The sequence below is a fragment of the Heterodontus francisci genome, chromosome 9 (genome assembly GCF_036365525.1).
Source record: "Heterodontus francisci isolate sHetFra1 chromosome 9, sHetFra1.hap1, whole genome shotgun sequence".
In the NCBI taxonomy this organism is placed as follows: domain Eukaryota; kingdom Metazoa; phylum Chordata; class Chondrichthyes; order Heterodontiformes; family Heterodontidae; genus Heterodontus; species Heterodontus francisci.
Genome location: NC_090379.1, coordinates 23,521,203 through 23,648,573, shown reverse-complemented (window position 1 = coordinate 23,648,573; position 127,371 = coordinate 23,521,203). Strand labels below are relative to the sequence as shown.

General features: G+C 44.4%; 1 protein-coding gene across 2 annotated transcripts; it reads left to right on the top strand.

Moving 5' to 3' along the window:
• Window positions 1-22,148: 22,148 nt before the first annotated feature.
• On the top strand, window positions 22,149-122,916 carry fbln5 (fibulin 5). 2 transcript variants are annotated; one of them, XM_068038683.1, is made up of 11 exons: window positions 22,149-22,468; window positions 44,081-44,162; window positions 46,501-46,546; window positions 47,636-47,902; window positions 79,854-79,976; window positions 81,828-81,944; window positions 89,751-89,870; window positions 114,092-114,214; window positions 116,633-116,759; window positions 116,919-117,114; window positions 120,806-122,916. In XM_068038683.1, the coding sequence occupies exons 2-11, from the start codon at window positions 44,082-44,084 to the stop codon at window positions 120,965-120,967; spliced, it is 1,362 nt and encodes a 453-aa protein (XP_067894784.1). In that variant the 5' UTR covers window positions 22,149-22,468; window position 44,081; the 3' UTR covers window positions 120,968-122,916. The 2 variants fall into 2 exon arrangements, with proteins under 2 accessions (XP_067894784.1, XP_067894783.1); XM_068038682.1 differs by having other exon boundaries at window positions 46,498-46,546.
• The last annotated feature ends 4,455 nt before the right edge of the window (window positions 122,917-127,371 follow it).

Sequence of the window (127,371 nt, the reverse complement as noted above, 5' to 3'; positions counted from 1 at the left end):
ACGTTTCGGGTCAGTAACCCTTCTTCAGAACTAGCAAATATTAGAAATGTCAAAGGTTATAAGCAAGTAAAGCGGGGGTGGGGCAAGCGATAACAAAGGAGAAGGTGTAAATAGGACAAAGTCACAGAATAGCTGACCAGAAGGTCGTGGAGCAAAGGCAAACAATATGTTAATGGTGTGTTGAAAGACAAAGTATTAGTACAGATAGGGTGTTAACGGACTGAAAATTGAACAGCCGCAAATACAAACATGAAAAAAAACAGTGGGTAAGCAAACTGAACACACTTAGATGAAATAAAATAAACACAGAAAAAAAAATTTAAAAAAGAAAAAAATAACTAAAAATAAAAGTGAAATGGTGGGCCCGTCATGCTCTGAAATGATTGAACTCAATGTTCAGTCCCGCAGGCTGTAGTGTGCCTAATCAGGAAATGAGATACTGTTCCTCGAGCTTGTGTTGATGTTCACTGGAACACTGCAGCAATCCCAGGACAGCGATGTGAGCATGAGAGCAGGGGGGAGTGTTGAAATGGCAAGCAACCGGAAGCTCGGGGTCCTGCTTGTAGACTGAGCAGAGGTGTTCCGCAAAGTGGTCACCCAGTCTGCGTTTGGACTTATCAATGTAGAGGAGACCACATTGTGAGCAGCGAATACAGTATACTACATTGAAATAAGTACAAGTAAATCGCTGCTTCACCTGAAAGGGGTGTTTGGGGCCTGGGATGGTGAGGAGAGAGGAGGTCAATGGGCAGGTATTACACCTCCTGCGATTGTAGGGGAAGGTGCCATGGGAAGGGGGCGAGGTGATGGAGGAGTGGACGAGGGTGTCACGGAGGGAACGATCCTTTCGGAATGTTGACGGGAAGGGAGGGGAAGATGCGTTTGGTAGTGGCATCACGCTGGAGGTGGCGGAAATGGCGGAGGATGATCCTTTGGATATGGAGGCTGCTGGGGTGGAAAGTGAGGACAAGGGGAACCCTGTCACGGTTCTGGGAGGGAGGAGAAGGGGTGAGGGTAGAGGTGCGGGAAATGGGTCGGACACGGTTGAGGGCCCTGTCAACCACAGTGGGGAGGAATCCTCGGTTGAGGATAAATATCAGAAGCACTGTCATGGAAGGTAGCATCATCAGAACAGGTGCGTCGGAGACGGAGAAACTGGGAGAATGGAATGGAGTCCTTACAGGAGGCAGGGTGTGAAGAAGTGTAGTCGAGGTAGCTGTGGGAGTCAGTGGGCTTATAATGGATAAGTAGACAGCCTATCACCAGAGATGGAGACAGAGAAGTCGAGGAAGGGAGGGAAGTGTCAGAGATGGACCATGTAAAGGTGAGAGAAGGGTGGAAATTAGAAGCAAAGTTGATAAAGCTTTCCCGTTAGGGGCAGGAAACGGCACCGATACAGTCATCAATGTACCAGAAAGTAGTTGGGGGAGGGGGCCTGAGTAGGACTGGAACAAGGAATGTTCGACATATCCCACAAAAAGACAGGCATAACTAGGACCCATGCGGGTATCCATTGCAACACCTTTTACTTGAAGGAAGTGAGTGGAGTTGAAGGAGAAGTTGTTCAATGCGAGAACAAGTTCAGCCAGGTGGAGGAGGGTGGTGGTGGATGGGGACTGGTTGCGCCTCTGTTCAAGGAAGAAGCAGAGAGTCCTCAAACTGTCCAGGTGGGGGATGGAGGTGTAGAGAGATTGGATGTCCATAGTGAAGAGGAGGCGGTTGGGGCTAGGAAACTGGAAATTGTCAAAATGATGTAGGGCGTCAGAAGAGTCACGGATGTCGGTGGGAAGAAACCGGACCAGTGGAGAAAAGATAGAGTCAAGATAGGAAGAAATAAGTTAATTGGGGCAGGAGCAGGCTGACACAATGGATCTGCTGGGACAGTCCTGTTTGTCGATTTTGGGAAGGAGGTAGAAGAGGGCTGTCCGGGGTTGCGGGACTATGAGATTGGAAGCCATAGAGAGAAGATCTCCAGAGGAGATGAGGTCAGTGACACTCCTGTGGACAGTAGCTTGATGTTTGGTGGTGGGGTGATGGTCCAGAGGGAGGTAGGAAGAAGTGTCTGAGAATTGGCGCTGAGCCTCTGCAAGGTAGAGGTCGGTATGCCATACAACAACAGCAGCAGGTTTGATGACCATGTCGGGGTTAGACCTGAGAGAACGGAGTGCCTCAAGTTCAGAGGGGGACAAGTTAGAGTTAGTGAGGGGGGCAGAGAAATTGAGATGACCAATGTCGCGCCAACAGTTTTCAATGAAAAGATCAAGAGCGGGTAAGAGGCCAGGGGGAGGGGTCCAGGTAGAGGGAGAATGCTGGAGGTGGATGAATGGGTCTGCTGGTCGGGGGGAGGACTCCTGGTCAAAGCAGTGAGCCCGGAGGCGGAGGCGATGGAAGAAGAGCTCAACATCATGCCGAGCACGAAATTCGTTGAGGTGGGGGCGTAAGGGGATAAAACTGAGACCTTTGCTGAGTATAGAACATTCAGCATCAGAGAGGGGGAGGTCAGAGGGAATACACTGCAAGGGGTCAGATCAGAAGGGGTGGGGTCAGAGGGAAGTGAAGGGGAAGAAGGATCTGGAGGGGCATTAGTCCCCATCCGCTGCTGGAGCTTGCGTTCCTTGGCACCTGAAAGGAAGAGAAAAAGTTTTTGTTAATGCGTTGGATGAGACGAAGGATGAAATGAAACTGTGGAGTAGAACAGCTCTGAGATAAGGTGAGGTGGTGCTGCTGGAGAGAGAGGTTCAGTGTGTACATGTGGCGGCGCATAGCACTGAGTGCCTTTGTAAGATGGCTGGGGCATTCTTAATCCAAAGGGCATCACCCAGCCATCTGAGATTCTTTAGCTCGGGTGGTTAAGGGAACCTGGTTAAAGAAATCCTTTTAACAAGTCTATTTTTGTTATATAGGTGGTGTTTCCTACTCTATCGATACAGTCTTACGGGGGGGAATTGGGTAGGAGTCAGCTCTGGTCACTGCACTAACCTTCCTGTAATCAATGCATTGTCTTGCTGAGCCATCAAGTTGGGCACCAGCAAAACTGGGGAACTCCAGCTGCTCTGACTGGGCTCAATCAGCTTGTGCAAAATTTTCTCCTGAACCTGGGTGTGTTTCCCAACCTAGGTAAGAGGGAATTTGCTTTATGGGAGGGGTCTCTCCTAAATCCACATCGTGTAGGGCTAAGGTTGTGCACCCTGGTTTATCCCTGCAGATCTCTTTAAACACTGAGCAGCCTTGTTAGGTATCCTCTCTGTTCTGCATTTGAATAGGAGAGTACGGTGTCTAATCTCCCTGACATTATGGTGTTAGCGAACCGGATGGTCGGGGGTTCAATTTGGTAATCCTCCCTCTAACACATCCTCATTGTCCCTTTCACCCTCCTCTTTCCCGACTGCCTGACAGACCTGTGCTTGTTTGTCCCCTTCCCATCTGTGATACTGCTTTCGCGTGTTGATGTGGCACAGCCTTTGCTTTCTCCTATGGTCTGAGGTGTCAATTAAATAATTCACTTCACTACTCCTCATTGCTACTCTGAATGGGCTACTGAACTGGGCTTTCAATGGTTCTCCCTGTCTCCGGTCTGAAATATTCTAGCCTTGGCACATTTATCTGCCTGCCTTTTCATTGCTGTCTGGGACTTTTTTAGGTGTTCCTGAGGCACTGCACAGGTTCTCTTGAGTCGATCACGGAACATGGAGATGTAGTCTAACATAAAAGTTTTGTCCGTGTCCTAAAAACCTCTCCTTGATTAGTTTTAGAGGACCTCTCACCTCATGTCCATATACTAATTCAAATTCAGGATGAGTCCCTGGTAGCAAACAGAAGAAATTCCAGCCCTTTGTCCCAGCCATGGAGGTACTCGTAGCAGTATGCCATGATCATTGTCTTTAGGGTCTGGTGGTATTGTTCCAAAGCCCCTTGTGACTGTGGTTGGTAGGCTGAGGACTTTAGCTGGGTTATGCCCACATTACACATGACATTTTGAAACATACTGGACATAAAATCTGTGCCCTGATCCGACTGGATCTCGGCAGGCAGCCCATATTGGGTAAAGAATTGAGTTAGCCCTTCCAGATAGTTCTTAGCGGGATGGCCTTTGGAAATCAGGTAGCTACATCCATCATGGTGAGAAGATACTGGTATCCCCCTTTTGTTCTCAGCAGGGGTCCCACACAATCCACCAGCACTCTACTGAATAGTTTCCCAAAAGCCGGTATGGGAATTAGGGGTGCAGGTTTTATCGCAAGATGGGGCTTCCCCACAACCTGGCACATGTGGCAAGATTTACAGAACCCCACCACATCCTTGTGGAGTTGTGGTCAGTGCAAATACTGTCTTATGCGGGCTTGGGTTTTTCGGATACCGACATGTCCAGCCAGTAGAAGTTCGTGGGCTATTCTCAATATTTCCCTATGTTACCTCGGCAGCACACTACCTGGTGAACCACTGTCCGCTCTTCGTCTGCAGGTCTGTGAGGAGGTCTTCACTTCCTCATCAGCACATCATTCTTTAAATAGTAGCACTCTGGAACTCCCTCTGCTTCAGCTTCAGTTTGGGCAGTCTGTGCTAACTTTAACACTTGGTCGGCTTGCTGAGCCTCGACCAGGGAAGACCTGCTTAACACATCCTTTGGTTCCTCTAACTTCTTGAAGAAGGTTTCAGATAACCAGACGGTAGGGTCATCTGTCTGCAGTGCCAGTTCAGCCTCCTCTGATGGAGCTTGTTTGGCCATGGACCGGGTGACCACACTGTCAGTGAAAATGCCAGGGGCCTTCTCCTGTAACTGCCTTGTCTCCGTGACCTTGTTTGGCCTCTCTAAAATCACTGGGGAAGCTACCACCTTCGCCACCGCCCGGTCATTATGAAGGAGCAGGTCAACCCCATCCAGAGGTAAACTCGGGATAATCCCCACGGTTACTGGTCTGAAATAAAGTTGCACTCCAGGTGCACCCGATATACAGGTATGTGCATATAACACTTTGGCATTCAATTCATTCTCTGGGGGAAAGATCATGCCTTTTTCCAGCAGAAGGGATTGGATGGCCCTTGTATCCCTAAGTATAACTATGGGCTTCCATGCTTCACTCGAGGAGTATGGAGTCACCGTTCCTTTGGACACACAATCCTGGTAACTCTCAAAGATTTTGTTAAGTTCTCTTGCACTCATATTGGTACATTTACAGGAGCTTACTGCCACAGTTAGAGCCACAGCCTGGTCTGCTGTGCTGTCCATCAGGGCCCCTTTTCCTGCACAGGTCTAGTGTACTCTGACTAATCCTATTTGTTTTCCCCGTAACTTCCAGCAGTCTGTTGAAGGTGACCTGCCTTGTTGCAATGGAAACATACAGGCTTTCGGGCATCACTCCTGCTCTCAGCACCGTCCTTTTTGGCCTGAGGAGGGCTCCCTGTGCTTCTCGTTCATAGCTGTTCAGGCTCCTATCACCCTCCCACCTTCTATCCTTTTTTTTGGAGGTGACTAGGGAAGGGTTTCCCCTGGGGCAAGGGTTCTGGACAAGACCATAATCATCATCCAGGGTTGCTGCCTGTCTGGCTTTTGTAACCTTTTGTTCCTCCATGAGGGTTTTTATGGAAAGGGGAAGCGAGCTTTTGAACTCCTCGAGGAGGATCACTTTTCTGAGGTTTTCATAGGTGGATTCTCATCCATCGGTCAAAAGCAAGTTTGCTTAACCCTTTCAAACTCGATGTCAGTTCCGAAGAAGGGTCACTGACCCAAAACGTTAACTCTGCTTCTCTTTCCACAGATGCTGCCAGACCTGTTGAGTGGTTCCAGCATTTCTTGTTTTTATTTCAGATTTCCAGCATCTGCAGTATGTTGCTTTTATTATCAATGTAAGTTTGTTCAGGCCATCTTCAGAGAGTTCAGAATTTTTGGTGGTACACCTCCAGTATCAGCTCATATGTGCTCAGGATAGCACTTCATAGTTTAATGAACTCTCGTCGGGCAATAGGGAAAAACCTCATGGGCTGTTCCTGGTAATTTGCTTTGCAGTAGCAAGGTCCAGCTCTGTGCTGGCCACTTCAACTGTTTTGCAAGTTTCCCAAATGAGATGATCCCCCTCATCGAACTTTGGTATCAATTGGGAGAACTTTAAGAGGTCAGCACTCAGTACTGAGCTAGGGGTAGTTTCCTCACTAGTGGTGCCTTCACTGGGTACAGTGGGTCTTCCCCTTTTCAGTTCGAGCTGTCTTAACTCTCTTTCCTGCCTCTCCTTCTGGAAAGCTCTTTCTTTCTCCCTTTCCTGGAATTCTATCTCTCTTTCCTCCTTCCATTCCTGTCTCTCCCTTCCTTTTTCTCTTTTTTCGAATTCTAGTTCCAGTCTCCACTGTTCCAGCTGTATCTTGGCTAATGCTATTCTGTCTGTTTCAGATTCTATGCCTGTCAATTTCACTTTCAAAATGGTTGGCCACAAGTTTTAGGATTTCATGTGTCTTAGCTTTTGGACAGATATTTATCTCAAAATGCCTCGCTATACTCATTAACTCTTCAATGGATCGGGCTTTTAAACTGTTCCAAGTTACTTCACTCTGTTCTTGGAAGGTACTAGCCTAGAATGTTAGTACTATAGCACTGAACCACAAGAAAACCTGAATTGAAAATTTTAAAATTATGGCTCGGGATCAATTTGATCTCTCACTTCCAATTTCCCATTTGCCTTTGGGTTTTATCTCAGATGTAGAGCCCCCAAATTTCTGTTATGATCAGGTGAGGAGAGGTCGAAGGCCTCCCCTCTTTTCCCTCTCCTTGTTTGACCACAACAGGTTTATTGCTGTTTGAAGTGGACATACTCACCAATTCAGTGAGTGTTTAACTGTTTATGTACCCTGATCATAAAAAGAGCCAACTGGACAGATTTTCTTGAGTTTAACAATGAAAGAGGTTAGCTTTATTGTACATAAACTGATCGAAGTAAAATAATAAAATATGCTCCATACACATACACTCACACAAATAGGTTACAGAGTGGGGAAGGATGGATTGGTTGAATTAGAGTCCAGAGAAATTAAAGGCGTATACAGTTTGTGGAGGTTGGTGACTCGGCTGGCTTCAGGCTGAATTCGGTGGTTACGAGATTTTGCTTTGGTGGGCCTGAGGTTTCTGGTTTGAGGATGTGGACGGCTGATTCAGCGGTTCTCCGGGAGGTAGCAATGTGGCTGATTTCCTTCAAGGGGGTGTCTGACTGTTCTTTCCGGAACCTTCTCAAACTCACTAACTCCATCCTCAGGCTTAAGTCTTTAAGCACAGTGGACATCGATTGACAAACAGACTAACATAATCAAACACAGGTCAATTAAACCACAGAACACTCCAGCCTGCAACCGGGATATGCCTCAGTGGTTACTGTCAGCAGACAGAGTTCAAAGCTTGCAAGGGTTGAGTGGTTCATCTCCACCAGTTTAATATTCAGGTTTCCAGCGGGTGGATTAAAAAAAATCATCATTCAACATAGCACGTTTTTGTGACAGTCTATAGTGTGAATTCTGTTTTGCTTCTGTTCACAGATGGTAGTTTGCATAAAAAATAGTAAGTGTAACTTTTGGAGTGTGGTCATTTGTGAAATGTGTTCAAGTAAGGAAATATTCTTGAATTTCATATACAAATAAGTAAATGCACTGAAAATATGAAAAGTTCTTGAGGGGAGTTGTACTGCTTCAGGGAAACAATAGTATTTTATTATATATAGTATTTTATTGATCTATGAGATATTCTGGACTTGTTCAGTATGGATAAATGATTAATTCCTTTAAATAACCCAATCGCTCAACTTCAGTCTTAATATGTCCTGTGTCCTTGGTAGTATACACATAATCTACGCCTTTGAGATACTGAGGCTGAGCTGTTACCTTTTTCCTTCACTTCTTCAGCTATTATGGATCCATCAAGAATGCCATATTCCAGGTCTTGGCCTAGATTTACGCCTTCAGGTTCATTGCCTTGAGGTCTCTTTTTCCCATGATCGATACCTATTCTTGACTAAACAACAAAATGCAGATCTTCATTTTCATTCATTTTGTCATTTTTCCTTTAATTCTGTTACATCATCTTTACAGTCTGATACTCTGTATTGTTTACCCTATATTCCAACAGCTCTCCCAGACACAATCGGTTTCCATTGAGAGACTGTTACTGATTAAAGTTTACAAAACATCAACACATTTTTTCCCATACGTGTTTTGAAGCATCTATGTTAGCACATCCATGTCATCTTCTGAAAACAAAATACTGAGGTTAGAAGTAGGGAAGTGATGCCAAATGGTCGTTGAGCTTAATTTTCCTCTCCTTGAGCAACCTAACTCTCTGACTCTTCTGCATGCATTTGTACTCGATGCTTTTACTCATCCAGAATATCCCTGATTATATTTACTGCACGCATAACTAACCTAGTTCCTGACCCATGCATTACTATTCTTTGAACTTCTATGCCACTCTACCCTTAATTAATTAGAACCATTTCTCACTTACCTACTTGGTTCTGCAAATTCAGATATACTCTGTCTCAGAGCCAAGCTCCTGTTCAAGTCAAACACATTTATTTACCTTCTCAACAAAAAATCACTTTGTCAGTGTTTTATTCACTCAGTCTCTGAAAGATGCATCACTAGAGGTTTGCAGCCCAAGTGCAAATACTTTGGATAAAGGAGGAAGTTAAAAATTGGATAATAACTTGGTTAAATAATAGGAAGCAAAGGTTAATGGTCAGTGATCATCCCAACTGGTTACTTACTAACAGATCACTACCTTTTAGCCCTTAGACCTCTGCCATTTGCAATATTTATTAATGATTTTGATACTATATTAAGATCCTACATTTGCAGGAGAATTTGATGTCTGCGCTTTTGCCTTTTTCCCTTCCTAGGAAAGCAAAATGTAACAGAATTTGATATTAAAATGGATTTTAGTTCTAAAAATAACAAATATAAATAAAAGATGTATTATATTAAATAAGTCAGGAAAAAGATTAATGTATTTCAGTTGACCAAACATTAAGTGTGGGACTGCTGGTAATTTCATATCAATTTTTAAGAAACACCACGATCCAAGAAAGTTTGGTGAAATGACAATATTTTTACAGTTCCCTGGCTACATCGAGGACATCAAGTTGGATAATAGCCATTTTTACTCTGGACGTTGGAAACCTAGGTCCTAGGATTTACATGCCTCCAGGCTCCAAAACAAAGGAATAAATAGTTCCTCTTTATTAATTATAGAAACAAAACTATTTTTATTTTGTGCTTGATTTACACCTTGCAAGCTAATAATTTAGTTGTAAATCTGAATCTCTAATATGTCTTTATTGAACTGGTCACTAATGGCAACCAGTGCTTAAAGGAAAGTGTTTTTTTAAAAAAGCACTGCATGTGGTTTTAAGACTGGGGAATGTATTGGATTGTGTTCTAAACAAGGCAATTGAAACACAACAATAAAAGCCAACATGGCACTTTTAAAAATGTATCTCAGAATTTCTCTTGGATGTGCCCTAGTGAGATAATATAATTGTGGCTGATGGCGTGTATAAAATCTTTCAGAAGCTTTTGATAACATACTTTCAATACTTGCCAACTAAGCCGAAAAGAGCATTGGATTGGGGCGAACTTTGTAAATTGATCAACAAATTACCTCTGTAATAGGCCAGAGGATAGATATTACTGGTGATATTTTAATTGAATGGGGCCCAGGGTTTGGGCCTGGTCTTGATAAAACTGTAAATAGAATTCTTCCATGAATAGTGCCACGTTGTCTGGTAAGGCAAAATGTTCAGAGTGAAGTAGAGAGAATTTGCATTAGGGTAAATTAATGGTGGTTGGTATTTTATGTATAGAAATGAAAAATAGTGTATATTGGTGCAAACATCAAACGTATTATGAAATGGAACATGTATTATTAAATTTACTGAATCAGAAAAAAATCAGTATTTAATAGTTGAGCAAATATTGAAAACGTCATTGTAGTTTATGGAGGAGACTGTTGGGGTAAATAACTATATTGAAGGAAAAGAAAGGCGAAAGAACTTGCATTGATATAGCGCCTTTCATGACCTCAGTAGATTCCACAGCTCTTCAGAACCAACGAATTACTTTTGAAACGTATTCACTGTTGTAATGTAGGAAACACAGCAGCCAATTTGTGCACAGCAAGCTCCCACAGACAGCAATGAGGTAATGATCAGATCATCTGATTTCGTGATGTTGGTTGAGAGATAAATATTGGGCAAGACACTAGGTAAATTCACCGGATCTTTTTCGAATAAGGCCGAGAGATCTTTTACCTCCACTTGAGAGGGCAGATGGGACGACAGTTTAACATCTCGTTTGAAAGATGGCACCTCCTACAGTGCAGCAATCTTTAGTGTTGCACTGGAACGTCAGCCTAGATTTTGTGCTCTCTGGAATGGAACTTGAACCCATATAACCATCTGACTTGGAAGCGAATATGCTACCAACTGACCCATGGTTGACAAATGGCTATGTTTTTTTTCCTCCACTTCAGGTTTTCTTAATCCAAAGTAAGGCTATTCGAATACTGAATGAATCAAAAACAAAGTCTATGGAGAAAGGGAAGGTAAATGCAGTTGAAGTAGATAATTGTAATGTGGAGCTAGTGGTCGCACAAGCTCAATGGGCCAAATGACTGCTCTGTGCTGGAATTTCAACGTTCCTTTAAACTCCATTAAGAGCTTTGGTCAAGAAATTGTAATCAGTTCCTATAAGCAGCAGGCAATTCTCACTCACAGGCAGTCTTGGGGCCATAACCCTGCAACCAGTTGTTTTATTAGAAGCCAGATAATCCACCAGCTGTGTTATCCAGGACAACTTTAGGCATGGTTTCCAAAAATCACGAACCAATCACTTAACACTGTCAAAAGCAGCAACTTCCAGCAGTTCTTGCACCTAATCAGTAGCACTATTTATTTGCCTTGCAGCCAAATCAGGATGGATACACAGCAGGTCCAAGTACAATTTTGACACAAGACCTGAGCTCTTAACGCATGTTTCATTTTCCATTCAGTCTCATGTTACAGATACTCTGATCCAAGCATAGTACTGCTGTGCCTTTAATTCTATTTAAATCCGTTGTATAACTATTGTTAAGACAGGGTTGTGCTAAATTTGCTATTAGAATGTACAGGGAATGAACACACTGTTACCGTCAAGTTAATCATTCAACTAGTGTCTTTGTAGGTAATGCATTCTAAGCCATTTTGTGTATTATTGCAAAGCACGTTAAATACGTAAAATTTACAGAAAAAGTCCTTCTCTGGCCATGACTCTGGCAAGTCAGTTTTAGGATTAACAGGCTCCAACTGGATAAATTGTTGCACTGAGACAATGTCCAAGGAGTTATGCAATTGATCATCATTGCTGAAAATTGGCTGACCATCAGTTCTCACATTGTGTTAAAATCAAATGTTACGGAGTTTTCTTGTTTTGACAAATTTAGCATGAAATTGCTAACACAACTGAGGGATTCTTGGGATCATAAACATCAACACTGACACTCAAGTAGTTTATACAAAAAGGAAAGGACTTGCATTTATTTGGGGCTGAATTTTACGAGCACCTCGGTGTCAGGGATTGTGGTGGGGGGGGCCCGTAAAATTCCGCAGGGACAGGCCGCCTCGACCCCTGATGTCGAGAAAGCCCTGCCAGATACTAGCTGTGGCAGCGAGGCCTCTGTGCGGCCCCCTGCTGCCAAGCGGCGGGACCGTCATCTAAATATTCAAATGAGCATTAATGAAATTACCTGCTGACGGCGGCAGTCGCACGCCAATTTTATGTCCATCCGGCCGCAACTCGAGGAGAGACACTGGTGGGGAGGGGGGAGGAATAAAATTATCAGGGCGGGAAAAACACTTTTTATTGGCTGTGGTGATGGTGGGAAGGGGTTGAAGGGCAAATGTGAGAAGGCGGGGGGGGAAAGATCGGGTCGGGAATAAAATAGGTTTTTTGAATGTAAGGCAGTGAAAAGACCATTGGGGAGGCTGAGAAAGGGCCTCCACCTTCTAAATATTTATTAAAAATGAATTAAATCTAATATATCTTTAAAAATTAATATTTTTGCGAAGATCTTGAAGCCCTATAAAAATGACACCGATGTTTGCGCGGGGCACGGTGGGCACCCCCTCTACATCATCGGGGGCAGCCGCTCCACCCCCTCCACTTAAATCAGCCCCTGTGTGTAACATTGCAGGGGCTGTGCGGCGGCACCTTCGTGTCAGAAGGCCGCTGCTTTCACAGCGCGCCGATAAAATTCAGCCCATAGTGTCTGTCATGACCTGAGGATGTCCCTTTACAGTTAGTAAGTACTTCTGTAATATAGTGACTGTTGTAATGAAAGAAACACAGCAGACAATTTGCACACAGCAGGGTAGGCGGTGGCGTAGTGGTATTATCACTGGACTAGTAACCCAGAGACCCAGGGTATTTCTCTGGGGACATGGGTTCGAATCCCACCACAGCAGAGAGTAGAATTTGAATTAATTAATAAATCTGGAATTAAAAGCTGGTCTAATGATGGCCATGAAACCACTGTCGATTGTTGTAAAAACCCATCTGGTTCACTAATGTCCTTTAGGGAAGGAAATCTGCTGTCCTTACCTAGTCTGGCCTACATGTGACTCCAGACCCACAACAATGTGGTTAACTCTTACATGCCCTCTGAAATGGCCTAGCAAGTCACTCAGTTGTACCTAACCCCTGCGAAGTCAATAAAAAGGAATGAAACCAGATGGACCACCCGGCATCGACCTAGGCACCGGAAACGACATCATCAAACCCAGCCCTGTCAACCCTGCCAAGTCCTCCTTACTAACATCTGGGCGTTTGTGCCAAAGTTGGGAGAGCTGTCCCACAGACTAGTCAAGCAACAGCCTGACATAGTCATACTCACGGAATTATACCTTACAGACAATGTCCCAGACACTGCGATCACCATCCCCGGGTATGTCCTGTCCCACCGGCAGGACAGACCCACCAGAGGTGATGGCACAGTGGTATACAGCAGGGAGGGAGTTGCCCTGGGAGTACTCAACATCGACTCCGGACCCCATGAAGTCTCATGGCATCAGGTCAAACATGGGCAACCTACCGCCCTCCCTCAGCTGATGACTCAGTACTCCTCCATGTTGAACACCACTTGGAGGAAGCACTGAGGGTGGCAAGGGCACAAAACGTACTCTGAGTGGGGGACTTTAATGTCCATCACCAAGAGTGGCTCGGTAGCACCACTACTGACCAAGCTGGCCGAGTCCTAAAGGACATAGCTGCTGGACTGGGTCTGCGGCAGGTGGTGGGGGAACCAACACGAGGGAAAAACATACTTGACCTCGTCCTCACCAATCTGCCTGCTGCAGATGCTTCTGTCTATGACAGTATTGATAGGAGTGACCACCACACACTCCTTGTGGAGACGTAGTGCCGCCTTCACATTGAGGATACCGTCCATCGTGTTGTGTGGCACTATCACTGTGCTAAATGGGATAGACTTCGAACAGATTTGGCAATGCAAAACTGGGCATCCATGAGGTGCTGTGGGCCATCAGCAGCAGCAGAATTGTACTCAACCACAATCTGTAACCTCATGGCCCGGCATATCCCCCACTCTACCATTACCATCAAAATGAGGTGTCAACCTGGTGAAGCTACAACACAGGACTACTTGCATGCCAAACAGCGTAAGCAGCATGAGATAGACAGAGCTAAGCGATCCCATAACCAACGGATCAGATCTAAGCTCTGCAGTCCTGCCACATCCAGCCGTGAATGGTGGTGGACAATTAAACAACTAACTGGAGGAGGTGGCTCCACAAATATCCCCATCCTCAATGATGGGGGAGCCCAGCACATCAGTGCGAAAGATAAGGCTGAAGCATTTGCAACAATCTTCAGCCAGAAGTGCCGAGTTGATGATCCATCTCGGCCTCCTCCTGAAGTCCCCAGCATCACAGATGCCAGACTTCAGCCAATTCGATTCACTCCGCGTGATACCAAGAAACGACTGAAGGCACTGGATACTGCAAAAGCTATGGGCCCTGACAATATTCCGGCAATAGTACTGAAGACCTGTGCTCCAGAACTTGCCACGCCCCGAGCCAAGCTGTTCCAGTACAGCTACAACACTGGCATCTACCCTGCAATGTGGAAAATTGCCCAGGTATGTCCTGTACACAAAAAGCAGGACAAGTCCAACCCGGCCAATTACCGCCCCATCAGCCTAGTCTCAGTCATCAGTAAAGTGATGGAAGGTGTCATCAACAGTGCCATCACACGGCACTTGCTTAGCAATAACCTGCTCAGTGACGCTCAGTTTGGGTTCTGCCAGGGCCACTCAGCTCCTGACCTCATTACAGCCTTGGTTCAAACATGGACAAAAGAGCTGAACTCAAGAGGTGAGGTGAGAGTGACTGCCCTTGACATCAAGGTAGCATTTGACCGAGTATAGCATCAAGGTGCCCCAGCAAAACTGAGGTCAATGGGAATCAGGGGAAAAACCCTCCGCTGGTTGGAGTCATACCCAGCGCAAAGGAAGATGGTTGTGGTTGTTGGAGGTCAATCGTCTGAGCTCCAGGACATCACTGCAGGAGTTCCTCACGGTAGTGTCCTAGGCCCAACCATCTTCAGCTGCTTCATCAATGACCTTCCTTCAATCATAAGGACAGAAGTGGGGATGTTCGCTGATGATTGCACAATGTTCAGCACCATTCGTGTCTCCTCAGATACTGAAGCAGTCGATGTAGAAATGCAGCAAGACCTGGACAATATCCAGGCTTGGGCTGATAAGTGGCAAGTAACATTCGCGCCACACAAGTGCCAGGCAATGACCATCTCCAACAAGCGAGAACCTAACCATCTCCCCTTGACATTCAACGGCATTACCATCGCTGAATCCCCCACTATCAAAATCCTAGAGGCTACCATTGACCAGAATTTGGGGCGGCACAGTGGCGCAGTGGTAGCACCGCAGCCTCACAGCTCCAGGGACCCGGGTTCGATTCTGGGTACTGCCTGTGCGGAGTTTGCAAGTTCTCCCTGTGACCGCGTGGGTTTTCGCCGGGTGCTCCGGTTTCCTCCCACAGCCAAAGACTTGCAGGTTGATAGGTAAATTGGCCATTGTAAATTGCCCCTAATGTAGGTAGGTGGTAGGGAATATGGGATTACTGCAGGGTTAGTATAAATGGGTGGTTGGGTCAGCACAGACTTGGTGGGCCGAAGGGCCTGTTTCAGTGCTGTATCTCTAAATAAAAAAAGTAAATAAAATAAATAGAAACTGAACTGGAGTTGCCATATAAATACCGTGGTTACAAAAGCAGGTCACAGGCTAGGAATCCTGAGGCAAGTAACTCACCTCCTGACTCCCTAAAGCCTGTCCACCATCTACAAGGCACAAGTCAGGAGTGTGATGGAATACACTCCACTCCCCTGGATGGGTGCAGCTCCAACAACACTCATGAAGCTCGACACCATCCAGGACAAAGCAACCCGCTTGATTGGCACCCCATCTACAAACATTCACTCCCTCCACCACCGATGCACAGTGGCAGCAGTGTGTACCATCTACAAGATGCACTGCAGTAATGCACCAAGGCTCCTTAGACAACACCTTTCAAACCCGCGACCTCTACCAACTAGAAGGACAAGGGCAGCAAATACATGGGAATGCCACCACCTGCAAGTTCCTCACCAAGTCACACACCATCCTAACTTGGAACTATATCGCCGTTCCTTCACTTTCGCTCGGTCAAAATCCTGGACCTCCCTTCCTAACAGCACTGTGGGTATACCTACCCCAAATGGACTGCAGCGGTTCAAGAAGGCACCACCACCTTCTCAAGGGCAATTAGGGATGGGCAATAAATGCTGGCCTGGACAGTGACGCCTCCATCCCATGAATGAATTTTAAAAAAAGCGAAGTCCCACAGACAGCAATAAGCAGATAATCAGTACCCCCTTATTTATAACTGGAGTGTCAGCATGGATTATGTGTTTAAGTCTCTCTTTGTGAATCTGTTATGAGTCTTCGAGTCTTTCGAGCAGATCAGCTTGTACTGTGTGTACTGTATAAACAAAGGTTGGATTTTGCAGGTGGATACGGTGGAACACCACAACAAGTGTTGCCACTTTTAAAGAACGGAAGCATTGTCGATATTGGCTGTGGCATCTGTGCCTGAACGCTATCCTGTTGCAAAGTGTACTTGTGTTGACTTTGGGAGAAAACACAAGAACATAGAAACATGCATGTCAGAGGTGATAATGCTTCTTTACATGAAGGCAGTGTGGAGGGTTTTTTTTATTTGTGGGATATGGGCATTGCTGGCTTGGCTAGCATTTACTGCTCATCCTTAATTGCCAATGAACTGAGTGGCTTGCTGGGCCATTTCAGAGGGCTTTTTATTTTAAAGGAGTCAGCCACATTGCTGTGGGTCTGGAGTCACATGTAGGCCAGACCAGGTAAGGACAGCAGATTTTCTTCCCTAAAGGACTTTAGTGAACTATATGGGTTTTTACAACAATTGACAATGGTTTCATGGCCACTATTACACTAGCTTTTAATTCCATATTTATTAACTCAATTCAAATTTTTACCATCTGCTGTGGTGGGATTCAAACCCACGACCCCAGAGCATTAACCTGCCTTAGTAATCCAGTGATATTACCACTATACTACCGCCTCCCCTAATATACCCGACTGTTAGAGCGCTGAGATGCTGTGTCACAGACTGATAGATAGGTGTTGCAGAGGCAATAGTCGGTTCCCCACAGAAACAGTGAAACTGGCATCTAGCACAATTCCAAGCAGCATTGGCAGAGACTAGCAAGCTCCCCTTTCAGATGGAGACTGTGCTGGGGCACTTCAATGCATTTTTAAATTCAATATTTTTTTTAAATCCATGAAAGTAGATACAAATATTATTGTTTCGTTAAAAAAAAATCTTAATTTAATCCAAATGTTGGACCTCAATGGTGAAAGTAGTGGTGTAGAAGTGTCAAAAGTTTATTCACCCCAAACTTCAATTTAAATATATTTTAAACAGTACTGAAGTTATTATCCAAGGAGCAGTGAAAGTATTCCGTAAGGAACACTGAAGTAGTTATTCCAAGGTTTTGTAAATTTGAGAAACATTTTCCATCCCAAGTTTTTTTCCCCAGAGAGTATTTAATCAAAAAAATATAACAAGTATTTCAGAACAAAAGGAGGAAGTTTTAGAAAGATGCTTTGACACAAAAATTTTTTATACAGAAGGAAAGATTCAGCTCAGGCCTCTGAATGAAAAGAGTTTAGACAGATTCAATACATTGTTGCTTGGTTTGAGCTGAAAATATAAAACTTCCCTTAACCCGCACAAGAGTTAGGATTTTTTAAGTGGAATACTGACCTAAACCAATGAATATTAAAGATTTTTTAAACAATAGCAAGCAAGCTACTGGCAATCCAAATACTCCACAAGTACCTTGTTTCTCAGAGATTACTTTTACAGCTAAAGTTAGAAAGCAAGACCTTACATTTATCTGCCTTCCATAACTTCAGGTAGTTTCAAAGAGCTTCCCAGCCACTAGATCATTTTTAAAATATCACCCTCGATAGTAACCTCCCCACTGCTCCGACTCCACAATCAATGGGAGAGGATTGGGGGAGGCATTAAAGACTTAAATACAGGGAATGTGTGCCTGCCTGCTGCTTTCTTATGTTGTTGTATATTGGGGTGTCTGAAAGACCTGCCGTGGTGAGGTGGTAGTCTTAATTAATATTTAAGTTGAGTGCCCACCGAGCAATTCAGAGCCCAATTTAAAATTCACTGCTGCTGCACAGGTTCCCTGGGTTTGGAAAGTCTGGCTATGATAGAGAGGTGGGACCTGCAGGCTCCACAAGGTAAGTGTCTTTCTCTGCACTCCTTGTAGGCCAATTTGCCTACTGGAAGGTCCCACAATCAGTAATGTGATAATGACCAGGTAATCTGGTTTGTGATGTTGATTGCAGGATAAATATTGGCCAGGACACTAGGGGCTAACTCCTCTGTTCTCCTTCAAAACAGTGCCATGGGATCTTTTAAATCCACCTGAGAGGACAGATGGCGCCTTGGTTTAACAACTCGTCCAAAAGACGGCACCTCCAATAATGCAGCAGCCCCTCAGTACTGCACTGGAGTGTCAGCTTTGATTTTTGTGTTTGACTCTCGGAGTGGGACTTGAAGCTAGAACCTTATAATTCAAAGGCAAGAACGCAACCAGTGAGCCACAGCCGACAGGGAGCTATGCCAATCTATAGAATAAGAAATGACCACTTGACCCACGGAGCCTACACCATCCAATGATTGCCCAGTATGAAGGATGTTCTCCAATGTATTTAATGCACAGCCACTGGTGAAATTGCCCAGATGATAAAACTCTGAAATATATCTCTTCAAATCATCAACTGAAACTACAGCATATCAATCTAGTATTAACATCTACTGTTCTCAATCCCTGCCTGGCTATATGCCACAGCTGCCAGATCCATTGTCCCAGCAGGACCAGAACCACAGCGTTTTGGCTCTAAAACAAATTTTTGATATCTGCAGGAGATAAAGAGATACTTTCTTTAAAGCCCTCCATGAGGTCACCATAGGAGAATGTGATACAACAGAGCAGTTCACTCCACGTGATGCAGAAAATCACCCCAATCCATTACGGCAGTAACATTAATAATATAAAAAGTAGAAAATATAGCAGAGTCCAGAAATTGTTTGGTGATATAATGGGCAGGATTATGCAGTTAGTGTCAAATGAACAGAGCTACCACAGAGCACAGACTCTCTGTGGGCTTTTGCACTGTAACTTGTAATCAGAAATATGAACCAGCGCAGTTCCCCACTACAGGGGATTTGGGACCTGTGTGAACAGGGCACATAACTGTGCATCTCCTAACCAATCAGATTGAATAATCCTTTCTGAGGCATGCAGAATCTGAACCAGGAAATATAAATCAGGAAACGTATTTTAGGACAGTTTAGGACAATGCCAAGTCATATACAGAAAGTGAAACAAAGAGAGAGGGAAAGAAAGAAAGAAAAGGTGAAGAAAAAAATTACTCTTTTAATTGTTAAAAATCTCCACCAACAATTCAAATCTGAAGGAATGAGACTTTGCATTTCTAAAAGTTAATTTTCAGTACCAGAGATGTTGTTTGGCAGTAAGCTAGCCTTATTGTGCTATCAAAAATTCACTTCCACTGGAATGGATATGGCCTTGCTTTTACTGGCTTGTTTAATGAGTATCTATCACGTAAGAAAGTAGCTAAAGTAAGTGTGGGATCCTTAGGGGAGGAGACTGGGGAATTAATAACAGGGAACAGGGAAATGGCAGATAATTTAAACCAATATTTTGCATCGGTCTTCACGGTGGAGGACACTCTAAACATCCCGACAATAATAGATGAGCAAGTGTAAATGGGAGGGAGGAACTTGTAACAATCTCTATCATGAGGGAAAATGTGCTGGACAAACTGATGGGACTAAAGGCAGACAAGTCACCAGGACCTGATGGCCTGCATCCAAGGATTTTAAAGGAAGTGGCTGCAGAGATAGTGGAGGCATTGGTCATAATATACCAAAACTCACTGGATTCTGGCGGACTGGAAAACCGCTAATGTGACGCCCCTATTCAAGAAAGGAGGGAGACGGAAAGCAGGAAACTATAGACCAGTTAGCTTAACATCTGTCATTGGGAAAATGCTAGAGTCCATTATTAAGGAAGAAATTTGCAGGACATTTAGAAAAACATAATGCAATCAAACAGAGGCAACATGGTTTCATGAAAGAGAAATCATGTTTGACAAACTTGTTAGAGTTCTTTGAGGATATAACAAGCAGAGTGGATAAAGGGGAACCAGTAGATGTCGTGTATTTGGATTTTCAGAAGGCGTTCGATAAAGTGCCACATAATAGGTTATTGCACAAAATAAGAGCTCAGGGTATTGGGGGTATGTATTGGCATGGATTGAGGATTGGCAAACACACAGAAGGCTGAGAGTCGGGATCAATGGCTCTTTTTCAGGTTGGAAAGCCGTAACTAGTGGGGTCCCACAAGGATCAGTCCCAGGGCCTTAACTATTTACTATCTATATTAATGACTTGGAGGAATGGACAGAGTGTAACGTATCCAAATTTGCTGATGATACAAAAATAGGTGGGAAGGTATGTTGTGATGAGGACACAAAGAATCTGCAAAGGGATATAGATAGGTTAAGTGAGTGGGCAAAAACTTCACAGATGGAGTTCAATGTGGTAAAGTGTGATGTCATCCACTTTGGTAGGAAGAATAAAAAGGCAGATTATTACTTAGATGGAGAAAGACTACAAAATACTGCAGTTCAGAGGGGTCAGGGTGTTCTTATACGTGAAACACAAAAAGTTAGCGTGCAGGTACATCAAGTAATTAGGAAGGCAAATGGAATTTTGGTCTTAATTGCTCAGAGGTTAGAGTTTAAAAATAGGGAAGTCTTGTTACAACTGTACAGGGTGTTGGCGAGGCCACACCTGGAATACTGTGTACAGTTTTTGTCCCCGTATTTAAGGAAGGATATACTAGCATTGGAGGCAGTTCAGAAAAGGTTCACTAGGCTGATTCCTGGGATGAAGGGGTTGTCTTATCAAGAACGGCTGAACAGATTAGGCCTTTATTCATTGGAGTTTAGAAGAATAAGAGGTGATCTTATCGAAACATATAAGATTTTAAGGGGGCCTGACAGGGTAGATGTTGAGAATATGTTTCCACTGGTGAAGGAATCTCGAACTAGGGGACATAGTTACAGAATAAGGGGTCACACATTTAAAACTGAGATGCGAAGAAATTTCTTCTCTGAGGGTGGTGAATCTCTGGAATTCTCTACCTCAGAGAGTTGTGGAGGCTAGATTACTGAAAGTATTTAAAGAGGAGGTAGATAGATTTTTGAAATCTCGGGGAGTTGAGGGGTATGCGGAGCAGGCCTGAAAGAGGATTTGAGGCCTGGGACAGATCAGCCATGATCTTATTGAATGGCGGGGCAGGCTTGAGGGGTTGAATGGCCTACTCCTGCTCCTATTTCTTATGTTCTTGAGCACTCCAGCTTCATGCCTTTGCATGTATTTCCATGGTACATCTTTTGACAAAATACTGTTACAGCGAAGCTTCTGGAGGAGCAGGGCAACTTGAACAGCAAATTCCTGATTTTCGTGTTTTTCTGTGCATGTACGGTTGCTGGAGGTTGCTCTCTGATTTACTCTTTAATAATGGTGAGCGCTGATATCCTCACTGTAATTTCTACCTCAAAATCTGAGCCAATGTGTTTATATGACATTCCCTCTCTGTTATTTTAACATGTGGATGGGTTAATATCACGGTGGAAATAGCAGATAGTTACATGGATAAATTAAGCAAGTGCAGGTTAATGTTGCAAACAGTAATTTCAAGGCTAATATATTTTAGTATTGGAACCATTAACATTATTTATGAATGGCACCTTGTTGCCATTTCTTACTATATTGGAAATGAGTAATACGTGGGAGAAAAATGAAATCAAATTCTCCAGCAGCAAAATTGAGTTTTGACAGTAGTCAGAGCTTCCTAACTATCCAAATTGGGCTCTTCACCAAATACCTCAGGTTTGCAAATCATGAGGCCCAAAGTGGAGACTGTTACAGCTTTATTTCATCATGAAGATGAAAAATTACAATGCAGCTGCCTTAGCCCCACAGCATCCAAGATGCGAGCTGGATCTATCTCTACAACACCATTAACATTCTTCACCACCTTCCCACCCACTACCTATAAAAGGTGCACGGAGTTTCCATGAGACCACCATACACTTAATGGAAAAAAAGTTGCACAAATTCTTCCATATATCCTGTTTAAATTGGTTTTCATAGCAAACATCAGAGTGTGTTGGCACTTTTCCATAAACCATTTTCAGTTAATTTTAATTTAATACAAATTCAATTCCCATGAGCTAATATATAAAAGCAATAACATATCAGACGCTGTAGTTTAAACATGCTGAAGGTCTCAAACTTTCCAAGAAGACTAAGTATGGAGCCCTAAACTGCCAAAATCCACAAGCTGGTTGTGGGAACTCACGCCAGTTGGTGCTCTGTAATCTAAACCAGCTGTTAGCAACACACAGGCTCCCATTTGCATTTTTAAACGTACTTCGAGAGTGAAGTGTTCATTTTTAGCATTCTTTGTCCAATTGGTTTAATGCTGAATTAGAAGAGGGCTTGAACGAAACCAGGTGCTGCTCATTTCGAGACCAGTATCTCCAAGATAAGGGGAAAAACAGTGTGGAAAGGGCCATCGGCTTTTTACAAGTTCAAATCCAACAGCTACATAAAGCTCAAAGGAGCTTAATAGAGAGAAACGGGAAATACAAGCAGTTCTACCAAACGTCAGTCCCCTGGATTTTGATTCTACTTTTCAGGAATACACAACACTTGAAGGAAGCTATCAGGTAAGTTTAATCTGTTAACTTGCAATAAATAGCCAAAAACATCTCATTATCCAGGTGAACATAGGTGGGTCAGCCAGTCACCTTAAACGATTTTAGATGTGATTTTCTCTGTAAAGCAGTATACTATATTGAACATTAAAAGGGAATGCATGCAAAACAGGGATGTGATGAAATGGTAATTTTCTGATCTATGTCAAACTCATATTTTAATCCTGTTGATCAGAAGATTACCAGATAGTGTTTAAACACAAGTGGTGAATCCTTTTCACTTTAAAAAAAAACTTATTTCTAGCAAAAGCTGCAGATTTATTGGTATTTCTGTCACAAAGTCGCTCTCCAAAATAGGCCACAAGTTTCATTGATTGTACTATTTCTGCAGAAATCTTTTAAATTGTTATTCTAAATTTCTAATCAGCTTGATATATTTTGGGCATTGAGTTTGATACTTTTTGAATCATAAAATTCCTTGCTTAGATTGTTTCGAACTTGCTTTTTATGTAAAACAAGCATTAAATGTTGTATTTGGTTACACATTATTAACAAACAAATTGTATGTTAATATTTCCATAGCTCTGACCAATCTCAGTGATTCCTCATTCAACCAAGAGGCTGGGACAAATTAGGTCAAGGGTTTCTCCAGAACCATTTTTGAGTGTTAGCACCCAACAAAATCGAATCATTGAATGCATTGTCGGACATGACTAGTCCTGGAAGTGCTTCATCTTCCCTGAGTGGAGTGACCATAACTGAGACAAGCTCCTTCTACTGACTTGAGAATTTCCCAACTCAGCCGTTGAGGGCGAATGGAGCAGAGGCTGTCATTCTATGACATACTGAAATCACTCCAATGAGTTTGTGTGGTTTGACTTGCCTTTCTTAAACCTGTCTTCGTTTGGAATTGTTGCCCTTATTAATTTTAAATTGTTATAGTAGTTCTATCTTTCCTCCTTAAGCTAGCCCACTTATAATTCCCAGGATCATGCTCCTGGCTGTTTTTAAAAATTGGAACATTAGTTATTTTCAAATTTTCTGGCACTATCTCTGGATTTAATGAGCCATGAAAAAATTCCACTACAAGCCCAGTTATTTGAATATACAACCACGCCAGTTTTTTTATAATCACCATTTTGTCACTAATCTCTGTGATCTCTATGAATTTGGAGCCTGTCAAAGTGGCAGTGGTGCAGAACACAACAAATCCCCTCTCCACTTGCGTGCACACATCTCAGATTGCAAACTGAAATGAGACAGGTCAATAATGCTCTGCTACATCGGGGGATGGGATTGCCAAGCTGTACAATCCATCAGTATTGGCAGTGACATTGTAGGAATTGGGTTTGCTTTGTCAATTCCATGAGAAATGCAACAATCATCAACCCTAATGACCAGAAGATTACCAGATAGTGTTTAAAGACACTTAATGAAGCCTTTTCTCTTAAAAAAAAATTATTTCTAGCAAAAGCCACAGATCTGCGGTACTTCTGTCACAAAATATTTTTCCAAAATAGGCCACAATTTTCAATGCTTATACTACTTCTGAGGAAGACCTTAAATCTTTGAAATTGTTATTTTAAATTTCTTATCAGCTTGATATATTTTGGACATTGAGTTTGACATTTTTTGAATAATAAAATTCCTTGCTTAGCTTGTTTTTAACTTGCTCCAAGTAAAACAAGCATCAAATGTTGTATTTGGTCATCATGAACAAACAAATTTGATTGGGATCATGTTTGAAAGAGCAACAATTTATAGAGTGCCTTTAATATTGAAAAATATCCCAAGGTGCTTCATAGAAGCATAATCAGACCAAAATGGACACATTGAGACATAAAGGAAGACATTAGAATGGGTTATCGAAAGTTTGATCAAAGTGGTGGATTTTATGGAGGTGTTAAAGGAAGAGGGGAGTACTCAGGGAGGGTATTCCAGGGTATGAGGCTTGACATCTGAAAGCACTCTGCCATTGATAGGTAAAATGATCGGCAATGCACGAGGCCAGAGTTGGAGTAACACAGCGTGCTAGAAGGAAATTAGAGAGAGTGGGGCATGGCCATAAAGGAATTTGAACGTGAGAATGAGAATTATAAATTGGAGATATTGAAGACCCAGGAGGCAATGTAAGTCAACATGGAGTGATGGGTGAGAGGGAGGTGTTGCAGGATAGGGGACATTGTGTTGAGAGTGGGAGGCTTGCCAGGAGCGCATTGGAATAGTTGGGTAAGGGGGGGTTTGGTTTATTTTCAATGTTTTAATTTCCCTTACAGTCCTGTGTATCTAATAAATATCTCCATTTTAAGAAAGCAGTGCAATGTAGGGCTGAAATTTTGGAGTGGTTGGGGACAGGAAATGAATTAGGCAGAAGTTCAACTGTTCTCTGGCATCCATTGACTTTTCTGGGATTTTTCACTGCAAGTGATGGTGAAGGTTGAATACATCCAACTATACTTGATAAATCAAATAAGAGGTTTAAAGAAATAAACACTTGAATTTATGCGCTGCCTTTCATGATATCACAAAACACAATTTCAGCTCATGAAGTGCAGCCACTGTTGCAATGTAGGAAATGGGGCAGCCAAGTTGCACATAGCAAATCCCACAAACAGCAATGAGATAATGACCAGATAATTTGTTTTAGTTAAGTTCAATTGAGGGATAAATATTGGCCAAGATACTGGGGAGAATGCCCTGCTCTTCTTTGAAATAATGCCATAGGATCTTTTATGTCCATCTGAGATGGCAGATGGGGCTTCAGTTTAACATCTCATCCAAAAGGTGGCACCCCCGACAGTGCAGCACTCCCTCAGTACTGCATTGAGGTGTTGGCATGGATTTTGGGCTCAAATTGGACCTGTAGCCATAACCTTCTGACAGAGGGGGCGAGAGTGGTACCAACTGAGCCACAGCTGATACCTTCATGACGTGAAAACATAATTTAATAGATTACCTTTTGCTAGAGCCTCAGCAATAGCGGGCAATAGGGAGGCCTAGCTTCCCAGCATCCAATGTTGCCATGGCAGTGAAGGGGTGGAAATTTGAGGAAAGAGGGGACTGGAGGTGTTTGACTTTAAAGGGCAGTTTACCTAGTATTAGTTATCACAGAACAATGGACTGTAATACACAAGGTGGGAAATTGAAAAAAAAGAGTAAAGCTTATTCTTTTTTATTTGGGCTTCACCCAATTTCTCCTCCGCCACGCCTGAAATGAGCTACCTGGGTGTAGTGCAGATAAGATACTGCTGGGAGTCCACCACTAACAGGTAAAAACAAGCCTGATCTGGAATTCCCGCCAGATTGGAGAATCCAGCCTTTATGTTCAAGTGTGTATTTCCATTTTCGTACTCCCCACAAAATGATACAGTGACCTTGTAACCAATGGTTTGAATTTGCATGGTGATAGGGAGAGTGGGGGCTCTGAATTGATCACTGTAATTTTGTCAGCAGACCCCTGCAGAATCGGAGATCTGGAAAGACAATGGGAGGGTGCTGAGAGTTAGGGGAAGGAACAGTTTAGGAGAAATGATGCTCGATGAGTGGTTGGCGTATAGCTCTGGCTGAGTTTGGACGCTCCCACTGCTGCTGCATTCTCTGGTAGTTTAGATTCCTCCTCTTCACCTGTGGACACCAGTAGCTCTCCTTGTTTCTTGGCAAAGTTGTGTAGTAGACTGCCCACCACCACAATCCTTGATGCTCTCTTGGGGCTGTACTGTAGGACCCCTAGTGAATGCTCAATGGCGAATCTAGTTGAACCGTGACTCGTCCCTTCTGGTCTCGATAGGCACTCATGGGAGACAGAGTGGGATCATAAGCCAAGTTTGGAACAGATATCCCTCATCTCCCAGCAGCCAACCTGTGCCATGTTGTATCTCGTCAAAGAGAGGGGAATGCTGGATGACAACAGGGCATAAGCTTTGTGAGAGGTGCCTGGAAATTGAGCACATTCTGACATGAACCACTGCCGGCGGTCACAGACCAGTTGGACTTAAAGAGAGTAAAACCCTTTGCAGTTCATGAAGGTTCCAGGCTAGCTGGCAGGAACCCTGCTGCCTACATGTGTGCACTCAGTGGCATCCTGCACTTATGGGAATGATGCAGTGGCTGTAAATTGTACTGCCCTTTCCTACCAGCTCTTAGGGTCCATTGGGAATGCAATGAAATCATCAGCTTTGGCAAACAGTGCGTCTGTGACCTGCTTTATACAGGAATGCACAGTCTGATTTATACTGCATATGTCTCCAGCTGCAGCATAGAATGACCCTGATGTATTGAAATTCAAGGCTGTGGTGAGCTTAAGTGCACAGGCAATGCAATGGTATAGGGCTCCAGCTCCAGTTGTAGCATTCTGCAGATTTAACTTTCAGCCTCTCTCTCAAGGGGAGGTGGTGGTGGAGTGACATTGTCACTGGACTAGTAACCCACAGACCTATGGTATTTCTCTGGGGACATGGGTTCAAATCCCACCACAGCAGAAGATGGAATTTGAATTCAATTAATAAATCTGGAATTTAAAAAAGCTAGTCTAATGATGGCCGTGAAACCATTATCGATTGTTGTAAAAGCCTATCTGGTTCGCTAATGCCCTTTAGGGGAAGGAAGTCTGCTGTCCTTACCTGGTCTGGCCTGCATGTGACTGCAGACCCACAGTTGACCCTTAAGTGGCCTAGCGAGACACTCAGTTGTATCAAACCACTACGATGTCAATGAAATCAGACGGACCACCTGGCATTGACCTAGGAACTGACAATGGCAAACCCTGCAAAGTCTTCCTTACTAGCATCTGGGGGATTGTGCCAAAATTGGGAGAGCTGTCCCACAGACTAGTCAAGCAGCAGCCTGACATAGTCATACTCATGGAATCAGACCTTACAGACAATGTTCCAGAGACTGCCATCGGCATCCCTGGATATGCCCTGCCCCATCAGCAGAGGTGGTGGCACAGTGGTATACAGTCAGGACGGAGTTGCCCTGGGAGTCCTCAACATTGACTCTGCACCCCATGAAGTTGTATGGCATCAGGTTTGATGGGCAAGGAAACCACCTGCTGCCCTCCCTCAGCTGATGAATCAGTACTCCTCCATGTTGATCACCACTTGGAGGAAGCACTGAGGGTATCAAGGGTGCTGAATGTGCTCTGGGTGGGGGACTTCAATGTCTATCACCAAAAGTGTCTTGGTAGCACCACTACTGGCTGAGTCCTAAAGGACATAGCTGCGAGACTGGATATGCAGCAGGTGGTGAGGGAAAAACATACTTGTCCTTGGGCGGCACAGCGGCGCAGTGGTTAGCACCGCGGCCTCACAGCTCCAGGGACTCGGGTTCGATTCTGGGTACTGCCTGTGCGGAGTTTGCAAGTTCTCTCTGTGTCTGCGTGGGTTTTCGCTGGGTGCTCCGGTTTCCTCCCACATCCAAAGACTTGCAGGTGATAGGTAAATTGGCCGTTGTAAATTGCCCCTAGTGTAGGTAGGTGATAGGGAATATGGGATTACTGTAGGGTTAGTATAAATGTGTGGTTGTTGGTCGGCACAGACTCGGTGGGCCGAAGGGCCTGTTTCAGTGCTGTATCTCTAAATAAAAAAAAATAAAATAAAAAATCTGCCTGCCACAAATGAATCTGTCCATGACACTATCGGTAGGAGTGACCACCGCACAGTCCTCGTGGAGCTGAAGGCCTGCCTTCACATTGAGGATACCCTCCATCGGGTTGTGTGGCACTACCACCGTGCTAAACGTGATAGATTTTGAACAGATCTAGCAATGCAAAACTGGGCATCCATGAGGCGGTCTGGGTCACCAGCGGCAGCAGAATTGTACTCAACCATAATCTGTAACCTCATGGCTCGGCATATTCCCCACTCTAACATTACCATCAAGCCAGGAGACCAACCCTAGTTCAATGAAGAGTGCAGGAGGGCATGCCAGGAACAGCACCAATGAGGTGTCAATGGTGAAGGTACAACACAGGATTACTTGCGTGCCAAACTGCATAAACATTATGCGATAGACAGAGCTAAGCGATCCCATAACCAATGGATCCGATCTCTGCATTCCTGCCACATCCAGCCGTGAATGGTGGTTGACAATTAAACGACTAACTGGAGGAGGTGGCTCCACAATTATCCCCATCCTCAATGATGGGGAAGCCCAGCACATCAGTGTGAAAGATAAGGCTGAAGCATTTGCAACAATCTTCAGCCAGAAGTGCCGAGCTGATGATCCATCTCAGCCTCCTCCTGCAGTCCCCAGCATCACAGATGCCAGACTTCAGCCAATTCAATTCACTCCGTGTGATATCAAGAAACGACTGAAGGCACAGGCTACTGCAAAGGCTATGGGCCCTGACAATATTCCGGCAACAGTACCAAAGACCTGTGCTCCAGAACTTGCCACGCCCCTCGCCAAGCTGTTCCAGTACAGCTACAACACTGGCATCTACCCTGCAATGTGGAAAATTGCCAAGGTATGTCCTGTACACAAAAGCAGGACAAGTTCAACCCGGCCAATTACCACCCCATCAGTCTACTCTCAATCATCAGCAAAGTGATGGAAGGTGTCATCAACAGTGCTATCAAGTGGCACTTGCTTAGCAACAACCTGCTCAGTGATGCTCAGTTTGGGTTCTGCCAGGGACTCTCAGCTCCTGACCTTATTACAGCCTTGGTTCAAACAAGGATAAAAGAGCTGAACTCAAGAGGTGAGTTGAGAGTGACTGCCTTGACATCAAGGCAGCACTTGATCGAGTATGGCATCAAGGAGCCCTAGCTAAACTGAAGTCAATGGGAATCATGGGTAAAACGGTCCACTGGTTGGAGTCATAACGAGTGCAAAGGAAGATGGTTGTGGTTAGAGTCATAGAGTTATACAGCACAGAAAAAGGCCCTTCGGCCCATCGTGTCTGTGCCGGTTGTTGGAGGTCAATCATCTGAGCTTCAGGACATCACTGCAGGAGTTCCTCAGGGTAGTGTCCTGGGCCCAACCATCTTCAGCTGCTTCATCAATGACCTTCCTTCAATCATAAGGTCAGAAGTGGGGATGTTTGCTGATGATTGCACAATGTACAGCACCATTCGCAACTCCTCAGATACTGAAGCAGTCCGTGTAGAAATGCAGAAAGACCTGGACAATAACCAGGCTTGAGATATAAGTGGCAAGTAACATTCGCACCACACAAGTGCCAGGCAATGACCATCTCCAACATGAGACAATCTAACCATCTCCCCTTGACATTCAATGACATTACTATCGATGAATCCCCTATTAACAGCATCCTAGGGGTTACCGTTGACCAGAAACTGAACTGGAGTTGCCATATAAATACCGTGGCTACAAGAGCAGGTCAGAAGCGAGGAATCCTGCGGTGAGTAACTCACCTCCTGACTCCCCAAAGCCTGGCCACCATCTACAAGGCACGAGTCAGGAGTGTGATGTAATACTCTCCACTTGCCTGGATTGGTGCAGCTCCAACAACACCCAAGAAGCTCGACACCATCCAGGACAAAGCAGCCCGCTTGATTGGCACCCCATCCACAAACATTCACTCCCTTCACCACCGATGCACAGTGGCAGTAGTCTGTACCATCTATAAGCAACAACGCACCAAGGCTCTTTTGACAGCACCTTCCAAACCCGCGGCCTCTATCAACTAGAAGGACAAGGACAGCAAATACATGGGAACACCACCACCTGCAAGTTCCCCTCCAAGTCACACACCATCCTGACTTGGAACTATATCGCCGTTCCTTCACTGTCACTGGGTCAAGATTCTGGAACTCCCTTCCTAACAGCACTGTGGGTCTACCTACCCCACATGGACTGCAGTGGTTCATGCTGGCAGCTCACCACCACCTTCTCAAGGGCAAAGGGATGGGCAATAAATGTTGGCCTGATCAGCGACACACACATTTCATGAATGAATATTGAAAAAAAAGAGCAGCACCATCTCCTCCTAAGTTGCTCGTCCCTGATGTTCAGTAACTCACTCTAAGCTTGTAGACCTTATGAGGAGGGCGACGACACCAGTCAGCAGCTCTCCTCCTTCGAGGACTCTTTGACTGGCCAAATGCTGGTTCCTGAAGCTGTTAAAACTCTTGTTCCTCCTAAAGAGTGACCAATATCACTCTCATCCTACAGTAAACCAAGCACCTCCCTGTATCAACAAAAATGTGCCAAAAATGCAAAACATAGCACAATTTCAGAGAACAAAAGTTCTTCAGATAAAGCTCCTCCAACTCTCCATTTTGCTTCCAGCTCTCTTGCCACCCAATGTTTGAAACACGGTTTTCCCCCAATCCACAACACTGAGATGCACAAGCCACACCCTGTATAGCTATGACCATAGGTTCTTGTCTCAATTCTCAACCCTCAAACTCTCTATCTCCTTCATTACCTTTGCCCATTTTATTGCGCTGCAACATTTCTCCTCTGTAGTTCGTCTTCATCTCACTGCTCTCTCCTAGTTCTGTTCATACATTCCTCAACACAGTATATGCTGTGAAACTGTATGCTCCTGATGGTGTCTTCTTTGCTCATATGGTCACTGCCAGTTTACAGAGCTCTACCTTGGATCCCTTCCTCTTCATCAACCCCTTTTCAGTTGCCTCAAAGCATGGTACCAGCTTCAATGTGTACACTGTCCCCTCCACTGATTCAAAGGCTGTTGCTACACTGTCCAACTCCCTCTGACATTAACAACAAAAGCTTGCATTTATATAAGGCCTTTAATATAATAAAATGTTCCAAAGTGCTTCACAGGAGTGTTATGGAACAAAATTTGACACTGAGCCACATAAGGAGATGCTAGGCCAGATAACCTAAAACGTGGTCAAAGATGTAGCTTTTAAGGAGAGTCTTGAAGGAGGAAAGAGAGCAAGAGAGGTGGAGAGGCTTAGGGAGGGTATTCCAGAGCTTAGGGCCTAGGCAGCTGAAAGCACAGCCACCAACAGTGGAGTGATTAAAATCGGGGATGCTCAAGAGGCCAGAATTGGCGGAGCACAGAGATCTAGTGGGATTGTAGAAAGAGATTATAGAGATAGGGAGGGGCAAGGCCATGTAAGAATTTGGAAAAAAGGTTTAAATATTAATATTAATATTAAAATCGAGGTGTTGCTTAACCAGAAGCTAAGGTAGGTAGTGATTATAGGGGAGATGGGTGCCCAGGAGTGAGTTAGGATATGGGCAGCAGAGTTGACCTCAAGTTTATGGAGGATAGAACATGGGAGAGCAGTCAGGATTGTGTTAGAATAATCATGTCTAGAGGTAACAAAAGCATAGATGAAGGTTTCAGGAGCAGGTAAGCTAAGGCAAGGTTGAAGTCTGGTACTGTTACAGAGGCAGAAATAGGTGGTCTTAGTGATGGTGTGGATGTGTGGTCAGAAACTCATCTCAGTGTCAAATATAACACCATGGTTGAGGACAATCTGGTTCAGCCTTAGACAGTTGCCAGAGAGAGGGATTGAGTTGATGGTGAGGGAACGGAGTTTGTGATGGGGAACCCCAATATTTAATTGGAAAAAGATTCTGCTTATCCAATATTGGATGTTGGACAAGAGGCCAGAATTGGCGGAGCACAGAGCATGTAGATGAGAAAAAAGGTCGGGGGGGGGGGTGGTGGCGGGGACCACAGATAGATCCTTGAGGGACAAAGTGGGATTGAGAGAAGCCATAGCAGGTGATTCTCTGGCTATAATAGGATGGACATCAATGAAACCAGGTGAATGCAGGCCTACCCAGATAGAGAGGTGTTGGAGTAGAATTTTGTGATTAACCATGTCAAAGGCTGCAGACAGGTTGAGGAGGACAAGGAGGGATAGCTTACTTTTGTCACAGTCAACTTAGGATGTCATTTGTGACTTTGCTGAGAACTATATCGGCACTATGACGGTGGTAGAAACCTGATTGAGAATTCAGGCAGGGAGTTCCAAGAAAGATGGGTCCAAATTTGGGAGGCGACTACACATTTAAGGACTTTGGAGAGGAAAGGGAGGTTCGAGATGGGACAGTCGTTTGCAAGTGCGGAGGGGTCATGGGTTTTTTAAATGAGAGTGGTGACGTCAGATCTGGAGAGGGGAACAGTACCTGAGGAAAGTGAACTATTGATCATATCAGCCAACATGGGAGCCAGGAAGGGAAGTTGGGTAGTCAGCAGTTTAATGGGAATAGGGTCTAGAGAGCATGAGGTGGGCAAGATGAGCTCAGAGGGAGCATGAGGGGTGATAGGAAAGAAATTAGTGAAAGATACAAGTTCAGCATTAGGGCAAGGGGAATTTTAGAGGAATTTTGGACAGGTGGGCTAGGGAAAGGGAGGGAAGCAGCAGAGGCAAGTGATCAGATGGTCTTGATCTTTGTAATGAAAATGTCCATGAGCTCATTGTACTTATTGTTACAGACGAGGGAAAGGAGGCAGGGGAGAGGGGTTTGAGAAGATGGTTTTAGAGGTGGAGAAGAGAATACAGGTGTTATCTTTGCCTTCCTGGATGGTCTTTGAATAGTGGGCAGTTTTAATGATGGAGTGGTCTAGCCAGATCTGGTGATGAATGATTAAATCAGTTGTTCACCAAATCTGTTCAAGTCTGTGTCCCTTGGACCTAAAGGAATGGAGATAAGGGGCATTCCTGGGCAAGTGATTAGGGTGAGAGAGAGAGTTACAGTTCAAGTGGGGACTAGGCCATCAAAGGTGGAGGAGAGGATGTGATTTAGTGAAAAAATAGCTGATGATATCATGAAGAATTAAAGGCCAAAGGCCAGATGGTTGAGAATTTGAGAGTGCAGAGCTAAAGTGACTTGGGGGAGAGTTTTTTTTCCAGGGATGGCCACAACAAGAAGTGGGCTTGGGAGGGAGGAGGAAACCTAGGTAGAAAGCGACACAAGGAAATAATCAGATTGCCTTCTCAATGATAATTATGATATTGTTAGTGAGGCTGCATGAAATGACAAGATTGAAGGGGTGGCCATGTATTTGGGTAGGAGAGTTTATATGAAGGGAAAGATTTAGAGGGGAAAGGAGGGCAGTAAACTCAGAGGAGAGAGAACAAGTAGATTTGAGATGAAGGTTGAAGTCATCGAGGATGAGAAGTCACTCGGTGCAGAGCCAAAGGGAGGAAAAAAGAGAACATATCTCAAGTGAGAAACGTAATGTGATGCTTGAGCGGGCAGTACAGAACAAGGGTTTTAAAAGAGAGATGTGAGGGTTCTAACAAGGTGGAACAAGGCTCAAAGGAGAAGTTACTCAAGGAGTAGGGAACGTTGTGAATTAAAGACAAGGGTTACATGAACACCATAGCAATTTGAGTGGGACAAATAGTAGAAAGTATAGCCAAGCAGGGAAGCTTCATTAAGGGGAAAGGTGTCATCATCCCTCAATCACATCACCATCAAGGCCATGCTGCCAATGTAATCATCCAGAATAAGCTCATAGATGGCAAGGACCTTATTTACAAGTGAGCTTACATTCTAGAAGGAGATGTGGAGAGGGGCAATGATAGCCAATCCACTGGCAGAATCCAGCAGGTCAGAGCTGGGAGCAATGACAGGGATGGGAAGGAGGTTGGTGAGATTAAGATCTAAATGAGACATAGTTTATTCCTGTTTTATGCTGGTAAACCAAAGTCATCTTCTTGGCCTCCCACTTGCATCCATGTGCCTCTGGCCTTGATTCTCTAGCTGCCACATCAGCCTATATCAGGAGATACACCATGAGCTGACATGCTCCCCCACTTTCTTCCACTTCTGTAACACTGCCTTCGCTTCTATCTCTTCCCTACTGCTACCAAAACCCTACCTCACACTCTTGGGCTCACATTCTGTAAAGTTCTTCTGCACAGCCTCAAGCATCTGCAAATTGCAACTCATTCAAACTTCAACAATCTGTCTGTCACTATTCTAAAACCCGATTGATTCCTCCAGGTCCAAGAAATTGATTCTCATCTTCCATTTCAAATCCCTCTATGACCTTACCTTAATGATCTCCTCAAGCCTTCTTTCCGACATGATTCCTATGTTACTCTGGCACTAGACTGTTTGTTCCCCACTCCCCATCTATGTGTCCAGCTGCGACACTCCTATCATCTGGAGCAATTCTGCCACCCCTCCCTTAACCAGCTCTATTTTCTCTCCTGTTTGTTGTCTGTTGTTTTGCCCTCTTCAATGTAAGATGTTTTAAAGTGTCTTCCTGAAATATAGAAATGTAATTTGTTGTATCAAGCACAGCACCGTTTGGAAGAGAATAATTTCTGGAAAGATAATGTGCTGGAAGGGTGTCAATATACAAAAAAGAGAGAATGTGTGCCTTATCTGTGACTGAATAAATTGGTCGAAAAATGTAACATTGGGGAAAAAAAAGAATCGGAATTGAGCACTTGCAGTTTTTGGATAATTCTACTGGGGATTCAGTCAGAGAATAATAATGGCTTTTTGCCAACACACCATATGCATGTGATACATTTCAAGTCATTTTCCTTATTATAACAGAAACAAACCAAATTAGGTGCATCTATCCTATATAGTATGGTAGCATAGCAGTTATCTTACTGGACTCGTAATCCAGAGGTTTGGACAAATAATCTGACTGGTGTGAGTTTAAATCTCCACCATGGTTATTTGTTAATTTGAAATTAATTCAATCAATCTAGAATACAAGTTAGCATTGGTAATGGTGATCATGAAGCTATCAGATTGTCATTAAAAACCCAACTGGTTGACGAACACTGTCCTTTATCATTCTCGCCTATATGTGACTCCAGACCCACAGCAATGGCCAAGCAAGCCACTCAGTTGTCACCACCATCTTTTCAAGGGCAATTAGGGATGGACAATAAATGTGGAGAGAGAAGCAGAGTTAACATTTCAGGTCCTGACCTTTCCTGAAACGTTGGGCTGGATTTTACGTCGGGCGGACGGGAGCTGGCCACTGACGTAGAAGTCAGTGGCGAAAATGCCTAGGCCCGGGGATCCGTCCCGCATTTTACGGGTCCCCGGGCTTTAATTGTTCCGAGGCGGAACTTCCACCTGCTTGAGGGAGGAAGTGCTGCCTAATTGAGCCGTCGGCCAATCATCGGGAGCGGTGGCCACTGCTGGGACTGCAGACCAGCTGAGGACATGGAGCCAAGAGTCCAGGTAAGTGGGGTTTGCCTCGCCGGGCTAATCGGCAGTGCCTGGCGAGGCAATGATGGTTGTTTGGGGGGTGGGTGGGGGTGGGGGGGAGTCTCGGGTCCTGGGGGTGTGGTTGGAGAAGTGGGGGCGACCCTCAATCGGGCAACCTCTGCCCGTTTGTCCGGCCCCGGCACCCCCCCCCCCCAAATCAGCCCCCCTCCCCTGCCCCCCCCCCACCCTGGTATGCTGAGAGACCTCCAGGTTTCATTGGGTGGCCTTTCATGTCTCCCGGACGCCCACTTGCCACAGGTAAAATCCCTGTGGAGGTGGGCGAAGGCCCTTTAGTGGCCGTTAGCAGTACATTCACCATTGTTGCAAACTGCAACTTTGTGTATTTTTGTTCTATCCTCTCGCAATAAAAAAGACGGAATGGTGGAGACATTTTTAGTCCAACTCCTTGCCTTTGTGCATATATTTCAGGCTGTGTTGGAGCTACGCCTTTTTGAAGTTGATGGTCAGCATCAGTAGTTTCCTGGGTTGTGCATGTATCTGTTTCATCAGTGGAAAGATAGTTGAGAGAACAATTGCTTGCAGTTTAAAAAAAATGTTAATTGAAATGGTACATATAGATTATTTAACTCGACCTGTGAGCTCCAGACTGGAGGACAGGAGTTTAAGATCAACAAACAACACTTAAATTCAAAGGGACAGTAAGTAGTGCAGGTGGCAGCAGGAAATTTTTTTTTATTTGTTCATGGGATGTGAGTGTCATTGGCAAGACCAGCATTTATTGCCCATCCCTAATTGTCCTTGAGAAGGTGGTGGTGAGCTGCCTTCTTGAACTGCTGCAGTCCATGTGGTGTAAGATCATCAGAAGATCACAAGAAATAGGAGCAGGAGTAGGCCATTCGGCCCCTCGAGCCTGCTCTGCCATTCAGTAAGATCATGGCTGATCTGATTGTGAACTTAACTCCACTTTCCTGCTGGCCCCCCATAACCCTTGGCTCACCTGTAAATCAAAAATCTGTCCAAGTTGGCCTTGAATATATTCAATGACCCACCCTCCACTGCTCATCTCTGTCTTAAATGGGAGACCCCTTATTTCTATACTATGCACCCTAGTTCTAGATTCACCCAAAAGGGAAACATCCTCTCAGCATTTACCCCGTCAAGCCCCCTCAGAATCTTATATGCACCCTTTATTTTACATAGCCTTTCCATGTTCTTCCTACCAAAATGTATCACTTCACACTAATGGAATTTCATTAAATTCCATCTGCCCCGTGTCCACCCATTCCACCAGCCTGTCTATCTCCTCTTGAAGTCTATCACTATCCTCCTCACAGTTCTCTTTTGTGTCATCAGCAAATTTGAAATTGAAGATCACCACACACATAAACAGGCAGGAATGGGAGAGCTGAGGAAAGGATATCTTATATAAAAAAAAAAGATATTCTGAAAGGTTCCTTCAGCTCTGGAAGCTTAGTTTCATTTATTTGTTAAGCTGTTCACAGCCTGTGTTGAGTTAATCAGTCTGAATGGTGGCATAGCATTCGTCTGAGCATCTTTGCCTATTAAAGAGATTGGTGGAAGATTAGGAAGAAATAAAATAGGCTTGTCACTGCTGATCACGATCTAACCCTGGCAGACTACAAAACGTGACAGGTAGCACAGCCAACCTACCATTCCTCGAACACACACACACACACAAAAAGGAATCTGGAGCAAGGACCCTAGCTGGTTTCCTCACCTCCCCCAAAAACATAAACCCTTCACTGTTTTTCTAGTCTGGAGTGTTGAGACCAATGAACATACTGTTAGCCCAACTGAGGAATGCTACCTCACCAATGCGGGAATTGGAGCTGGACATTCCTGATCTGTGTGGTACAGTTACCCCTTTGCCAAGTGACTCCTCACAAAAATTTCAAACAACCGAACCAAAATGAGCAAACAGGCACACCCACAATTGCATAGGGACATAGACAGATCGATGGGAATTAGACAGTTATATGAAAAGGAAGAATGTGCAGGGTTACGGGGAGAAGGCAGGGGAATGGAACTAAGGGAATTGCTCTTTCAGAGAGCCAGTGCAGACACGAAGGGCCGAATGGCCTCCTTCTGCACTGCAACGATTCAGTGATTCTGAGTGACTGCACAAAACTATACCAAATAGAGTTCATGGTGGGCAAGTGTGAGGCCATCTGCTTCGGAGCCAAGAAAGATAAATCATAGTACCTTCTAAATAGTGAAATACTAGGCAGTATAGAGGAGAAAAAGGACACAAATCATTAACCACTAGTCGACAGGCACAAAAAATATATCAAAAAGGTTAATGGAAGAATGGTCCTAATCTCAAGTGGGAGTGGAACTGAAAAGGGACAAAGTTATGCTTCAGGTGTGGAAACCCTTGCCTAGATGGCATCTGGAGAACAGTATACAATTTTGTGCATGGACCTCAGGCAGGATACATTGGCCTTGTAGGAAGTGCACTGCAGATTCACCAGACTGATACTGGGGCTTAGAGGGCTAAAGTATAAAGAAAGGTTGCATGAACTTGGCTTTCTCAGTTTTTTCAGTTTCAACACCCTTGTGTAATTTTGATATAATCACGATGTCAGGAATGAGATGAACTGTGCTGATTGTGTTATTCAAGCAACATTACTTCAAATAAAAACACTTAGATCCCATATTTGTGTTTGCAATGGCCCGCCACCATGGTTCACATGTTTATTTACATCTGTGTCAGTCTCCGTGGGAGAGTAGACATTTAAGAATTTTTATTAAATTACCCCTGAAAACATTTAGGGTAAATTACTGTAACCTAAACAATTGCAGCTGCCTCGTTACATGATCTTGCTTCATGCCGATAAATATCTCAACGTTCAAATCCATTCATACAATTACCTTCTATTTCCTTCCCATTCACTAGGCAGTCCTAAATTATCTAAGTGACACATTATCAAATAAGCTAGCTTACTGCAACATAACAACAAACTACCTCTTCTCCTGCAGCTATCTCATTGCATCATGAGTCCCAGGGGGTCTATCTATCTGGCTGAATTTTAATTCATGCTAATACCCTTGACCGGATCATGCTGACTCATGGCCTTAGAAATGATACTTTATCTGGTGGCAATTTACTGTGCCAAATAGCTATGCCAAGTATATGTGTTCCTGTCACAATTCTGGATATGAGTTTTTGAATTTTATCTGGATACTGGGGATGTAAAGATCTCTTGGAGCACAGTTAAAAATGAGTAGGCTGTTTCCATCCATGGGCTAGGACAACATGACATTAAAAATAACTGAAGCTGTTGAACATCTGGGGTGAGGTGGACTGAAGTCATCTTAGTTAGTTAGACTCAGAAGGTTGTGGGTTCAAGTCCTACCCTCGGACTTGAGCACATAATCTAGACACTTCAGTTCAGTAGTGAGGGAACACTCCACTGTCACGGGTCTTTTCCATTGATCAGATCTTAAATTGAGGTCCTAGCTGCCTAGTTGAGTTGTTCAGGTGGGTGTTTGAGATCCAGTGGCACTATTTGAAGAGAAGAGAGTTGCCTCAACCAGCCTTACCAAAAATAGGTTAAATCGTTAACTCAGCTGTTAGTGGAATTTTTCTGTGCACTGAACGACTGTAATTCTACCAGCCTAACTGAAGTTTCATCCTTCGTGTTTTGAATCCACCCAGGATTACAGGTATCTCCGAGAAATACAACGTTCCTTGGACTGCTGTTCTCGCCGCATCCTGAGATCCACACTCAGTGCCTTGTGCCGCCACATGTGCACACTGGACCTCTCTCTCCAGAAGCACCACCTCACCTTATCTCAAAGCTGTTCTACTCCGCAGTTTCATTTCATCCTTCCTCTTATCTGACGCATTAACAAAAACCTTTTTTCTTCCTTTCGGGTGTTAAGGAACGCAAACTCCAGCAGCTGATGGGTACTAATGCCCCTCCAGATCCTTCTTAACATTCACTTCCCTCTGACCCCACCCCTTTGGATCTGACCCTTTCTGTGTATTCACTATATCCTCTGACCTTCCCCTCTCTGACGCTGAACGTTCTGTACTCGGCAAAGGACTTGGCTTTATCCCCTTACACCTCCACCTCAATGGATTTCGTGCTCGGCATGACGTTGAGGTCTTCTTCCGTCGCCTCCGCCTCCGGGCTCACTTCTTTGACCAGGAGTCCTCCCCGCAACCAGCAGACCCATTCAACCACCTCCAGCATTACCCCTCTACCTGGACGCCTCCCTTTCGCCTCTTACCCTCTCTTGATCTTTTCATTGTAAACTGTCGGCGAGACATCGGCTGTCTCAGTTTCTCTGCCCCCCTCACTCACTCTAACCTGCCCACATTGCCACACTCCGTTCTCTCAGGTCTAACCCCGACATTGTCATCAAACCTGCAGATAAGGGTGGTGCTGTTGTTATATCATATCAACCTCTACCTTGCAGAGGCTCAGCGCCAACTCTCAGATATGTCTTCCTACTTCCCCCGGACCATGATCCCACCACCAAACATCAAGCTACTGTCCACAGAACTGTCACTGATCTCATCTCCTCTGGAGATCTTCCCTCTATGGCTTCCAACCTCATAGTCCCACAAACCTGGACAGCCCGCTTCTACCTCCTTCCCAAAACCCACAAACAGGACTGTCCCAGCAGACCCATTATTTCAGCTTGTTCTTGCCCCACTGAACTTATTTCTTATCTTGACTCTATCTTTTCTCCCCTGGTCCAGTCTCTTCGCACCTACATTCGTGACTCTTCTGACGCCCTAAGTCATTTTAACAATTTCCAGTTTCCTGGTCCTAACCGCCTCCTCTTCACTATGGACATCCAATCACTCTACACCTCCATCACCCACCAGGATGGTTTGAGGGCTCTCCGCTTCTTCCTTGAACAGAGGCCCAACCAGTCCCCATCCACCACCACCCTCCTCCGCCTGGCTGAACTTGCTCTCACATTGAACAACTTCTCCTTCAACTCCATTCACTTCCTTCAAGTAAAAGGTGTTGTTATGGGTACCCGTATGTGTCCTAGATATGCCTGTCTTTTTGTGGGATATGTCGAACATTCCTTGTTCCAGTCCTACTCAGGCCCCCTCCCCCAACTCTTTTTCCGGTACATTGATGACTGTATCGGTGCCGTTTCCTGCTCCCGCCCGGAACGGGAAGACTTTATCAACTTTGCTTCTAATTTCCACCCTTCTCTCACCTTTACATGGTCCATCACCGACACTTCCCTTCCCTTCCTCGACTTCTCTGTATCCATCTCTGGAGATAGGCTGTCTACTAATATTCATTATAAGCCCACCGACTCCCACAGCTACCTTGACTACACTTCTTCACACCCTGCCTCCTGTAAGGACTCCATTCCATTCTCCCAGTTTCTCCGTCTCCGACGCATCTTCTCTGATGATGCTTCCTTCTACTACGGTGCTTCTGATATGTCTTCCTTTTAACTCAACCAAAGATTCCCCCCCACTGTGGTTGACAGGGCCCTCAACCGTGTCCGGCCCATTTCCCGCACCTCTACCCTCACCCCTTCCCCTCCCTCCCAGAACCGCGACAGGGTTCCCCTTATCCTCACTTTCCACCCCAACAGCCTCCAGATCCAAAGGATCATCCTCCGCCACTTCCGCCACATCCAGCGTGATGCCACTACCAAACACATCTTCCCCTCCCTTCCCCTGTCAGCATTCCGAAGGGATCGTTCCCTCCGTGACACCCTCGTCCACTCCTCCATTACCCCCACCACCTCGTCCCCTTCCCAAGGCACCTTCCCCTGCAATCACAGGAGGTGTAATACCTTCCCATTTACCTCCTCTCTCCTCACTATCTAAGGCCCCAAACACTCCTTTCAGGTGAAGCAGCGATTTACGTGTATTTCTTTCAATGTAGTATACTGTATTCGCTGCTCACAATGTGGTCTCCTCTACATAGGGGAGACCAAATGCAGATTGGGTGACCGCTTTACGGAACACCTCCGCTCAGTCCGTAAGCAGGACCCTGAGCTTCCGGTTGCTTGCCATTTCAACACCACCCCCCACCAACCCCCGCCCTGCTCTCATGCCCACATATCTGTCCTGGGATTGCTGCAGTGTTCCAGCGAACATCAACGCAAGCTCAAGGAACAGCATCTCATTTCCCGATTAGGCACGCTACAGCCTGCCGGACTGAACATTGAGTTCAATAATTTCAGAGCATGATGGGCCGTCCTTTTATGTTTAGTTATTTTTTTCTTTTTTCTTTGGTTATTTTATTTTAGTTTATTTTAATTTGTTTAGTTTGTTTCTACTGTGCCTACCCACTGTTTGTTTTTTTTTTAATGTTTGTGTTTGGCGTGCTTTGTGCTTTACAGTCTATTCACATCCTCTCTGTACTAATGCTTTGTCTTCCAACACACCAGTAACATACCGTTTGCCTTTGTTCCATGACCTTCTGGTCAGTTATTCTCTGTGACCACCTGTCCTATCAACACCTTCTCTTTTGTTATCTCTTGTACCCCACCACCCCAGCCCCCAACCCCCGCTTTACTTGCTTAACACCTTTTACATTTCTAATATCTGCCAGTTCTGATGCAGGGTCACTGACCTGAAACGTTAACTCTGCTTCTCTCTCCACAGATGCTGCCAGACCTGCTGAGTATTTCCAGCATTTCTTGTTTTTAATGTGATTCATCATTCTCTTGGTGAGAGATGTTATAAATGTAAGTTTTTTTGATTATTTTATTGATTTTTTAAAAAATCCAAATGTTGATGGGCTTCTGGGTAGAATATTGTGCATTGCAAGAGTTGTAAGGGCCGATTTTCTGTCAGTGGAATGAGACCTGAGGGGCACCTGACAAATGCCACACAGCAGAGATGCAGTATGGCTCTTGTATTAATAAATCATTTTCTGACACACTTGCACATGTGGATGTTAGAAATTCAGCAGCATTCCTGATACCCAGTGCTTCTAAAGAGATCAGGACAGGAACTATATATGATGTTTTCTTGTGATTACCCTATCATTTGAATACATTGCCTAAATATAGCCAGGCTTATTGAATATCTGCCATCACTTATGAAAGTTCCAAAGAGCAGTGGGGTGTGTGGGGGTGGGGGGTGGGGGGCGGTGGTGCTGGTGGGCGGGTAGTGGTCAGTGTTCATAATCGTTCTTGGTGAATGAATGAAGATGGGCTGAATGGCTTTCCTCATCCTTAACTATTTTCTAAGCTCTGGAATTCCCTCACCAAGCCTCTCTACCTCGCTTTCCTACTTTAAGGCACTCCTTAAAACCTACAACCTACAACTTGTCCTAATAACTCCTTATTTTTTTAATTCATTCATGAAATGTGAGCATCGCTGGCCAGGCCAGCATTTATCGCCCATCCTTAATTGCCCTTGAGAAGGTGGTGGTGAGCTGACTTTTTGAACCGCTTCAGTTCATATGGTGTAGGTACACCCACAGTGCTGTTAGGGGGAAATTCCAGGATTTTGACCCAGTGGCAGTGAAGGAATGGCAATATAATTCCAAGATAGGATGGTGTGTAACTTGGAGGGGCACTTGCAGGGGGTGGTGTTACCATGCATCTGCTGCTCTTGTCCTTCCAGGTGTTAGAGGTGACAGGATTGGAAGGTGCTATCGAAGGAGCCTTAGTGAGGTGTTGCAGTGCATCTTGTACATGGTACACACCACTGCTACTGTGCATTGGTGGTGGAGGGAGTGAATGTCGGAAGTGGTGGATGGGGTACCAATCAAGCAGGCTGCTTTGTCCTGGTTGGTGTCGAGCTTCTTGAGTGTTGTTGGAACTGCCCCCATCCAGGCAAGTGGAGAGTATTCCATCACACTCCTGACTTGTGCCTTGTAGATGGCTTTAGGGAGTCAGGAGGGGAGTTACTCACTGCAGGATTCCCAGCCTTTGGCCTGCTCTTGTAGCCACAATATGGCTGGTTCAGTTAAGTTTCAGGTCAATGGTAACCCCCAGGATGTTGATGGTGGGGGATTCAGGAATCGTAATGCAGTTGAACATCAAAGGGAGATGGTTAGATTATCTCTTGTTGGAGATGGCCATTACCCATGTGGCTTGGTTTATGTTAATGTTTACAAAGCGCCTTTGGACGTTTAAGTTAAAGGCGCTATATAAATGCAAGTTGTTATGATCTTGTGAACCAGAACACCACACAGGCTGACAGAAAAAGGATACTGGACTTCAGTGCTTATGTAATAAGCAGTTAGGTATACAAATTTATATAATTCTTGTTAAATATTAGGGCCCATGTGGTATCTGTATTTTCGCCTCAATTACACAAAACTATAATGGCCATGGAGTCTATTGGAACCATTTTTTTTGGAGGGTTGTGCATGGAAGTATGTGTGTGGTGGAAATGAATGAATGAATGAATGAATGAATGAATAATTGAATGGTTGATTGATTGAATGAATGGTTGATTGATTGAATGATGAATGGTTGATTGAATGAATGAATGGTTGAATCACTATCGCAGTGCATCATTCATTTTCTCTTTATTGATTATGATTGCAGAATGCTGGCCATGTTGCTCCTCACGGTCCTTCTGATCAGAGCTGGGCAGGCTCAGGAGGCTGATTCAGCTGTGTCATTTACGGTAATTACCATTGAAAAACTTTAGAAAGATGCTCTTACAACAGACCAACTGAGGTATATGTCATAAAAAAGATTGGTAACCAAGGGAAGGAATAAAGAGGTGACCTTGTCCTGTTCACATGCGAATGTTAAGTGCCATGTGTGAATAGTTGATGTAGGTCCAAAACAAAATGATGTCTATTTTTGAAAGTATGCAGAATTGGGAACCAATGATAGCATTCATGATCACTTTAAGTATTGGGATTATAGGCATAACATTCGAACAGTACTTTTTAAAATTAGTTCATGGGATATGGGCATCGCTGGCTAAGCCAGCATTTATTGCCCATCTCTAATTGCCCTTGAGAAGGTAAGCTGCCTTCTTGAACCTTTGCAGTGCTGTTAGGAAGGGGGTTCCAGGATTTTGACCCAGCGACAGTGCAGGAATGGCAATATAGTTCCAAGCCAGGCTTGGTGGTGTTCCCATGCATCTGCTGCCCTTGTCCTTCTAGGTGGTAGAGGTCGTAGGTTTGGAAGGTTCTGTCAAAGGAGTCTTGGTGAGTTGCTGCAGTGCTTCTTGTGGATGGTACACACTGCTGCCACTGTGCGTTGGTGGTGAAGGGAGTGAATGTTGAAGGTGGTGGATGGGGTCCCATTCAAGCAGGCTGCTTTGTCCTGGATGGTGTTGAGCTTCTTGAGTGTTGCTGGAGCTGTATCCATCCAGGAATGTGGAGAGTATTCCATCACACTCCTGACTTGTGCCTTGTTGGTGGTGGACAGGCATTGGGGAGACGGGAGGTGAGTTACTTGCTGCAGAATTCCCAGCCTCTGACGTGCTCTTGTGGATACAGTATTTATGTGGCTGGTCCAGTTCAGTTTCTGATAAATGGTAAGCCCCAGAATGTTGACAGTGGGGGATTCAGCGATGGTAATGCCATTGAACATCAGTGGGATATGGTTAGATTCTCTCTTGTTTGAGATGGTCATTGCCTGGCACTTGTGTGGCGTGAATGTGACTTGCCACTTATCAGTCCTAGCATGAATGTTGTCCAGATCTTGCTGCATCTGGACATGAGTTGCTTCAGCATCTGAGGAGTTGCGAATGGTACTGAAGATTGTGCAATCATTAGGGAACATTCCCACTTCAGATCTTGTGATGGAGGGAAGGTCATTGATAAAGCAGCTGAAGATGGTTGGGTCTAGGACACTACCCTGAGGAACTGGAGTCAGAGGTGGGTGGAATGTTTGGGTCAGAGACCGAATCATTACTGGGGTGGGGAGGGGGGTGTCGGAGATGGGAGCAGTGTTTGGGGTCAGAGGTGGGAGCAGTGTTGGAGTTCAGAGGTAAGAGGAGTTTTTACTTATGTCTGCTAATGCAAACAAATGGATTATGACTGCAACATGCTAGCTGCCTTGTGAAAGGCAAATGGTTTCGGATATATGTAGAAATATATAAAACTTTGTAAAGATTGTGAGGGTAAAGAGTGAAAGATCATTTTCAGTGCTTGGGGAATCAGAACATTATACACAATAAACAGGCAATTAGTCAATTGGATTGAAGAAACAATGCTAAATTGTGAAACCTCCAATTGCTGGAGTTCACTTTACCCACTCACAATACATTCTGGTGTGCACTCATTTAACAAAGGCCCTGACCCCTTTACAAGAAATAGATTAATGCCTGTGTATAAAATAGTGAACACAATAACGTAGTTCGAGAGTTAAACATTAAATGTGATCTCACCTATAGTCAGTTTCACCCTAAAGGGTTGATTGGTTTCAATAAAAATTGTGAAGGAGGAAGATGTACAAATGAGTATCAGTATTTTTATATTTGAGGGGAGCACTGCTTCAGTCTTACCCCTGGAGAACTTCTCACCTCTGGCCCCCCAGCACTGCTCCCACCTCTGGCCCCCCAGCACTGCTCCCACCTCTGGCCCCCCAGCACTGCTCCCACCTCTGGCCCCCATCCCTTCAGCCTGGGATGTTGTCACCAATTTTAGCTCTGTCCTCCTATCAGTTATTTTTTGTTTTTTAGCTGCCTTGCTAAAATGCTGATGATTGTTAAGGAAACATTGAAGTTCTATGCTGTTCCACCTCCCTGTTTGAAGGAAACCGTGAACTGCTAAACATTTCTTATTGTGCAATGAAAAAAATTGGAAAATTGCCACAAGCAAAGTTAAGCTAGTGAAAGCCTACCTGCACCAGAATTTTAGTAAAGGTTACGAGACTTGCAGATCAAGAGGTAGCATGAAAAAAAGTTAGCTGATGAATACAACAAATCAGCAAATGAAAAACCACTGCTTACTTTGATGTGTCTTTAAATAAAGGGATTGTTTTGTGGTGTTTATTTCCAGCAGTGCTCCGATGGATATCGGTTGGACCGTTCGACTGGACAATGCAGAGGTGAGACTTACTTTCCAGGTGATGCAGCAACTTATCACATCTCGCAAAAATCTCAAAGCACCTCCTGCCACAATACATTATTTTGAAGTAAAGTTATTTTTATTTTTTTAAGCAAATGTAGCTACCATTTTGGGCACAGCAAGATCCAACAAACATAATTGAGATGAATGAGACGTTAATTTTCCCTTGGGTCTATTGGTTAGGGAAAGGAAAGGATAGCGCCGTTTACTGATCCCAGGACATCCCAAAGCACTTTACAGCCAAAGAAGTACTTTTGAAGTGTAGTCACTATTGTAATGTAAGGAAACTCAGTAAGGTCCCACAAAAACAATCAGATAATCAGTTTTACCGATGTTGGCTGATGAATATGCGAGAACTTCACTGCTGCACTTTAAATAGTTGAATAATGCCATGGAAATGCTTATTCCTACCCGAGAGGGCATTTGGTGCCTCGGATTAATGTTTCATCTGAAAGAAGGCAGTGCAGTACACCCTCAGTACTTCATGGAAGCATCAGCCTGGATTATGTACTGAAGTCTCAGGAATAAAGCTGGGAATCATCAACAATTTGACTCAGAGGTGAGATTGCTGCCCCTGAACCAAGGCTGAGACCTTGAGGGAGAAATCTAGGCCACCCCATCAGCAACACTCCCTGCTCTTCAAATAGTGCCATGGAATTTTTAACCTCCTTCTAAACCAGAAAAAAAATTTCGATTTAACATCTCAGCCAAAGGGTAGCACTCTGACAGTACAGCAGTTGTACTCTTGTGTGTGTTGGGGTTGCTGAAATCTTCCTACGCATTGCACCATCTCTTTATTTCAGTACTAGAGCTGTGTCATCATGCTCCAGATCTCACTCTGGTATTAGTATGGTCCGTTGATTGCTGTACCTTTTGTTAGGGAGGGAGAGGGATAGCCAGATCCCATTGTGCCAACCACTCAGTGACTCAATAAGGCAAAATCACTGGTGGAAGAGTTAAAAAAGTTAGAGTGGGTTTACAGTGAGTGGCTGCTAAAAGGAGGAAATCATTGAACAAGGAGTCAAAATCAACGTGATCTCTCAACTGTTCTTTTTTTTAATTTGCACAGATATTAATGAATGCCAAACCATCCCAGATGCCTGTAAAGGGGACATGAGATGCATCAATCACAATGGTGGATACTTGTGCTTGCCGAGGACTGCTGCACTCGTCCTGGCAAATGGACCATCCAATCCCACGTACCCTGTGTCTTCACAAACAGGGCATTCTGAAACTTCGATCTACCAACCAGCCTCAATACCCAGATATCCTGTTCCAGCCAGATCTCTGGTCTGTCGTTTTGGCTACACCGTGGATGACAATAACAACTGTGTGGGTACGTCACTGCTTTACTTATTAGAATTAGAATTAGAACATTACAGCGCAGTACAGGCCCTTCGGCCCTCGATGTTGCGCCGACCATCTGACCTACATTATTCCATTTTCATCCATATTTCTATCCAATGACCACTTAAATGCCCTTAAAGTTGGCGAGTCTACTACTGTTGCAGGCAGGGCGTTCCACGCCCCTACTACTCTCCGAGTAAAGAAACTACCTCTAACATCTGTCCTATATCTTTCACCCCTCAACTTAAAGCTATGTCCCCTCGTGTTTGCCATCATCATCCGAGGAAAAAGACTCTCACTATCCACCCTATCTAACCCTCTGATTATCTTGTATGTCTCTATTAAGTCACCTCTCCTCCTCCTTCTCTCTAACGAAAACAACCCCAAGTCCCTCAGCCTTTCCTCGTAAGACCTTCCTTCCATACCAGGCAACATCCTAGTAAATCTCCTCTGCACCCTTTCCAAAGCTTCCACATCCTTCCTATAATGCGGTGACCAGAACTGCACGCAATACTCAAAGGCTCATCTGCAAAAATGAACCTGCCCATTGCTCCCACCTTAAACTGCCCTGTTTTTTAAATCTGAAAAAAGTGGTACATTTATTTTTGAAGCTTTTAAGCACCACCTACTGTACAGGTAAGAATAACATTACAGACCATAATACAAGATGAATCATCTGATACATTCTCATATACAAGTACAATCTTCCCATCCAATGGTTCAGGGAGAGGAAAAAAAATGAAGACATCTAAATGACTAATTTGAAATTTTCAAGGTTATGCTGATTTGGCCCACTGTACACTATGAATTCAAATATCTGGAAATGCAGGTTAAAATGAGAAAAGTAAGAGTAAGAAGGGAATATGTTCGGTAGAACTTTTTGGGAGAAGTAACCAGGGAAGGCCATAAACAAGCCCTAGATGTTATGTGGAGAATGGGGTAATTGAGATGTAATGAGCTAAAAACTAGGTGGAGTTGAATTGAATTGAATGAGCCTGTTTGGCAAATGGTTGTTTTCTGTTGCTAAAATCTTTGGAGACATATTTTCTGACCAGTGCTGCTCCCACGCACATGCTTATTGCACTTGCCAATAGCCAGTGGACTCTGATGTTTTCGATTAATATAGCCACAGGGCTCTCTTGGTTACTGTTTCTACCCTTGGGGTGGGCCTGCATTGGGATTGTGCCAAGAGACACCTCTCTCCCTACAAGCACAGTGCACCTTAGGTACATGGTGTCTGTCAGGTGCTCTTTGGGAATTCAGATGAAAATCTACCCTTTGGACTCTCAGCCTTGAAAAGAAGTGAATGAATGGTGACTTTATTGAGGTGCATAAAATATTGAATGGACCAAGAAAGGTTAATCCAAAGCAATATTTCAAATGAAAGCACAACTACAGGATAATATAGAAAGTGAGGACTGATGTCAGGAAATACTTTTTCAAGCAAAGAATAATAAATACATGGGATAAAAACAAGAAGGGTCACTGACCTGAAACGTTAACTCTGCTTCTCTTTTCACAGGTGCTGCCAGACCTGCTGAGTGGTTCCAGCATTTTTCTTGTTTTTATTTCAGATTTCCAGCATCCGCAGTATTTTGCTTTTAATAAATACATGGGAGTGTTTTCCAGGTGGGACAGCAGAGGAAAAACTCTGGAGGATTTCTGTGGCCGTTATATGCTGTGATGGGAGAGGAGGAGCACCAGGTTTCTCTGGAAGGATGTACTAAAAGGGCCAAATTGCTTCCTCATGTGGATTGTTTGACTTTTGTAATAAAGGGCTGTTTAGGGACTAACAACTATTTTAATTAAACCTTTCAGCAGATGGATATCTTGCCATCTGTGGCTATTACCATGTCATTACTTTGTAAATTGCTTTTTAACAGTTGTGTAAACATATTAGTTGGTTCTTATTCAAAGGCAAATTTGATTCTAAACAACCCCACTCAGGCTTCAGATTGTTTTCCCATTTTTTCCAAACTGCCCATCCCTAATTTCCCTTGAGAATGTGGTGGTGAGCCGCCTTCTTGAATATAATTGAATGGCTTGCTAGGCCATTTCAGAGGACAGTTAAGAGTCAACCACATTGCTGTGAGTCTGAAGTCACATGTAGGCCAGACCAGGTAAGGATGGCAGATTTCCTTCCCTAAAGGACATGAGTGAAGCAGTTGAGTTTTTACAATAATCCGGTGGCTTCCACATGAGGAAGCGATTTGGCCCTTTTAGTGCATCCTTCCAGAGAAACCTGTTGCTCCTCCTCTCCCATCACAATATCTAACAGCCACTGAAATCTTCCAGAATTTTTCCTCTGCTGTCCCATATGGAAAACACTCCCATGTATTAATCAGTGACGATTACTGATACCAGCTTTTTAATCCAAATGTATTTAACTAACTGAATTTAAATTACTCAGCTGCCATGGTGGGATTTGACTGCATGTCTCCTGATAGTTAGTCCTGGCTTCTGGATTATTAATCCAGTAATATAACCACTATCCTACTGTACTCCCTATGCTACCATACCCTGTATTTCAGATGTAGTTAAGAGTCAACCACGCTGATGTGGTACTAGAGTCACATATAGGCCAGACTAGGTATGGATAGAAGGAATTCTTCTCTCAAAGGTTCTGGTGAACCAGTTGGGTTCTGTATGACTCTACGCTATGCCCTGCCTTCTAGAGCAGTAGGGAAAACTGGGATTGATTTAATTGGTTTGTTTAGGTTTCCTACGAGCAAACTATTTGTTGTTTATAAATGATTTTTTCCAGGGCGAATGTAAGAAATGCAGCTGTTTAAAGATTGCATTTTTTATGTTCATTTATGGAACAAAACTAACCACATGGAAGTCGTATCTCTTTCACACTGAATAATGTGGCCTATGGTACGTGTTTGTGCCCAGAAATAAACTACAGATCTAGACTGTGCCCTTCAAACACATGTTTCAGTGAAAGGGAAATGAGATCAACCTTGCCAAATAAAAATAATGATTCTAAGGTTATTTGTGTAATTAGGCAGAAATGGCCAAAGTTGGTGACTAATGTAGGGAAAACAAAACTTGAACCAGACCCACTCCAAGACCAAGTGAAGCCAAGATGGCAGGCTCATACAGTATTTTGTGTTTTGGGTACACAGAAGCTTTCATGCAGTAACTTACTGCTTTAGAGTGTTGCTGTCGCACAATGACCGACTGAATCCTGTTCTGGAAAGTGCACTGAGTTTAAACAAGTCTCGTCAATTTAAGCAGCCACTCGATCCATTGGGCTGGATTTTACCGTCATGACAGGGGTCTCGGTGACAGGCCGGAAGGCGGGGGATGCGACCCCCACCTCGGCCCTGTTTTGGACTTCTGGCCAAATTCCATGCAAGGCAGCTAATTAATTGCCTGCCACCGGGGTCCCTGTCCCTTTAAGGATGGGGATCCAGCCCCCAAGAGCTGCCAGCCAATCAGAGGGTGGTGCCACTGGGAGCGGTGGCCAGTGCCGGTACTGCAGAAGGCTTAGGCCAGGAGCAGCACTGCAGGTAAGTGGGGTGGCCTCACCAGGGCCAGTCTGGCAAGCCCTGGCAAGGGGAGAGGGGTGTGGATGGTTGTTGAGGGCGGGGGGGCTGTTGGCAGAAGGGTGGTGTTTGCCACCGGGGCCCTCTGTGGACCACAGATTGCCCACAAGCCGGGCCCCCTCCACCCCAAGTCCACAGGGAGGCTGCCTGCTGTTACTGGGCGGCCTCCCCACGTGGCAGAGGTGGTAAAATGCCAGCAGCAGCAGAAAGAGGCTCTTAAATGGCCATTAATTCGCCTCTTAAAGGCCTGAATTGGCCTCTGAGAGGGAAAGGCCATCTTCTGCCTTCCCCACCCCCAACAAAATTGAATGGTGTCAGGAAGGTGATGGGCACTCCACCCTCTGCCTTCTCTTGCTATTTTACCCTCCACCCCACCTCCCAGCCCATCCCTAGGGGGCTGATAAAATTCAGCCATTGAGTCATGGTCCAAAGGGCTATGAGATCAACATCCTTCTAAATTCATTCTTGGGTTGCACATTGCTGGCAAGGTCGGCATTTATTGCCCGTCCTTAATTGCCCTGAGAAGCTGGTGGTGGGCTTTCTTCTTTAATTTCTGGTAGCGGTTTGATACAACTGAGTAGCTTTCTAGGCCACTTCTGAGGGCATTTGAGTCAGCCACATTGGTGTAGGATTGGAATCACAAATAGGTTAGTCCTGGAAGTCAGGTTTTGTTCGCTAAAGGACATTAGTTGGGCTTTGTGACAATCCAACAACTTCATAGTCACTTCTACAGTTACCAGTTTTTTATTTTCAGATATTTTTAAAAACTGAATTCAAATAATCAAACTGTTTAGCATGTTATGACCAGGTGATGGGCGATACAGTGTATGTCCTCCATTGCGTGGGGAGACTCCCCAGTAAAAGCTGGTGGCATCCCTGTGGGCTTGCAGGGTGAGCCCCTCCTGATTGGACTGATAGGGCACCCTGTGACCCAAGGAAGGCCTGCCTCCCCAGTTGCAAGGGCCACCCCTGTGGAAACACCCCACTTGCCCTAACCAATGACCCCAACCTCACACCACCCCACGCGGGTGCCTCTGCCTGACCCCGGTGATCCAACCCTTCTTACCTGGGTTCCAAGGTGGCATCCATGATGCTGCTCCTGGATAGTTGCAGCAGTAGCCACCAGTCCCAGCAACGCTACTGAGACTGAAGAGCTGCCAGGCCTCCGATTGGCTGGCAGCTCTTGGAGGCAGGATCGTCACCCTTAAAGGAGCCCCAACGCCAAGCGTTGCTTGATGCCACAGAATCAGATCAAAGCTCCCAGAAATGGCTGAGGCTTTCCAGCCCGCTGCCTGGGCCGCTGCCACCCCGACAAAATTCAGCCCAACACGTGTAGTGGAGCCTTTCAAGGCCAGAGGAAAAGAGAGGTTCTTGCACAAAAAAACGCCATGGCCCTCATAGAGTCTTTTTTCATTTGTTCATGGGATGTGGGTGTCGTTGGCTAGGTCAGCACTTATTGCCCATCCCTAATTGCCCTTGAGAAGGTGGTGGTGAGCTGCCAACTTGAACCGCAGCAGTCCGTGTGAGGTAGGTACACCCACAGTGCTGTTAGGAAGGGAGTTGCAGGATTTTGACCCAGCGACAGTGAAGGAACGGTGATATAGTTCCAATTCAGGATGGTGTGTGACTTGGAGGGGCACTTGCAGGTGGTGGTGTTCCCATGCATCTGCTGCTCTTGTCCTTCGAGGTGGCAGAGGTCGCGTGTTTGGAAGTTGCTGTCTAAGGAGCCTTGGTGCGTTGCTGCAGTGCATCTTGTAGATGGTACACACTGCTGCCACTTTGCGTCAGTGCTAGAGGGAGTGAATGTTTGTGGATGGGGTGCCAACAAGTGGGTTGCTTTGTCCTGGATGGTGTCGAGCTTCTTGAGTGTTGTTGGAGCTGCACTCATCCAGGCAAGTGGAGAGTATTCCATCACATTCCTGACTTATGCCTTGTAGGTGTTGGACAGGTTTTGGGGAGTCAGGAGGTGAGTTACTCGCCGCAGGGTTCCTAGCCTCTGACCTGTTCTTATAGCCACAGTATTTATATGGCTACTCCAGTTCAGTTTCTGGTCAATGGTAACCCTCAGGATGTTGAAAGTGGGGGATTCAGCGATGGTAATGCCATTGAATGTCAAGGGGAGATGGTGAGATTCTCTCTTGTTGGAGATGGTCATTGCCTGGCACTTGTGTGGCGCGAATGTTACTTGCCACTTATCAGCCCAAGCCTGGATATTGTCCAGGTCTTGCTGCATTTCTACACTGACTGCTTTTGCATCTGAGGAGTCGTGAATGGTGCTGTACATTGTGCAATCATCAATGAACATCCCCAATTCTGAACTTATGATTGAAGGAAGGTCATTGATGAAGTAGCTGAAGATGGTTGGGCCTAGGATACTACCCTGAGGAACTCCTGCAGTGATGTCCTGGAGCTGAAATGATTGACCGCCAAAAACCACAACCATCTTCCTTTGTACTGGGTATGACTCCAACCAGTGGATCATTTTTCTCCCTGATTCCCATTAATTCCAGTTTTGGTAGGGTTCTTTGAAGCCATACTCGGTCAAATGCTGCCTTGATGTCAAGGGCAATCACTCTCACCTCACCAATGCCTGGCAGTGTTAAAACTTGTGGGAATGAAAATTTGCCAAGAAGATCAAGAGAACAACAACTGCTGCGCTCCAACCTCTTGTGTGGGACCTTATTGAAAACCTTCTGAAAATCTAAATAAACCATATCCATTGGTTCCCCCTTATCTATTCTGCTCGTTACGTCCTTAAAAACTCTAACAGGTTTTTCAAACATGATTTCCCTTTTACAAATCCATGTTGACTCTGCCCAATCTGACCGTTAATGTCTAAGTGTCCAGTTATCCCCTCCTTTATAATAGATTCTATTATTTTCCCTGCAACTGATGTCAGGCTAACAGGTCTGTAGTTGCCCGTTTTGTCTCTCCGTCCTTCCTTAAATAGTGGGTTACATTTGCTACCTTCCAATCTTCAGGAACCGCTCCAGAATCTATAGAATTTTGAAAGGTGATCACCAACACATCCATTATTTTTACAGCCACCTCTTTCTACACTCTGGGATGTATATCATCAGGTCCAGTGGATTTATAAACTTTCAGTCCCATTAATTACTCCAGTACTTCTTTTTTGCTAATACTAATTTGTTTCAGTTCCTCATTCTCACTAGTCCCTTGTTTCTCTAGTATTTCTGGGAGGTTTTTGTATCTTCCTCCATGGAGACAGACACAAAGTATTTGTTTATTTGCTCTGCCATTTCCTTATTGCCCATTATAAATTCCCCTATCTCTGCCTGTAATAGGCACACATTTGTCTTTGCTAATCTTTTCATTTTTACATTTCGATAGAAGCTTTTGCAGTCCATTTTTTTGTTTCTCACCAGTTTACTTTCATATTCTATTTTCTCTTTCTTTATTGTTTCTTGGTCCTCCTTTGCTGAATTCGTAAATGCTCTCAATCCTCAGGCTTAATACGTTTTGGCAACTTTATAAGCCTTTGATCCAATACAATCTTTAACTTCTCTTGTTAGCCATGGTTGGATCACTTTTCCTGCTGTGCTTTTGTGCCTTAAAGAAATGTAAATTTAGTGTAAACCGTGTATTAATTCTTTAACTGTTAGCCTTTGCCTGTCTACCATCATACCTCCTAATGTAGTTTCCTAATGCACCACAGCCAATCTGCTGCACAGATAGAAAATATAGAATTGAGAGCAGGGCATCTTCCTTTTTTGCTTGTTAGATTTTCTCCCACCTCTCAGCTGGACAAGCTTCTGTGATGCTTCTCCCTGGGTCTCCCTCCTCTTTCTCCAGAGAGCTATTTTTAAGGTCAAACATGATTGTACACCTTTGCCTTTGTTGGGAGTCAGAGGTTTTCCTCCCTGTAGTGACCGTCAGTGGCCCAGGATGTGGCTACTTCGTACCTCCTTTGTTTCAGAAGAACCCATTCAATTCAGAAATGTCTCTTGATGGGTTTAGGACGGGTGCAATTGACATCTCTCAGCTTTGAATGTATTCTTTTGCCCTTGCCAGACAGTAGACAGTTGGAATACACAAACCAAGTCTTTTGACCTGCCTTGGCCATTTTGAAACACACTGTCCACTGTTTTAAAAGACAAGTCATTTTATGTAGCTCTTCAGGGCGAGTTCTTGTAGTTTCAATCACTGCACTTTACGTGAGCATCACATAATAAATGAAATATTTTTCAATGACAGTTGCAAAGACTGCCAGAGGAAGGAGAGCCTGTACATATTTACTGGACAGCTTTCAAGTCTGGGCCATTTATCATGGCTAATGAATTATAGGCACAAATTAACAGAAAAGATGAGTTTTCTCTCTTACCATTGATCAGTCTTTAATGGGGGGAAATCTCCTGGACAGCCAGGCAGGTTTTGGTGAAGGATCCTCATCGGAAAATATAAAATCTTAGACAGACGTCTGCCTCAATAATGCTCTTTTGTTACATTCAGTGCAGCTTACCAGGTGTGCGGACTAGTGGGTAAGCACAACTGGTTCTGCCCAAAATAAACAGAGCACTTAAAGCTCTATAACAACAAATTTGAAACCCATGTTAACGCAAATGGATAATGGTTGCTGCCTTTTGGATGCATATTCTACTTGCTCATGATTGGCGTGATAAATTTTTTTATCCAACAGGTTGCTGGCTTGAAGAGAACGCACTAGTGATCATGTTTTTTTTGGCCAGATTATTAGTTGTGAAGATACTCCTGTCACACTGGTCGTGGGTCAGTGTCATCTGTCTGTGTATACCCAAGATGGCAGCCTTTACTAGTTTCTCTGAATGCACGCAAGATGGAGCATACTATATTTTAACTGATTAGAACTTTTATTGATCATCTAGTATTGAGATGCAAGAATCAATGATATTGTAACAAACACTGCTGTATCGATGTACATTGTGCCCAACGAGTCTGTTGAAGCAACAAGAGGCCATTTGGAGATAACAGTGTCTAAAGTCATGAAATGAAACACAAGATCAGAGATTAAAAAGTTACTACCGGGATCTTGTTACATTCAAATTAACATAGAACAGGCAGAATATGAAATATACAGATTGGAATGAGGCTGAGATTCTTCTTCTTCTTTGGCCTCCTTATCTCGAGAGACAATGGATACGCGCCTGGAGGTGGTCAGTGGTTTGTGAAGCAGCGCCTGGAGTGGCTATAAAGGCCAATTCTAGAGTGACAGACTCTTCCACAGGTGCTGCAGATAAAATTGGTTATCGGGGCTGTTACACAGTTGGCTCTCCCCTTGCGCTTCTGTCTTTTTTCCTGCCAACTGCTAAGTCTCTTCGACTCGCCACACTTTAGCCCCGCCTTTATGGCTGTCTGCCAGCTCTGGCGATCGCTGGCAACTGACTCCCACGACTTGTGATCAATGTTACAGGACTTCATGTCGCGTTTGCAGACGTCTTTAAAACGGAGACATGGACGGCCGGTAGGTCTGATACCAGTGGCGAACTCGCTGTACAATGTGTCCTTGGGGATCCTGCCATCTTCCATGCGGCTCACATGGCCAAGCCATCTCAAGCGCCGCTGACTGAGCAGTGTGTATAAGCTGGGGATGTTTGGCCGCCTCGAGGACTTCTGTGTTGGAGATACGGTCCTGCCACCTGATTAGACCAGTTAATATTGGCTAACTAGTTGATCATGTGCTGTGGCAGAATAACAAATTATACTTAAAATTACCCAAGGCAATTAATTCACTCTACATTTCAAATGGCTTCTCAATTCTTGTTTTGTTTGAGTTCAGGCAATGGGGAGCAGGAAGTTGCCATCTTTAGAACAATTTCTTCATGCTCCTAAGATTTGCACTGTATATTCAGCCTGCTGTTTGGAAGGCCTTGTTTCTCTGCTGGCTGTCCTAAGGTAGGGTTTCCTGCCTCAGGGGGTGCAAGTATACAAAGAATAAGTTACCAAAAAAATCTCATTTGTGCATCTCAAAATTCAACTCATTTAATGATTTCAAATCAAGGAGCTATTAATAGCACTGAAGAACGCTGCGGGGTCAGCTGCGCTGCCTGCCCCCAAGGAATCGAGGGACATCTGCTAAGTGACACAATGTGAATGGATTCCTCCCCCATGGTGTCCACAACTGAGCACAATAGAGGTAGTTTTATAAATCTGCATTGTGCATGGGTTAGGAGATGGGGAGAATAGCATCAGTAGATGTTGACTTTGTGTTAACGGGAAACAGGTGATTGTGAAGCACCAGCCCATTTTACATCTCTCTCTATTATCATTTCCATTGATTTCACTGGAAATAAAAAATCAGGAGAGATGAAAATCGGGCTCCCAGTTTTACACTGTCGCACAAAGATCTACCCCATCCTTTCTTTAAAACATAAACACCATATTCTAATTCAGTTTTAAAGCTATCTTGTTTACTGCAGAATTGTGGGCAGCCACAAATTGGCACATTTGGGTCCTGGTTTGGATACATTTGAACTGGCTGCAAAGGTGCCAGCAAGGCCAGCTATATGACAGCGTATATTCAACTAATTTCCAGTACTAACATCACTTCTTTGGCCTCCTTGTCTCGAGAGACAATGGGTAAGCGCCTAGAGGTGGTCAGTGGTTTGTGGGGCGGCGCCTGGAGTGGCTATAAAGGCCAATTCTAGAGTGACAGACTCTTCCACAGGTGCTGCTGAAGAAATTGGTTGTTGGGGCTGTTACACAGTTGGTTCTCCCCTTGCGCTTCTGTCTTTTTTCCTGCCAACTGCTAAGTCTCTTCCACTCGCCACTCTTTAGCCCCGCCTTTATGGCTGTCCACCAGCTCTGGTGATCACTGGCAACTGACTCCCACAACTTGTGGTCAATGTCACAGGACTTCATGTCGCGTTTGCAGACGTCTTTAAAGCGGAGACATGGATGGCTGGTGGGTCTGATACCAGTGAGGAGCTTGCTGTACAATGTGTCCTTGGGGATCCTGCCATCTTCCATGTGGCTCACATGGCCAAGCCATCCCAAGTGCCGCTGGCTCAGTAGGGTGTATATGCTGGGGATGTTGGCCGCCTCGTGGACTTCTGCATTGGAGATACGGTCCTGCCACCTGATGCCAAGGATTCTCTGGAGGCAGCGAAGATGAAATGAATTGAGACGTCGCTCTTGCCTGACATACGTTGTCCAGGCCTCGCTGCCATAAAGCAAGTTACTGAAGACACAGGCTTGAAACACTCAGACATTTGTGTTCCGTGTCAGGGTGCCATTTTCCCACACCCTCTTGGTCAGTCTCGACATAGCAGTGGAAGCCTTTCCCATGCGCTTGTTGATTTCTGCATCAAGAGACATGTTACTGGTGATAGTTGAGCCGAGGTAGGTGAACTCTTGAACCACTTCCAGAGCGTGGTCGCCGATATTGATGGATGGAGCATTTCTGACGTCCTGTCCCATGATGTTCGTTTTCTTGAGGCTGATGGTTAGACCAAAGTCGTTGCAGGCAGCTGCAATCCTGTCGATGAGTCTCTGCAGACACTCTTCTGTGTGGGATGTTAATGCAGCATCGTCAGCAAAGAGGCGTTCCCTGATGAGGACTTTCCGTACTTTGGTCTTCGCTCTAAGATGGGCAAGGTTGAACAACCTGCCACCTGATCTTGTGTGGAGGAAAATTCCTCCTTCTGAAGACTTGAACGCATGTGAGAGCAGCAGGGAGAAGAAGATCCCAAACAGTGTAGGTGCGAGAGCACAGCCCTGTTTCACGCCACTCAGCATAGGAAAGGGATCTGATGAGGCACCGCTATGCTGAATTGTGCCTTTCATATTGTCATGGAATGAGGTGATGATATTTAGTAGCTTTGGTGGACATCCATCACTATATAAACAGTAATATGTAGCTCGATTAGTTACTGGGCCTGCCTGCCCTTTGGCCTAGAAATTCTGCAGTGCCCATTTTTGAGTACATGGGCAACGCTGAGTATAATCACTGGATGGTGAGACCTATGCTGCCCTCAATATTGGAGCTCGCAACTGCCTTATCCAATATGGTGGGTGGCGCACTTCCAGCCGGAAATGTGTGCACCCTTCCTGCCCGCCATACTGAAGGCTTAGACACCCATCATCACACAGGAAACAGGCACTAAGCAGCTAAATCTCTAGGTCCTTGAGTCCTGATGCAACAGTGTAGAATAATAATCACCTTTATTAACATACTACGCCTCATACTCTTCCACTAACAATATGAGTACAGGAAATTATATCTCCCCAAAGGGCAGGGTGACTTTAATACACCCACTCATCTACATATGCAAGCTGTGTCCACAAACTAATCACGTGAACAGTCAGAGCTCCTGGCCAAGAAAATAGAAATCAAATAAACCGGCTAAGAATAAAATCACAACTCATTCACTCATGAGCTCCTAGCACTTAGGGCTGATGGCACAGCTGCTGGTGATGGAGAGATGAAAATTGGGGATCTGTAAGAGCCCAGGAATGGAAGAGCATTGAAATCTTGGTGGGTTGTAGGGCTGAAGGACTTTACAGGAATGGGAGCTGGATAATCTGCCCCATAATATTTATATAATACCAGATACTTTTATTTATACCACAGACAAAGCAATTCACCAGCTATGATAAGGTTAACACAAGTATGAAAAAGCAAATAATTCATGAGTGTTGCTGGCACCAATCAGCTTCGCCGATCTTTGGCGTGTGAGAAGGATTCTGTTGTTATGGATGAGATTTTTTGTTTAGACTCTGGGCAGAATGTTCACTGAAAATAAATGAGTTTTGGATTGTTGCACACTGCTGCTTTACAACTCATTGCTGAAATAAAAACCCTCTGAGAATACAATTAACATATAGAGTCATAGTGTCATACAGCACAGAAACAGGCCCTTCAGCCCATCGTGTCTGTGCCGGCCATCAAGCACCTATCTATTCTAATCCCATTTTCCAGCACTTGGCCCGTAGCCTTGTATGCTATGGCGTTTCAATTGCTCATCTAAATACTTGTTAAATGTTTTGAGGGTTCGGGCCTCTACTACCCTTTCAGGCAGTGCATTCCAGATTCCAACCACCCTCTGGGTGAAAATACTTTTCCTCAAATCCCCTCTAACCCTCCTGCCCCTTACCTTAAATCCAGGCCCCTTGGCTTTTGACCGCTCTGCTAAGGAAAAATGTTTCTTCCCATCTACCCTATCTATGCCCCTCATAATTTTGTATACCTCAATCAGGTCCCCCCACAGCCTTCTCTGCTCTAAGGAAAACAATACTAGCCTGTCCAGTCTCTCTTCCTAGCTGAAATGCTCCAGCCCAGGCAACATCCTGGTGAATCTCCTCTGCACCCTCTCCAGTGTGTGGTGCCCAGAACTGTACACAGTATTCCAGCTGTGGTCTAACTAGCATTTTATACAGCTCCATCATAACCTCCCTGCTCTTATATTCTATGCCTTGGCTAATAAAGGCAAGTATCCCATATGCCTTCCTAACCACCTTATCTACCTGTGCTGCTGCCTTCAGTGATCTATGGATACGTCCACCATAGTCCCCTGACCCTCTGTACTTCCTAGGATCCTACCATCCATTATATATTCCCTTGCTTTGTTAGTTCTCCCAAAATGCATCACCTCACACTTCTCAGGATTAAATTCCATTTGCCTCTGCTGTGCCCATCTTACCAGCCCATCTATATCGTCCTGTAATCTAAGACTTTCCTCCTCACTATTTATGATTCAACCAACTTACTGATCATACCTCCTATATTCACATCTAAATCATTAATGTACAAGTGCAGCAAGTGCTGTGACAGAATGAATAATTATCATCCCATACACTGAGAGGGCAAATGTATAGTGTCTTACAATGCAGCACATGAAGGCTGATTGAAAGAAGAGAATAGGGTCTATTTTACCTTCCCAAAATGGGCCTCTGAATGGAGTTGGTAGAGTTGAGGTAGAAGATCAACCATGATCTTGTTGAATGGTGGAGCAGGTTCGGAGGGCCAAATGGCCGACTCCAACTCTTATTTCTTATGTTCTTAACCTTGACGATGTGGCTGGTGCCGTTTTGAAAGAGGCTTCCGACTGGGTGCCTAAAGAGCATGCCTGTTTCAAGTTTTAAGATGCAAATTGCCATCCTATGATGTACATCGGACCCTACGTGCCATTTTAGCGTTAAACTGATCAATTCCACGGCAATAGAGCCAAAGGGGCTCTGAAAAGGTAAGTTTAAAATTATTTTTGTGTGGCTCAGTGGAGAATCAGCTGCCCTAGGATGCTCAACTGGCATTTTTAGTTCACCAGCCCAATTCAAAATGAGGCCAGGGTCTGAAACTTGCAAGGGCCTTTTCACCACGGGAACGGGTGACCAGCGCACTGCCCGTCAGCCACCCAAAAGTCAAGGCTGACACCACTGAACGTAGACTTTGGATTTTGTAATGGCTGAACATTGATGATTTCAGATCCCCTTTGGGTTCTGTATTCACCTTACTGTAGGCACAGATTAATTAACTGCCACATTTCCATCCATCAGTCTTAGTAATTTTGAATCAAGTGCTTAACCGCTGAAAATGTTTGGCAAGCACTGAAATTAACTGCCGAAAGGGAGTGGCTAGAGAGCAGTTTCACTAAATATGCATTGCTTCCTAACACATCCATTCATGTCATTCCACTGATTAACACTGGGAGGATAAGAGACCATAAAAAATTGCATTTGGCATCCTTGCACGACTATTATTATTATTATTATTTTATGGAGTAATAAAATACTGGCAGGACTCTCCACTCTAACCAGAAAATTTATCCAAATTGAAAGCTTCTAATCAAAATTTTATTTAAAAATAAACAACTAAGTTAAATCTCTCTTGGCAACCAGAAAGTTCCAATCAATGAGGCCAGAGACACAGCTGCAGGCCTGAAAGGAAATTCCCTTCAATCCTAACTTTTAATGCATTGATTGTGTTTAGTATCGTAGAGGGAGTACTGGGGAGGAAAATCTGCACTTCAGTGTTTTCCTTGCATCCTTAGACTGCTCCCATACGAGTTGGGTTGCCAACCCTCCAGGCCTACCCTGGAGTCTCCAGGAATTGAAGACAAATTTCTAGGCCACTGCAGCAAGCAACCCAAAATCATAGGGGCAATAAAAAAAAAGTGATTTTTTTTTCTTAAATTTCTTTGAACACTTTTGTCTGTTATAAAAATATTGGGGGGAAAGAAACTGTTTCACTGACCAATGGCAGCAGTAGAAGGGCAGGGTAGTTTGGCGGCAGGAAGTTATGTAATATCACTGCCAGGAATATGTTGGCAACCCTGCACTCTAGGGTATCAGACCCTTTATCCACTGTGGAACATGTCGGAGATGATCCTGGAATATCTCCGAAATCCTTTGCTGGGCTATCCTTGGAAAAGTGATGGATGCTCCAGAGTTTCCCCCCAATGATGCCATGCGGAAACCATTACCGTACAGTCCTGCTTGTGCTGGCACTAATGCTGACACACTCGTCCTTGGGTTGATCAAGAGTCTTTGGAATTATTCCTGCTCTCAGATTCATTATTTCTATTTAATTGAGATTTGAAGGAAGCCGCAATGTGTCGTTTGTTAATGTTGCAGGGGTCAGTGCAGCAGCTTTCTAACAACTTTTTTCCATTCCTTCCTGACAGATAGGTTTGGCATGCATTTGATCAAATTAATTTTTCATTTGGCTTCAAAGAAATAGCTGGACAGCCCTGAGCTTATCTTTCTAGACCACCCCAGGGAACAGAAAACAAGGAAACCAAAACACTACAAACTGAAGATGCACAACAACTAGTAACAGCATCTTCCTCTTATTCAGCAGCTTTCAGATAGTGAAATATCCACAGGCAGTGAGCAGCAGAGGCCTGAACTAAAAATACAAAGAACACGAGTTCAAATTTCACCATGATAGATTGAGAATTTGAATTCAGTTTAAAATAATCTGGAAATAAAGCTGGTAATGATAGCCGTGAAACTGTCAGATTGACCTAAGCATCCAACTGCAGGCTCACCACCACCATCTCAGGGTAAGTAGGGATTGGCCCAAATTTACCCCAATTTGTCTGATTTTAGTTTGGATTGGCCCACATTTCCACCAAGAAAAATTAAGGTAAAGTGAAACAGAACTGACTTTAAGAGAGTAGTAGCCGTTAACTGGGCAGAATTGAGAGTTGTGTAGAGTTGCTGTCTTGTGAATTTAAAACAGTGTTCAAACTCACATTATACTTAATACACAAGCAAAATACTGCAGATGCTGGAAATCAGAAATAGCAACAGAAAATTCTGGAAATACTCAGCAGGTGAGGCATCTGTGGCGAGAGAAAGAGAATTAACATTCAAGATCAATGATCTTTCATCAGAACTGGATGCAACAACTTTTCAGCAAGCACAAAGGCAGGGGAAGAGTGGGGAGGAGAAGGGGAGGAAAGAACAACAGGGAAGGTCTGTGATAGGGTGGAAAGCAGGAGAGATTAAATGACAAAAGGGATAATGGGGTCGGGCAAAAGGGGATGGCAATGCGACAGGTAAAGAAACAAAAGATGCGTCTAGTGTAAATGGAAAAGTAGAACCAGTACCTTGAGCTGCTGTCTGAAAAAATGGGGGCAGTGACCTGGAATTATTGAACTCAGTGTTGAATCCGGAAGGCTGTAAAGTGCCTAATTGAAAGATGAGATGCTGTTAATTGATATTGAGTTTCGTTGAAACAAGGTAGGAGGCTGAGGTCAGAGTAGGGGATTTTTTAAATTCATTCATGGGATGTGGGCGTCACTGGCCTGGCCAGCATTTATTGCCTATCCCTAATTGCCTTTGAGAAGGTGGTGGTGAGCTGCCTTCTTGAACCGCTGCAGTCCATGTGGGGTAGGCACACCCGCAGTGTTGTTAGGAAGGGAGTTTCAGGATTTTGACCCAGCGACAGTGAAGGAACGGCGATATAGTTCCAAGTCAGGATGGTGTGTGGCTTGGAGAGGAACTCGCAGGTGGTGGTGTTCCCATGCATCTGCTGCCCTTGTTCTTCCAGCTGGTAGAGGTCGTGGGTTTGGAAGGTACTGTTGAAGGAGCCTTGGTGCATTGCTGCAGTGCATCTTGTAGATGGTACACACTGCTGCCACTGTGCGTCGGTGTTGGAGTGAATGTTTGTGGATGGGGTAACAATCAAACGGGCTGCTTTGTCCTGGATAGTGTCGAGCATCTTGACTGTTGTTAGAGCTGCAGCCATCCAGGCAAGTGGACAGTATTCCATCACGCTCCTGACTTGTGCCTTGTAGATGGTGGACAGCCTTTGGGGAGTCAGGAAGTGAGTTACTCACCGCAGGATTTCTAGCCTCTGACCTGCTCTTGTAGCCATGGTATTTATATGGCAACTCCAGTTCAGTTTCTGGTCAATGGTACCCTCCCCTCCCCCCCCCACCCCCCAAGACGTTGATAGTGGGGGATTCAGCAATCGTAATGCCATTGAATGTCAACGGGAGCTGGTTAGATTCTCTCTTGTTTGAGATAGTCATTGCCTGGCACTTGTGTGGCGCGAATGTTATTGCCACTTTCCAGTCCAAGCCTGGATAGTGTCCAGGTCTTGTTGCATTTCTACACGGACTGCTTCAGTATCTGAGTGAGTTGGAAGATTAAAATTACAGGCAATTGGAAGCTCAGGGCCACGCTTGTGGACTAAATGGAGGTGTTCCGCAAAGCAATTACCCAGTTTGCGTTTGGTCTCCCCAGTGTAGAGGAGACCACATCATGAGCAGCAAATACAAAATACTAAATTGAAAGGAATACACGTAACTCGCTGTTTCACCTGGAGGGAGTGTATGGGGTCCTGGATGGTGGAAAGGGAGGAGGTAAAAGGGCAGGTTTGCATTTCCTGCGCTTGCATTGGAAGGTCACATTATATATTATCCACTGCAATTCTTTTCCCCCACTGGGCATACCATGGCAGGAGACATAAGTTGTCTTGCTGATTACTTCAGAATATTTTAGAGATCTTTCTGTTTTGCACCCATTAAGCTTTAAGCTTTCAAACATTATTGTATGAATTCATACCTTGCTGGTAGCTCATGTACCACTGGACACCTGATGAGCTTCTCCAGCTCACTGTTCTAAGCATTATACTAGAAGCATTACCGGCGACATTTTTGAAAGGGCACTGTGTCGGTTAGTGGGGGAAGGGGAAGAACAGCTTTCATCACAATGAAAACTCATACACAAGTGAGGCAATGACATTTTACCGTGTCATGTTTGGGACTCCTGTTGTGTCGAGTGTTTTTCCTTCTTCTCTCCCTCTATTTACTCCCTCTTCTGAAGGCATCAATTTCTCCTGCATATGGATGTTGGTGCTCTTCACATATGTGCATAGACAGTGTGAGGTTGCATGCTGCTCTATCAAAGAGGGCAACACAGGCAAGCTCAATCACCTGACATCTATCTACACATGTGCACTTTCCAGTGAGTCAGTGTATAGTGATCAGGAGCAGGAACGTTACCTGACTATTCCTCTTGCTAGCATTAAGGTCAGAGTTAAGTGTTAAGTGGCTACTGTTAAGGTCAACAGTAATGCACCAATTGCAGCCTCAGCTTCAAATGGAATTAGATGCACAAAGCATGCTCTGTTTTATATATAAATGCTGTACTCCTATAAGACCAAATCTAGTAATATTCATGCATGCTCCATGTATTTCATTTCAATAGAAAATCAATTCCTGATTAAAAACAAAATGACCTCTCTTATGACTATATAAGTTCTTTGATCCAATACACTAACCGACAGCTAGGGAACTGGGGTTCTCTGAGTGAGAGGTACAGTTGCCAACTCTGGTTGGGTGCATTCCTGGAGATTTCATCACATGACCTCCCGCCATTGGTCCATGCTCCAGTCACACTGTCTTCCCACAGCCAATTGGAAAGTGAACAGACTCTTTGTTAAACATTTGAATTGACTTTTAGTGAAACAGCCTTTGTTTTCTCCATCTGCAATATTTTTATAACTAATAAGTGAAAGAGTTCAAACAGAAGGAAAAAACTCAATTTTGTATAACCTTCTATTATTTATCTTCCACGTTGTCTGCAGCAGTGTCCCGAAGATTAATCTTCACTTGCTGGAGGGCTCCAGGACAGCCTTGGAGGGATCTATGCTTTTAAAATTCCTTTTAGAAAGTTGCTCTGCTGCCTTCTACAGACTCCTTCATGTAAGAACCAATCCCTTCTGGAAAAATTAATAACAGTGGAATACAAATAAGCCCCCATAGAAGGACCATTTTAAGGTCTCCCCATCCAGTACCATTGCTTCACCAAGGCAGTTAAACTGTTCCAAAGTTTATGAACCAATATTGTTCTACAACTTTTTCTAATGTGGCTCATCTACTTCAACCAGTCCCCATGGAAAGCAACAAACTTTGTGATGTTTGCTTCAGGTTACTTGCAATAATTGGGGACAATTTTTCCTGCCCTCGCCTGGCCTCAACATCTTCAATACAGTGTTGGTAGCCTTATTGCCCCATTAACATCAGGCGATAAAATCTCTGCCATTTTGAAAGGAGGCTAATGCTAGGCGTGCTAACTGCCCGCCTGTTTTAGGTGCTATAATAAGAAGACCGCCATCCTATGACATAAAGAGGACTGAAGAGGCCCATTAAAGTTAAGTGGTGAATTATTTTTGTGGGCCCGGAGGAACAGTTCACATTTGGAGCAAATGTAGAGATTGTTGAAGCCAAATTCCCTGAAGTGTGAGACTTTAACTGGAAACAGGTGGCCTCTGTTAGCACTGGCTAACAGCCATCATTGGGCCAGTGTAATTGTAAAAAAGGTTTTTACGTGCGAATGTAACAATCTACACTGTGCTTTGAGATTGACCTACATAGGCACTTGGTGCCTTCTATTATTTTAATCTTTATCTTGATGAATTCCACTGGCATTACTAATGATTTCATTCTGTAGCAATGCTTTTTTTGATATCTTCCAGAAACAATGCAAATTATTTTGTGAACAAGTCCAAAAAAGGAATATCATTCGCGCTCAGAAACCACATGAATCTTAATCTTCTCTCTGGCAGAAATATCCAGTTTCATTTAAACACGCTAACTCTCGGCTGGCTCGCACCTCGGATTTCAAGTTGCACAATTTTCTTTCTATTTTCCTGTTTTTTTTAATCAACTCTGTATATTTGATGCTATCCTGGGACATGCAGCCAATGGTGACAATGGCATCAAGTCCGGTGATGGCAAGGGTTAGGGGGGGGGATGAACGAATGGCTCACTAGTGGCCAATACGGTTCTTTCTTCGTATACCTCTGCTTTATAATTTATTTAGATATCCCACGCAGAAGGCGGCCCATAACTCTCAGTAACTCAACAAGCACATGGGAATGGCATTGAGGTTGATTGCAAGGTAGCAACTTCTGACTGTTGCCATGCCTCTCGTTTCTTGACAAGTTGGGTTAAACACGAGGAAGTGTTCCTTCACAGGATCATGTTTCTTCTTTGAGTTTGGGTAGGGCAGGAGGGGAAGATTTTATTTTTAATGAATAGAATTAACATCTATTGATTGTTGGAATAGCCGCGTTGAGTTCAATCTTTCCTAAAGATTCAAACTTGCAGACCACACTGGCAAAACATCCAATGGTGCAGAAAGCGATGTGGAACAGTCTTGAGGGGCTAAACGGCCTGCTGCTATTTCTATGTTTCTAAAGCTGCCCATTAAGAGTGGAATATGGGATCAGAAGAGTGACAAGGAGTTGGATTAGACAGTAGGAAGTATTCCCTTCACAGATTCACTGCCCTCTGGAACAGGTACTGGTGACTATGGATTCCTTTCAGTCTTTTCAAAAGAGAGCAAAACAAGTTCCTGAGAGAGGGGAGTTTTTCCAGTTATTAAAGGTATGTTACAGATTAGCTGGGATTAGAAAGACTCATTGGTTACTTCAGCCACCTGGAGATTTACTTGACCGTTGTGGAGAGTAAGAGTGGAATTTTCAGGAGTTTTTCCTAAATCGTCATTGCTGGAAGAATGTGCAATTTGGGGAGTGTGGGTGTATTTATTGGGTTCCACCACATCTGGGTGTATGCGTTTGGTGGTTTAATCTTTTCTATGTTCCCTATGTATGTGACACATTTAAACCTAGAACCTGTAGCTGTAGCTGAAATGAATGGGCAATGTCAAATATCTTTTATGACATTCCTTTGTCCATCATTTTAGTAGTAATCCATTTATCAGAACTTGTCAAGTATTTGTATCACTTTGGAAGCTGTCATTGCTAGGCTAAGGAGTTGTATTCTTTTGAAGGAATGACATGCATCAAGATAGGACACCTTTTAAACTAAAGAGTTCCACTTCTAGTGAGTGATGTTTGGGTCTAGAGACGTGGGGCCTCCTTCACAGCTTAGCCACCCTCCAATCCATCCTCTGGCTGCCTTTATTGATGTCATTTATTATTTCCTGTATTGGTGTGGGGATCTAGCTTTAGTTCTCAGCATTCATTGTACTTAGTCATAGAGTCATTATGGCACAGAAAGAAGCTATTCAGCCCATTGAGTCCATGCTGGATTCATGAAAGTGCAGGCACATGGTATGTTTTCATTCAATCTATCATAATTGTGTAGAATTTGCAACATAGAAACTAGTAGAAACAAGCTATTTGACCCAACTGGTCTATGATTATACTCCCTATGAGCCTCATACCACCCTACATCTTCTAACCTGATCAACATAACCTTCTAGATCTTAGCGTCAAGAAATTAAACACTGGGAATCCCTGATGGCGCTGTGGCTATATTTATTAGGGTCGTACTAACAATATGGATCGGAGAGATCCAGGTTCCACAGCATTGCTGTGGACCTGCCTGGGCTCTACCTCATCCACACCACACCCTCCTCTCCCCTCGCCCCCCCCCCCCCCCTCCACCCTCCCCCACAACATCCCCACTGTTCTGTCCAGTCCCAGGATTTACCATAGGGCCACTGCCAGCAAGGCCATTTGGATCACACCGTAGGAATGCAGGAACCTTCTTCTTTATTCTACGAGATTATGGCTGATCTGTGAGCTAATTCCATATGCCAGCCTTTGCTCCAGATCCCTTAATATCCCTGGTTAACAGTACTCTATCAATCTCAGATTTTAAATTAACAATTGATCTAGCATCAAATGCCATTTGTGGAAGAGAGTTCCAAACTTCTACCACCCTTTGTGTAGAAGAGTTTCCAAACTTCGCTCCTGAAAGGCCTGGCTTTAACTTTTAGAATCCTAGATTCCCCAATCAGTGGAAACATTTTTTTGTCTATTAACTCTATCAGTTTCCCTTAATGTCTTGAAAACTTCAACTGAATCGTCCTAAGTTCCAGCGATTACAACTCTAGTTTGTGTAATCTCTCCTTGTACTTTAACTCATGGAGTCCAGTTATCATTCTGGTAAATTTACACTGCAATCCCTCCAAGATTAATATATCCTTCTTCAGGAATGGCACACAGAACTGAACACAGTACTCCAGGTGTGGTCTAACTAGGGTTTTATATAGCAATAGCATGTCTTCTAACCTCTTGTATTCTGGTCCTTTAGACGTAAAGTCCAGAATTCTACTAGCCTTTTTGATTATTTTTTGAACCCGCCCATGACATTTTAATGATCGATGTACATGGACTCCTAGGTCTCTTTGGACCTCTGTTGCTTCTAGCTTTTCACAATTTAAAAAGCACTCTGTTCTATCCTTTTTAGTTCCAATGTGGATGACCTCACACTTGACTGCATTAAAATCCATTTGCCATAGTTTTGCCCATTCACTATCAATATCTCTTTGTAATGTTCTGCTTCGATCTACACTGCATTCAATGCAGCCTATCTTTGTATCATCAGCAAACCTGGATGTGTGGCTTTTGATTTTGTCATCTAAATCATGAATGAATATGGTGAATAGTTGAGACCCCAACACAGATCCCTATGAGATGCCACTAGTCACATCCTGCCAATTATCCCTACCCTCTGTCTCCTGCTACTCAGCCAATTTCCGACGTGGGTCAATTTGTCTTCAATTCCATGAGCTTCAACTTTAGCTAACAGTCTCTTATGAAGGACTTTAGCAAATACTTTCTAATTTCACACCTTGTCATGAACTGACATTTGTGGAGTATCATTTAGTTAATTGTATTTGATTTCCTTACAACCTAGATGGGCTAACTAGATATTTTATTACAAAATTAAGTTTGGAAATCTAAGATAAGGGCACACATTACAATGTCAGACTCTATGGCACTTGCTCCCGCATCTGTCAGAAAATGAAAAGGAACAGCTCCACATTTCCCTGTTGATAAGATATTTCTGTCACTGTCACATTAAGTAATGTTATATCACAGTTAAATTCTCAATGGAGCAAAATCCTGGAACTCGCTACCTAACAACACTGTGGGAGTAAATTCATCACAGGTTCAGCAGCAGTTCAAAAAGAAGGCCCACCACCACCTTCTCAAGGGCAACTAGGGATGGGCAGTAAATACTGGCCTTGCCAACAACGCCCAAATTCCAAGCATGAATTAAAAAAAGATACTTTGCCAGTAAATCATACGTTTTATTTGACTTTGCTAGTTGGCGCCACTGCATCATTTGACCTAATTAAAAGAATTAAGATAAATGTACCTTTTGTACACACCTGTTGCTGTTACATTTTGGTAATAGGTTGAATATTTGATGTGTAAATCATTAAAAACTGTGAATGTTATACAAGAATGAGGGTTTCCACCCAACAGAGAGTGTTTTATACATTGAAATTATTGTTAGTGAATTGAATTATGTTTAGATCAAGAATGACTTTACTTGCCGTTGAATGGATTAGCAAAACTCAACTTAACCCATTAGTTGTTTTATTATACCCAAAGTTTTTGTTTTTGTTCGTTATTGAGAAGGACTAAGAGACTCTTACCTCTGAGTCAGAAAGTTGTGGGTTCAAGTTTCACTCCAGAGACTTGAACATGATAATGTGGGCTAACACATTATGTGGGCGGCACAGTGGTGCAGTGGTTAGCACCACAGCCTCACAGCTCCAGCATCCCGGGTTCGATTCTGGGTACTGCCTGTGTGGAGTTTGCAAGTTCTCCCTGTGTCGGCGTGGGTTTCCTCCGGGTGCTTCGGTTTCCTCCCACATGCCAAAGACTTGCAGGTTGATAGGTAAATTGGCCATTATAAATTGCCCCTAGTATAGGTAGGTGGTAGGGAAATATAGGGACAGGTAGGGATGTGGTAGGAATATGGAGTTAGTGTAGGATTAGTATAAAATGGGTGGTTGATGGTCAGCACAGAACCGGTGGGCCGAAGGGCCTGTTTCAGTGCTGTATCTCTAAACTAAACTAAACTAAACATTTCTCAGTGCTGCACTGTCAGAGGTGCTATCTCTTGGTTGTGATATTAAATTGAAGCCCTGTCTGATCTCTTAGGTGGATGTAAATGATCCCATGACACTTGTTGAAGGGGAGTTATCCCTGGTGTCCTAGCCAATATTTATCCCTCTATCAATATCACTAGAAAAAAAAACAGGTTATCTAATCATTTTCTTGCTGTTTGTGAGAGTTTGCTGTGCGCAAACTGACTGCCATGTTTCTTACATTACAACAGTGACTATACACTTCAAAAGTATTCACTGGCTGTAAAGCACTTTTGGACATTCTGAGGTCGTGAAGCGTACTTTCTTTTTCAAGAGAGTTCCCACAAAGATTTGTTCAAAGAAGCAGAAGTTATAAATGGGCAAAAATAAACAGCACAAAAGGATAAAGTGTTAGTATCCTGAATGGGCTCAAATGGGTGAATGGCCTTCACTGTGCTGAGAACTGATTGCTTAGTGAGAAGGCTTTGTAACTCATTGATTTGCATCAATGTACTGTTGGGGAAACACCCCCTTAAGCATTTATTATTGTTTGAATAAATTCTGCTCTTAAATGTAATCAGATAAATGGGCAGCTGGGAATTGTGATGTGAGATATGGCATAGGGTGAGTTATTACAGTGTGACAACCGAACCAGAAATAACCAGAGCTGCAGAATTATAATAATATAATCACTGCAATGGAATCTTTCCACTTAATCTGTATAATATTTTTGTAGAAATATTTGGGGCTCTTGAAGATGCTGGAAAGGAAATCATTGGAAGAGTTTCTCCCCAGAGTGATGCATTTGGTAATATTTGTACTGGAGATGCTGTCACAATAAACAGCCAATCACACAGCTATTTTATCAGCAATTTCTCACCAACTTAATTCACACACTTAATTGGTGTTCAAACCCTCCTTTTCCCACTGGCGCTGACTGAGCACATAGCTCCCAGCTCTTCTCTCTATCATCAGGCCTCCCTACTAATGCGTTATATATGTATTTAAGAAGGGTACAACTTAAAGTCAAGTGTACATAAGTAATTTGTTTTTGTTAAATCAGAGATCAGCATGTTATTTAAGGGAACCAATACAGAGCTGAAATAACCTAAGGGATAATTTTGCACTTCCAGTATATTGGGCAGGTCATATAATGGGTACATGATCCTCCATGCCCTCTTGATCCCTTCATACATAGCTCGTAGATTTCCTTTGTCACATGCAGTTTGGATTTCTCGGCATAAGTTGATCCAGCGTTTGCGCAGTATCTCCCTGTCCTGTACACGACTGTCTTGGCTATTTTCAGGTCATGCAGTGTCTTAGCTGTTGGGTTTTTGTTGTGTATCATGTAGGCTTTGTTTTTTGCATCAATGACAGATATCATCTCAGCTGAGTAGATCTCAAACCAGCCCTTGTTGAGGGTTCCGTCTTTACCAAATGATGCTTCTGCTGCTTCATAGATGATTGAGCTGACTGATTTCGAAGCTTCATCAATGCCAGCATCAGTGCTTCCTGTTAAGGCTTTGGTGGGTAGCAAGTGTTCTAGTGACAGTGTGAAGTGCTGGTATTTGGCATCATTGCTTATGCAAGGAGTGTTGATGTGTGGCAGGCCTTTGTGTTTGAAGCTGTGGAACTTTCAGGGGTGCACCTTCACTCTGCTGCTGATCAGAGAATGGTTGGTGTTGCAATCTGCACTATGGTTTCAAGGGATCAAAAGGGTGCTTGGCCCTGACATCACCAAAGTTGCTCCCCTGAAGTTGGCAGATGCAGAAGTAGTCACCCACAGAAGTAAACAGATGTGGCGCTGTGCTGAACACTACTGTTTTTCTGAACGGAGGGATGTGACTAGTGGTTTTCCGCAGGGATCAGTGCTGGGACCTTTGCTGTTTGTAGTATATATAAATGATTTGGAGGAAAATGTAGCTGGTCTGATTAGTAAGTTTGCGGACGACACAAAGGTTGGTGGAGTTGCGGATAATGATGAGGATTGTCAGTGGATATGGCAGGATATAGATCGGTTGGAGACTTGGGCGGAGAAATGGCAGATGGAGTTTAATCCGGACAAATGTGAGGTAATGCATTTTGGAAGGTCTAATGCAGGTGGGAGGTATACAGTAAATGGCAGAACCCTTAGGAGTATTGACAGGCAGAGAGATCTGGGCGTACAGGTCCACAGGTCACTGAAAGTGGCAATGCAGGTGGATAAGGTAGTCAAGAAGGCATACGGCATGCTTGCCTTCATCGGTCGGGGCATAGAGTATAAAAATTGGAAAGTCATGTTGCAGCTGTACAGAACCTTAGTTAGGCCACACTTAGAATATTGCGTGCAATTCTGGTTGCCACACTACCAGAAGGATGTGGTAGCTTTGGAGAGGGTACAGAGGAGGTTTACCAGGATGTTGCCTGGTCTGGAGGGCATTAGCTATGAGGAGAGGTTGGAAAAACCCGGATTGTTTTCACTGGAACGACGGAGGTGGAGGGGCGACATGATAGAGGTTTACAAAGTTATGAGCGGCATGGACAGAGTGGATAGTCAGAAGCTTTTTCCCAGGGTGGAAGAGTCAGTTACTAGGGGACATAGGTTTAAGGTGCGAGGGGCAAAGTTTAGAGGGGATGTGCGAGGCAAGTTTTTTACACAGAGGGTGGTGAGTGCCTGGAACTTGCTGCCAGGGGAGGTGGTGGAAGCAGATACGATCGCGACGTTTAAGAGACATCTTGACAAACATATGAATAGGAAGGGAATAGAGGGATATGGGCCCCGGAAGTGCAGAAGGTGTTAGTTTAGGCAGGCATCAAGATCGGCGCAGGCTTGGAGGGCCGAATGGCCTGTTCCTGTGCTGTACTGTTCTTTGTTCTTTGTTCTTTGTGAGCTGTACTCCTGTGAGTCGGACATCTCCCACTCTGTGCTTAATGCCCTCCCACAGCTTCCTGTCATGGATGAGTTAGATGAAGAACGCTCATCACTGGAGCTCGAGAAGGCCATAGATCACCAAGTGACTGGAAGGATACCCGGCTAGGACAGAATCCCAGCCAAACTGCTCAAGAATGGAAAGTCCCATCTGTTGCCACACCTTTATAACCTTCTCCTTCTCTGCTGGAAAGTAGGCTCTGTTCCACAGGAGACGTGTGATGCCAAAATCATCACACTATACAAACACAAAGGCGGCAGAGAAGACTGCAACTGCTACAGGGGCATCTCACTCCTTAGTGTCACGGGGAAGGCCTTTGCTTGGGGAACACTTAAAAGACTCCATTTACTTGCAGACCGAGTGTACCCGGAAGCGCAATGCGGTTTCTGTGCTAACAGATCTACTGAGGATATGATTTTCACTAAGGCATTCGACACCGTCAGCAAAGCAGGGCTCTACAAGATTTTGGAAAAAATTGGCTATCCACCAAAGCTCCTCAGTCTCATCCATTCCTTCCATGACAACATGCACTGCAGCGTACAGTTTGATGGCTCCACCTCCGACAGTTTTGGAGTGAAGAATGGAGTGAGAAAGGGTTGTGTCCTAGCCCCCACTCTGTTTGACATCTTCTTTTACATGCTCCTAACATTCGCCTTCCCTGCTGATATAGAAGGAGTCTGCTTGCACACTAGATCAGACGGCAAGCTCTACAATCTATCAAGGCTGAAAGTGAAAACATCGCATACTGACCAGAGAACTCCCCGACAGTGATGATGCTGCGCTAGTCGCTCGCAAAGAAACTCAGCTACAAAGACTCGTTTGCTGTCTCTCCCATGCCTGTAACTTATTCTTCTTGAATATAAGCGTCAAGAAAACTATGGTCATGGGACAAGGTATTGTATCTCTGCCCCAAACACACTAAATAACACCCCGCCGGAAGTGGTTAACAAATGGTGGAACTCCTGGTGCAGCCCTGTTACCTCGGGTCTGCGCTGACAATCTGTCTCTTGACGCAGAGCTTGATACATGCATAGGGAAAACAAGTGACCACCTTTGGCCGACTCGTGAAACAAGCATGGGATAACACCAAGCTGACCCTTAGGACCAAGCTGATGGTTTATAAGGTCTTTGTTCTCAGCACCTTGCTGTATGGTGGCTGTGAAACATGATCGACTTACAGCTACCAGGAAAAGAAGCTTAATAATTTCCATCTTTGCCGTTGTGGGCGACATAATGGCGCAGTGGTTAGCACCGCAGCCTCACAGCTCCAGCGACCCGGGTTTAATTCTGGGTACTGCCTGTGTGGAGTTTGCAAGTTCTCCCTGTGTCTGCGTGGGTTTTCGCCGGGTGCTCCGGTTTCCTCCCACAAGCCAAAAGACTAGCAGGTTGATAGGTAAATTGGCCATTATAAATTGTCACTAGTATAGGTAGGTGGTAGGGAAATATAGGGACAGGTGGGGATGTGGTAGGAATATGGGATTAGTGTAGGATTAGTATAAATGGGTGGTTGATGGTCAGCACAGACTCGGTGGGTCGAAGGGCCTGTTTCAGTGCTGTATCTCCAAATAAAAATAAAATAAATAAAGGTATATCCTGGCAGGCCACAATCACAAATGCAGCAGTCCTCTCAAAGGTGAAGCTTCCAAGTGTGTTGGAACTTGGAAGAGACGGCTTCGGTGGATCAGACATGTCCGCAGGATGGAAGACGGTCGCGTACCTAAGAATCTTCTGTATGGTGAGGTAGCCGGGGCCAGATGAGGAGTGGGGCTCCCAAAGATCGACAGTCGCACCTGGGAGTCACTAGCTAGCGAAAGAGGAAGTGGCAATACATCCTGTGGACTAGTGTGCACTACCACCATGACCTGTGGCTACAGCAGCTTGGCAACAGGCGCCAACGCTGAAAATAATAACTCACAGCGTCAACTGGCAGCTTCACATGCAGCACTTGTGGCAGAACCTGCCTCTCAAGGATTGACCTTCACAGCCGTCAGCAAAGGTGCACCAAGAGAAGACACCCCACCTAAATGGATTGTTTGCTGCATGTCCATCATCTTTCATAGATGGAAGGATGTCAACCAACCCACAATCCTCCTCAACCCGTATTCCTAGTGTCAAATTGTGTTTGATAATCACTTCTGTGAAGCGGCTTTGGCTGCTTTACTATGTTAAAGGCACTATATCGATGTAAGTTCTTATTGTAATAGGTGTTGCCACCATCTGATGTTCTGTGCTCTGAGAATGCAAAAGCAGAACATTTACTCTCAATTGCCTTTTTTCCATTATTAGAAGCTATCAAAGAATGAATATACCACCTGAATTGGGGCTGTCCTTTAAAATTTAGTTGAAGGAAACATACTGTAAACTGAAACTTTGGCTGGGGCCACTGAATACTAAAGCAGTAAGTTCAGGCATCGCATAGTGGTCATTGAAGATCATAACAACAGCTTGCGGTAATATGGCCCTTTTTTGTAAATGTGAAATGTCTCATACTAATTCAGAGAGGTGCAATAAATGCTGAGCAGTCATGGGAGATGGCATAGCTGAAGAGGTGGATTTTAGAGATACTTTTTGAAGGATGAGTTTAGGGAGAGTGTTCCAAAGTTTGAAGCCAAGCTGGTTGAAGACACTGCCATTTAAAATGAATGAGAAATGTGGAGGCCAAGGAGATCTGAATCAACACCTGAGTAAGGGGCAGGCACTGTCACATTGGTGGAGGACTTCCTCAGAGGAATTTCCATTCCATCTTTGTAATCTCACTGGAAGTGTGCCAGAAAGCCTGTTTTCTCCACATGAAGTTTGGGCCGTAGAACGGGGAGTGTCTCTGAGGAAATTCCTGGCCATAACAATGGTGGAGGCTGCAGAAATAGGGAGGCCTTCTGCCATGGAGAGACGTCTGAACAAAACCATGGATACTGACCAGTGCATTAGGGATAGGTGGATTGTGTAGGATAGTGGAGTTTAGGATGCATTGTAATTTATACAAGGTAGAACTGAGGAGACCTTTGAGGTTGGTGCCGGAGTAATTGAACCTTGAGTGTCTAAAGCAGTAGGAGTGAGATGAGGGCAGAGCCAGGCAATGTAGGATGGATATCAGCGGCGTTGGTGAAGGGTACAATGTAAGGCTCAAAGATTGATCCTGAGATTGGTGGCATTGCGTTCTCTGCCTTCCCACTGACTGTAAAATCCTAAAATAAAAGCAAAATACTGCAGATGCTGGAAGTCTGAGATAAAAACAGCAAGTGCTGGAAATACTCAGCAGGGCTGGCAGCATCTATGGAGAGAGAAACAGAGTTAAAGTTTCAACATTTCAGGTCGGTGACCTTTCATCCAAACTGGCAAAAATTAGAAATGTATTAGGCTTTGAGTAAGTGAAGAAGAGAGGGCGGAAGGAAAACAAAAGGGAAGGTCTGTGATAGGGCAGGGGAGTTTAAATGACAGAGATGTCATGGAATAAAAGGCAAAGGGAGTGCTAAAAGTTGTAGTAAAAGACAAAGCATTAGTCCAAAGAGAGTGTAAATGGAAGAATAATGAACAGCTCTGTCCAAAAGCAGAAATATGAAAAACAAGTTTAAGACAGGCACATGGTTAAAAAAAAAATTAAAAATAAATAAATAATAAAAAAATGGCAGTCATGCTCTGAAATTGTTGAACTCAATGTTGAGTTCAGAAGGCTGTAGAGTGCCTAAGCGAAAGATGAGGTGCTGTTCTTCAAGCTTACGTAAAATCTTGATGCCTGAAATTCTGATGGTGCCCTTGGCAGAGCTTGGGCAAAACCTAATGGGGACTGGGATGTGGGGTGGAACATAGTTCTGCCAGGATTCCACCCTTTGTTTTCTGCTCATCCCCATCTTGATGGTACAAACCAGGGGTAGAACTCTCCCCTGTGTCAAGGCGCAGGGGAAAGGGTAACTGGGACATTCAGGGCTGCACCAGGAGTTCCACCATTTACATTTTTAATCATGCTTCAGCATAACAAGCTGAAAGCTGCTGACAGTCCAGGAAAACCCTGACTGGAAAAGGCAATTAATCCAGAAAGGGATTTGATTATCTGTGATAGAGCACCCTATAGCTTTCAGAGGAGCTAAAGCTTGAAAACTAAAACACCCATATTCCACTCAGCCCTTCCCGGGTAAGTTTTCTGTGATCAGAGCAGCATGACACTACATGGGCAATCCTGGCCTCCCTTGGAGTGCACCATGATGAAACTCCTTACAGTGCAGTGGCCTGGAGCATGCAAATGGCCCCATCCCTGAAATCTGGGAAGATGTCTGTGGCTGGAGCTGCAGACAGGTGGGAGTCCCACTCTGTCACATTTCTGGCAATGGTGCAAGGACTTTGGAATATCTAGCCTCTAGTTCCAGTCTGAGAAGGCACTGTATTTCTCAAACATCAACGTGCAATCATTGGAATTCAAGTGGCCATGCCTATTTCTCCCAATGAATGAGCTGATGGAACCAAAGTTGATCACTGTGTGACTAGGCTAATCTCCCTGTGCCCACTGAAAACACAGGTGTGACTTTCCTACATTGTTAGACCCACTCGAGGGATTAGAGCACAAAAATCTAGGCTGACACTCCAGTGCGGCACTGATGAGGGGCCATCTTTTGGATGAGATGTTAACCAAGGGACCCTGTCTGCCCTCTCAGCTGGATCTCATGACACTATTATGAAGAAGAGTAGGGCAATTGTCCCGGCCAATATTAATCCCTCAACCAACATCAATAAAACCGATTATCCGGTCATTATCACATTGCTGTTTTGTGGGAGCTTGCATGCGTAAATTCACTGTTGTGTTTCCTGCATTACAATGGTGGTTACACTTCAAAAGTATTTCATTAACTGTAAAGTGCTTTGGAACATCCTGAGGCTGTGAATGGTGCTATATAAATGCCAGTCTGTTTTTTTTCTATTGACTGTCTGCGAAATGAATAGAGGAAACATTCTAGCCTTTTAATTTAGAGATCTGTAGCCAATATAAAGTGAATGTAAAAAGAGAAAACCTCCCACTTGACATGCTATTTGAGTATCATATATCTAATCTAACAGTGTGATCGGTTTTAGGAGCTATGGATGAGCAAGACGTTTCTGTTTGACTTTCATCTTTAAAGAAAGACCTTGGCATCTTGAAGTAATTTTGCAGCATCACCAACATGTTTGTCTTTCTTCCCCTGTACAGATATAGATGAATGTACATCAGGGACCCACCAATGTAACCCTTCGCAGATCTGTATAAACACCGAAGGAGGCTACAGCTGCTCCTGCACTGAGGGTTATTGGTTAGTCGACGGACAGTGTATGGGTGAGTGTCAATTTATTCTGAGATAAGTGAAGGCGATAAAAGAGATCGTCCAGGACTCCTGCTCAGCGACACTAACACTGCAGGAAAAATTGGGTAAAAAATAGATTTAGGTCTCAAACTTCTGCAAATCCATGCTCAAGCCTTCTGCTGTTTAGGTTCATGCATGAAGAGTCACCGGTGAGTGAGGTAGGAAAGTCAGCAAGAATCAGAACCTGCAACACAGACAACACCTCTTGCACCTGCCTCCAATCCCGGTCAAACCAATCCCACCTGGACTCCTACCTCACAACCCTGATCATGGTCAGATTCCTCCTCCCAGCCCACGCGATGCCCCGATCGTGTCCAGCCCCCACCAATTGTGCTCAGACTCCCCAATCCCACCCTTACCTCAACAGTCCACCCAGACCCTCAATGTCACTTAGACTCCCCATTCTATCAAGGTGAGAACACCCCAGTTCTGATCAGAGCCCCCATTGGCAGCCAGACTTCGCACTAACTGACGGGGATCATTCCCATGGGGACCCTCCTGCCACAAGTTCCTGCTCCCACTTGCCGGCCAGGCGGTCTGTGTCTCTAGTTTTGGTGTTGGACTCTGCATTCTACATCACAGATCTTGCCGGGTTCATCACCTGCTATTGAGCAACTCCTGAACCTTCTCTGAACCCTCCCTGCCTTTCCATTAATTTCAGGGCAGTTGTGTATCTCCTGCCTCTCTGTGGAGAACTGCCTACCAACCACTCGGTGCCTGCCCTGGATGAGCAGGCTGAGATGGGTGAGGATGACATCCACCAGTTGCTATATAATATTCCTCACAGTACTGACTGAAGGAAATCTTCCTACCTTACTTTACAATGATTGAAAGGAAGAACTCATTCCCACTAGGCGTCTTTGTGACTACACATCTGTGTCCCATCAGACTAGAGAGTGGCCTGATGATTAATGAGTCAGCTCTGGTTCTTTCACTGCATCCAATCTACTTCTGTTAAACATTATAAGTACGACATCTAACAATGAGACTTTGGCACGATGAAATTTTATGGAGTTCTCCTGAACCCTCCCCAAATTTCCAGCCATTTTTTCCTGTTCATGCTGTTTCTTCAGGGAGTCTTCTGTTGGAGAAATCCCATAGATTTTCCAAGTGTATGAACCCAATGCATTGGTTTTGTTTGGCCTGAGCCAGAGTAAGTCAGTGCACACGTCTTGCAATGACAGGGTTGACCTATGAGGAGGGATTAAGTAGACTGGGCCTAAATTGTGTGGAGTTTAGACGAGTGAGAAGTCAACTCATTATAAGATATAAATTTCTTCAAGGGTTTGACAGGGTAGATACTGAGAGGATTTTTTTCTGGCTGTAGAGTGTAGAACTAGAGGTCACAGTCTCAAGATAAAGGGTCGGCCATTAGGACTGAGATGAGGAGAAATTTCTTCATTCAGAGGGTTGTGCACCTTTGGAATTCTCGACCCCAGCGAGCTGGGGATGCTTAGTCATTGAGTATATTCAAGAGTGAGAATGATAGCTATTTGGACACTAAGGGAATCAGGGGGTTCTTATGTTCATTTCCTGACCTTGAAATGAGCAAATTGGTTTTAATTTAATGAAGATGTTTAGTTTAATTAAAATGCTGAGGACCAAACCTTGAACTAAGAATGTGTCCTACATTTACCAGTATCAAATGTCCAAACATATCATTATTTGTGCCATAACACAAAAGAAAAGCTATTAACTTACAATCATCCTGACGTTAAACAGTAAATACAATGATGAAATGTTGCGTGATTATCTTTTGTTCTGAGTATGAAAACATGTCGCTTCCTAAATTAAACTTAAACTCCGTTCTGTTTCCTCTTCAGACATTGATGAATGTCGGCATGGATATTGTCAGCAGCTGTGCGCCAACATCGCTGGCTCCTACTCCTGCCAGTGTAATTCTGGATTTCTTCTGAATCCTGATGGGAGGTCATGCCAAGGTAGTGAGCTTTCAAATGTCATTCTATCTAAGTGGAAAAATCTGAAGTGGGAGGCCCCCAGAACTGGCTTTTGAAATCATTTAAGTTTACAAATATTGGATAATGCACTTAGAGCCAGCACAAAACATTCTGTGGGACCCACTTTGGCTCTGTTGTGTGTTCAGAGTAAAACTACATGAGATCTTAACTGGAAGCAGCCATGTTGGACACTTTTTATTTATACCTCCCAACAGAGAGGGCAGCAGAGAGGTAGTATACAAAAGATATCACAATACAATAAGCCAGTTTAATACAATATACTACACTCCCTCCCCACTTAAATTTTTTTTACATTAAAATATAAAATGCTTCTTGTACATAATTTCCCAAAATACAATAACAATACTCTGAAATTTAACAAGTTGGATTGCATGCCTGTTATTATCGTAATCACAATGAAAAAATATATATAACCAATATTTCCAGAGTAATTTACATGTAAAAAAAATTGTTTTCCTTAACAAAAATATCATTGTTGACAAAAAGTAATGAAAAGGACAACTTATTTCTTCTTCTTTCCTACATACTTTCAATGAACCTATCTAGCTTGTTCCTCTTTCTGTCTGGGCATCTTCTTCCATTTTCATTAGCTTGATTCTGCCCTCTCAACACCTCAGACTGTGTCAACCCTGAATTTTGATTTTGACTTTGACTACCAACTCCACTTAATGGTTGGGAATGTGAAATTGATTGATTAGTCTTAATCAAAGACCCTGATTCACTTTGCTCTACCAGTAGATTCTGTGATACAGGCAAACTTTCAGTTTCTTTGTGACTTTTGCTTTCTTTCTGACTTTCGCTTGGAACTTAGGAACTTGGGCTATAAGAACTTGGGCTCTCCCTTTGTCGGATTACCTCTTTCAAGCAAATGATCTACATGACACTGATGGAGTCTCTCATCAATCTTCACTAGATATGTGAATACACCTGGTATTTTTACAACAACTCCAAATATATACTTCTCTTTATCACCTCGGTGGTATTTCCCCATTACCATCTGACCAGCATGGAACTCTCTTAAGTTTCATGCCACAAGTATCATGACTCATCTTCACTCTGTATTGCTTTTCCTTACTTTGCTCTTGACATCAGACTTAAGCAAACTAAACCTTGTCCTAGGAGCATGTTTAAACACTAACTTGTAAGGCTGAGCAAACTGCTGTGGACTGCTGGTTTATTCTGTAAGAGAACAGAAAATTGTCTAGCCTGTGTTAAAGAGAAACATGGGCTTTACTGCCTAGCTTGTCATCTATCAAATACTTCTGCAAAGACCTCTTCACAATTTGTACATTTCTTTCTGCAGCACCATTCAATGCTGGGTGATATGTGGTATTAGAGTGTGTTTGACTCCAATCTTACGCAGAAATATTTCAAACTCTCCTGATGTAAACTGTGGACACCCATTATCTGACACCAACATTTCTGGCAACCTATAAATTGCAAACCAACTTCTCAAAACCTCAGTAGTTTTGCCACTTGTGGTATTGGGCATAAACTCAGCATTTATCTACTTGCTATAGCTATCTACCAAAACAAAATACTTTTCACATTTCTAGTTTCACTTCTCTACGGGTCACAACATATATTTAAATGTTTACCCAGTTACCGATACGGTCAATCATAGACTCTATTTTTATCCCCGAATAAAATACAACCAGGTTTCTTTAATTAACAACAAAATTTATCACTTTATTATAAAACAAGACATAACCAGTAATGAAGCAAAGTATTAACACACAGATTGAATTATGAAAGTACCCTTTTACTTCACACACTCACACATACACCTGTTAACTGGTAAAAAAGAGATTTACTTTTTAGAGCTCTATTACAAAAAAAAGACAAAAAGAATACTTTGGCCAAATACTTGCTAATTCTTGAAGAAAAAAAGAGAAGATATGGAAAGATGTCAGTTGTCTTTTTTTTGGTTTGGCATCCCAAATTCGCATAAATGACTGTCACTGGGATCTTTCTCTGGAGCAATTTGGTCAGGCGGTTTATTATTAAAACTCCAACTGACTGTCCAAAGCAAAACCAAAAACGATCTCAAGAGTCAAGCCTCCTGATCCTTATAAATCTTCACTTGTCACTTCTCTGTAAACATCTTCTCCAAGGCAAAAGGCCCTGCTGTATATTTATTTGAAGACAGGTGACTTCCAGTATTTGCTGTTTGCACACAAGTCCAAAAGACCTTACGATGACCTTTTTAAAAAAAAACACAAATTACAGCATCTATGGAATCCTTTTTTCAGTTTTAAATCATAAGTCCTCAAAATCTAACACTTGTAACGCTGTGCAGTTTCCACTGAAGGTCGCTACCATATCCAATGATTATCAGACACTTGTTCTCCTTTTCCCACCATCCCTTCATTTGCCAAGAACCATGTTCCAGTCCAGTAAGCTGGGTGTGTACCAAGCAGCTGAATCAATGCAAAGTGTAACTTCTTGCTGCTTGTTGGCATTTCCTTATTTTATTCTATTCATTCAGGGATGTGGGCATCGGTGCTAGGCCTGCATTTATTGCCCATCTCTAATTGCCCTTGAGAAGGTGGTGGTGAGCTGCCTTCTTGAACTGCTGCAATCCTTGGGGTGTATACACCAACAGGGCTGTTAGGAAGGGAGTTCCAGGATTTTGACCCAGTGACAGTGAAGGAACAGCGATATAGTTCCAAGTCAGGATGGTGTGTCCAACATAAGTTCATAAAAAGCTAGAAAGAAAGGTTCACCTTATCATTAAAGACATGTATAGACTATTTTCAGCTCCCTTCTGTTTTGGAAACAAGCCTATATTTCTCTACTCCTCACAGAATCAGGAACGGCCCCACTTGTATCAGTTCTGACTCAGTTGGTAGCACTCTTGTTTCTGAGTCAAAGTTAGTGGTGCTGTCTTTTGGATGAGATGTTAAACCTGTCTGCTCTCTCAGGTGAACATAAAAGATCCTCCTGGCACTATTTCAAAGAATAGAAGAGGAGTTATCCCTGGTGTCCTGGCTAATATTTATACTTCAGTCAATATCACCAAAACAGATTATCTGGTCATTATCACATTGCTGTTTGTGGGAGTTTGCTGAGTGCAAATTGGTTGCTGTGTTTCCTACATTACAGCAGTGACTACCCTTCAAAAGTACTTCATTGGCTTTGGAACATCCGGTGATTGTGAAAGCTGCTGTATAAATTACAAGTCTTTCTTTCTTTACTTCTGCTTTTACATGTTTGAACTGAGACATCATTTGTAGCAGTACATGGTGGCCTTGGTAATAAGTGAACAGCTCCAAATAAAACCTAGTTACTGCTAAGTTACACTTGGATTTGTTTCCTTAGCTCATAATCAAATCCCTTTGTGCCCTTCACCTGATTTGGCACAAAGAACTTCTCCATATTCACCTGCTGATTACCCTTCAACATTTGTATGTGTGCCTACTTAGTCTTCGTTTTCAAAGAGACCAGACTTGGCAGTCTTCACCCCTCTCGATACATGGTTCATGAATTAGGAGGTGCTGCCATCCATGTTCTTCTTTAACCCTTTCCAAAACCAGTATTCATTTTGTAAACCGAATGTCCAAAACTGGAAGCAGTGCTCCAACCATGGCTCAATTGTAGGTGCCCTTCCTTGGACGTGTACAATATGGATCATGATACTGCAATCTATATATCTCACTTTATGTGTGTGAGAAAGAATCAGTTTGCCACAGTTAGCTCTCATATCTTACTTTCTTTTCTTTTGGGCCTCCTTATCTCGAGAGACAATGGGTAAGCGCCTGGAGGTGGTCAGTGGTTTGTGAAGCAACGCCTGGAGTGGCTATAAAGGCCAATTCTGGAGTGACAGGCTCTTCCACAGGTGCTGCAGAGAAATTTGTTTGTCGGGGCTGTTACACAGTTGGCTCTCCCCTTGCGCCTCTGTCTTTTTTCCTGCCAACTACTAAGTCTCTTCGACTCGCCACAATTTAGCCCTGTCTTTATGGCTGCCCGCCAGCTCTGGCGAATGCTGGCAACTGACTCCCACGACTTGTGATCAATGTCACACAATTTCATGTCGCGTTTGCAGACGTCTTTATAGCAGAGACATTGACGGCCGGTGGGTCTGATACCTGTGGCGAGCTCGCTGTACAATGTATCTTTGGGGATCCTGCCATCTTCCATGCGGCTCACATGGCCAAGCCATCTCAAGCGCCGCTGACTCAGTAGTGTGTACAAGCTGGGGATGTTAGCCGCTTCAAGGACTTCTGTGTTGGAGATATGGTCCTGCCACCTGATGCCAAGTATTCTCCGGAGGCAGCGAAGATGGAATGAATTGAGACGTTGCTCTTGGCTGGCATACGTTGTCCAGGCCTCGCTGCCATAGAGCAAGGTACTGAGGACACAGGCCTGATACACTCGGACTTTTGTGTTCCGTGTCAGTGCGCCATTTTCCCACACTCTCTTGGCCAGTCTGGACATAGCAGTGGAAGCCTTACCCATGCGCTTGTTGATTTCTGCATCTAGAGACAGGTTACTGGTGATAGTTGAGCCTAGGTAGGTGAACTCTTGAACCACTTCCAGAGCGTGGTCACCAATATTGATGGATGGAGCATTTCTGACATCCTGCCCCATGATGTTCGTTTTCTTGAGGCTGATGATTAGGCCAAATTCATTGCAGGCAGCCGCAAAACTGTCGATGAGACTCTGCAGGCACTCTTCAGTGTGATATGTTAAAGCAGCATCGTCAGCAAAGAGGAGTTCCCTGAAGAGGACTTTCCGTACTTTGGACTTCGCTCTTACACGGGCAAGGTTGAAAACCTGCCCCCTGATCTTGTGTGGAGGAAAATTCCTTCTTCAGAGGATTTGAATGCATGTGAAAGCAGCAGGGAGAAGAAAATCCCAAAAAGTGTGGGTGCGAGAACACAGCCCTGTTTCACACCACTCAGGATAGGAAAGGGCTCTGATGAGGAGCCACCATGTTGAATTGTGCCTTTCATATTGTCATGGAATGAGGTGATGATACTTAGTAGCTTTGGTGGACATCCAATCTTTTCTAGTAGTCTGAAGAGACCACATCTGCTGACGAGGTCAAAGGCTTTGGTGAGATCAATGAAAGCAATGTAGAGGGGCATCTGTTGTTCACGGCATTTCTCCTGAATCTGACGAAGGGAGAACAGCATGTCAATGGTCGATCTCTCTGCACGAAATCCACACTGTGCCTCAGGGTAGACGCGCTTGGCCAGCTTCTGGAGCCTGTTCAGAGCGACTCGAGCAAAGCCTTTCCCCACTATGCTGAGCAGGGAGATTCCACGGTAGTTGTTGCAATCACCGCGGTCACCTTTGTTTTTATAGAGGGTGATGATATTGGCATCGCGCATGTCCTGGGGTACTGCTCCCTCGTCCCAGCACAGGCATAGCAGTTCATGTAGTGCTGAGAGTATAGCAGGCTTGGCACTCTTGATTATTTCAGGGGTAATGCTGTCCTTCCCAGGGGCTTTTCCGCTGGCTAGAGAATCAATGGCATCACTGAGTTCCGATTTGGTTGGCTGTATGTCCAGCTCATCCATGACTGGTAGAGGCTGGGCTGCATTGAGGGCAGTCTCAGTGACAGCATTCTCCCTGGAGTACAGTTCTAGGTAGTGCTCAACCCAGCGGTCCATTTGTTTGTGTTGGTCAGTGATTATGTCCCACGATTTAGATTTGAGGGGGGCGATCTTCTTGATGGTTGGCCCAAGAGCTCTCTTCATGCCATCATACATTCCTCTGATGTTTCCGGTGTCTGAGGCCAGCTGAATATGACTGCATAGGTGTTGCCAGTAGTCGTTTGCGCAACGCCTAGCTGTTCTTTGTGCAGTACTTCTGGCTGCTTTAAGTGCTGCGGATGTTAAATCGCTGGGGGCTTTCTTGTAGTTCAACAGTGCAATGCACTTAGCGGCTATGACAGGTTCCAGCTCTTCATTATGAGATTGAAACCAGTCTGCATTTCTCTTCGCACTTTTGCCGTAGGTGGTCAAAGCTGACTCATAGATGGCGTCTCTGATGTGGGCCCACTTGGTCTCAGCATCCCCTGTGGGAGTGTTTTGAAGGGCTGTTCCAAGTGAATTTAGAAATTTTTGTAACAGCTGTGGGTGAGAAATTCTGCTCGTGTTGATGCGCGAGTGGCCCTTCTGCTTGGAATGATGCAACTTCTTTGGTCTGAGTCTAACCTTGCTGCACACCAGGGAGTGGTCGGTGTCGCAGTCCGCACTGTGGAAGCTGCGTGTGATTTGAACACTGTTTAAGGCGGCTCGCCTTGTGACAATGAGGTCTAGCTGGTGCCAACGACGCGATCTTGGGTGCCTCCATGAAACCTGGTGACAGGGTTTAGTGTGAAAGAACGAGTTGGTGATGCAGAGGTTATGATAGGTACACAACTCAAGCAGTCTCTGCCCGTTCTCATTCATCCTTCCAACGCCATAGTGCCCAAGGCAGGAGGGCCATGAGTCATGGTCGGCCCCAACCCTGGCATTAAAGTCCCCCAGCAGGAATAGGTGTTCGGTGTTGGGGATGCTGCTAATGATGTTATGGAGTTGTTCATAGAACTGGTCTTTAGCTTCAGGTGGGGAGCAGAGTGTTGGAGCATAGATGCTGAGTAGGTGTACTGGACCAGAGGTGGTGAGCAGTCGGATGGACAGTATGCGTTCCGAGCCATTTGAGGGAGGCTACCATGAAGGAAACTCATGTGCACCCCACTGCAGTAGTTCTCCGACTCAGCTGAATGTGGATCTGAGGAGTTAGCTCTCCCCCACTCAGCAACCTGCCTTCATTCTGCCATTTCAAGAAACATTACAGTCCAGTCAGCAGGGTCAAACATCAATTTATGCTATATACCGCCAGCTGGCACAAATGTGTTTCAGGGGTAACTGATCAACTGCTTACACAACATGGTCTGCAGTTCCTTCCCCCAAGGCAGGCTGAATCTAGCTGGAGAGTGAAGCATTAATCCCAAGACTTGCCTCAGCCAAACAGCTGCTCTCAGTAATTCTGTTGAGATTACTCACACTTGGAGCTTTATTTGTTTTAGGTTTCTTGAATAATCAGGTTACCATTTTATACTCGATCCTATTTCAGTATCAAGCTGTACAATATTCTTGGTTAATTCTTATTTGGGGTGTGTGACAGGTTCGAATGGTCTCAATTGGTGAGCTGTTCAACTTCAATGCACACTTGTTCCATAAACAAATAAAGAACTTGCATTAATATAGAGCCTTTTACAAACTCAGAATGTCCCAAAGAGTTTTATAGCCAATGAACTACTGTTGAAGTGTAGTCATTGTATTAGGAAATGCAGCAGTCAATTTGCACACAACAAGCTCCCACAAACAGCAATGTAGTGTACATGATGTAACTGGTTCTAAACTTTTATCCTGTAGCGCAATGGGTCATGTGTAATTGTGGTCTTCAAACCGTCTTGCTAATTTAGACAGAAGGACATTTTTTTCATGTAGCTGTTTCTATTAATTTCTCTTACAAATATTTCCCTTACCTATGAATCAAGACTGTGGTATCTTTTCGTGTCACGTGCACAAAGTTGGCCATGTGCTTGTCTTTGATGTTCTTCTTTTTGCTAGCGGCGTAATGTGGCCACCTGCGTGGCCTCTTCAACAGCCTTGCAGATTAGTGCATCGTCTTTGACAGTAACTGTTTGGTGTCACCTGAAGTTTGCTAGGACATGAATTTCATAAGATCGAGGATAAAAGAAATCTTATATATTACATTGCAGCAAGTGATTCACTGTACTGACACTGATTCTGTATCTGCATGCTGTAGATGTCGATGAATGTGCAGGAGAGAATCCTTGCAGCCAGCATTGCATCAACACCTATGGTTCCTTCCTTTGTCGCTGTGATACTGGATATGAATTAAATTCAGATGGAACAGGCTGTAATGGTAAGAAATGGAACAGAGCGGTCTTATTTTTTTTTTTAAACTGCCTTTATTTCCCAGCCTCCTTCCCCCAACTTCCATCACCAAGTCTCCCACCCGATTTGTTTTTATTCTTTCATGGGATATGGGCATTACTGGCAAGGCCAGCATTTGTTGCCCATCCCTAATTGCCTTTGACAACTGAATGGCTTACTAGGCCATTTCAGAGGGCAGTTAAGAGTCAACCACATTGCTGTGGGTCTGGAGTCACATGTAGGCCAGACCAAGTAAGGATTTCCTTCTATAAAGGACATTAGTGAACAAGATGGGCTTTTACAACAATCAATGATAGCTTTCAATTCCAGATTTAAAAAAAATTAATTAATTGAATTTAAATTCCACCAGGTGCTGTGGTAGGATTTGAACCTGTGGCCCCAGGGCATTAGCCTAGGCCTCTGGATTACTAGTTTAGTGGCATTACCATTATGTGACTGTTTCCCTCACATATAACCTTCATGAGCAATGCGTGAACTACTTTATGGTGTTGCTAACATTATTACTTCATACTTGGTCAACTGGAGATCTGGTCATTGTTGGCAAAACTCCCAAGGCCTTTCCTCTTCCATACCTGTCATGTGCCACTACCAGTATATAGCTTCACTGGTGCTTCACTGGGAATTAGTGAGATTTATTAGCTTCATGGCCAGCGAGTTTGAACAAGCTTATATCTGTTGGTGTATTTGCTAACTGAGTGGACCTATTGACAAGAAGAGATCAAACACCAAAAGGGAAAATCACTGCACACAATGTTTTTCAAATATACCTGAAGCTTAGACTGTAATGTTTATTCGTGGGGCCATATTTTCAATGTTACATACAAAAAGAAACAATTGAAAGATTGGGTTAATATTGAAGTTTCACTAGTAGTCTGTAGTGTGGGAGTATTGTGCATTGGGGGCAGTTGGGTCTTCGGGGGTGGCCCTCCATGGGGCACAGGGTGCTCGATTAGGAGGCTCCCCTCCCCCCCCTCAGCCTGCAAGAAAGCCACCTGGTGAAACTAGGTGGGGTTCTTGAGGCTTTTGCTGTCTGGCTGCCGAGGGTAAAATACCCGCGCCAGTTAATTGGTCACTTAAGGGCCTTGATTGGCCTTGGGCAGGTGAGCTGTTGCTTGCCACCGCCCGCCCTGCTTAAAATTGCAGCGGGGGCAGGAGGGGTCGGGAATGGCCCCCACCCCCCCCCCGCCTCCCACTCAATTTTACGCCCCCCCCCCCCCCCACCCCACCACCGGCCTGCTGGTTTGGGGGCCGTAAAGTTCCAACCTCAGGGTCAACAGGAATGTATGGCTGCAAGCGGTTTCTGAAGCTGAGTCAGTCACAATGTTTAAGAGGGAATTGAAGAGGTCATCTTAAAAAAGGTACGGTGAAAAAACAAGGAGGTGGGATTAGAGTAGATAATAGATTGCAGCCCAATGTCGAGCTAGCAGGACCACAGCCCCGATGGGTCAATTAGATTCCTTAGGGTAGATTTTGACTTTGCTCCATTAACATCATTGGAAATAAAAATGGGGAGAGATGTAAACAGGTTGCTGATTTGCTAACACCTGTTGTAAACTACCCCTTTCTGTGCTGAAATGTCTGACTTCCATTCTATGAGCTTTCAGGATAGAAGGTAGAAGAATTGTGGCAAAAGAGAAAACACTTGTGAGAGTCCCTTTAAACGTTCCATTGTTCTAATTCCATTTCAATCGCTACATATTTTACTGCAGTTTCTTCAATTGGAACAGTTAGATAAATGGAACATTTTACCCAACTATGAAGGGGCATGGTTCTAAGATAAGCCTTTTGTGTATGAATAAGAAAACAGAAAGGATTAACCAGTGTGAACCCTAATCAAGACCAAGGTGACCTACAACTGCCATAAGCTGGAGTATGTATCACCAAAATCCACAAGTGGCATTGTCTAGAAGAATTTAAAATGAACTGCAGTTAATATAAAACTAATGATAAATTAGTCAGCTGCTGGAAAGAGAAATTATGCTATAATTGATAATTTTTTTGCTGCATTTTATCCACCTTGAATTCCAAATAAAACAGTTTGTATTAAGTCATTTCCTATAGGCATTTTTGTTACAATGAGAAATTTTCTGAATTGTATTCCACAATTCGGCTGTAATTTGGTTGAAATAACAGAACAACATATTACACAGAAGATGTTATGACTGGAACTGTACACTTGGTTTAAAAAAAAACACTTAACTGGAGTTTACAGTTAGAATTTATAATGAGTGAACACAATGGGATGAATTTTACTGGCCCCTCGATGCCGCAGATCGCGGTGCGAGGGCCGGTAAAATGCTGTGTGGAGAGGCTCGCCTCGACCCACGACGTCAAGAGGGCCCGCCGCATATTACCAGTGGCGGCGGGACCTTGGTGCGGCCCCCCCCACCACACCCACCCCCCCCGCCTGTCGGCGGGCCCTTCATCAGCGTAGATAAACCTTTAAAATATGTAAATAAACTTACCTGCAAGCGGCAGCCGTCTCACTCCGATATTGCAGCCGCCGTTCGTGCTCCACGTGCCTTCGTATGGAGTTCCGGGCGAGAACCTGGTGGGGAGGGGGGAAGAGGAATAACATTTTCAGGGCGGGAATGGTGGAGGAGCAGGGAGATCAATTTTTATTGGATGTGGGGATGGTGGGAAGGGGTTGGAGGGCAAATATTTGAAGGTTGGGGGGGAAGTTCGGGTGTTAGTACAAGCAATTGATGGTCATTTCGTGCCTGAAATGACCATTGCAGGGGCTGGGGAAGTGCCTCCATCACTTACTTTTATCTGTAATAAAAGTCATGTCTATGATCCCTTTAAAAATTCCGCTTATTGGTAAGGGCTTAAAGCCCTTTAAAAATGGCGCCGGCGCCTGCGCGGTGGCACTGGACGCCGTTGCTGGGGACGCGGAGGCCGCCCCCTTACAACATCGGGGGCGGGCGCTCTGCTCCCACTATTGAAATGAACCCCGGTGTGAAAAATTGCGACTGCTCCTCGCCAGGAGCGCAGTGCCCGAATAAAATTCAGCCCAATGGGTGGAAATAATAAAATGAATTTTTATTTTAAAATTCTATTCACTTAGAAATATTCACTTAAATGGAGCTCGCTCTCTCAGAGAGGGTTAGTTGATGAGGGTAATGCGCTTGGTGCGGTGTACATGAACCTCCAAAAGGCATTTGATAAAATGCCAAATAATAGGCTTGTCAGTAAAGCCCATAGAATAAAAGGGGCAGATGCAGCAGAGATATGAGTTGGCTGAGTGACAGGAAACAGAGTAGTGGTGAACAATTTTTCTGGGACAGGCGGAGGGTATACTGTGGGGCTCCCCAGGGGTCGGGACTAGGGTCACTGCTTTTCTCGATATATAGGAACATAAGAATGTAAGAAATAGAAGCAGGAGTAGGCCATTCAGCCACTTGAGCCTGCTCTGTCATTTAATAAGAGCATGGCTGATCTGATTGTGGCCTTAACTCCACTTTCCTGCCTGTGCCCTCCATAACCCTTGACTCCCTTGTAGATCAAAAATCTGTCTAGCTCAGCCTTGAATATATTCAATAACCCAGCCTCCACTGCTCTCTGGGGAAGAGAATTCCAAAGATTACCAATCCTCTGAGAGAAGAAATTCCTCCTCATCTCAATCTTAAAAGGGAGCTCCCTTATTTTGAAACTATGTCCCTTAGTTCTAGACTCCCCCATGAGGAGAAACATCTTCTCAGCTTCTACCCTGTCAAGCCCTCTCAGAATCTTATATGTTTCAATAAGAACAGCTCTCATTCTTCTAAACTCCATTGAGTATAGGCCCAACCTCTCCTCATAAGACAACCCCTTCATCCCAGCAATCAACCTAGTGAAATAAAAACAGAAAGTGCTGGAAATACTCAGCAGGGCTGGTAGCATCTGTGGAGAGAGAAGCAGAGTTAATGTTTCAGGTCAGTGACCTTCCATCAGAAGGTTCTAATGAAGGCTGTCCCAATGGTGCTGCTCCCTTTCCCCAGTACTGGTGTCGGTGCCCCATGAATCGAAACCCATTCCTACCACACCAATCCTTGAGCCAGCCATTCAACTCTTTGATCTTATTTACCCTCTGCCAATTTGCTTGTGGCTCAGGTAGTAATCCAGAGATTATTACCTTTGTGGTTCTGCTTTTTAATTTAGCCCCTAGCTGCTCATACTCCCTCAATGAAATGTCTTTCTTAGTTCTACCTATGTTGTTGGTACTCACATGGACCACAACAACGGATCCTTCCCCTCCCACTTCAAGTTCCTCTCCAGCCCCTTAACCCTGGCACCAGGCAGGCAACACAGCCTATTAATGTCCTAGACTTGGGTGTGCAGGTCACAATTTCAAAATTTGCAGATGACACAAAACTTGGAAGTATTGTGAACTCTGAAGAGGATTGTGATAGACTTCAAGAGGACATAGATAGACTGGTGTAATGGGTGGAGATATGGCAGATGACATTTAATGCAGAGAAGTGTGAATGATGCATTTTAGTACAGGAAACGAGGAGATGCAATACAAAATAAAGGGTACAATTCTAAAGGGGGTGCAGGGAGAGAAAGCCCTGGGGGGTATATGTGCACAAATTGTTGAAGATGGCAGAACAGGTTGAGAAAGTAGCTAAAAAGGCATATGGGATTCTGGGCTTTATAAATCGAGGTATAGAGTACAAAAGCAAGGAAGGTATGATGGACCTTTATAAAACACCAGTTTAGCTTCGACTGGAGTATTGTGTCCAATTCTGAGCACCACACTTTAGGAATGATGTGAAAACTTTAGAGAGGGTGCAGAAAAGATTTCTGAAAATGGTTCCAAGGATGAGGGACTTCACTTACGTAGATAAATTGGAGAAGCTGGGGTTGGTCTCCTTGGAAAAGAGGAGGTTCAAAATCATGAGGGGTCGAGGCAGAATAGATAGGGAGAAATTGTTCCTAAACAAAAACAAGAAATGCTGGAATCACTCAGCAGGTCTGGCAGCATCTGTGGAAAGAGAAGCAGAGTTAACGTTTCGGGTCAGTGACCCTTCTTCAGAAATTGTTCCTGTTGGCAGAAGGGTGGAGAACCAGAGCACACTGATGTAAGGTGATTGGCAAAAGAAGCAATGGCAACATGAGGAAGAACTTATGTACACAGCGAGTGGTTAGGATCTGGAATGCACTGCCTGAGAGTGTGGGGGAGGCAGATTCAGTCGTGGTTTTCAAAAGGGAATTGGATGTGCAGCTGAAGAGAAAAACATTTGCAGGGCTATGGAGAAAGGGCATGGGAGTGGGACTAGCAGAGTTGCTCTTGCAAAGAGCTGACACGGACGTGATGGGCTGAATGTCCTCTTTCTGTGCTGTAACCATTCTATGATTCTATATATAGGGAAGTGACTGCTATACAATTTGGTAGCTAAGTTACATATTTATGTATGTGCTAATTCGCTGTCTATCGAACTAGACGTGTGTCTGATTTCACATTTCATGGATCTCACTAATATTTTCCATAATGCTTTGGATTTCATTGACCCAAACTGGTGCACCCACATCTGACAATCGAGAGATTTTAAAGTGCTTTCCCATCAGTACCCATTACCATCTATGTTTCTTTTGGTGAATCAGTTCAATTCAGAGAACACATTGCTGGGGAAAGGAACATTTTCTAACTTGTAGCACTCAGTGTCAGTATTGTACACACCCAGGTCAGGTTGTAACAGGCCAGATCCAGAGTAAAACTCCCTCTTCTCTGTCTCAACAACGTACTTTATTCCTAACCTTAAAACGGTTACCCCTGCTGGAGCAGGAGGGAGTTTTTTCATTTCCTGCAGCCTCTTGCGTCAGATTGGAATCATTGTAAATGCAGAGGATTAAAGGCTGTTGCCTCATCAGTGTTGGCTGGATTTAAACTTGTGCTGCAGAGGGGATAGCATAGAGTGTTTCTCTGCCAAGACCCTAATCCTTTTAAGAAAATCTTTTACAAGGAAATGATTACATTGTATGTTTTTGTATGGAAAAGAACTGGTGATATATTATGGAGGGAACTGATGTGGAGAAGTGACTGCGCCTAGCAGTGCAAAACAGTTGTTGGTAATCCTGGGTTAGTCAGTGCATATCGATATTCATTCTGCATCCATCACTGTAAGGTGTAATCATTCTTTCCAAGAGAGTTGGCTTGAATAATGTCATTGGCATTTGCTATTTAAAAAAAAACCTTGAAAAGCCACTAACAAACGTAGCAAAACAGAAAGGCAGTTAACATTAGTGATTAATCTTTCCGATGGATTGATCTTTAAAAGAAATTTTCACAGCCAAGGATCAATTTTGCGGGTTTCTATTAAAAAGATAAAGCCTTAAAGAAAGTAGCATGATGACTGAAAAACCAAAGAATGTCAATGAGGTAAATTATGAAAGGTGTATTTTCCACTGAGAGGGGGTAGATTCTGTCTTGGTGCCATAGTATAAAGTAGGTGATAGTGAGTCGGCAAGTCCACTTTATATCTCTCCCCATTTTCATTTATATTGAAATCAATAGAAATAAAACTCAGGAATGATGTAAAACAAGGTGCTGTTTTACACTCTTGCACAAATTCAGAGTTACCCCCGATGTGTTTGCACCAAATTTCATGTCTGTGTTAGTTCAACACAGACATTAATCCGTAAACATGGACTGAAGAGGTTCAAGAAGGCGGCTCACCACCACCTTCTCAAGGGCAATTAGGGATGGGCAATAAAATGCTGGCCTAGCCAGCGACGCCCACATCCAATGAAAGAATGAAAAAATAGATTGAAGTCTATGTTAATGTAATACAGACAGGAACTTGGTATGAGCCAGTTAAGGGAACAGCATTGATTAGAAAATGTAACTTTCACACCAACAACCTACAAATAGGCACCAGAACAGCTTATTATTTCTTAGCTCTAGCCCTGGAACTTGGTAGTTGCACAAGACACAACAGTGGGTGAAAGGACAGGGAATGTAGCCCTAAAATGAAAGATTACAGCTAGCCTGGTCTGTATTTAATGTTAAAGAAAGACTTGCATTCATATAGCACCTTTCATGGCCTCAGGACGTCTCAAAGCCCTTTACAGCCAGTGAACTACCTCTTTTCAAGTTACTGTTGTAATGTAGGAAACGTGGCAGCCAATTTGTGCTCTGCAAAGACCCACAAACAGCAATGTAATAAATAAGCAGATAACCTGGGTTATTTTTAGTGATATTAGTTGAAGGATAAATACTGGTTAGTACACTAGGAAGAACACCCCTAGTCTTTGAAATTGTGCCATGAGATCTTTTGCATCCACCTGAGAGGGCAGACAGGGCCTTGGTTTAATGTCTCATCTGAAAGACAGCACTTCTGACAGTGTAGCATTCCTCGGGACTGCACTCTCAAGTGTCAGCCTAAATTATGTATTCAAGTTGCTGGAGTGGGACTTCTGGCCTTCTGACCCACAAGTGAGAGCGCTACCACTGACACCTACGCCACAGGGGTAATATCCAGCTCAGCTCACGTATTCCATAATCAGAAAGGGGGAGGTGCAATGAGACCTGGGTGTCCTTGTACATCAGTCACTGAAAGCAAGCATTCAGGTGCAACAAACAGTTAGGAAGGTGAATGGTATGTTGACCTTCATTGCAAGAGGATTTGAGTGCAGGAGCAAGGATGTTTTACTGCAGTTATACAGGGCCTTGGTGAGACCATATTGGAGTATTGTGTGCAGTTTTGGTCTCCTTATCTGAGGAAGGATGTTCTTGCCATGGAGGGAGTGCAGAGAAGATTTACTAGGCTGATTCCTGGGATGGCAGGATTGATGTATGAGCAGAGATTGGGTCGACTACACCTATATTCACTAGAGTTTAGAAGAATGAATGGGGATCTCATAGAAACCTATAAAATTCTAACATTACTAGACAGGCTAGATGCAGGGAAGATGTTCCCGATGGCTGGGGAGTCCAAAACCAGGGGTCACAGTCTCAGAATATGGGGTGTGACATTTAGAACCGAGCTGAGGAGAAATTTCTTCACTCAGAGGGTGGTGAACCTGCAGAACAAAGAACAAAGAACAAAGAAAATTACAGCACAGGAACAGGCCCTTCGGCCCTCCAAGCCTGCGCCGATCCAGATCCTCGATCTAAACATGTCGCCTATTTTCTAAGAATTCTCTACCACAGAAAGCAGTGGAGGCCAAGTCATTAAATATATTCAAGAAGTTGATAGATGTATTTCTTAATACCAAAGGGATTAAGAGATATGGGGAGAAAGCGGGAACAGGGTACTGAATTAGACGATCAGGCATGATCTTTTTTGAATGGTGGAGCAGGCCCGAAGGGCCGAATGGCCTACCCCTGCTTCTATGTTTCTATGTTTCTGTGTTAGAATGGGTTGATCTCATTCAAAAGGCAAAGTTTTAACTGGCACATGCAACAGTGCTTTACAAAAATGAGCAGCATTGATTAAAATTCTCGTGGTTTCAGCGCTCTGTTACTGTGGGTTTTAAGGTTGTTTTGGATGTATGAAATCAACCAACTGTGAAACTCTGTGCAATGGAGTTTGTTTCACAGCAGGGAACCGTTACTCATGGGTGGAAGTGAAATAAAGAATGTACATAGAAAGAATGATGCCATGTCTCGGAGGGCTTCAACAAACCCTAACAACAATTACTAATAGACCCCAACTGAGCATCTTGTTGGATACTCCACGAAAACCAGTCCCAACTAAATAACATTTTTTAATGTTTGTTATCTGACACACCTTTACCTAATTACCCTCTGCATAATTCAGCATTAAATAATAGTTCAGGAGGAAACATGTCAATATGTACTCCTTCGCTGCATGGTGTTTTTTGCTCTCCAATTTCTGTCCCCCCCCCGCCCCCCCCCCCCCGTTGAAGATATTAATTCCCTTAGTTGCACAGCTATATAAAGTTGTAAAGCACAGAAACAAGCCATTCAACCCAACTAGGCCATGCTGGTTGTTTATGATCCACATGAGCCTCCTCCCACCCACTTCATCTAACCCTGTCACATAACCCATTATTCCTTTCTCCCTCATGTACTTATCTACATTCCCCTTCAATCCATTTATGCTATTGAATGGCTTGGCTTGCATTTATATAGCACCCTTCATGATCTCAGGACATCCGAAAGCACTTTATAGCCAGTTTAATCACTGTTGTAATGTGGGAAACATGGCAGCCAATTTCTACACAGCAAGCTCCCACAGACAGCATTGAGACAATAACCAGGTGAACTGTTGTTTGTGATGATGATTGAGGGAAAAATATTGGCCAGGAGATTAGATAAAACTTCCCTGCTCTTCTTTGAAATAGTTCCTTGGGATCTTGTGCATCCACCTGAGAGGGTTTACCATCTCATCCAAACAATGCACTGGAGTTTCAGCCTAGAATTCATACAACCATAGGAATTAGGAGCAGGAGTAGGCCACTCAGCCCCTCGAGCCTGCTCCGCCATTCAACAAGATCATGACTGATCTGATTGTAACCTCAACTCCACATTCCCGCCTATCCCCAATAACGTTTCACCCCCTTGCTTATCAAGAATCTATCTACCTCTGCCTTAAAAATAGTCAAAGACTCTGCTTTCACCCCTTTTGAGGAAGAGAGTTCCAAAGACTCATGACCCTCAGAGAAAACATTTCTCCACATCTCTGTCTTAAATGGGTGACCTCTTATTTTTAAACAGTGACCCCTAGTTCTAGATTCTCCCACAAGAGGAAACATCCTTTCCACATCCACCCTGTCAAGACCCCTCAGAATCTTATATGTTTCAATCAAGTCACCTCTTACTCTTCTAAACTCCAGCAGATACAAACCTAGTCTGTCCAACCTTTCCTCATAAGACAACTCGCCGATTCCAGGTATTAGTCTAGTAAACCTTCTCTGAACTGCTTCCAACACATTTATATCCTTCTTTAAATAAGGAGACCACTAATGTACACAGTACTCCAGATGTGGTCTCACCCTACTTTTGTATTCAAGTTCCCTCGCAATAAATGATAATATTCTACTAGGTTTCCTAATTACTTGCTGAACCTCATACTAACATTTTGCGATTCATGCACTAGGACACCCAGATCCCTCTGCATCTGAGCTCTGCAATCTCTCACCATTTAGATAATATGCTTCTTTTTTATTCTTCCTGCCAAAATGGACAATTTCACATTTTCCCACATTATACTCCATTTGCCAGATCTTTGCCCACTCAATTAACCTATCTATATCCCTTTGTAGCTTCCTTATGTCCTCTTCACAACTTACTTTCCTACCTATCTTTGTGTCATCAGCAAATTTAGCAACAATATCTTCGGCCCCTTCATCTAAGTCATTTATATAAATTGTAAAAGGTTGAAGGCCCAGCACTGATCCCTGCAGCACACCACTCGTTACATCTTGCCAACCAGAAAATGACCCATTTATGCCTACTCTCTCTTTCCTGTTAGTCAGCCAATCTTCTATCAATACCAGTATGTTACCCCCTACACCATGAGCTTTTACTTTTCGCAATAACCTTTGATGTGGCACCTTATCAAATGCCTTCTGGAATTCTAAGTACAGTACATTCACCGGTTCCCCTTAATACACAGCACATGTTACTTCTTCAAAGAACTCCAATAAATTGGTCAAACATGATTTCTCTTTCACACAACCATGTTGACTCTGCCTGATTACCTTGAATTTTTCTAAGTGCCCTGCTATAACATCTTTAATAATAGCTTCTAACATTTTCCCTAAGACAGATGTTAAGCTAACTGGCCTCTAGTTTCCGGCTTTCTGTCTCCCGACTTTTTTGAATAAAGGAGTTACGTTGGCTATTTTCCAATCTAATGGAACCTTTCCCGAACCTAAGGAATTGTGGAAAATCAAAACCAATGCATCAACTATCTCACTAGCCACTTCTTTTAAGACCCTAGAATGAAGTCCATCAGGACTGGGGGACTTGTCAGCCCACAGCTCCAACAATTTGCTCAGTACCACTTCCTTGGTGATTGTAATTTTCTTGAGTTCCTCCCTCCCTTCCATTATATGATTTATAGCTATTTCTGGGATGTTACTTGTATCCTGTATAATGAAGACCAATGCAAAATATCTGTTCAGTTCATCTGTCATCTTCTTATTTTCCCGTATTGATTCCCCAGACTCACTTTCTATAGGACTAATGCTTATTTTGTTAACTCTTCTTTTTTAAATAACTATAGAAACTCTTATTATCTGTTTTTATATTTCTAGCCAGCTTTCTCTTGTACTCTAATTTTTTCCCTCCTTATTAATCTTATAGTCATTCTTTGTTGCTTTTTATATTCTGTCCAATCTTCTCACCTGCCACCCATCTTTGCATAATTATATGCTTTTTCTTTAAGTTTGAGACTATCTTTAATTTTTTTAGTTAACCATGGATGGCGGGTCCTCCCCTTGGAATTTTTCTTTCTTGTTGGACTGTATCTATTCTGTGTATTCTGAAATATCCCCTTAAAAGTCTGCCACTGCATCTCTATTGACCTATCCTTTAACCTAATTTTCCAGTTCACTTCTGCTAGCTCTGCTTTCATAATTAACCTTACTTACATTTAAAATACTAGTCTTAGACACACTCCTCTCTCCCACAAAGTGAATGTAAAATTCAGTCATATTATGGGGCTCAAACCTACAATCTTCCAGCCAGCTGAGCCACGGTTGACAATGTCCACTTGAACTACTCCGTGTGACTATCAGTCACCCACGGGTAACGTGCCCAACTGACCAGTTTTCATGTGTGAGCCTTTAGGGTGAGTGGAAGCAGGCTATCAGACTGTGGAGGCCATCGCAGCCAAACTGTCCTGACCCGATGTCCACAAATATACACACACAGCCACATGCTCTTCCAGCAGGACTATCGTGTTCAGGAGCAGGAACCCTGGCTGATCTTCCCTACCGTAGCCCAGAACGTTATGGACAATTGTAGCATCCTTACTGCTACCTGGGCTGAGATCAGCTAACTGCATACAGGCCGAGGATCAAACCACGGGACTCCTGGGCCCTATGAGGGCTCAGGATGGAGACATTACCTCTGAGCAGTCTGGACACTTTTTTTGTTTAAATAAGGCTGTTAATACGCAGGGTTTCAGGGAAAGTGTTACAAAGAGACTTTTCATTTTGTCACTTCTGATGTGGGACTGTGCCCATTTGGAAATTGCCACACTGTGATATCCCCCAGCCGTCCATGGCAAACCGAAACAGAAAACCTCCCCTTATATTGTAGGAAAGAACAAACAGAAACTTAAATCTGGGGCAATACCTTGAAAGTGAATGGAAGAAGTTAACATATTTTCCCTGTGATTTGTCCTTCAAAAGAATGTAAAAGCAATTACAGCAAACCAGAACCAGAATGTACAATATTTAGTACAACAACTGGAGTCTCCACCAATTCTCTAAGGCTGTCGTGCTGAAGAGCGCCACCATGTGGCCTCTCCATAACCATCTCATCATTTGCTGGAAATTTCCTATATTCAAGCACAGTTTATTGCAGAAATTGTGTCAAAAACTTCCAGTTTATATTAACATGGTTTTTTAATGCAATAGTTATATTTTGGAGTTAAATTGTAACTTTGACCTATCTTCTGTCCTGTCTTGTAATATGATTACGGTTACATCCTATTCTTCATTCAAAGTCACTTTATTCATCGATCAAATTTTCTAAGCACCAAATTCTCACTTTGTTGTGTTACTTACATTGTTTAATTCAAATTATTGGAATACATCAAATGTATTCCAGCAAAAATGTACAATTATTTTTCCTGATCAATCACAAGTTTGCCAGGAAGGCCAATCTACCCACCTGAGCTCATTCAGAAAAAAATAACTTGCAGGTATAGATGTATATACATAGAATGTACTTCTTTGAGAACAAAAATAACCTTTTTCAGGAAAAACCTGATGGCTGTTCTGTATCCTAACTCCATTTACCTGCCTTTGTTCTCTAACAACGTAACGACAACTTGCATTTACAGAGCACCTTTCGCATTGTGAAACATTCCAAGACACTTCATAAGAGCAATTGGCAAAGAAAATTTGGCACATTTAGCCCTTTAACTTCCTTGTTGAGCAAAAACCTGTCAAGCTCAATTTTGAAATTTACAACTGACCTAGGATACGGTCACGAGTATGTTTGAGTTGCAGCAAAACAGCTCATCAATCATGAGCAACTAATCACAGCAAAGTCATTGTTATGGAACTGAGAACTAGTCAGCCAGAAAACATGAGTAAGGGACTAACCTTCCACTAAACTTGGGTTTCTTTTGATGGTTAACCAGTCTCCATATCTCAGCCATGAAGATCAAGAAGGATCTCAGAAAAAGCAGGTACTTGGGAAAAGTGTCAGAGGATACACGGTGCTTGTGGAGCTGCACCTGAGGAGAGGAAGAAAGAAAGAAAGATAGTGGGGGGAATTTTATGCTCTGCCCCGTGTGGGTTTGGAGGCTGGGAGAGCATAAAATTGGGTGGGATGATGGTGGGGTTTCCCACCACCATCCCACCACTGCAAAGATTTCCAGGGTGGGAAGGCTGGTGAATGGCATTACCGCCCCCTGCCAGTTGAGGAAATTAACTGGGCAATTAACGTTTAATTAAGGGCCTCATCTTACCACCGCCGCAATTAGCCATGTAGCAGGCAACCCTGTCACTGCATGGGAAGCATGGCATGAAAGACTGTGCAGGTTACTTCTTGGCTCTGAGTCCCTCGTTAAAAAGCACAGTGCCTGAATGAGGGATCCGTCATCAGGAAGGCAGTGGATCTGCTCAGTGGAAGAGCTAACGGCAGCTCTCCGAGGGCGGGACTTCCAGCGCCTGGGTCCTTGATCCCGTTGAAGGCCCGCCACTGTCTGCTTAAGTGCCTGATTGGCACTAGATTCAGCTGGCCTTCCAGAGAAGAGGCGATGCGGGGTTCTCGGCATTACTTTTCCAGACGTCAAGACCCCTGTCACCAGCATAAAATCCCAGCCAGCATTTATATAACACCTTCCACAACCTCAGAACTTCCCAAAGTGCTTCACAGCCAATTAAGTAATGTCCAAGAATCTATCAATTTCAGTCTTGAATATAATCAATGACTAAGCATCCACAGCCCTCTGGGGTGGAGAATTCCAAGGATTCCCAACCCTCTGAGTGAAGAAATTTCTCCTCATCTGAGTCCCAAATGGCCAACCCCTTACCCTAAGACTATGATCCCTAGTTCTAGATTCTTAAGCCTGGAAACAGCTTCTCAGCATGTACCCTGTCAAGCCCTCTAAGAATTTTCAATGAATTTTAATAAGATCACCTCTTGTTCTTATAAACTCCAGAGAATGAAAGCCCATTCTATTCAATCTCTTCTCATAGGACAGGCCTTTTATTCCAGGAATCAAATGAGTGAATCTTTGTTGCACCCCCTCTAAGGCAAAAATATATTTCCTTAGGCAGGGAGAGCATAACTGCACACAGTACTTCAGTTGTGGTCTCACTGTACAATTGCAGCAACACTTCCTTACTCTTGTACTCCAGCCTCCTTGCAATAAAGACTAACATGCCATGTGCCTTCTTAATCGCCTGTTGTAATTACATGTCAACTTTTTGTGAAATTGAACCATATTATGAACATTCCTCCTCAGCAGATCCTTGACTATAAGAAATCTAATAAATACGTTCTCAAAACGCAATGCTAGGTCTAAAATAGTCTGTTCCCTAGTTGGTTCCTCAACACATTGTTCTGAAAATTGTTTTGAATGCATTCCATGAGCACTTCCTCCAAGCTACTTTTCTCAAACTAGAATGTCCAGTCTATATAAAGATTAAATTCCCCAGGATTGTCACATTACCCTTGTTATATGCTCCTCTAACTTCCCGATTTATACTTTGCCCAACATTGTGATTACTTTTGAAGGCCTATAAAGTACTCCCATGGTGTATTTTTTTAAATTATTTTTGTTGTTTGCTATTTCTTAGTTCTACCCATACTAATTCGACATCCTGATTTTCTTATCTCATCCTTTATTACCCCACTTCCTTTTCTATTTTGCCACTGGAATATTTACTTCCCAAACTTGATAACCAGACAACCGCATCTCAGTAATGGCTACTAGATCAAACCCATTTATTTCTATTGGTGTCATTAAGTCAGTTATCTTGTTATGAATGCTTTGTGCAATTAGACATAGAGCCTATATTTTAACATTTTACTAATTACCCCGATGAGGCCTTAGCCATTAATTCGCTATGACCATTATTCAACTTACTATCCCTTCTTGACACAATAATCTGCTTGATTTTACCCAAACCACGAATCTAGCTTTTCTCTTAAGAAATAGATTTGAGGTTTCCTGAACCTTCCCTCTCCCTTATCAGTTTAAAGCCTTATCTACTGCCCTAGTTATTCGATTTGCCAGGGCACTCGTCCCAGCCCAGTTTAAATGGAGTCGGTCCCAATAGAACAGCTCCCTCTATCCCCAGAACTGGTGCGAATGGCCCATGATTTAAAACCTGTCTCCCACACCACTATTTCAGCCACACATTTAAATCTCTAATATGTTTGTCCTTTTCCAATTTGTGTATGACTCAAGTAGTAATCTAGAGATTATTACCTTTAAGATTCTGCTTTTTAATTTGGAGCCTAGCTCCTCATACTAGAGGCCTGCTACCCAACCCGAACCCGACGGGACCCGACGACATGTGTCGGGTTCGGGTCGGGTTGGGCCCATCTTCCGGGGCTGGATTTCGGGTTCGGGTCGGGTCAGGTCGAGTTCGGGTCGAGTCGGGTCGGGTCGGGCCAGATACATACGGCAAGTGCTCTGCTGGTAAGTATTAAAAATAAAAAACTTACCTGAGCTGGGAGTCCGGGATGAAACTGAGTCTGCGCAGTGAGCGAGTGACATCACTATGATGTCATCGCGCATGCGCTGCAGCTTCGTGGAGCTTCCCAGTCGGAAGGTAAGTCAAGGGATGGTCGGGTCGGGCTCGCGTCGGGTCGAGTGAGGTCGGGCTCGGGGCAAAGTCGGAGGGACTCGGGCCGGGTTGGGTTCGGATCCACTGTGGTTCGGTCGGGTTCAGGTCGGGTTCTTTTTCCTGACCTAAAGCAGGCCTCTATCTCAAACTCCCTCAGCAGAACCTCATTCCTAGTTCTGCCTATGTCACTGCTTCCTAAGTATATCACAACTGGATCCTCCCCCTCCTTCTCCAGTTTCTTCTCCAGTCAGAGATGTCCTTAAGCCTAGCACCAGGCAGGCAACAGAGTCTTCACGTCAACTGGTTACAGCTGCAGAAGATAGCATCTATCCCAATGACTAGACTATCCCTACCACTACCACATTCCTTCATTTGAATGGCCTCCTGTACCACAATGACCTGATCAATTTTCCCATCCTCCCTGCAGTCTTTATTCTCATCCACACTGCTAGCAAGTACCTCATTCCTGTTAGATAATGGCAAAGGCTGAGGCTCATCCACCACTGTATCTGCGGTCCCCTTAACTGCCTGAGTTGCAGTCACACAATCCTGTCCCTTACCACGAACCAAATCTAAACTACCTTACCCAAGGAGTCTGACTGCCTCCTGGGTCAAAATGTCCAGGTAACTCTTCCCCTCAATGGTGCATTGCAATGGTTTCACCTCAGACATCAGCTCAACCACTCTGAGCTAAATTTGCTCAAGTTGCAGACACATACTGTGGTTTCCTGGGATGGGGCTTCACTCCGCAAACTCCCACATACTGCAAGTGTGGTTTCCTGGGTTGAGGCTGCATTCCGCAAACTCTCACATACTGCAGGTGTGGATTCCTGGGATGAGGCTGCTTTCTGCAAACTCTCACATACTGCAAGTGTGGTTTCCTGGGTTGAGGCTGCACTCCGCAAACTCCCACATACTGTAGGTGTGGTTTCCTGGGATGAGGCTGCACTCCGCAAACTCCCACATACTGCAGGTGTGGTTTCCTGGGATGAGGCTGCACTCCGCAAACTCCCACATACTGCAGGTGTGGTTTCCTGGGATGAGGCTGCACTCCGCAAACTCTTACATACTGCAGGTGTGGTTTCCTGGGATGAGTCTGCACACCACAAACTCTCACATACTGCAAGTGTGGTTTCCTGGGATGAGTCTGCACACCACAAACTCCCACATACTGCAAGTGTGGTTTCCTGGGATGAGTCTGCACTCCGCAAACTCTCACATACTGCAAGTGTGGTTTCCTGGGATGAGGCTGCACTCCGCAAACTCTCACATACTGCAGGTGTGGTTTCCTGGGATGAGTCTGCACACCACAAACTCCCACATACTGCAAGTGTGGTTTCCTGGGATGAGTCTGCACACCACAAACTCCCACATACTGCAAGTGTGGTTTCCTGGGATGAGTCTGCACACCACAAACTCCCACATACTGCAAGTGTGGTTTCCTGGGATGAGGCTGCACACCACAAACTCCCACATCCTGCAGGTGTGGTTTCCTGGGATGAGGCTGCACACCACAAACTCCCACATACTGCAAGTGTGGTTTCCTGGGATGAGTCTGCACACCACAAACTCTCACATACTGCAGGTGTGGTTTCCTGGGATGAGGCTGCTTTCTGCAAACTCCCACATCCTGCAGGTGTGGTTTCCTGGGATGAGGCTGCTTTCTGCAAACTCCCACATCCTGCAGGTGTGGTTTCCTGGGATGAGGCTGCACTCCGCAAACTCCCACATACTGCAGGTGTGGTTTCCTGGGATGAGGCTGCACTCCGCAAACTCTCACATACTGCAGGTGTGGTTTCCTGGGATGAGGCTGCACTCCGCAAACTCTCACCTACTGCAGATGTTGTTTCCTGGGATGAGGCTGCACTCCACAAACTCTCACATACTGCAGGTGTGGTTTCCTGGGATGAGGCTGCACTCCGCAAACTCCCACATACTGCAGGTGTGGTTTCCTGGGATGAGGCTGCACTCCGCAAACTCCCACATACTGCAGGTGTGGTTTCCTGGGATGAGGCTGCACTCCGCAAACTCTCACATACTTCAGGTGTGGTTTCCTGGGTTGAGGCTGCTGTCTGCAAACTCTCACATACTGCATGTGTGGTTTCCTGGGATGAGGCTGCACTCCGCAAACTCCCACATACTGCAGGTGTGGTTTCCTGGGATGAGGCTGCACTCCGCAAACTCCCACATACTGCAGGTGTGGTTTCCTGGGATGAGGCTGCACTCCGCAAACTCCCACATACTGCAGGTGTGGTTTCCTGGGATGAGGCTGCACTCCGCAAACTCTCACATACTGCAGGTGTGGTTTCCTGGGTTGAGGCTGCTTTCTGCAAACTCTCACATACTGCAGGTGTGGTTTCCTGGGATGAAGCTGCACCCTGCAAACTCTCACATACTGCAGGTGTGGTTTCCTGGGATGAAGCTGCACTCCGCAAACTCCCACATACTGCAGGTGTGGTTTCCTGGGATGAAGCTGCACTCCGCAAACTCTCACGTACTGCAGGAGTGGTTTCCTGGGATGAAGCTGCACTCCGCAAACTCCCACATACTGCAGGTGTGGTTTCCTGGGATGAAGCTGCACTCCGCAAACTCTTACATACTGCAGGAGTGGTTTCCTGGGATGAGGCTGCACTCCGCAAACTCTCACAGACTGCAGGTGTGGTTTCCTGGGATGAGGCTGCACTCCGCAAACTCTCACAGACTGCAGGTGTGGTTTCCTGGGATGAAGCTGCACTCCGCAAACTCCCACATACTGCAGGTGTGGTTTCCTGGGATGAGGCTGCACTCCGCAAACTCTCACATCCTGCAGGTGTGGTTTCCTGGGATGAGGCTGCACTCCGCAAACTCTCACAGACTGCAGGTGTGGTTTCCTGGGATGAAGCTGCACTCCGCAAACTCTTACATACTGCAGGAGTGTTTTCCTGGGATGAAGCTGCACTCCGCAAACTCTTACATACTGTAGGAGTGGTTTCCTGGGATGAAGCTGCACTCCGCAAACTCCCACATACAGCAGGAGTGTTTTCCTGGGATGAAGCTGCACTCCGCAAACTCTTACATACTGTAGGAGTGGTTTCCTGGGATGAAGCTGCACTCCGCAAACTCCCACATACAGCAGGAGTGTTTTCCTGGGATGAAGCTGCACTCCGCAAACTCTTACATACTGTAGGAGTGGTTTCCTGGGATGAAGCTGCACTCCGCAAACTCCCACATACAGCAGGAGTGTTTTCCTGGGATGAAGCTGCACTCCGCAAACTGCCACATACAGCAGGAGTGTTTTCCTGAGATGAAGCTGCACTCCGCAAACTCTTACATACTGTAGGAGTGGTTTCCTGCGATGAAGCTGCACTCCGCAAACTCCCACATACAGCAGGAGTGTTTTCCTGGGATGAAGCTGCACTCCGCAAACTCTTACATACAGCAGGAGTGTTTTCCTGGGATGAAGCTGCACTCCGCAAACTCCCACATACAGCAGGAGTGTTTTCCTGGGATGAAGCTGCACTCCGCAAACTCCCACATACAGCAGGAGTGTTTTCCTGGGATGAAGCTGCACTCCGCAAACTCTCACCTACTGCAGGTGTGGTTTCCTGGGATGAGGCTGCACTCCGCAAACTCCCACATACAGCAGGAGTGTTTTCCTGGGATGAAGCTGCACTCCACAAACTCAGCATACTGCAGGTGTGGTTTCCTGGGATGAGGCTGCACTCCGCAAACTCCCACATCCTGCAGGTGTGTTTTCCTGGGATGAGGCTGCACTCCGCAAACTCTCACATACTGCAGGTGTGGTTTCCTGGGATGAGGCTGCACTCCGCCAACTCCCACATACTGCAGGTGTGGTTTCCTGGGATGAGGCTGCTTTCTGCAAACTCCCACATACTGCAGGTGTGGTTTCCTGGGATGAGGCTGCACTCGGCAAACTCTCACACACTGCTGGTGTGGTTTCCTGGGATGAGGCAGCACTCCGCAAACTCCCACATACTGCAGGTGTTGTTTCCTGGGATGAGGCTGCTTTCTGCAAACTCTCACATACTGCAGGTGTGGTTTCCTGGGATGAGGCTGCACTCCGCAAACTCTCAGATACTGGTGGTGTGGTTTCCTGGGATGAGGCTGCTTTCTGCAAACTCCCACATACTGCAGGTGTGGTTTCCTGGGATGAGGCTGCACTCCGCAAACTCTCAGATACTGGTGGTGTGGTTTCCTGGGATGAGGCTGCTTTCTGCAAACTCCCACATACTGCAGGTGTGGTTTCCTGGGATGAGGCTGCACTCCGCAAACTCTCACATACTGCAGGTGTTGTTTCCTGGGATGAGGCTGCACTCCGCAAACTCTCACATACTTCAGGTGTGGTTTCCTGGGATGAGGCTGCTTTCTGCAAACTCTCACATACTGCAGGTCTGGTTTCCTAGGATGAGGCTGCACTCCGCAAATTCCCACATACTGCAGGTGTGGTTTCCTAGGATGAGGCTGCACTCCGCAAACTCTCACATACTTCAGGTGTGGTTTCCTGGGATGAGGCTGCTTTCTGCAAACTCTCACATACTGCAGGTCTGGTTTCCTAGGATGAGGCTGCACTCCGCAAATTCCCACATACTGCAGGTGTGGTTTCGTGGGATGAGGCTGCACTCCGCAAACTCTCACATACTGCAGGTGTGGTTTCCTGGGATGAGGCTGCTTTCTGCAAACTCCCACATACTACAGGTGTGGTTTCCTGGGATGAGGCTGCACTCCGCAAACTCTCACATACTGCAGGTGTGGTTTCCTGGGATGAGGCTGCTTTCTGCAAACTCTCACATACTGCAGGCGTGGTTTCCTGGGATGAGGCTGCACTCCGCAAACTCTCACATACTTCAGGTGTGGTTTCCTGGGATGAGGCTGCACTCCGCAAACTCTCACATACTGCAGGTGTGGTTTCCTGGGATGAAGCTGCACTCCGCAAACTCCCACATACTGCATGTGTGGTTTCCTGGGATGAGGCTGCTTTCTGCAAACTCCCACATACTGCAGGTGTGGTTTCCTTGGATGAGGCTGCACTCCGCAAACTCTCACATACTGCTGGTGTGGTTTCCTGGGATGAGGCTGCTTTCTCCAAACTCTCACATACTGCAGGCGTGGTTTCCTGGGATGAGGCTGCACTCCGCAAACTCTCAGATACTGCTGGTGTGGTTTCCTGGGATGAGGCTGATTTCTGCAAACTCCCACATACTGCAGGTCTGGTTTCCTGGTATGAGGCTGCACTCCGCAAACTCCCACATACTGCAGGTGTGGTTTCCTGAGATGAAGCTGCACTCCGCAAACTCTCACATACTGTAGGTCTGGTACACCTCTTGCACATCTCTATCCAATCATGTTTTATTTATTTAATTAAAGTGTATGTAATTAATTCTTTTGGTTTATATTTAGTTTTTGAAAACTAATTAATGTAACTGGTTTAAGTTATTAATTTAGCAAACTATTAGTTATCACTTCCTCGATTCTAGTTTAATACTCTCCCTTAGCTTAAAGAGCAAAAAATGTATTATGTAGAATATACAGCACAAAACAGACTACTCAACTTGACCAGTCCATGCTGACGTTTATGCTCCACTTAAGTCTCCTCACATTCTTCCTCATCTAAATCTATCAGCATAATTCACTATTCACTTCTCCCTCATATGCTTATCTGGCTTCCCCTTAAATGCAACTATACCATTTGCCTCAACTACTCCCTGGGGTAGTGAGTTCCACATTCTCACCGTTCTCTGGGTAAAGATGTTTCTTCTGAATTTCCTATTTGATTTAATGCCTTATCTGAAAGACAACACTTCCAACAGTGTAGCACTCCTTCGGTACTGCAATAGAATGTTAACCAAGACTTTTGTGCTAAAGTCTCTGGAGTAGGACTTGAATTCACAGCTTCACAACACGACTCAGAGGCCAGAATGCTACCCACTGCTCAATGGTTTACACTGCGGAAATTGGTGCCATCAAGAGAGATGGGGAGGAGAGGAGAAATTGGGCCTTGTTTTCTGGTAACACGTCTTGTAACATATCTCGGAGGATGTGATGGTGTGCAAAATGGGGTAAGATTAACAAAGAGAGGGATGGACAGACTAACAGTCCAACTCTCATCTGCTCACCAACTGTAAACCAAATACATAAAGAGTGACAAGTGAGGGTAATTGTTGGGCAGAGCAATTTGACCACAGCTGGGGCACGGTGGGGGAGGGAGGATGCTCTGGACGTGTGTGTGTTCTGTTTTCCGTGCCACAGTAAGTAGCAAACATGACTGCTGACTTGCCCTGTGTTTCACTGCAAAGTACAAAACACACTCCCTGCCCAGTTGGTAACCAAATGTTTTCCTGTTAATTAAAAGCTTCTTCTCGAAGGGGATACAAGTAACTTGAGCTCAGGTTTAACTAAAAGTAAATAGTTGGGAAATATATATTTTTTTAAATATTGCCATGGCGGAACAGTTACCATTAGGCACTAACATTTATCCTGGATAGACTGTAGTAGAATACATCAGTCAGATACTAAATTGAACCCAGTGGAATAATTCACCTACTAGTCTTTCCTAAGACATAGTGCTGAATTTTATGGAAAGGTGAGTAGTCCTACTGCCAGAACTGAAAGCAAGTCCTGAGCCTGCGCGGGTGGGGGCGGGACCCTGTGCGGGTTTACCAGCAGTAGCCAATTAAGAGATTGCCGCCAGGGCTGCTGTCCAATTGGGGATGGCGGTTCACCTCCCAGAGCTGTCAGCCCAATCAAAGGACTGGTAAAAAATACTGTTAGACTTGGCTACTGCTGAGACTGCACAAAGAAGGAGAGGGTAGTCTCCATGCTAAGACGCCATCGAAGCCAAGGTAAGTTTTTTCTTTAACCTTGTCTAAGCCAGGCAGGCAGGCACCAGTGACTGGGGGGGCTCCTTCTTCCCATGGTGGTGCCGTAGCTGCAGGACGGCCATTGCCACTGGAGGCCCCTCCGTGGGTCATGGAGCAGCATAAAGGAGGAACCCTCCCTGGAAACCCACTGGGAGTCCGCCAGGGTGTCCCCACACGTCAGCGGCTCCTCCTGATGCCAGCATGGGACGTGAAGTGGTCCTTAATTGGGAACTTAATTGGCACAATTGGCCACCCAGTGGGCGTCCCTGCTGCTGATGTTCCTGGCACTGGTAATATGCTGTGGCAACGGGAAGATGTTAGTCTCCCCCCTCCTAGCCCATCTCCAGAGGCCTGGTAAAATCCAGCTGATAGATCTTCAAACTAAAGATCTAAATAAAATTGCTCTGATTCTAATCATCATGCCCTTTAATTATACAGGTATCATTAGATCTGAGTGGAGGAAGGGGAGTAAATGGGTACAAGAAGTCTATCAATGCACTGTTCTTTCAGCTCTGCGAACTATGCTCAAATTTGTCCCAGAATAAAGTCTGTAGGCTCCAATAAGTTTGGGTCATCTCAACCCACAGAGCACAGACTCAGCTAAGTCTGTCTCAGAGAGAATGATAAGAATGGCTGAGATGAAGTGCGGTTAATAACTCCCCAACATCGCAGTTCTGATGAAGGGTCACTGGCCTGAAACATTAACTCTGCTTCTCTCTCCACTGCCGGACCTGCTGAGTATTTCCAGCACTTTCTGTTTTTATTATTGTAAACTAGATGTTGTTCTGAGGTTGGAATTGAAGTGCATTATTGAGTTCATTCAGACGTACTTTTACTTAGAGAAGTGCAGCTGATAAATGAATATCAGAAATAGGAGCAGTGGTAGGTCATCTGCTTCCTCGAGCCTGCTCTGCTGTTCAACAACTAATCTCCCACTGTCTTTGGTGTAAACAACTCAATGTTGTTGTAAAAGTCAAATACTGTTTCATCTACCAGCTCAAAAATAAATGGTGATGTATCATTTCCATAAGAGATGTTTGTTTTCTGTATTTATTTATTTTCTATTCAATAATAAAGCATAAATAAAATTTGGATTTTGTTAAAAATGAATAAGGAGTTTGGCTTTAAGAAACAACAGCACTTAAAATCTGTGTAGTCCATTTACCACAGTATGTGCAATTTTAAAGCGTTCTTTTATTAAAATGTTCATAACAATGTTTAATAAAAGACTTTTTTAACTTAACGCGCAGAGCAAAACATACTGCTATATATCTGAACAGGATAAGTACGTCACAGATATAACAGTGCGTTGAAAAGCAGCTCTCTGTTATAAGTCTAGAAAACACAATACAACAGTGCTTTGTTCACAGTTTCTAACCCAGATATTGGTTCTCATTCCTAGATATCAATGAGTGCAGTTTCTCAGATTTCCTCTGCCAGCACCAGTGCGTGAACGAGCCAGGCAATTACTTCTGTATCTGCCCTGAGGGTTACACGATGTACAATGACAACAGGAGTTGCCAAGGTAAAGGGTAGCTGGCATTATTCACTTACACTTTAACAAGCTCTGTATTCTCTGCTTGTAGCTTACTTGAAAGCCACTCTTGTGAGAAGAAGATGCATGCCTGCAATTCCCCCACCCAGCAAACAACTACCTCCTATTGTACAACTGTAGGAATTTTGCCATAGGGATGGAAGGAAATTAAATAGATGAGGGATCATTCTGCGAATGAACACTCCCAACAACGAATGGAGTACACAAGGAACACAGGTTATAAATTGTGGTGACGAGGTGGAATCAGAACTATTTTAAGAGACCTGTCAGGCAACCTTTCCTTCCAAACATTAGCTTCCATTGCTGGAGCGCAGTCAACACTCCAGAGCCACGCAAGCAAATATCAGAGGCCTACAGTTGGTTTGAAGGCTCCTATAAGTCTCCAGGCTTTTGCATGGGGCCATGCTTCACAGTGCCTCCTGGGAGTTAAATACCACACCCTTTACTTTTCAGTTGCACCTTTCACACCAAACAAAATACCTTGAAGCATTAAATATGATGAGTTATTTTTGGAACTTAGCTTGGCAGTTGGTGAGAGATGGTCTCCTTCTGTGATAGCATGCCTGCACACGTCCAAGGTGCCCAACACGTTTGGATGATGTGATGAATTCTAATGAAATATGGTTTGATTGTACTGAAATGGACCTTTCATGTGGTTCGCCTCAGCTTGTGTAATTTGGCACATGACCTTGCCAGGCTCCAGCAGAAGGGAAAATAAGACTTTCCCCAAAAAGAGGGCGAACTCCACACACAAACATGCACAGGAGCACATTCAGGTTCACAAAGTGTGCTCATGTTGGTCAACAATGCCTTCACATCATGATAGCAGTAGAGATTTTCCTTGCTGGTCTGGAGTTTCACTCTACGGGCTGCGAATTGGGAAATGGCGGGTGTGGCATTCATGTTTTTTTCCTGTGTATTCATTTCAACAGATGAAACATCCCAGGCCTTAATCTTGTGATGCCTTGACATGCGCAGACTGCAGCAAGGTTCCCACAGTAACACCTAGTTGGGAAATCAGCTCAACGATATGTCAGGATCCAAACATTGTGATTGTGACTCTGGTGTCACTGTGACCGATGTAACTGTAGAATACAATTCCTCCCGGTGCTCTGAGCATGAATCAGGACCAGCTGGTAGCAACACAGGAATCCAATCCACTGTGTGCGGGTCAATGTTTAGAGTGTCACCCAGTATTGAGGTTTGAAGTGCCGCCTATCTTGAAATCCCGACTATTTCAGGTTGCTGGGATTATCCAGGACCCTGTTAAGAATTAAAGATTAATCTCCAAGATGTTACTGTGAGCAACCTTGGGAGAAATGTCACTGGACATTTAAAAAAAAATTTCTTTGAACACTTTTGTTTATTAGTACTGAAAAAAGGAGATGGGGGTGGAGGGAAGAACGGCTGTTTGACTGGGAGCCAAAATCATCTCATTGGGTAAGGAAGAGTTTGCTTTCTGGTAGGTGTGGGGAGGCGGTGCACAGTGTGGATGGACATGTCGGGCGACCAATGGTGGGAATGTGGGGGTGGGGCAGTTGGACTGAAGGGTCAAGTGATCGAATGTCCAGGGTTACGTCCAGCCAGAGTTGGCAACAATACCGCCAGTTTACATTTACCGGGAGAGAATCTTGTGACTTGAACTTCTGTCGAAGCCAGAGGGCAGACAATGGCCGGAATTTTCCAGGTCCATTCAGAATGGGTTGGGAGGTGGGCAGACTGTCAAAATGGGGCGGGAAGGCACCGGCAAGGGAAGGTGGCGGGGGGGGGGGGGGGGGGGGGAGGTTGGAGGTGGTTGCTGACATCTTCCTGCCGCCATGCCTGTTTGCCAGCAGCGGGAAAGTTTGCAGATCAGCCACCCAATGGGAGGCCAATTGAGCCACTTAAGTGGCCACCTCCTGCCTCCCTGGGCATTTTGCTGGAAAGGAGAGTCCACCACCATGAGGGGAGACCACCGGGTGAAACCTGGCAGCCTCCCAGTGGGCTTTCGGGGCCCCTCCTTGAGGGGTATTCCAAGGCCCACAGGGGGTCCCCCCAGCAGCAATGGATGCCCCTGTGTCAATGGCACTGCCAGCGCTTGGCAAACTCTGCCCCACCCTAATCACCGGGTACTGCCTGCCAGGTCCCGGCTACTCCTAACCCAACTTCCTGGTTCTGAGGGCACCCGGGCATTGAGGCAGTTTTTCCTTGCAGCTGCAGCCTCAGAAATGGCCACCGTGGTGCTGCTGAGGCTGCTGAGCGTCCGGCCACTAAATTTGATAAAATGTGCCCCCCCGGTCCTGCTGCCAGCAAAGCGGGGTTGCCTCCTGCTTTCAGCCTTGGAAGTGGGACTTCTGCCATCTCAGGAAAATTCAGTCCAATATGTCTAACTGTTTCTCTGTTCCTTAGATATTAATGAATGTGAGACTGGTAATCACACATGTACAGAAGAGCAGAATTGCTACAACATTCCAGGAGGATACAAGTGTCTAAAGCAAGTGAATTGTCAAGATCCTTATATACAGTTGAATGAAAAGTAAGTACCCTGGCAGACAACAGTACTGTAAAGTAGCATTTTAGCTAAAAGTGGACACTAACCCATGAAAAAATAGGAGGTTTGATATTTTTATAGGTAGGAGAGCATCACGTTCTCAAAACTGTCCACTGATATGTTACTTCCCGACTTGTGTTCCAGTCGCTGCATGTGTCACGGAGAAAACCCAGGATGTACAGAACAGCCGTTCACCATTCTGTACAAATACATGGATATTGTGTCAGGCAGGAATGTGCCTTCAGACATTTTCCAAATGCAGGCCACGACACGCTACCCAGGTGCCTACTACATCTTCCAGATCAAATCTGGGAATGAAGGCAGGGAGTTCTACATGAGGGTAAGGCCTTGGCTTCTGTAGCTGTGCTTCAGAATGCAAAAGAAAAGCATCTGAATATGTTTTGAGAGTGTTAGCCTAGTAAAGTGTCTCTAAAATAGACATGACAAGCTCACTCCAACTTACATTTGGATCAAAACATATTTTGTGTTGGCTTTATTCCATATCTTTTTCTTTCAATTTTTCAGACTGTTTTTTCCGAGTTCCAAAGTTGATGTCCAATCAACAGCTACCACCTTCTACCTTTGATGGCTCTACTCTTTGATCTCATGATCTATCAACATTCTTGGCCTCTATCATTCTGAGCTTGTTGGACTCCCAAATCACCTAACTTGCAAAAGCCTCCTCTAAGCAGCGTGGGCCGGAATTTTATGCCAGCCCCTCCCCCCTGCACCCCCCTCCACTGGGGAGTGGACTGGGAGGTGGGGGAGGGGCGTAAAATTGAGTTGGAGGCAGGGGGTGCCTTTCCTGTCGCCTACTCGCTCCCGCTTCTATTTTACCAGCGGTGGGGGAGGTAGTAAATGGCCTGCCCGCCCCAGGCCATTTGAGACCCTTAAGTGGCCAATTAATTGCCACTTAAGGGCCTCCTCCCACCGCCGTTTGTATCTTACCAGCAGCGGATGGGCACTTCAGCACTTGAGGAGGCCACCCAGTAATGCCTGGTGGCCTCCTTGTAGGTTGAGGGGGGCCCTCCTGATCAGGGACCCTGTGCCCCATGGACGGCCCTCCAGCAGCACAGGCCACTCCCCCTAAAACAACTCCCACTGCCCTACATTCCGACACCCATCCCCCTTGCCAGGGCCCTGCCAGTTGTCCCTGGCGAGGCCCAACCCCCACTCACCTTTTCCGGCACCTCCCTTTTTTCACAAGCTTTCTTGTCTATCTCCACTTTCTAGATATTATTATAAATGACCTGGAAGAGGGTGTAGAAGGGTGGGTTAGTAAATTTGCAGATGACACTAAGGTCGGTGGAGTTGTGGATAGTGCCGAAGGATGTTGTAGGGTACAGAGGGACATAGATAGGCTGCAGAGCTGGGCTGAGAGATGGCAAATGGAGTTTAATGCGGAAAAGTGTGAGGTGATTCGCTTTGGAAGGAGTAACAGGAATGCAGAGTACTGGGCTAATGGGAAGATTCTTGGTAGTGTAGATGAACAGAGAGATCTTGGTGTCCAGGTGCATAAATCCCTGAAGGTTGCTACCCAGGTTAATAGGGCTGTTAAGAAGGCATATGGTGTGTTAGCTTTTATTAGTAGGGGGATCGAGTTTCGGAGCCACGAGGTCATGCTGCAGCTGTACAAAACTCTGGTGAGACCGCACCTGGAGTATTGCGTGCAGTTCTGGTCACCGCATTATAGGAAGGATGTGGAAGCTATGGAAAGGGTGCAGAGGAGATTTACTAGGATGTTGCCTGGTATGGAGGGAAGGTCTTACGTGGAAAGGCTGAGGGACTTGAGGTTGTTTTCGTTGGAGAGAAGGAGGAGGAGAGGTGACTTAATAGAGACATATAAGATAATCAGAGGGTTAGATAGGGTGGATAGTGAGCGTCTTTTTCCTCGGATGGTGATGGCAAACACGAGGGGACATAGCTTCAAGTTGAGGGGTGATAGATATAGGACAGATGTGAGAGGTAGTTTCTTTACTCAGAGAGTAGTAAGGGCGTGGAACGCCCTGCCTGCAGCAGTAGTAGATTCGCCAACTTTAAGGGCATTTAAGTGGTCATTGGATAGACATATGGATGAAAATGGAATAGTGTAGGTCAGATGGTTTCACAGGTCGGCGCAACATCAAGGGCCGAAGGGCCTGTACTGCGCTGTAATGTTCTAATTCTAATTCTAATTCCATTGTTGCTGGTCCTGGCTGGGTGCAGTCCCAGCAGTGGCCACTGCTCCAGGTGGCTCTACTGGTACTAAAGGGCTGCTAGCCCTCTGATTGGCTGGCAGCTCTTGGAGGCGGGACTTCCTGCCTCAGAGGAGTGGAAGTACTGACCAAGGCCAATTAAGGGCCTGGGCCATACAAAGTTGCTGCGTGGCTTCCAGGCCCAGCGGAAGTCTCTATAAAGTCCGGGTTCATCCAAGATTATATATTGCTCCCATATATATGAATTGGTTCCTCTAGCACCTTCTTTGCACTCTTAGATGTGATAAAAGAAGAAACTTGTCAACAGATGCGTGATCCCATTCTCACCTCTGGCCTCTCCCTTTTTTCACAAGCTTTCTTGTCTATCTCCACTTTCTAGATATTATTATCATGCTCGGTAATTCTGAGCTTTCCTCTTTTGTTCTCTATAGGTTCCTCCTCCCTCCATCCCTCATTGTGTTTAAATTAACAAACTGGATTGTCTCCCCACTCCAACTCTAGATATACCCCAATTTCCTCAGTCTTTTCTCCTTCCTACAACCTTTAGGATTTTAAAATAAAACAGGTCTGAATTAGCAGAGAGCTGGGTGAGAGTTGTTCTATTTACTTCAAAGGGACTCACAACTGATGTGCAATGAAAATGTTATTGATGACATCCAACAGGCCTCCGCCTCCTTGCAGATGCACTGCAATGGTGCCTGCTGCGATGGCGCCCGCTGCGATGGTGCAACCTGCAATTCTGCCTGCTGCGATGGTGCCTGCTGCGATGGTGCCTGCTGCGATGGTGGCCGCTGTGATGGTGTGATGGATTGACAAACGGCCACCCATCAAACAGAGGGTCTGAGTGCTGGGCTGCTCCATAGAGTTGCCTGTAGGCTTTTGCCCGATCATTGGATTTCCTTTACCTTCAGTCTTGGCCTTCCCCCTTATACCCTTGGTGAAGCCATCCCATGGGTTGAAATGACTTTTCAGCCTTTTGGAAAGCATTAAGAATTTTGTTCCACTGTTATCTTCCATTAACACTTCTCTTCCATTGTCTGCATCTGTTTAAATCTCATCCACATGCAATTTTCTGCTCCTGCTTCCAATGTACTCCTTACACATATCCAAATAGGATTGCCAACCCTCCAGGATTGTCCTGCAGTCTCCAGGAATTGAAGATTGATCTCCTGGACACTGCTGCGAGCAACCTAGGGAGAAAAATCACAGGGCAAATTTTAAAAAAAGAGCTCTTTTACAATTTCTTTTGAACATTTAGTTAGAATAGTTTTGGAGATTGGGGAGAAGGTTGTTTGACCGAGCGGATCAGTTGGAGGCGGGAGCTCATGTGATGAAACAGAGTTGGTAACCCTACAACTAAACCTAGTGCTGTCAATAATTCTGCAAACAAACAAATCCATCAATATAGTCGGCTGTTGGTGCATCATGATTTTGGCAAGACTTGCACCAGTTCTTGGCCGTTTGACAAAAATCCGCCCCTGGGAGTTTTAGGCCAAATTTACCTGCTGACAAAGCCAAGAATAACCATCTGAAACAATCACTTCAAACCCTACAATGATGGCTGCTGAGGCCATTTTATAGAATCTTACTTCAAAAACACCCATCTCCTCATTCCCCCACCTTCCAGAATTGACAGTGAGCAAAAATGCTCATGGAGGCTGGCATTATATAATTGTTTAATTCTGTGTTTTGAATGGAATTGGAAAATGATAATACTATAAAAATGGTGTCTTCAAAGAATGAATTGTCAGGGACACAGCACTCACTTAAAATAAGCAAAGTTTACCAACACCCTTCATTAACAAGCTTTTTTTTGCCTTCTTCACAAATCTACAGCAAACTGGGCCCGTCAGTGCCACCTTGGTGATGACCCGTCCAGTCAGCGGACCGCGAGACATTGTATTGGATCTTGAAATGGTCACTGTGAACACCGTCATCAACTTCCGAGGGAGCTCAGTGATCAGACTGACTATCTTTGTATCCGACTACACATTTTAAACCCCTGATTTTCTGGGGGAGCTGGGGTTCAACATTTGATAGGTTATTGAGCTATGTTTGTTTTAATGGGTGAACGTCGCATGGATGTCATTGAGGCCAAAGGATGCTTTTGGTAATGCATTGCAACTGTGTAGATTCTTAATTCTGTCTGCTTTTTTTTTCCGGCTGGGTCAGAGATATTGTATAACAGCCCAAAAATAGAGATTTAAAGCCTTCAAGCTGCAGTATATTCAGTAAGACATTGTGATGTTGTTAGTCCTTATTTGGAACAGTATGTTCAGGAAGAGCGACCATGTACGAAGAGTTAGAGGGAAACACCAGGGCATTTTTAAAAAATATATTCACTTTTTGGGATCTGGGCAATACTGGCAAGGCCACATCGATTGCTCATCCCTCGTTGCCCAGAGAAGGTGGTGATGGACCTTCTCTTTGAACCATTGCAATTCTTATCGGAAAGGTGCCACCATGATGTTGTCAGGTGGGGAATTCCAGGATTTTGACCCAACAACAATGAAATAATGGTGATATATGTCCCAGTGCTGTGTGACTTGGAGGGGAACTTAAAAGTGATGGTGTCCTTATCCTTTTTGGTAGTAGATGCCACAGGGCTGGGATGTGCTCATAGGAATTAATTCAGGGCTTTGGAGTGAGGGAACAGAAGAACATTACCCATAATTTGTGAGGGCACATCCCCTCACTCGCCTCCCATCCCCTCCCTCCAATTTCCCCTCCACCACCATATTTGCTCCTATGGTATAGCCTACAAAATACTGACTACAGTTAAAGTTGAAGGCTGTTTTGGCAAACTATAGCCTATATTCTACATGAAAGCAGCAAGTGCTGGAGGTACTGAGCAGGTCTGGCAGCATCTGTAGAGAGAGAAGCAGAGTTAACCTTTCAGGTCTGTGACCTTTCATCAGAACTGGCAAAGGTTAGAAATATAATAGGCTATGAGCAAGTGGAAAGGGGGAAGTGGGGGAAGAAGAACAAAAGGGAAGATGTGTGACCGGGCAGAGGGAAGGAGAGATTGAATGACAAAGATGTCATTTCGCACTATTTTGCTTTTATATTATTGTACATGAAAGCAATTGTGGTTTCTAAAACTGCACAGTATAATGTTTTATTATAATTGGGGTTCATTTTCTTCTTAGCAAGAAAAGTTTTACCTATTGTTATGAATGCTCAAATGGGTTATAAACCTACCCAAAAAAAACAATGGGGAGATGAGGAGATTTTTTTTTATTCAGCGAGTTGTTCTGATCTGGAATACACTAACTGAAGGAGTGCTGGAAGCAGATTCAATGGAAAATTTCAAGGGTGCTGGATAAATACTTCAATAGAAAACAGTTTCCAGGCTCTGGGGAAAGAGCAGGGGGTTGGGACTAATTGGATAGCTCTTTCAGAGAGCCAGCACAGGGGTGATGGACCAAATAGCCTCCTTATGTGTTGTACTAGTCTATGATATGAGCATGGGAAGAGAAATACTGAAAATCAGTGTCCACTGATGCCGATTATTGGATAATACTAAGATCCATATGATTGGTCTGCCGCTAATTTCATTGGAATATGATAGTTCAATTTAGCAAGTGTCTAATGTATATAATACCACAGCAGGGAAACAGTGCTATACAATTACAGAGTATTCACTTTAAATCAACACCCATTGTCTTCAAGCAGCTAGTTTATTTTTCTCCAAAATAACTGGTGTCTATTTTAATTGCTTGGATTAAGAACCACCCTTTAAAATCACAACAAAAGTTGAATTGATCCTTTTAGGCACTGGCACAATGTTCACCTGCCAGTTGACTCATAGAAAGCTTACAGGCAAATAGCTGCCTTTACTGTTTGTTGTTTAGGTACATTGAGGAGTTCTAAAGGAACTAAAAGAAAGACATAGAGCTGGATTTTACAGGACCCCCGATGTCAGGCTCTGTGGTGGGGGTGAGGGTGGGGGTGGAGTAGGGGGGATTGGGCGGAAGATCATCCGGCAGCGTCCCACTACGGAGCCCGACACTTGGAGGGTTGGGTCCGATCCTTCCGGCAGCAGCGAGGCTCCCTGGCAGCCCCCCTGCTGCTGGGCGACGGGACCGGCATTTAAATATGTTAATGAATAAAATGAATACATTAAAATACACTTAGCTGCCTCCTTACGGGCCCACTGCAATCTTCTGTGTGGCGGCCCGCTCTCCCGTGCCTTCACTTCCCCATCTGGGGAAAACAGGCGTGACACTGGTGGGGAAGGGGGGTACGTAAGAGTTTTAGTGCTGTGGGGGGAGGGGTCAAATTACCATCATCAGTGTAAGGGATGCTGGGAAGGGGTGAACTGTGAACTTTGTACAGCCTAGGCAGTGTGGGGGGATGTCATATTTCAAAGGTTAGTGTTTAGGTGGGGAAGGGCAAATACCTAATGTTATTTTTATTGGGGGGTGGGAAAGGGGCGATAGAATTTTTATTGCAACAGTTGGGGGAGGTATGTCTTTAAAAATTTAAATCAACTGGCAGGGCTGGCTGGCCTTGTAAAACGGCGCCAGTGCCTGCACAGAGGCAGCTGACGCCATTGTCAGTGTCGGAGAGCCCGATCCCTCCACATCATTGGGAGTGGGCCAACCCAGGTATTTAAATGAGCCGCCATGCAGTAGATCGTGGCGGCTCGGCAGCACACGGTCCGCACAGGCTACTGGGAGCAGCGGCGGGCACTTAAAATCCAGCCCATAGTCATTGAACTATATATGTATCAACTTAATTAAATCATTCCCTTCCTGGAGATGTTAATTTAGCTCAGCTAACTCATAAAACTGTATATATATTATAAAAAAAAGATAGTTGGAAAAGTGATTAGTCTGTAACATCTTCTCAGATGATGGTAAAAATGGTCAAGATTCATTGGGATAGATTATAATGGTTATACCCTCATTACACTCTCGCAGCCATCTGTTACTGTTTATACTTGTTGCTTAGCAAAGTGAATTGCCTTAATCCCCTCTGTCATGTAGAGTCCCTTGTGGAAGTAGGGAATCCCCACTGGCAAACATTGGCGTAGCTAAGGCCTTTCTTAATAATACTGATGTGTGTTGACAAACAGCAATGGCAGTGCCAGACAAATGGAGCCTATCACAGCTCTAGAATCAATATAATTTTGAATGAACTCAGTCGGTGAATCTTCTCCACAAGTCATTTAGATAAAAAGCGTTTGAGTGGTGTAGAGCATTAACACATTTTTCTTTTACTCTTGAGACCTGAATACAAATCCAGCTGTGCCTGATGAAATGAAAGCCTCACTGCTACTTGTAGGGGTCCTGCATGAGTTGAATTTGGAATAGTAAGAATGGGTTCACAGTAAAAAGAAAAATGTCCTAATAAAAAGCTGAATACATGAAGAAGGATATTGGGCCCATCATAATTTGTCCATCCATAGAGATCCTAACATCTCTCCTAGTTTCTTAATTGATTCCAGGGGTTTTGCCTGCACTACACTATCTGAGTCTGTTCCACACACTGACCATACTTTGTGAAAAGAAGAATGAAAAGCATTTCCTGATGTTATTTTACCAAGATGAACATATGACTGGTAGTTTTACTCCCACAGTTTAATTTAAAGCAACATTTTGGTTAACGTTTTGTATAGCCTTAACAATTTTATGTACCTCTATACGATCACCTCTGAGACATTTCGTTTCGGTGCAGTAAAACCCATATTTATCCAGTCCTTTCTTCCCCATAACTCAGGCTCCCTGACACTGAGAGTCAGCTTTGTCACTTTCCTAAGTACTGACCAACTCTTGCTGACCAGAGAACTTTGATCATTATCTCCTCTGACTCATATTCTACTATCTGTGCTATGTAATTCAACGATTTATTAGTTTTGTTGATTGCTGCTGTGGATTGGTTTGATGCTGTGTTGAGCCTGCTAAGACTCCTTGGTCTCTTTCAGCTTCAATCTTGGCTATTTCAACACTTTACATTTGTCTGCATTAAATTTAATCTGCTACTGTTCTACCCACTTTCATATTTTGTCCAACTCTGTACAAATGCAGAAATTGTTCTGTAATTTTCGAGCTGCCTCCTCTGATTTCACTGGTGTCATCCGCAAATCTGACTACTTTGCATTTCTGAATCCAATTCATTTACATTATTTGGAAACAGTGTTTACAGCACTGAGCTTTGAGCTTCCCCATTCAGCATAACTTCTCTAACGAGCACTCATTGAACCTAATCCTTCAGTCAATTCCTGATCCATTCCCACAGGTTTCAGTTTAACTAAAAGCCCTTCCTGTCGATCTTTACCATAAGACTTTTTGGGACATTGAGGGACATCACGTCATAGTGCTTGTCATAGTTCCTGTGGGTTGTCAGTTCCACAAAGAAACAAAGAATAAAGGACTTGCAATTATACAGCACCTTTCATGACCTCAGGACTTCCCAAAGCGCCAATGAAGCACTTCTGAAGTGTAGACACTGTTATAATGCAGGAAACGCACAGCCAATTTGCACACAGCAAACTCCCACAAACAGCAATAAAATAAATGGCCAGATGATGTTTTAGTGGTGTTAGTTGGGAGATAAATTTTGGCCAAGACAGCAGGGAGTACTCCCCTACTCTTCTTGGAATAAAACCATGGGATCTTTTAGTCCACCTGAGAGGGCAGATGGGGCCTTGGTTTAACACCTCACCTGAAAGACAGCTATACCGACAGTGGAGCATTTCCTCTTGATAAGTGCAAAACTAAAAGATATTAAAAAATTGGAAAATGAAATGACAGGTAATTCCCACATTTTTTGAGACTTTGCCTTTCTCTTTCATTGATGTGCTCAGGTTGTTTGTGTCCCTGATATATTTCCATTTGAATTATAATTACAGCAGAGAATCTCTATAATGGCCTCTTATATACCAGCTCTACTATATACACTATTTTGGTTCCTATGCCAAAAGAGAAACCAGATAATTATTCCTTTGATAGCAAACACTTTGTATAAGGCTCTCAAGGAGTCTAAAAGGAACTTTACTGTATGTGTATATAATCATAAACTAGATTAAAAATAACAGACATAATCAAGACAGGAAATGATGCAAAGCAGCTTCCTGGATGCAAAAGAAGAAAGAAACTAAAAGCCACACTGGTGGATGTTTATGTATGTAGTAGCTTTACCTTGAATGGCCTTTCCTCGGCTCATGCTTTCTTGCATGCTCTTGGATGGCAGAAGACCACTCGTGGATTCTTTAATTAATGTGTCTGCTGATGGCACTCCTGAATATGTGTAGAAGTGAAAAACCAGCCACTGCATCCTCGCACAACAAAAGCCCAGGACAAAAAAAAAATCCACTTAGCAAAACCTTTCAATTTGAACTTTCAAGCCATTCTTGAGTTCCTGACCTCTCAATTGCAGCAGTTAATATTACTGAGTCAAGCTGGAGATTGTATTTTTAACAACAAATAACATATATCATGTTTTAAAAACTGAGCAGAACAAGGGAAAATTTTATAATGAATGAGCGCGAGACAGCTATTGAAGGATACATGATAAAAGGGTGAATTCAGTGTCAGAAAGGCAGTGAATGCAAATATTCCGCCGACCTTTTGGTATTTAACTGTTTATGAGTGATATTGTCAAAATCCAAATATATGTTTTTTCTAAATCTAAATATGTGCATTTTACACATTAAGTATTTTATATGTAAACAAAATAAGTAATGTCTTGTTCTCCTAAACTCTGAGAAACTGTTCTGTAGCCTTAAAGAGACAGGATTGATTTCTTGGTGTCTAGATTTATGTTTCATCACTATCATCTCCCAAGATGGTGGTGATGGGTAGTTTGGGATTAGAACATAGTTTAGTCGATAACCTGGCCTATCTGTCCCTTTAAGACCCCCGCTCAGGTACTAACTGTGGGGAGGCGATTTAAACAGGTTCAAGGCTACTTATTGTTACTGGAAGTTCCTATAGATTGTGAGCTGCTTGACTTCTCTCAACATCCTCACTACGTCAGGAGAAACAGGCATTTTTTTCTTTTCTTTGTATATCTTTGAAAAGATTGAATGTTCCTGATTTTTACTTTGGGTGCTTCAGCTTGAAATGTGATGGACCCTTACAAACTTTTATATAAATAAATATTACTTTATGCCTTTTCTTCTGTGCAATTGAGATGCAGATTTGAAAAGGAAGAAGTTTAGACTTCAAAGGGAAGTCAGGCAGTAGTTGTTCACACAGGGATAATGGGTTCTGGTACAGTTTCTTTAACTGGAGAAAGTTTGGTAAAGGCCCAAGCCCTTAGTGCAGAACTAAAAAAGGTAGGAGTGAAGGCAAGATAAATCAAGAAGTGGTAGTAGATGATGCCAAGATTCCAAGATATTAACAGGAAGACAGAGGAGTTCTAGTTGGTGCTATGCAGTATTTCCCAGCCAAGTG

What these genes read in the sequence shown, in the direction of transcription:
- fbln5 (XM_068038682.1), top strand. Translation starts at nt 44,082, where the DNA reads ATGCTGGCCATGTTGCTCCTCACGGTCCTTCTGATCAGAGCTGGGCAG. An exon ending in AGTCGACGGACAGTGTATGG is followed by an intron (nt 79,977 to 81,827) that starts GTGAGTGTCAAT and finishes TTTCCTCTTCAG; the next exon opens with ACATTGATGAATGTCGGCAT. An exon ending in TGACAACAGGAGTTGCCAAG is followed by an intron (nt 114,215 to 116,632) that starts GTAAAGGGTAGC and finishes TCTGTTCCTTAG; the next exon opens with ATATTAATGAATGTGAGACT.